This window comes from Cricetulus griseus, chromosome 5 (assembly GCF_003668045.3).
Source record: "Cricetulus griseus strain 17A/GY chromosome 5, alternate assembly CriGri-PICRH-1.0, whole genome shotgun sequence".
NCBI classification, from domain to species: domain Eukaryota; kingdom Metazoa; phylum Chordata; class Mammalia; order Rodentia; family Cricetidae; genus Cricetulus; species Cricetulus griseus.
The window spans coordinates 146,455,698-146,577,593 of record NC_048598.1 but is presented as its reverse complement, the minus strand read 5'-3'; the positions used below and the strand labels follow the sequence as shown (position 1 = coordinate 146,577,593).

The 121,896-nt window shown below is 40.5% G+C and overlaps 1 protein-coding gene, 1 non-coding gene and 1 pseudogene across 2 annotated transcripts; 1 reads left to right on the top strand and 2 right to left on the bottom strand.

The window, feature by feature from the left end:
- Nucleotides 1–17,119: 17,119 nt before the first annotated feature.
- Nucleotides 17,120–59,624, top strand: Brms1l (BRMS1 like transcriptional repressor). Its single transcript, XM_027419679.2, has 10 exons — nt 17,120–17,396; nt 22,083–22,173; nt 28,103–28,230; nt 29,048–29,127; nt 47,832–47,928; nt 48,792–48,875; nt 49,290–49,354; nt 50,424–50,463; nt 52,992–53,118; nt 56,275–59,624. The coding sequence occupies exons 1-10, from the start codon at nt 17,255–17,257 to the stop codon at nt 56,390–56,392; spliced, it is 972 nt and encodes a 323-aa protein (XP_027275480.1). The 5' UTR covers nt 17,120–17,254; the 3' UTR covers nt 56,393–59,624.
- A 23,315-nt stretch (nt 59,625–82,939) lies between these two features.
- LOC100750459 lies at nt 82,940–83,516 on the bottom strand (annotated as a pseudogene).
- Nucleotides 83,517–108,749: 25,233 nt separating this feature from the next.
- On the bottom strand, nt 108,750–108,856 carry LOC113831618. Its single transcript, XR_003486203.1, has one exon. It is a non-coding gene; the product is annotated as a U6 spliceosomal RNA (small nuclear RNA).
- Between the last annotated feature and the right edge of the window lie 13,040 nt (nt 108,857–121,896).

The window sequence follows — 121,896 nt, the reverse complement described above, 5'->3', positions numbered from 1 at the left end:
TACTGTTATGAATCATAATGTAAATATATGTAGTTTCTGATGATCTCAGGCAACCCCTGTGAAAGGGTCATTTGACCTCAAGGGAGTCAAGACCCACAGGTTCTATATTGCCTTACATAATGGTCGTATCACTTTGTATTCCCACCAGTGTTGTGTAAGAGTTCCCCTGCCCCTGACATCTTCACTAACGTTTGTTGTTTTCTTGATGATATCCATTTTGACTGGTATGAGGCAAAATTTCAGTGTTTTGATTTGTGTTTCCTTGATGGTTAAGGAAGTTGGACAATTTTTTATTGGCCAATAAATAAAAGTTTTAATGTTTCCCTCCTTCCTCCTTCTCTATAACAGTCTTTTTCATAAACATAACCCAGTTTGGAGATTCTGATGTAGAGAAATTCTCATACATATGATCTAAGAGACCCGTGTAGCAATGTTCATTTAGGCAACTAATTTTTATCTTTTGAGGATTACAAAAGTTAAAGTTATTCATGAAGTTCCATTCATTTTGTTCCCTTAAGGAAGTGGAGAATTGCTTATTTTCCCATCTTCAAGTATGCTTTATTTTTGTAAATTATATGTAGCACATAGAAATGACCAGTACAGTTAAAATTCTGACACTACGGCCTCTCCAGTTTATCAAATCTACACCATAGAAAGTAAAAACTTCTGCTACTCTAGGACTTAGAATATACTTTAAAATATAAGAAAATATAGTTTTTATTTAGTCTACAAACTAAAAAATACTATAAACTGGGAGGATGTATTCTAAAATCCTTGTATCTGTTTAGCAAATTCATATCTCAATTGGCAGTCTTTCAAATGTAGAAAAAAACCCAAAATAAAAAAAAAAATGAGCCAGGCAGTGGTGGCACACGCCTTTAATCCCAGCATTCAGGAAACAGATGCAGGTGGATCTCTGTGAATTCAAGGCCAGCCTGCTCTACTTGAGGCAGTTCCAGGACAGCATCCAAAGCCACAGAGAAACCTTGTCTTGAAAAACAAAAACAAAAGAAAAAAGAAAGAAAAGACGACAAAAAAAAATCACCCTAATTTTGATACTGTTGCTGCTCTAGTTCATTTATCAAAATGTTTACCAAACACTTTGAACAATAATTTTCCTCTTAACAAAATAAGACAGCTATTTTAATAGTGAAAGAGAAAATAGTTTCAAAAAATAAAACAAGAAACAAAAGCAAAAATAAAAAAGAAACACCACAAAAACAAAAAACAAACATCTGAAAGACCAATAAGACAAAAACAAAAGCCAAACAAAGCAAAATGAAATGAAAAGTCCACAAGTATCATTGAGTTCATTTTGTGTTGGCCAACTACTACTGAGGTTGGAGCCTGTGCTGATGTGTGGTTGGTATACCCGACAATGCATCATTGAAGAAAACGGACTATCCCTTTGCAAAAGGGTATCAATTATAGATAGATTATTGGTTAGGGGTGGGAACCTGTGCCCAATTCACCCTCTCGGTGCTTTGACCCCATCTGGTTTGAACCTGTGCAGGTCTTGTGTATAGTTGTCTCTGTAAGTTCATGTGCATCAATCCTGCCATATCTCTCTAGAAGATATTGTTTCCTTTGTGTCTTCCATCACCTCCTGCCCTTACAATCTTTCTGTCTTCTCTTTTACATATAGCCCTTAGCCTTGAGAGGAGGGCTTATAAACCATGGTCCAACTTGTCCAACAATGGCTGTCTATCAATGGAAAGTCCAAGGATCCAGTAGTTGTTCAATCCTCAAGGCTGGATGTCTGAATTGGATGTCTTCAATACATACAGTAATCCAGAAGTATGTAAAGAAATAGATTTGAAAGCAAAAGAGAAAGCAAGTAGACAAGGAAAGAGCAAGTTTCTTTCTTCCATGCTCATTATATAGGCTGCCAGCGGAAGGTGTGGCCCAGCTAAAAGGTGGATCTTCCTACATCAAAAACTCTAGATTAGAAGTGTGTCTTTCCACCTCAAAGATCTGAATTAAAAGTGGGTATTCCCCTTTCAAATGATTTACTGAAGGAAAATTCCCCTATGGGTGTGCGTAGCCATTGGGTTTAGTTAATCCCAGACGTAGTCAAATTGACAACGAGAACAGCCATCAAAAGTAGAATAGCTGTACCTTGAGGTAGATTAATGCCCAGCTTTCTAAAGAACTGCCAGCCACACTGATTTCCACAATGGCGGAACCAGTTTGCATTCCCACCAGCAATGAACAAGTGTTCCCCTCTCCCTACATTCTTCCTACCAGGAGACATCATTTGTTTTATTGATCCTGGCCACTTTTACTGGAGTAAAATGAAATCTCTAAGTAATTTTGATTTTCATTTCCCTGATGGCCGAGGGTGTTGACATTTCTTTAGGTATTTCTCAGCCATCTGAGTTTCATCTTTAGAGACTTCTCTGTTTAGTTCTGTTTTCCATTAAAAAATAAAAATCATACTTATAAATAAAGGTTGGATTCCTTCTTTTTGGATTGTATCCTCTTGATATCCTTCAGTGGTCTTATTGCCCTAGATAAGACTTCAAGTGCTATATTGGAAGGTCTGTAGAGAGTCTGAACATCTTTGTCTTATTTCTGATTTTAGTGGAATTGCTTTGAGTTTCTCTCTGTTTAGGTTGATGATGGCTATGAGCTTACTGTAAATTGCCCTTATTATGTTGTGTTATGTCCCTTGTATCTCTAGTCTCTTCAGGATTTTTATCATGAAAAGATGTTGGATTTTGTCAAATGCCTTTTCCGCATCTAATGAGCTGGTCATGTGGTTTTGTTTTTTGGTCTGTTTATGTAGTAGATTACATTTACCTATTTACGTATGTCAACCATCCCTGCATCTCTGAAATGAATCCAACTTAGTCATGGTAGATAATATTTTTGCTGTGTTCTTGGATTTGGTTTGTAAGTATTTTACCAAGAGTTTTTACACGTGAGCTCATAAGGGATATTGGTCTATAATTTTCTTTTTTGTTGGGTCTTCATATGGTTTTGGAATCAGTATAATAGTGGACACATAAAAAGAATTAGGTAATTCTTTTTCAGTTTCTATTTTGGGAAATAATTTGAGGAATGTTGGTATTAGGTCTTGTTTGAGGGTCTGATAGAATTCTGCTCTGAATCCATCTGGCTCCCCTTTTTTCTTGTCTTCTTTTTTTGGGGGGGGGGAGATACTTTTAATTACTGCTTTTTATTTTACCAGGTGTTATGGATCTTATGGCGATCTCCTGTTTGTACTCTAAAAATAAAACTTGCATGAAGATCAGAGGGTGGAGCTGGCCACTGGTTAAATGTAGAGGTCTGGAGGTCTGTACAGACAGACAGGAAGTGATATGGTTGGGCAGAGAGAGGAATATAAGGTGGGAGGAGACAGGAGCTTGCTCCCTTTTCATCAGAAAAGTTGTTGAGGTAAGAGTTGGTTGTGGCTTCCTTCCCTTTCCACAGACAATCCGAAACTAGGTCAGTGACTCCCTGCTCTTGCCCAACTCCCTTCCAAAGCGTCATTCACCCAGATCTCCCCGGGCTTGTGCCTGCTTGGAGTAGACACATCCAGGCAGGGAGGAGCTCCCGGAATCTGGGTACAGGCTACTCTTCCTTCCCTTTCCGCCGACCAATCTGCAACTAGGTGAGTGATCCACTACTCTTACCCAACTCCCTTCCAAAGCCCCATCCAGCCCGATCTCCCCGGGCCTGCACCTGCTTGGGGTAGACCTGCCCAGGCAGTGAAGAACTCCCTGAGCCTGGAAACAATCCACTCTTACTTCCTGTCCCCCCCCCAACACACACACCTGACCCCTATGGAGGCCTAACTCCTTCAGAGTGAGGAGACTACCAGGAGAGGCAAGACCATCCAGAGCTGCGCACATTGAATTCCTGGCCCACACACACCACTGGGTAACAAGAGGAGATAGAGAGACCCCTCCTGCACTCACTGGAAAAAGATATGGGAAGAAGACAGAATAAGAACTCACTCAACAACAGAAAGACCAATATGACACCACCAGAATCTAGGGACTCCACTCCAGCAAGATCTGAAAAGCCCAACACAGTGCATGAAGAAGAGATGGACCTCAAAAATTATCTCAGCAAGATGATAGAGACCTTTAAAGAGGAAACAAGAAAATCCCTTAAAGAAATAGAAGAAAAAGCAAGCAAAAAATTACACGAAATGGAGGAAAAGACAAACCAAAAAATTCAAGAAATAAACAAATCTCTTAAAGAATCTAAAGAAACCCAAGAAAAAACAACCAAACAAGTGAAGGAAGCTCTTGAAACAGTTCAAAGCATGAAAGCTGAAACAGACACAATAAAGAAAACACAGAATGAGGCAATGCTGGAAATGGAAAGACTGGATAAACGATCAGGAACTAAAGAAGTGAGTATAACTAATAGAATCCAAGAGACAGAAGAGAGAATCTCAGCTACTGAAGACTCGCTAGAGGATATACATTCATCAACCAAAGAAAACCTCAAGTCCAACAAATCCCTAAGACAAAATATCCAGGAAATATGGGACACTGTGAAAAGACCAAACCTAAGAATATTAGGTATAGAAGAAGGTGAAGAAACACTGCTCAAAGGTACAGAAAACATATTCAACAAAATCATAGAAGAAAACTTCCCCAACCTACAGAAGGATATGCCTATGAAAGTACAAGAAGCTTTCAGGACACCAAACAGACTGGACCACAAAAAGAAGTCCCCCCAACACATAATAATCAAAACACCAAATCTATAGAATAAAGAGAAAATATTAAGAGCAGCAAAGGAAAAAGGCCAAGTAACATATAAAGGCAAACCAATTAGAATCACACCCGACTTCTCAATGGAAACTCTGAAAGCCAGAAGGTCTTGGATAGATACCCTACAAGCACTGAGGGAGCATGGGTGTCAACCCAGACTACTGTATCCAGCAAAACTTTCAATGACTATAGATGGAGAAAACAAGATATTCCATGACAAAAACAGATTTAAACAATACGTATCCATAAATCCAGCACTACAGAAGGTTCTGGAAGGAAAACTCCAACCCAATGAACATAACTACACTCACAAAAACACAGGCAATAGATAATCTAATTTTACCAAACATAAAAAGAAGCAGGAGGGCGAAATCCACACGCAATAACACCACCAACAATAAATCCAAAACAAACAAGAACCAACGAACAATGGACAATAATATCCCTAAATGTCAATGGTCTTAACTTACCCATAGAAAGATATAGGCTAACAGAATGGATACGAAGACAGAATCCATCCTTCTGCTGTTTACAAGAAACACACCTCAATTTCAAAGACAGGTGATACCTCAGAGTAAAAGAATGGGAAAAGATTTTCCAATCAAATGGGCTCAAGAAACAAGCTGGTGTAGCAATCCTAATATCTAACAAATTGGACTTTAAACTAAAATCATTCAAAAGAGGTGAAGAAGGGCATTTCATACTCATCACAGGAAAAGTCCATTAAGATGAAGTCTCAATCCTGAACATCTATGCCCCAAATACGAAGGCACCCACATTTGTAAAAGAAACATTGCTAAAGCTCAAACCACACATAAAACCACACACACTTATAGTAGGAGACTTCAACACCCCCCTTACACCACTAGACAGGACCACCAGACAGAAACTTAACAAAGAAACAAAGGATCTGTAAGAAGTTATGACCCAACTGGGGTTAACAGATATCTATAGAGCATTCCATCCAAACTCAACAGAATATACCTTCTTCTCAGCGCCACATGGCACCTTCTCTAAAATTGACCACATAGTAGTCAGCAAAGCAAACCTCCATAGTTATAAAAGAGTAACCCCCTGTATCTTATCAGATCCCCGTGCATTAAAGCTAGAATTCAACAGCAATACGAATGGCAGAAAACCTACATACTCTGGGAAAATGAATAACACCCAATTGCACCATTCCTGGGTTGAGGAAGAAATAAAAAAAAAGAAATTAAAGATTCCTAGAATTTAATGAGAATGCAGACACAACATACCCAAACTTATGGGACACTCTGAAAGCAGTGCTAAGAGGGAAGTTCATAGCACTAAGTGCCCACATGAAGAAACTGGAGAAAAGTCACATTAGAGAATTGACAGAACAACTGAAAGCATTAGAGCAAAAAGAAGCAAACTCACCAAGGAGGAGTAGACGCCAGGAAATAATCATCCTGAGAGCTGAAATCAATGAAGTAGAAACTAGGAAAACATTACATAGAATCAATGAAACAAAGAGTTGGTTCTTTGAGAAGATCAACAAAATAGACAAACCTCTAGCCAAACTAACCAAAAGGCAGAGAGAGAGAGCATGCTAATTAACAAAATCAGAAATGAAAAGGGGGATATAACAATGGACACTGAGGAAATCCAGAGAATCTTCAGGTCATACTTTGAAAACCTGTACTCCACAAAATTCGAAAATCTAAAGGAAATGGACAGTTTTCTGGATAAATATCACTTACCAAAATTAAACCAAGAACAGATAAACAGTTTAAATCGACCTATAACCCCTAATGAAATAGAAGCAGTCATTATAAGCCTGCCAACCAAAACACCCAAGGCCAGATGGCTTCACTGCAGAATTCTACCAGAAATTCAAACAAGAGCTGATACTAGTACTCCTCAAACTGTTCTGCACAATAGAAGCAGATGGAATATTGCCAAACTCTTTTTACGAGGCTACAGTCACTTTGACACACAAGCAACACAAAGATATGACTAAGAAAGAGACCTACAGACCGATATCCCTCATGAACATCGATGCTAAAATACTCAATAAAATATTGGTGAATCGAATCCAAGAACATATCAGAAAAATCATCCACCACCATCAAGTAGGCTTCATCCCAGGGATGCAAGGATGGTTCAACATACAAAAATCCATCAATGTAATCCACCATATAAACAAACTGAAAAAGAAAAACCACATGATCATCTCACTAGATGCTGAAAAAGCCTTTGACAAAATCCAACATCCCTTCATGATAAAGATCTTGGAGAGAACAGGAATAACAGGAACATATCTAAACATGATAAACACAATATACACCAAACCAATAGCCAACATCAAACTAAATGGAGAGAAACTCAAAGTGTTTCCTCTAAAGTCAGGAACAAGGCAAGGCTGTCCACTCTCTCCATACCTCTTCAATATTGTACTTGAAGTTCTAGCTAGAGCAATAAGACAAGAAGAGGGGATCCAAGGGATACAAATTGGAAAGGAAGAAACCACACTTTCACTATTTGCAGATGACATGATAGTCTACATTAGTGACCTGAAAAACTCTAGCAGGAAACTCTTACAGCTGATAAACACCTTCAGCAAGGTAGCAGGATACAAAATTAACTCAAAAAAAAAATCTGTAGCCCTACTGTATACAGATGATAAACCCAATGAGAAAGAAATCATGGAAACATCACCTTTCACAATATCCACAAGCAACATAAAATATCTTAGGGTAACACTAACCAAAAAAGTGAAAGACCTGTACAATAAGAACTTTGAGACTTTAAAGAAAGAAATTAAAGAAGATACCAGAAAATGGAAAGATCTCCCGTGCTCTTGGATAGGTAGAATTAACATAGTAAAAATGGCAATCCTACAAAAAGCAATCTACAGATTCAATGCAATCCCCATCAAAATCCCAACACAGCTTTTCACAGACACTGAAACTCACAGAACAATACTCAACTTTATATGGAAAAATAAAAAACCCAGGATAGCCAAAAGAACTCTTTACAATAAAGGATCTTCTGGAGGCATCACCATCCCTGACTTCAAGCTCTACTATAGAGCCATAGTTCTGAAAACAGCTTGGTATTGGCACAAGCATAGACAGATAGACCAAGGAATCGAATTGAAGACCCAGATATTAACCCACGCACCTATGAACACCTTATTTTTGACAAATCTATACAATGGAAAAAAGATAGCATCTTCAACAAATGGTGCTGGCACAACTGGATTCGGACATGCAGAAGATTGCAGATAGATCCATACCTGTCACCATGCACGAAACTTAAGTGCAAATGGATCAAATATCTCTCCATAAATCCAGCCACACTGAATCTTCTAGAAGAGAAAGTGGGAATTACTCTTGAACAAATTGGCACAGGAGACTGATTCCTGAACATCACGCCAGTAGCACAGACACTGAGGTCTGCAATTAATAAATGGGACCTTCTGAAACTGAGAAGCTTCTGTAAGGCAAAGGACACAATCAGTAAGACAAAACGACCACCCACAGAATGGGAAAAGATGTTCACCGACCCCACATCTGACAGAGGGCTGATTTCTAAAATATACAAGGATCTCAAGAAGCTAGCCACCAAAACACCAAACAATGAAATTAAAAAGTGGGGTGCAGAACTAAACAGAGAATTTTCAACAGAGGAATCTAAAATGGCTGAAAGACACTTAAGTGTCTTTAAGTGCTCAAAATCCTTGGCCATCAGAGAAATGCAACTCAAAACAACTCTGAGATACCACCTCACACCTGTCAGAATGGCTAAAATCAAAATTACCAATGACAACCTATGCTGGAGAGGATGTGGAGAAGAAGGAACACTACTCCATTGCTAGTGGGAGTTTGAACTTGTAAGACCACTCTGGAAATCAGTATGATGGTTGCTCAGAAAAATGGGAATCAATCTACCTCAAGATCCAGCCATTCCTCTCTTGGGTATATACCCAAATAGTGCAAGTTCATACAACAAGGACATATGTTCAACCATGTTCATAACAGCATTGTTTGTAATAGCCAGAACCTGGAAGCAACCTAGATGCCCCTCAACTGAAGAATGGATAGAGAAAATGTGGTACATTTATACAATGGAGTACTACTCTGCAGAAAAAAGTAATGGAATCTTGAAATTCGCAGGCAAATGGATGGAACTAGAAGAAACCATCCTGAGTGAGGTAACCCAGTCACAAAAAGACAAACATGGTATGTCCTCACTCATATATGAATTTTAGACATAGAGTAAATGTTTACTAGCCTATAATCCTCTTCACCAAAGAAATAGGAAACATGAAGGACTCTAAGGGATAAATAGACCCCAGGAATGGGAAGTGGCATGAAATCCTGAGCTAATTGGGATCATGAGGGTAGGGGAGAGGGTGCTGCCACAATAAGAGCACAAGAAGAGGAGTAGAGGAGAGGAAATAGAGGAGCAGAGATATTGAGTAGGGGGAAGAATAGAGGAGAGAGAGCAGGATGAGAGATACCATATTAGAGGGAGCCACTATAGGTCCGAGAAGAGATCTGGAACTAGAGAGATCTCCAGAGACCTACAAGGATGACACGATCTGACAATCCAGGCAATGGTGGAGAGGATAACCTAAAATCCCTTACCCTAAAATGAGATTGATGACTACTCTTTATGCCATCCTAGAGCCCTCATCCAGTGGCTGAAGGAAGCAGAGACAGACATCCACAGAAATACACTGAACTGAAATCTGGAATTTAGTTGAAGAGAGGGAGGAATGAAGATCGAAGGGGTCTGTAACAGGTTGGAGAAACTCACAGAAACAGTTGGCCTGAACAAGGGAGAGCACATTGACCCTACATGCTATCTGGGAGGCTAGTACAAGACTGATCTAGCCCTCTGAACATGGATGTCAATAAGGAGGCCTCTGCACTCCAGGGAGCCTCTGGTAGTGGATTAGTATTTTTCCCTGGTGTAAGAAGGGCCTTTGAGAGCCCATCCCACATGAAGGGATACACTCTGGCCCTGGACACATGGGGAATGGCCCAGGCCCAGCACAGGAAGATTTGGTGGACTTTGCAGAGTCCCTGTTGACTGCCCTACCCTGCGTGGGGAGTGGTTGGTGGATGGGGTGTGGGGTAGGATGGGGTGGGGGAGAAGGGATGGGGGTGAGGGGAGGGAGAGGGAGAGGGGATTTACATGTGAAACAAGCTTGTTGCCTAACTTGAATTAATAATAATAATAAAAAAAAGAGTTGGCTGTGGCTTGCTCCTTTGTCTCTCTGATCTTTCAGCATTTACTCCAATATCTGGTTTGGGTTTTTATTATTAAGGCCAATTTGGTCTCTATTTAACTTTGATAGGTATATCAAAGTCTATATAACTTTGATGTATCAAGACATTTATCCACTTTTTTTTTAGGTTTTCCAGTTTGGTGTACAGATTTTTTTTAATTTTTAAAATTTATTTTCAAATATACTTATCCCAACCAAAGTTTCCCCTCCCTCCTCTTCTCCCAGCTCCCCCATTCCCACCATCCACAGTGAGATTAGGCACTCCCTCTCATATTAAGGCTGGAGGAGGCAACCTAGTAGGAGGAAAGGATCCCAAGAGCAGGGAAAAGTAAAATATGTCCTTATGTCTCTCTGAATTTTGTTAATGGGAGTCTGTTGTGATATCCCTCGTTTCATCTCTAACTTTATTAATTTGAATTTCCTCTCTCCATCTTTCATTTAAGTTGGCTAGCAATTTGCCAATCTTTTTGGTTTTCTTAAAGAATCAACTCTTAGTTTAATTGACTCTTCCTATTTTTGTTGTTTGCTTGTATTTCACTAGGTTTAACTCTGATTTTGATTTTTTCTTGACATCTACTCTATTTGGATATTATTTCTTCTTGTTCTGTAGTTTTCAGGTGTGTCACTAAGTAACTAATATGGAATCTCTAATTTTTTGATATAAGAACATAGTGCTATGAACTTGCCTCTTAGAACTGTGTTCAGCTGGAGAGATGGCTCAGTAGTTAAGGAAATTGGCTGTTCTTTTCCCTGGGAAAATTGAACTGAGTTCAATTCCCAGCAACCACATGGTGCCCCCTCGGTTTGGGTATGTTGTGTTTTCATTTTCATTCAATGCTAAGAAGTTTTCATTTCCTTCTTTATTTCTCTCTTGACCCAATTTTCAGTCAGCAGTGAGTTGTTCAGATTCCATGAGTTTGTATACTTTCTTCTGTTTCTGTTGTTCTTGAAATCCAGATTTAATCCAGGGCCATCAGACAAGATACACGGTGCTATTTTCTTATACCTGTTAAGACTTACATTGTGTCCTAGTTCGTAATCAATTTTGAATAAAGTTCCATGAGCTTCTGAGAAGAAAGTATATTATTTTGTGTTTGTGTTGAGTGTTTTGTATATATCAGCTAGGGCCATTTGATTAACGACACTATTTTACTACAGTGTTTCTCTGTTTAGTTTTTGATGAAAGTGGGGTGTTTATTGGGTGAGTGTTTTGTTCTTTGGGTTCTGTTGCCTGCTCTGGATTCTGGGCAAGTGTGGTGGCTGTGCAATCCTTGGTAGATGTGTTTCTGATGGTCAGTGGGTGGCACAAAGGAAGGGGAACAGGCTAAGAGGAAAGGCTGAGAGGGGCAGTGGGAAAGAGCTAGGGGACCTAGGTTTGCCCCAGGAGTTTCCAGGGAATGGAGGTGGGGTAGGTCTCCCGAAGGCAAGCTGCTACTGGACTAAAGAAGTATGGAGAGACAGGAATGAAAGACCTCAGGACTATTTTTAAATGATCAGTTTTATAGTGCTAAATTGTACTATGCTAGTTTTGGAATAATATATATAATCTACACAGCTGTAGTAATACAAAATGCCAGAGCTGGTATAATGGTTACTGTGAAAAGAGGAGAGAAATGGGATTGAGGAAGGTCTGAAACAAGTGTAGTAGGATGCTAAGGTTGACAAATTGGGGCTGGCAGGATGGTTTGGCAGGTAAAAGCGTTTGCCAACAAGTCTCATGACCAGGATCAATGTACTGGAAGAAGAGAACCAACTCGGCTCCCAGAAGTTGTCAGTCTCATGTGCTTACATAAGCATGAGAGCACATGTGCACGCATACACACACACACACACACACACACACACAAAGTGTGTAATATAATATTTTGACCATCTTTTAGGTGTTTACATTTCTAACCAATAATACTCAGTAAACCTGATTAGAAAATCTATATGCCCCTCACCCCCCAAATCTATAGGAGAATTGGTAGGAGCAAAATGCTAAACTTACTCATGTCTACTGTGTCAGAATGAACCTAATTGGAAAGGGAATGGAATAAAATTATCTACACAAAACTAAAATGACAACGAATCACTATAGGCAGATGATTAGTGAGAGCTATTGCTTTTCTGCCTTACACATTAATTTAAGGCTGACTGCAATTACGAAAACTTAAAACTTCTTTTGTGTAGTGTGTATGGTATTGTTTTAGGTTTTCTATTGTTGTGATGAAACACCATGACCAAAAAGCAAGTTGGGGAAGAAAGGATTTATTGGCTTACATTTCCACATCACTGTTCATCACTGAAGGAAGATGGGAGAGAACTCAAGGCAGGAACCTGGAGGCAGGAGCTCATGCAGAGACTATGGAGGAGTGCTGCTTACTGGCTTGCTTTCCCTGGCTTTTTCAGCCTGCTTCTTTTTTTTTTTTAATAGAATTCAGGCCCACGCAGGATGGAACCACCCACAATATTCTGGGCCCTTCTCCATCAATCACTAATTAAGAAAATCTCCTATAGGCTTGCCTGCATATTGCTGGATCTTATGGAGGCATTTTCTCGATTGAGATTCCCTCCTTTCAGACAACTCTAGTTTGTGTGTCAAGTTGACATAAGACCAGCCAGGACAGGTATGCATGTTCACATGTGTCTGCAGGTGCACATGGGGACCAGAGGTTGGTGTTGAGAACCCTCCTCAATTCTGCTCTTCTATAGACATTGGGACAGGGTCTCTCTCTTGAACCCAGAGCTCACTGATCCAGCTGGTCTAGATAGTCCAGGATTCTTTGTCCCTGCTTCCTTAGCCTTGGGATTACAGGTAGGCCACTGTGCCTGCCTGGTTTTTACTTGGATTCTGGATATCTGAACTCCAGTCCTCATGGTTTCATAGCAAGTGCTTTCTCCGCTGAGTTACCTTCCCAGATTATGGCAAAAATTTTAGACTCTGAAAGGAATTTAAAGATAAGATTAACTTCTTATTTTATAACTAACCATAAATTTGTGTTTTGCCAAGTTTATTCCTGGGCTATTATTAGAGAAACAGAGCTTGAATCCATGCCTCTTGCTCTCTAACTTTCTTCTGTTTGAAGCTGGCCTTGAACTTGTGGCAAATCTCTTGTGTCAGCCTCTGGAGTTACCAGGATTACAGGTGTATGCCACCATACCTGGCTCTTCTGCTTATCTTTGAGCAGCAGAAGCAGGAAGCACTCACCTGAGGACCACTGTATGCCAAGAATATGCAAGCTCTGATGTCACACTGCTTAGCTCAATCTGAGATCTGTTATTTATTGCCTCTATGACCTTGGTGAGGTAATTCAATTACATTGTGCCTCAGTTTCCCCATCTGTAAAATTAACTGTCAGGTTTGCTGTAGAGACTAAATGAACTGGTTTATTTAAGGTACATAACCATACAAGGCATTTGTAGTAACCAGAAATCTCAGCACTATTTAGCACACATTCTTCTGGTCACTGATAATAACAGAAATTATTATGACTTCTGCCCATGGCTGTTTTTATTTAATCTGTATCTAAGAAGCAGAACTTTAGGCCAGGAGGGCTGTTGCATGCCAGTAATCCCAGCTATCAGAAGCTGACATAAAGATATGAGTTCAAGGCCAACAAGCCTCTATCTCAACAGATATGCTCATAAAAATCTTCATTTGAGAAGGTGTTTCTATCTTGGCATTCCATACAGAAATCTCAACTTTAGTTTCTCTAGAAAATTGGAAGGCCTGATATTGGTAGGCTAAAATTCTTGGATCCTAACAACTGGATAATTTGTAACATAGTAGCTGTCCCCACACAAAACTGGCCTGTCTACTTCTTGCCCTTGTATTTTCACACTTGACTAAAACAAGCGGTGTTCCCAAGGAATGCAATCCTGTAGGTGACTCACACTGGCTGAATATAGGCTGGCAGGAAAAAAAAAAAAAGACAGTGTTGCCAAGCACAGAGCACAGCAGTAGCCTGGTGGAACACAAGAGCATCTGAAATGGTAGATATGGTGGTGGTGATGAGAATTGTCAACAAAGGGGTTTTGAAAAATAAAAGAAGGGAGGGGCTCAGAGAGAGAATTCAATGTGCACAGAAATGGAAGGGAGAACCAGCTTGTGCCCTTAGCAACCATAAAGAGGGCTTTTCTGTAGATTTTTATCTTGGACAGATAGACTGGGATTCATTGACACAAAATAATAGAAGTGTCTAATTTGGACTTTATCATGCAGGAAATGGACAGCTCTTGAAATGTTTTCTGTCATTAAATTACAAATCTAACTTTCAAAGTAGTTATGTCTGGATGTTGTTATCACATTTGGTGAAATGCCTTTAGACCTCATTCTCGAGAAAGAAATGCTGTGTGATGCATTGTGTTCTATTGTTCTATGAAAATAATGTTTTGAAACATTTATTTTAGATTTATTAATTTTATGTGTCTTAGTGTGTAGTTTTTTTTTTGGGGGGAGCACTCTTTGGGGGCCTGCCACCCAGCTCCCAAATAAATACATGGAAACTTATTCTTATAAATGCTTGGCCTTAGCTTGGCTTGTTTCTAGCCAGATTTTTTTTTAAACTTAAATTGTCCAATTTCTCTTTAACTATATTTTGCCTCTGGGCTTTTTACCTTTTTTTATTCTTATATTTTTCTTTCTTTCTTACTCCATGGCTGGCTGGGTGCCTGGCTCCTGGTGACCTCTTCTCTTTTCCTCTCAGTCTTCTCTAGTCTAGATTTCTCCTCCTATTTATTCTCTCCCAGGCCCACCTGCCTATTGGCCATTCAGCTCTTTATTAGAACAATCAGGTGTTTCAGGCAGGCAAAGTAACACAGCTTTACAGAGTTAAGCAAATACAACATAAAAGAATGCAACATATCTTTGCATCATTAAACAAATATTCCATATAAATTAATGTAACACATCTTAAACTTAAATTCCACATCATCAGTGTTTTGCCCGAATGTATGTATATGAACCACATGCATGCATGGTACCCACAGAGGACAGAAGAAGGTGTTGGATCCTTTGAAACTGGAGTTATAGATGGTTGTGAACCATTGTGTGGGTACTGGGAATTGAACTCAGGTCCTCTGCAATAACAAGTGCTTTTTGTTTTTTTTTTTTTGTTTTTTTTTTTTTTTTGAATCTGAGCCATTTATTTTTTTCGGGGTTATTTTTTAATTCTTTTATTAATTTATTTTTTACATTCCAATCCCAGTTTCCCCTTCCTTCCTCTCCTCCTGTCCCCCCTCCCAACTTTCCATCTGCTCCTAGGAGAGGGTAAGCCCTCCCCTATGAAGTCTACTAAGTCTGTCCCATCATCTCGTTTAGGCAGGACCAAGGTATCTCTCCATATAGAATGGGCTCCACTAAGTCAGTTTGTATATTAGAGTTAGGTCTTGGACCCAAAGCCAGTGGCCTCATTTGTTGTCCCAGTCACACCATTGTCACCTTTATTAAGGGAGTCTAGTTTGGTCTTATTCAGGTTCCCCATTTGGCAGACCAGAGTCAGTGATCTCTCACTAGCTCGGGTCAGCTGATTCTGTGGGTTTCCCCATCATGCCTGACTCTTTTGTTCTTATTACTGCTCACACCTCACTTTGATTGTACTCCAGGAGCTTGGCCCCTCCCACCTCACTTTGATTGTACTCCAGGAGCTTGGCCCAATGGTTAGTTGTGGATTTCTGCATCTGCTTCCATCTGTTTCCGGAAGAGAGTTCTAGCTGTTCTTACCCCTGAGTCATTTCTACAGCCCCCCCCCACCGAAAAGGTATTTTTAAATAACATTTTTTTATTATTTTTAACGTTATGCATGAGCCTGTGTGGGTATGTGCATGTGAGGCTTGATGTGGGTGCCGAGAACCAAACTCTGGTCCTCTGGCAGAGTAGAACCTACTCTTAAATGCTGAGCCGCTCCTCTAGCTCCTGTGAAATACCTTTCAATAGTAAATTGCTCTTATCTTTATGAGGGGGGAAATACAGTTTTTCACTACTCCCCTACCCTCCTGTCCCCGGCCAGGGTCTTTGGTAGACAACGCTGGCTTCAGATTCAGTAAGTAGCTGAGGATGATTCTGAACTTGTGCCACCACTCCAAACCTAAAATATATTTTAGTCAGGTGTTGGTGGTGCACGCCTTTAATCCCAGCACTCGGTAGGTGGATCTCTGTGAGTTCAAGGCCAGCCTGGTCTCCAGAGCGAGTGCCAGGATAGGCTCCAAAGCTACACAGAGAAACCCTGTCTCGAAAAATATATTTAAAGATTTGTCTGGAAATGATTTCTTGTTTACAAAATGGATATAATTATGACTTCCACTTCAGGGCTACTGAACTGAAAATTCAACTCCTCTAACGCGTGCAATGAGCTTACCAAGACAACTTGAGGTAAAGCGAGAGGCCACCTATTATGAGTTACAATAATCACAGTACTTACTGCGTCCTACTTGTCTGTGTATCCTGTCTTGGTAAAAATATGAAATCTCTTTCAGTCAAACGTGTATTTTACATTGGAGCCTGAAATCAAATAAACTGATGGCATTTTTCATTAAAAATATGCAAAAATATGCTAAATTGAAATATAAGTTCCTTCCCCTCTGTATTTTTGGCTGTAAAAATTTCAAGATTAAAATTTCTTTGTGAAAATTAAAAAGCACAAGTTTTTTATTTCTTATACTTACATTTCAATTTAACAGTTTGTTCGCGGTAATAAATGTACTACTAAGGTAGAAGAGACGATTCCGCAGCTCTCCAGGCTCGGAAAGGAAAGACCCTTTCAGGCAAAGGACCTTTTCACATTTTGCGTAGCTAGGCAGATCAGATAACCACTTGGCGGGAAAAGGATAAATACTGACTAAATCAGCACAATCTGTTTCTGTTTAGTTTATAAACTGCGTTCCAGTATGTCAGCTTTCCTGCCTTGTGGGACTTGAAGTCCGAAGTTAGAAGCGATTCAGGCAGCTGGACCTTAGAAACCCACAGCCCCTGAAGCTCTAAGGCCTAAGGACTACAACTCCCGACATACATCAGAAGGCCGCTCCGTAATCACGGGAAGCCAATCGTATGTCTACGAGATAATCCCCGCCCCCAGCTCCAGGACAACTTTGGCCAATGGCAGAGCTCGGAGCGCACAGCCTGCGGGTTAGGTTGTGAGGCCCGGGCCGGGGGTGGGGAGGAGCCGAGGGTTTCGGTGCGAGCTCGGCGGCGGGGTGATCCGGGGCGTTCGGCGCGCCCTTCACTGAAGCGGCAGTGGCCGGGCTGGGAGTAGGGAGTGGGAAGCGACGGCGCGGCTGGAAAATGCCGGTCCATTCCCGAGGGGATAAGAAGGAGACGAATCATCATGATGAGATGGAGGTGGACTACGCGGAGAACGAGGGGAGCAGCTCGGAAGACGAGGACACCGAGAGCTCGTCGGTCTCTGAGGATGGGGACAGCTCAGGTGCGCGACCCAGCTGGGCAGGGATGCCGGGTCCCAGCGCCGGGCGCGCGACAGGCCGCGGTGCTCACGCCGGGCGGCGCGTCCTGCTGCGAGCGCGGGGCGGGGAGACGGGGAAGGGGCGGGGACTGGCTCGGCCTCCGGCACCGGGGAGCTGCGGGGCGCCGCCAGCTCGGGCTTTGGGTTGGCGGGGCGGGCGCTGACTTGTGGGGACCCGAGGCGACTACGTTCTCCGGTGGGGCCTGCCCTAGGGTCGCCTGCCAGTGCCATGGGGCTACCGACGGGGGAGTGGAGTGCCCCGCTGGCTGGTCTTGAAGACCGTGGAAAAGTCCCTTTCCCCAACCTACTAAGTGTCAGCAACCCTTGTCAACGCGTGTCGGGGTTGAGGCTAGGTTTGCCTAGTAGGTCCTTGTGGGCTTGGAACTCATTAACATGTACTGTCATCATTGCTGTTGAGGAGACTAACTTGGGAACTCTCTGCTTCATAGTAGGTCCCTAAAGTTTTCAAGACCAAGAAGGGACCAGTCTGAGGGATGATTTCGAATCTTCGTGGGTTTTTTAATCTGGATGATGTGGGCATTGTTGACATTCCCAGAATCTACTAGCGTTCATGATTTTGTAACTTTGGGCTGTTTCTGATTACTTCACTTATATTTTATGTTTTTTTTGATGGGGGAGGTAGATTAACACTACAAATACATTTTGTAAATCTTCAATAATTGTCATTCAGAGGCCAGTGGTATTTGTGATTTTCTGGATCTTTCTCTGTCTGACCATATGATAAGAATGGTCTTTGTCTAACCCTGTTTTTGGCCATGTTTATAAGGGAAGCATTATTAACAGGTTAATGACAGTGTGTTATCACTCCACCCCCCCCCCTCTTTTTTAGGTTTGCCTGTTAGAGTAGAATGTAATGGCAGTAAGTCAGCCATTCAAAAGTAAATATTTATGAGGGAGGCTTTTTGCTCAGTATTGGGCACTACTCACCATGAGATATAAATATATAGTTACATTATCTTGTCTCAGGTAAAGTCTCAGTGTTTTCCTTACTTAACAGAGAGATTGACCATACAAACTCAAGGCAGTTGTGACAACATGCACAAGACCTGAGCAGACTCAATCCAGAAGAAATCCCAGTGTGACTTGGGGTGGGAGTGTTCATGAGGTTCCACCACTAGCCGAGGAGTTATTGGCATTTGATAGCTGCTGGGAGAGAGTCAGTTTTCTTTAGTAGCATGACCCCTGGTAGGTCAGCCACATGTCAGGGCAGGCTCCAACCCAAGAACAGCTGGGCAAAACAAATGGAACTCCATGGTTTCAGAAAAAAGAAAAACTGGAGGGACTTGAAGTTGGGTGGGTAGGTAGATGGGTGGATCTGGAGGAGGTGGTGGAGGGGAAGTGACTATGTTCAAAATACATTGTACAATTCTCAAAGAGTTAATAAAATATCCAAAAATACTGCTGGAAGTTGCCAAATAAACGATTGAATGAAAATAATGCTGTAGGAATTCAGAGACTTCGAGAACTGAGTGGTCGGTCAGCCCGTTTAGTTGAGGAAAGCGGGACTGCCTTGTTTTGAAGCATTTGGGTTGGGATAGTTAAGGTGGAAAGTTCATATAGGAGAAGGAATGTAAGAAAAGGTGCAAAGGCCAGAGTTCAAGGCTTATTGGGGAAGGAGAAAACCAGTTTGGTTGGGAGACCAACAAGCTTGAAAAGGCAAAGACAGCTGTAAGCTCTGAGAGGTTTCAAAGAAGGTAAGAAACAGAATTGAGGAATCCAACTTTAGGAGTGAAGAGGAAAGCTCGATTGCAGGAGAGGTGTGGGTCTCATCAACACTAGTGGAAAGGTAAAATACCAGAGTTGAGGATAAAATGTTTTGAGCACATTGCTGTTGGGGATCCTGTCTGTATATGTAAGAATGTCTGAACTGATGTGGAAATGTAACATTGGAACCCGCCTGGGATGAGAAGAATAATAATTCTGAAGTAAGTCATATGCCTATCTATTGACATAGGTGAGATTTCAAAATTAGCCAATTATTTAACATGAAGTGGGGATTATAAATCACATTTATACTTTAAATACAGTTCTTGGATCTGAAAAATGTTTTTTTTTTTGTTTTTTTTTTTTTTTGTTTTTTGGTGGGATATAGAGGACATGCTATGTAGCCCAGGAGCAAAGCATTTTTATATTCAAGTGTTTTTGTTTGTTTAAGATTTTATTTTTAATTATGTGTGTACGTGTGTGTGTGTGTGTGTGTGTGTGTGTGTGTGTGTGTGTCTGTCTGTCTGTCTGTCTGTCTGTGTGTGTGTGTGTGTGTGTGTGTGTGTAGGACCAGGCATATGAGTGACAGTGCCATGTAGTCCAGAAGAGGACATTGGATCTCCTAGAGCTGGAGTTACAAGTGGTTGTGAGCCACCCAGTGTGGGTGCTGGGTACTCAGTCTGGTCTTCTGCAAGAACAGTTTGTGTTCAGATCCCCTGAGCCACCGCTCCAGCCCATGTTCTCCTTGGATTTTAATGGGAGCCAGGTTTCTATTAAAAGTATTATAATTCTTTCCTTCCAATATTAACATTGTCATTTTTGTTGTTGTTGTTTTGGTTTTCAAGACAGGGGTTCTCTGTGTAGCTTTGGAGGCTGTCCTGGCACTTGCCCTGTAGACCAGGCTGGCCTCGAACTCACAGAGATCCTCCTGCCTCTGCCTTCCAAGTTCTGGGATTAAAGGTGTGCGCCACCAATGCCTGGCTCATTGTCATGGTTTTTAATATGTCCAAAAAAATCTCATTCCAGAAAATAATATAATTTACAAAGATCATAATAGTAATTTGAACTAAAAGTCAGTTTTTTAAAGTGCATGTAAATCATTGCATTTTGCAGTTTTACTTCTAAGATCATTTTTATTCTGCCACACTTTGCATATTACAGGTCCCATTTTTTCACGTTGAAACTTGGTACTGAACAATCCTATGGACATAAAAACCTCTTACGGAATTTGGAAGATGTGAAAATTTGAGGGACTAAGTGTTGTGTTTGTGATCATGTATCTCTGTCGTGTCCCTCCTGCTCCCTGTCAAACCCTGGGCCTTGAACAGTTTGGGCCTGAGCTCTACTACATGGAGTTAGAGCTTCATTTGAGGGACTGAGTTTTAAAGACTACAGAGGAAGGTTTTAGGAGGCAGACATATTTCAGATTGGTTTAGAAAATTATCATCATATACTTCCTTGCTATATGAAAATAACTATACATGCTTCTACTCCTTCTCATAGTTTGACCCTTTATTTGATGAAGCTCAAGATACAGATCAATTGTGCCTCAGTTGTTTTGATGTGTGGCATATGTGTGATGTAAAAATAGAAGCTGTCGTTGGCTTAGCTTTTTCCTCATTTGCTCTTTCTCATGGACTGACAGTCACCGGGAGAGAGGGAACAAGAGGATGAGTGGTAGTCCAGGATACCTTAAACTAAGTGCAATAGTATTAGTTTGCTTTTTGTTGTTGTTGAGACAAGGTTTTACTGTGTAGCCTTGCCTGGCCTGGAACTCAGATCTGCCTCACAAGTGCTGGAATTAAAGTTGTGTGCCACCATGCTGCCTAGCAATTAGTAGCTTTTTGATGTGATGGGGTAATCAGCTATGTGGCTTCTTGACCTCCATCTTCTTATTTTTAATTTTTTTTTCATTTTGTGTGCATTGTTTTGCCTGCATGTAGGTCTGTGTGAGGGTGTCAGATCTTGGAGTTACAGGTAGTTATGAGGTGCCATGTGGTTTCTGGTAATTGAACTCAGGACCTCTGGAAGAGCAGTAAGTGCTCTCAACTGCTGAGCCATCTCTCCAGCCCCTCCATCTTCTTTTTTATTTTAAGATTAATTTTCTTTTAAATCATGTGTATGGGAGGTCAGAAGAGGGCGTCTGATCCCCTGGACGGGGTATTACAATCAGTTGTGAGCCATGGCATGGATATTGGGAACTGAATTTGGGGCCCTGCAAGAGCAGTGTTCACTCTTAACTTGCAAGACAGTTTTCCAGCTCTGGTTTTTCTTTTTTCTTCTGCCCAGGCTGGCTTTGAACCCTTTTTATTTCCGGACTCAAATTCTCTAGTGCTGGGATTAGAGTCATGTTGTACCACAGCTGACACATTGCATTTGTGAAGAAAGAATTCCAGATGTGTTTTTAAATTAATAATGACATTTTATAAGCATAGTCATTTTTGGTGCTAAGTTCTCAAGAATTAGTGTAAAACCAAAAGTGGGTTAATTACTTCATTGACATAGCTTTTAAAGTCTGTGAAAAATAGATAAACAGGAGACTCTAGAGAGTGCTGGAGCTTTAACTAATCTGTCATTAAATTAATTCTTTAGTGGTAATTATTTTGGATAAAAATTGTTTATTTTCCTTTAAGGTTTAATATAGACCTTGGATGTCCAATTTCATATTACCACATTTTTTTATTTGGACTAACTTCAGATATATTTGAAACAGTTTTATCTTTTTTGTTTGTTTTTGTTTGACATATTCTCATGTACCCCAGTGTGGCCTCCAACTTGCTATGTGGCATATAATTGTAGCTAACCTTATACTCCTAACCTTTGTGCCTATACCTCCCAAGTGCTGGGATTCAGGCCTGTGTGTGCCTCTAGGCCTGCCTTGAAGTTTTATCTTTGATGTTTCCATGTTTGTTTTTTCATTAACAGAGATGGATGATGAAGATTGTGAAAGGAGAAGGATGGAGTGTTTAGATGAAATGTCCAATCTTGAGAAACAGTTTACAGATCTCAAAGATCAGTAAGTACCAACTTCAGAAGGTCATTGTCACTGATTCAGTGGTATCATTTTTACTAGCACAAGACCAATTATGTGGTCTCTGCTGTGTTCCCTTTGTGTTTTATGAGAACAGACTGGTCTGATCTGAAGGAGGCTTCGATTATTGTTTACTCGCTGGAGACCTCACTAACTAAACACAGTTTTGAGGCAAGTAAGCTTTTGGGGGTGGGATGGAATAGATGACTGGCATGTTGATGTTAGTGATTCAGGTGTTTGCATCGCTGCACACTTGGAGCCAATCTGCATTATTCATTCCTTTGTTAAATAATTGGCTGAAGATTTTTTTCTTCTGCTGTTGGAGATGAAACCCTGTACATGATAAACAAGTGCTCTGTCACTGAGCTATAGTCCCAGATCCCTCTGTCTTTCTTTTGAGACAGGGTCTGGCTAAGTTACCCAGGCTGGCCTTGAACTTACCTTGTAGTTAAGGCAGGCCTTGGACTTGTGATCCTTCTAACCCAGCCTCTAGTATAGCGGGTTTACAGGTCTGTACCATCAGGCAGAGACACCATTTTTAAAATTTGAGAATAAAATAATTGTTCTCCAGTTTTCTATTTGGTAATTGATTTTATATCTTAACATCAAATAGTATGTATATCATCTATTTCACATGTGTTACTTAATTTACTTGTAATAACTCTGTAAGGTTGGAAGGTAGTCTTCCATTTTAACAGTGAAGAAACTGATGTTCAAAGAGGTTTATTTGTTCCCATACTTTATCAAAAAGTGTAAATGAAGTCAGGCCTTTTGCCTCTAGTGTTACATGTGCATTCCACTAATGGCTCTTTTCTTTGGAGAAATTGTTATAGAGTGGAAGAGCATAGGCTCCGAATCAGATTTGAATGCATTTTAAAAAATCCTCTCTCTCTCTCTCTCTCTCTCTCTCTCTCTCTCTCTCTCTCTCTCTCTCTCTCTCTCTCTATGTGTGCTTTGCATGCATGTATGTCTGTAACATCACATACATATGGAGGCCAGAAGAGGGCATGGGATCCCCAGTGACTGGAATTACAGAGAATTGTGAGCTATCATTTGAGTGCTGGGAATTAAACTCCCATCTCTGGAACAGCAGCCAATGCTCTTAACTGCTGAGCCATCTTACCAGCTCCTAAACCAGGCTTTCTTACCAGATGCAAGGTGATAAGGTGCTGGGGATGAGTTCAGTGGTGGAGAACGTACGGAGTGGACGAGGGTAGAAAGCCCAGTTGGATGCCCAGCAACAGAAGTAAATAAGTAAATGTGTTCATCTATATATAAAAACAATGCTGTTAGTGATCTCACAATCCACTGTGAAGATTAAGGAGTGTCTTTGTCAGTGTTCTGTTGCTGTGAAGAGACCATGACCACATGGATTCTAATGAAAGAAAGCATTTAATTGAAGCTGGCTTACAGTTTCAGAGGTTTAGTCCATTATCATCAGGGTGGGAGCATGGTGGTGTGCAGCCAGGCATGGTGCTGGAGAACTAGGATCCACAGGCAACAGGAAGAGAGTGCCACACTAGGTCTGGCATGGGCTTTTGAAACCACCAACAAGGCCACACCTTCTAATCCTTCTCCAGTAGTGGCTCCATTAGTCATGACTAAGCATTCAAAAATATGGGCCTATGGGGGCCACACTTATTCAGACCACCACAAAGTCCTATATATAAAATTCTTTGACATTCGCTTGGCATGTGGTGGTAATAACTTTTCTTCCCACTTTACCTCCTTTTGTTTTTGATCCTGGAAATTGAATTAGGGGTCCAGCATGTGCTAGATAAGCACACTCTTACTGAACTACATCAGCAACCCAGTTTTTAATTTTGAGAGAAGAATCGTGTGAACTTGTTCATACTAGCTTCCACTCTGCTGCTGTTCTGCCTCAGCCTCCTGAACCAAGGTGATATTGTAGTTGTGCATCACCACATTTTTATTCACCCTCCACTTCCTTGTTAATTAATGCCAGAACTCTTGTGAAATCCATGCCACAAACATGGATTTCTTATGAGTTCTTTTTTTTTTTTTTTTTTTGTGTGTGTGTGTGTGTGTGTGTGTGTGTGTGTGTGTGTGTGTGTGCTGGCTATTTTTATGTCAACTTGACACAATCTAGAGTTATCTGGGAATGTTTGTTGTTGTTGTTTTTGTTTTTGTTTTTGTTTTTTGTTTGTTTGTTTTTGTTTTGTTTTTTTCGAGACAGGGTTTCTCTGTGTAGCTTTGGAGCCTATCCTGGCACTCCGCTCTGTAGACTAGGCTGGCCTTGAACTCACAAAGATCCACCTGCCTCTGCCTCCCAAGTGCTAGGATTAAAGGCATGCACCATCATCGTCCAGCTGAAGAAGGATTGTTTTTAAAAAGATTTATTTATTTTATTTCATATGTATGACTATTTTGCCTGCATGTATGTCTGTATACCATACGTGTGCCTGGAGCCATGGAAGCCAAAGGAGGGCATTGGATCTCCAGAAACTGAACTTACAGATAGTTGTAAGCTACCATGTGGCTGTTGGGAATTGAATCCAGATCCTCTGGAAAAGCAACAAGTGCTCTAAACCACTGAGGCATATCTCCATTCTGGAAGAAAGAATATTAATCATTTTTTTTGCATCAAATTTAAAATCTTTACTTTTTCATCTTACTCCAAGTTCCTTGCCTATTTTTAGCCTGTCACACGGTGTATCTCTGTAGGGTGTCTTAAAGCTTAAGAAGGGATAGGGAAGGATACAGTTGTGCTGCTCCTTCTATTTTAGCACCCTAGGGTGCTGGAGGGTTCTGCATGAAGCAGTCAGCCCAGCCAATGCAGTTTCTGTAGTGTGGAGATGACATCTTCCACTACCTTCAGAAGACAGAGGGGTTTCCACCAGATTCTCAGTCACTAAAAGTATTTATTTAGATTTATTCATTTTCTGTATATGTTTTGCCTGCATGTGTGCCTGGTGCCCTCAGAGGTCAGAATAGGGCATCAGATCACCTGGACCTAGAGTTAGGCATGGTTGTGAGCCATTACCTGGGTGCTAGAAGTTGAACCATCTCTCTAGCCCCCTCATTCATTTTAGTATTTAACAATGAATAATTGATTGAGAGTTTACTCTGTAACAGTATAGTTACTGTTGAAGGGTATGTGTTTTTGAATTTGAGCTTGAATCCCAAGCTTATAGAATTTATATTGATTTTGAGGAGTCTATATTTTGGGAAGGGTAGATGAGCTGGTCATGATGGCGCATGCCTGTAATTCCAGTGCTAGGAGGTTGAGGCAGGAAGATGGAGAGTTCCAGGTTAGCGTGGGATACATAGTGAGACCCTGTCTTTAAAAAATTATATAATTCATTTCAATTCCATTACAAATTCAAAGAGCCCTGTCAGCATTTTGCATATATTTGAAGTTCTTGAGCCGTGTTACCTTTCAGCCAACATTTTAGTGAGTTTTCTTTAAAATATATTATAATTAAAAAAAAAACTATCAGTCATATCATACTTTTGGCTTTATATGTTCATGGCTGTATTTTGAGCTCAGGAAACTTTAACCCAGATGTAGGAGTGTATTATTTTGACAGTTAACTCTATAAATCATATGTTGTTGTTGCTGAGGGACCACATAGACAAAAGTAACTGTTTATTGTATTAACACTCAAACTTGCCTTGCCACTTAAGAGTGAGCCTATTGGAAGCAGAGGCAGGCGGGTCTCTGGGAGTTTGAGGCCAGGCTGGCCTACAGAGCAAGTTCCAGGACAGTCAGGGTTACACATAGAAATCCTGTCTCGAAAAAAACAAAACCAAAAACAAACAGGCAAAAAAGAATTAATAGGATTTCCTGTTAAGAAGAACCCTATATTGGAAAATTATTTTAAAAAAAGTTTCTCACATACTGAATCTTTTTGATAATCCAACTGTTATATCAGCTGGTAAGGGTTTTTTTTTTTTTTTTTCCAACCTGGTAATGCCTTGTACATTCCATATAAGTCTTATATTGCTGAGCTGTATTCATAGCTTCAAATTAAGGTGCTTTCCCTGACTTTTCTCTTTTCACAGTATCTGTAAACATATTGGCCAATGGGACAGTAGAGACCCCTTACCCATTTTTTATTTCATTCTTTTAAAAAGCAATGATAAAAATCATTTGTTTATTTTTTAGATTTTTATTTGTTACAATTATTTTTTTATTTTATGTGTTTACCCACGTTTGTGTCTTGTACCATGTGTGTACAATGCCCGTGATGGCCATAAGATCTCCTTAGACTGGAGTTACAGATGGTTGTTAGTTACTTTGTGGGTGCTGGGATTTGAACCTGGGTCCTCTGGTTGTGTTTTTTTTTTTTTTTTTATTATCTGTGTGCATATGTGAGAATGTATGTGTAAGTGCCATGTATGTTGTGCCATGGTGCCAGTCAGAGGACAAATGACAGGAGTTAGTTCTCTCCTTCTGCCCTGTGAATTCGGAGGATCAAACTCAGGTCATCAGTTTTCGTAGCAAATGCCTTTATCCAGTGAGCTGTCTTATTGGTCCTAAGATGTAGCCCAGGCTGCCCTCCAACTTGTGTTCCACCTGCTTCTGTCTTTTTAGCATATCCACCAGAGTGTGTCTCCACAACTGGGTTCTTTTTCTTTTTGTGTAGTTTATTACATGTAGTCCAGGCTGTGCAGAGCTCACTATATTCCCCAGGCTGGCCTCAAACTTAGGCTGTCTTCTACCTGTTTTCCAAATGCTGGGATTACAACAGCCTTGGTATGGTAGGTACTATCTATGCTTAGTTTCCATTTTCATTTCTTCAGCTATTAACTCACGTTATTTCACTTTCTTCATTTCTGGTTGAGTTGAGTTGTGTATTGTGTATACCAGATCATGGGCTCTGTAATCATTTCTCCCGCCGCTGCTGCTCCTGCTGCTGCTCCTGCTCCTGCTCCTTCTTCTTCTTCTTCTTCTTCTTCTTCTTCTTCTTCTTCTTCTTCTTCTTCTTCTTCTTCTCCTCCTCCTCCTCTTCCTCCTCCTCCTCCTCCTCCTCCTCCTCCTTCTCTTCTTCTTTTTAAACACTAAACAGGAGCCATGCATAGTCACTCTCATTTGGAATCTTAGTATTCAGGAGGTTGGGACAGGACCTCCGTGAGTTGAAGACTGACCTGGGGTACATAGTGAATTTTAGACTAGCCTGAGTTTTATAGTGAGACCTGTCTCAAAATACCAGAAACAACAAATGAAAATTAAATAGGTGAATATGGCACTGTGGAGAACAGCCAGGAATTTACTTACTCTGACAATAATATCATCTATACCCGAACTATTAAAAGTGATTTCCTTCTTTTAAGCTTTTCTTTTAGAATTGATTTATTGTTGTTCAATTAAAACAAAAATTGGGAGTTCCAAAATAGTCATTTCAAGTTTTTTTTTTTTTTCTTTTTTTTTGAGACAGGGTTTCTTTGTGTAGCTTTGGAGCCTATCCTGGCACTCACTCTGGAGACCAGGCTGGCCTTGAACTCACAGAGATCCACTTGCCTTTGCCTCCCAAGTGCTAGGATTAAAGGTGTGTGCCACCAAAGTCCGGCTCAAGTTTTTTTTTCTTTACACTATTATTTTTTTGAGATGGTTCTCACTGTGTCGCCCATCTACCTTCTCTCCTCACTCCCCTCCTGCAGTAGCTTTAGACAACAGACAAGGCCACTGAACCTGAATTTTAATTGCATTTTTTGTTGTGATGAAAAGAGTGATTCTGATTTAAAAAACCTTGGACTGGTATCTAATTTAATATCATGATGTATATAAAGTCACATAATGTAAGTGACTTCTGAATGCTCTCAAGGCAGGGATACATTTGATAGGTTATTGGAACATAAGCACTATTAGGAAGCAATAATGCATGGGGGTGGCGAGTCGTTCTTGTTCGTGGGGAGCTTTAATTAGTGTCTAACTTTTCGCTTTGTTAAGGCTGTATAAGGAACGGTTGAGTCAGGTAGATGCAAAACTCCAAGAAGTCATGGCTGGGAAAGCACCAGAGTATTTGGAGCCGCTGGCAACTTTGCAAGAAAACATGCAGATTCGCACAAAGGTGGCAGGTAAGGAAGTGAGCCACTTTGTATACTTTGTGATGCTTTGATTTTGTGGCGTTGTTTGGGTAAATATGTTGCCGATGGCATAGGTCTAGGTATCTGCCACCCTCCTTGACTGTACAGACAGCTGATTGTGTTGTCGTTGAGTGTACACATCTAATGTCATCTGCTTACCACGTCTGCACGTGCGTGTGTGCATGGTCTTGCCGCCTATTTTATAATGCTACCTCATTCCCTGGAAGACTAGCACTCGGGCATCTGCCTTTGGGAGCACTCTCAACATGATCTGCCCTGTTCTGCCAGTTTACACAGTCTTCTTTTGAAGCGTTGGACTGCAAAGACTAGTTTGGACACAGTGGTTTGGACAGAGTAAGGGATCCATTTCTTGCTTTAATTATGTACACTTGATGAAACCAGAGTTTATTGTCTGTCTCCCTTCAGTTAAGAGGAATCTGAGGATTGTTTTTGTCGGAAGATTGTGCTTTTCATTTTGATCATTTCTATTGGATATTTAGGAATGTTCTTGCAAGTATGAGGCTGTGTGACTTCTTCCTAACTCACGAATTCTTATTTTCTCATCTTCTTTGTTATGTGTTTTGATTTGAGTCTTTTTTTTTCAGTTTGGTTTTTTTCAATATTTTTTTCTTTTTCTTCTCTCTCTCTCTCTCTCTCTCTCTCTCTCTCTCTCTCTTTAGGATCAAGTTAGAGTCATTTGTGACTTTCTTACTGAGTCATTTTCTAAACTATGGTGCAGACAGATTGTGGGGAAATACTGATGACTCTTTAGTGCCAACATAATTGGAATCATTGTGCTTGGTTGCAGGAATCTATAGAGAGCTCTGCTTAGAATCTGTGAAGAACAAATATGAATGTGAAATCCAGGCTTCTCGCCAGCATTGTGAGGTACTGCCATTCTGTCTAACTTTTCAGATAATTCCATCTCTCCAAGTCTTTTCTGAGTATAGTAGGTTAAAAAGTCAATAAAATAAGTGAAACAAAATGCAGTGGTGCTTTAGCTTATCACTTGGGTGAGTTTAAAGTGCAGTTCTACTGGAAGCTGGACTGGAAATGGACTCCAACACAAGAATGACTTGTGATAATTTCCCAAGTTTTGCAACTGTTATTTAAAAAAAATTTATATTGTGGTACTGGGAAGCAACAGACAAGTGCTGTACCACTAAGCTGCAGCCACAGCCTGCGGCTGTTACTTTAGAGAACTTGGTAGTGGTCATGTCATCAGACAACTGATAGTATAATTAGCACAATATAGAAGTTTAGGATGAAAACGTATATGCCATAGTGCAGTTAGAACATTGCACTATGGAGTTAATTTTTGACTATCTGCACTGGTTTCCACATTTCAGGGTAGCATTTTCTATGTGAAGAAAGTAGAGGTGCATTTTCTTTATGTCGTGTTTATATTGAGTAGTGTTTAAGAACATCATGCTAATTTTGAAAATAACTTTATGTGAGACTTAGATATTTTAGAAGACTGAGACAATAATAAATAAGGGAACAAGTTCTAGAATGACTCCTAATTTTAATTAAAAAGATTTTATTATTTTATGTGTATGTGTGTTTTGCCTGAATGTATGTCTGTGTACCTATGTGTGCCTGGTATCCTTGGAAGCTGGAAGAGGGCAGTAGATCCCTGGGACTAGAGTTATGTATGGTTGTGAGTCACCATTGGGTGCTGGGGAATCTAACCTGAGACTTTTGCAAGACCAGCAAGTGCTCTTAATCACTGAACCATCTCTCCAGTCTCTAACTCTCCTTATTTTAATATACCATATCTGAATAGGTATAAAAGGAGTGGGCCCTATTGCTTTTTTTTGGTGCAGGGGGGATAAGATCTCCAAATGTAGCCATACATAGTCTGGAACTAGATGTGTAGAGTACTGGCCTTGAACTTCCAGAGATCTACCAGCATCTGTCTCCTGAGTGGTGTCTTTAATGCACCACACAGAGACAATTATTGCGTTTTCCCCCTCCTTGAGACACGGGCTTACTATGTAGTACAAGCTGGCCTTGAACTTTCTATCCGCCTGCCTCTGCTTCTTAAAGATAGTGATAACAGGTGTGCCATGGTGCCAGGCACATTGTTAATACTTTGTTTTAGATGTTTCATTCCTTTGTTTATAAGTGAAATTTAGTTTTCAAATATTAGGACTGTCTTTGATTTCAGGATGTATAAGACAAATTAGGAATAACTGATATTTTTTGTATTTATGTATTATGTATTTAAGACTTTATAGTTCTTCAAGTGTTAAGTACGTGTGCTTATGATTTAAAATTATTTATTTTATTTGTGTGGGTGTTTTGCTTGCTATACACCAAGTATGTGCAGTGCCCAAGGAGGCCAGAAGAAAGTATTGGATTATCTTGAACTGGAGTTACAGACAGTTGTTAGCCTGCATGTTGGTGCTGGGTACATTGCTAGTTTTCTCCAGTGGAGTACTTCCTTAGGCTTTCCTTGACTTCCTGATCTGTTATTTATTTTTTATGATGCTACAGATTTAATCACGGTCTTTGCTTGCTCATATTTAAGAGCAAGGTTTTGTAAATTTGGAATATCACTAATGCTATATTTTTATTGAATTCTGCTGAGTGCACAATTTTAATATGTCCCATTATTGGTGATGTTACTTGTATCACTTGATTGGAATTGCAGCTTTCTCTAAGTAATTATCTTTAAAACTGTACAAACAACTTGTTTCTCATAACAATTTTCCATTTGTTTGTTTATATTAATATGAAGTCATTGTTTCTTCTTTTTCTTTCTTTCTTTCTTTCTTTCTTTCTTTCTTTCTTTCTTTCTTTTTTTTTTTTTTCAAGACAGGAGTTCTCTATATTGCTTTAGAGCCTGTCCTGGCATTCACTGTGTAGACCAGGCTGGCCTTGAATTCACGGAGATCTGCCTCCTCTGCCTCCGGAGTACTGGGATTAAAGGCGTGCACCACCAATACCCCATTGTTTATTTTTGTTTTTGTTTTTGTTTGCTACCTTCTGAGGGAAATATGTTAAAATTTCTATATGTGTTTCTTAGGATTTTATTGCTGTGAAGAGACAACATGACAATGGCAGCTCTTCTAAGGGGGTGGTATATAGTCTATTATCATCATGGCTTAAAACATGGTGGCATGCAGGCAGACATGGTGCTGGAGAAGGAGCTGAGAGTTCTGCATCTTGATCCACAGGCAGCAGTATGAGACTATATATACTACACTGGTCATAGCTCGAGTGTATATGAGACCTTAAAGCCCATCCCTGCAGTGACACACTTCCTCCAATAAGGCCACACCTCTGAATCCTTCCGAAACAGTTCCACCAATTGGATACCAAGTATCTACACCTGTGAGCCACTCAGACTATGACAGTATCTATTTTTAACAAATTTATCTTTTTTGATGACATTATTAAGAGTTACTCTCATAGCAACTTCCAAGTGTGCAGTGTGTAACCAGTACCAGTAGTTACCACTGTTGTGCAGTAGGTCCAGGACCTATTCTTCTTGTCTAAGCTTTGTGTCTTTTGGCCAGCGTCTTCTGTTCCCTTTCCATCCCTAGTGCCTGGTGACTCCCAGTCTACCCTCACAGTTGCTTCGAGTTATTATACTACTTTTTTTTTTTCTTTTGAGTCCATATGTAAGTAAGATCCTATAGCTTTTGTCTTTCTCTGTCTGGTTTGTTTTACTTAGAATAAAGTTCATCTATGTCACAAATAACAGGATTTTATTCTTTGTAAAGGCTAAATGGTATTTCATTATATTTATCTATTTTGTGCATCACATTTTCTTCATTTATCTGTGGGTGGTCAGTTAGGCTGATTACTCATAACGTGGGCATTGTGATGCTGCAGTGAATGTGGGCGCATGTTTACCTCTTTGACATATTATATTATTTTCCTTTGAGACAGTTCTACTCACTGTGCAGCCCAAGATGCCCATGAACTCCTGGTTTTCCTGCCTATACCTTCCAAGTGCTCACCACAGTACCCTGCTAGATGTGCTAGATGTTGTTACTGTTGGCTCTTGTCAGTGGATTTTAAACATCAGTTCAAACTCTTAGAGACCTTGCCTTCACCTCCCAAGTGCTAGGTGACTTGGATGTGTCATCATGCACAGTTTTTAATGAAATTAAAAATTTTCTAATATCTCCTTTTATTTCTATAAGCTTATACTTAGTTGTATATTATAATTTTATACATTTTAATAACTTTAATTTTTATCCCTTTTCTATCTCTGCAATAATGATTTTGGTCTTGGGATCTAATTTGTCTGAATGATGGCTATTACAGTTTTATTTGGCCTGAGGGAGTTGGCTGCTAAATTTTAAAAATTTCCTTTATTTTTCTTTCTTTACTTTTTAAAAAATCTTATTTATTTTTTATTTTATGTGCATTGGTATTTTACTTGCATATATATCTGTGTGAGGAAGTTGGATCCCCTGGAATTGGAGTTACAGACAGTTGTGAGCTACCGTATGGGTGCTGGGATTGAATGCAGGTCCTCTGGAAGAGCAGCCAGTGCCCTTAACCACTGAGCCTCCTTTCCAGTCCCTCTTTTTTTCTTCCTGAGACAGGGTTTCTTTGGGTAGCCTGGACTGTCCTGTAACTCCTCTGTAGGTCAGGCTGGCCTTAAAGTCAAGTAGATTTGCCCCTTGAGTGCTGGGATTAAAGACATGTATCACCACCACCCTACTTGAATTTTTTTTCTAAAATTTTTTTTTCTGACTTTCTATTTTTTGTGTTGCTTTTTCAAATAGCATATGCCTTTATATTCAAACTGTATCTTTTTCTTTTAAAAAAGACTTATTTAAATTTTATCTGTATATATGAGTGCCTGTATAATGTATGTATACCATATACATGCTAGTGCCCACAGAGGCCAGATGAAGGTGTTGGATCCACTGGAACTGGAGTTACAGGCATTATGAACTGCCTAGTGTGGGTGCTGGAACTGAACTCAGGACTGAGTTCAAGAGCAGTAAGTTCTCTTAACCACCGAGCCATCTCTCCAGCCATTGTATCTTAGTTTTAACTGGTAACTTTATTCACTTATATTTATAGTGTTTGTTTAATACCAATGTATTTTGTTTTCTTTGTCTGCCTCTGCTTGTGCCATTTGTACCTTCTTTTTTGTTTTAAAGATTTTGTGTGTGGTGTGGTGTGGTGTGGTGTGGTGTGTGTGTGTGTGTGTGTGTGTGTGTGTGTGTGTGTGTGTGTGTGTGTGTGTGCTGCAGTGCTCATAAAGGCCAGAGTAGGGCATCAGATTTCCTGGAATGTGGGTGCTGGTCCTCAGCAAAACAGGTAGTGCTCTTAAGTGCTGAGCCATGGATCCTGTGTTTTGTTTTGTTTAAGGAATCCATGCAGTCCAGGCTGACTTTAAACTTACAAAATTGCTGACAATGACCTGGAACTTTTGTTTCTCCTGCTTCCACCTCCTAAGTGCAATCACAGGTGTGCACAACCATACTTGGCTTTGTAGTTTTTACTGTTTTCTAATCTTTCAGAAAGGGTGTTTTATTGGGTTTTAAAATGATATGCCTAAGATTATATTCTCTATTTCTTGTGTTTTAGGGATTATATGTTAATCTTTTCCATTACCTTTTTAGCATGAGCAACTACCTTTGTTAGCTCCAAATGTTAACCCTGAATGTGCCTCTGTCTGGAGTTAGAGCACATTTAGTCTCTTCCCCATATGACATTAGAGATCTTAGGTTCTCCTTGCTTTTCCTTTATATGGGATACTTTGATGGTTTCCTAGAGTCTGTTCTTTTTAGGCTGATTGTTATTTTTCTAGCTTTTTACTCTCTGCTCTCAGTCACAGCTGCCCTTTGCATATTCATGGACTCTATGAAGAACATTTTGTCTGTTGACCTGTCACCCAGAGTCTCTTCGCAGAAAAAAAATCTGTTTTATTTGTCCCAAAATAGCATTGTTTGGAATACTTTTTTTTTCTTTTGATGTATCCCATGCTGGCCCTGAACTTCCTGCCTTTGCCTCTCAAATACTGCTGTTAGAGTTATGTGCCACCATGGCATGTCCAACCATACTTCAGGAAGGACGGTAGAGCATATGGCATTCTCATAGCTATTTTCTCTTAATGTTTGCTTGTTGCTGGAGATGGAGCCCCAGGCAGGCATACTTCTGAGCTGCATCCCAGTGTGGCTTCTGTATCATTTTTCTAAGATTCTTGCTTTTTCCATAGCCTGTGCTTGCAGGTAACTGCAATCATTTTTAGTTATTTCCCCATTTCTGGCTGCATTTAAGCACTTTCCATTTTTCTTCAGTTGTTGTATGGTGTGTTCTCATATACATTTTTCTTTTCTGACTTATTTTTTATGCATTTTGAATTTGTGATTATCATAAATTCTGGGCATTTCACAGCTATTACCTTTTCAGGTATTATTCCCATTCCATTTTCTATGCTTGCTTTTGCAACTCTATCCATAGTAAGCCCTCGTTTTATATTTCTTATCTTTGGCTTTACTTTTTCTTAAATTTATTTATTTTATGTGTAGGTGTTTTGCCTGCATGTATATGTGTGCATCCATCTACATGCTTGGTGCTGTGCAGAGGTCAGAAGAGGGTATTAGATTCCCTGAAACTGGAGATATGATTGAGCCATCATGTGGGAATTGGGAACTGAATTTAGGGACTCTGCAAGAGCAACAAGTGCTCTTAAGCTTATGCTGGTAAACCATATTTCTAGCTCCTTATTTTATTTTTTAAGACATAGTCTTGCAATGTAGGTCAGGCTGGCCTTGAACTTATATTCCTCTTGATTGCTAAACTGTGGAATTACGGGTGTGAATTACCATGCCCGGGTCTCTAATACTTGGATCACAATTTTAGATCATTACCTGAAGTTTAAATCTATTTCCTTTTGTAAATTTCCAGCAAATATTACAATTTAGTTTCTGATTTCCTGACATTGGTCTGTGGAATACTTTGCTGAATGGGATCCTGAGGCCATGGGCAGAAGCTGTAGCCATGAAGGTAGTGCCAACTGTGTTTTTATTTCTCCTGGTTGTTTGGCTAGGTGTCTGGTATGTCCCTGGCTGATGACTTCTCATGTAGTGTTTGGGATCTTTTGGAAGATGTAGAGAGTCCGTGTTTGAAATTCAGATGCACAGATGTCAGGTTTGAGGTGACTATTAGTATGAAACAGGTACCTCTCCCTTAGGCAGCCTACACCTCTAGGGCCTGTGTGGAGACCCCTGCTAGTTCCCCACTTTGCTTAGGTCCACACCTTTTTCTCTTCCTTAAATGGTGACTGAAAACAGTGCCTTGAGATAGTGACACCTCAAGGAAGCTGCTGCTCTAGGATCAGGTTAACATGCTAGTGTCTGGGAATACAGTGTATTCCCTTAGGTGGGTGGTTTTTTCTTTAGATTGTCATGCCTGCTATAGTGCCAGAAGCAAAAGCTTGTAAGTTTTGTTTTTTGTTTTTTTAAGCTCAGAAAAATGTTGATCTTCCTCTTCTGTAATTTTTCAGCTTTGAAAGTCTACTCTCTTCTATGGAGATGCAAAATATTTACCTCAACTTGTAGTATAGCAAAAGCTTGGTGTCTTTATATTTAGTGTATAATTAGCTATTGTAAATTTTTTTTTTTGTAAAAAAATCTGAAGATGGCAGAGTTCAAGGACATTTTAGAAAGATGAAATAAAAATTGAAAGTGAACTTTTTAAAAAAAAGAGGTGTGTGTGTGTGTGTGTGTGTGTGTCTGTGTGTGTGCGAGAGTGTGCACGCGCACGCACACGCGCACGCACATGCGCATGTATAGTAGTTTTGCCTGTGTGCATGTATATGTACCATGTGTGTGCAGTGCATGTGGAGACTAGAGGAGGGCATCAGATTCCCTGGAACTGGAGTTACCAGATGGTTGTGAGCAGATGGTTGGTGCTGGAACCAAACCCAGGGCTCCTCTAAGAGCTGTGAGTGCTCTAGAGACAGCAGCAAGTCATCTCTAGCCCAGTAACTTATATTTTGAATGCTATGTGTTTAGTATTTAAATTTTTGTTTTAATCCTTATCATAACATTATGAGACAGGAATTATTTTAACCATGTGAAATGGGGTCAGTGAATCTGAGAGGTTGAGTGACTTACGCAGGGTCTCACACAGTTAATGATCAGCAAAACCAGAATTGGAATTCTTTGCTCTTTCTCATTATTCATGTACTTTGTCATTAAATCTGATTTCATTAGTCAGGGCTTTATGTCTTCTTACTTTGTAGTACTTAACTTGGCTTATATACAAGTAAGTGAGAGTCAAGAGAAGAAGAAAGATGAAAGCCATTGCTCCATTTGTCTCTGTCTATTTGAGTAACAGCAGATAGAGAGGAGAAGCCCGGCTTTGAGGCTAACCATGTATATATGGGTACACACAGAGAAAGTATACTTCTGCCTTGCTGAGGGATGGAGGCAGCAGATAGGCTGTGCCAAATTAGAAGGAAATTGCATGTGTAGAGTTATTAGTGTCCAATTGGAAAAGGCTGGGGATGCTTTATTTAGGTGAGCCTCACTACAGGGTTTGCAATGTCTATTAAGACTGGACAGCAGGGGCTGGGGATATGACTCAGTATAGGGCTTGCTCAGCATGTACAAAGCCCTGGGTTTAATCCTCAGCATCTCCTAAAACTGGATGTGGTGGTAGCATGTGCCTGTGATGCAGCAGGTAGGAGGTGGAAGTCGGAGGATCAAGGCCCAGCATGGGCTACATGAGACTGTCCCAGAAAACTCTTGTGAGAGAGCACACACACACACACACACACACACACACACACACACACACGTGTGTGTGTGTGTGTGTGTGTGTGTGTGTGTGTGTGTGTGTGTGTGAGAGAGAGAGAGAGAGAGAGAGAGAGAGAGAGATTGAGATTCATTGGTTGATCGATCTATCAGTTCAGTAGGAGCCAGGACTCAGAGGCCTTCCAAGTCAGTCCAGCTTTTGGTTCTTGAGAAGATTGGTGAGAGTTCTTCAGTGTTCTTCAATGTTCTGATGTCTTTTGGTCAACAAGAACCTGGTGGTAGATCCCCAGAACACATGTGTGTGGCAGTGAGCAGCTGTAACCTCAGCACTGGGCAGAAGAGTTAGAGATATCCCTGAAGCTTGCTGACCAGTGAGCTCCAGGTTCAGTGAGAGAGCCTGCTTCAAAAACTAAGGTGAAAGTGACTGAGGAAGATACTTGATTTCAACCTCTTGTCTCCACATGCAGAGTATACATGTGTACACGCACTTGCCTACACCTACACACCCACCCCCCCACACAAACATATGTAGACATATACAAGCTAAAAAGAAAATTTGCTTTTGATTTATAAGCTTAGTAAATGTCTGCTGATAAAATTTGAAAAGTAAGACTAGTGAAGGAGCTGAAATCATAATTTACCATGCAGAGATAATCACTGCTAATAAGTGAGCATATTTGTATATATTTTACAACGTAGCTGGTATGACTCTGAGCAACTGTTTAGTATTCTGATGTATTTTAAGCAGGGTTTCATGCACATGCTGTGGTTCAAAATACTCTTTGAAGGTTTGTTTCCTGCAGGTCACATGCACATATCCTTCTGCAGGCATAGGCTTACCGTGGAAACAAGTGTGTGCTGTCCTATTTGTAAACTGCATCTCAGTGACTCTTAGATGCTGCCTCTGGAATATTTCTATCATTTAGATGGGGTTAATTTTTTGTTAGCAGAAGCCAAGTGCTCTGTGAGCTTCTACATTTCATTCTTCTTTTGTTGTGTCATAGTTCTTGGTTTTTCCCTAATTTTAAGTGCTGTTCATGAGCCAGAGTTATGGTCTGCTGTTGTTTCTTTCTGTGGGACAGGTTGATAATAGCTATATTAAAAAAAAAAAAACTTTACAATTAAAATTTTCATTAAACATGAAAAATTATGCTCTACTTAAACTTTTCTTCTACATCACTTTAGTTTTCACAGTGGGAACTAATAACCCATCATTTGCTGTTTGCTAGCCTTGTTTCATCTTCAGTACCAAAACAGAACACAAGGCTTTACACATGCTACTCGGTCAGGTGCTCCACCCTGAGTTCTGTCCCTGGCCCTTTACTTACCTTGTATTACTATTTTTTAAAACTTTCTTTTTATTTATTCTTTGTGTCTTTCATATCATCTCCCAATCCCATTAATTTCCTGTCCCTTTATATCCACCCTCTGCCCTTACAACCTCCTCCCCAAAATAAGCTAAAATAAAATTTAAGAGATAGAGAAAAAAAGGAAAATCTCATTATGGAAGCTGTAGTGTGATGTAGTGAGTCACATAGTAACCCTTTTATCCATATACCTTTACTTGCAAAGAGTCATTGGTCTGTTTCCAGGCCTCTGGTTTCTGCTACACTGTGGCTGTTGGGCCCTCATTAGAACTCCTCGGATATCCTGCTGATGCCCTGGTCATGGAGCTCCCGCAGCTTTGGGTCTGCAGGACTGGTCCCTTCATGTGCTCCAGAAGATCTGAGGTGGATGTTGGGGTGGACCAACTTATAACCCTGGTTCTAGACCTGGGTAGTTGCAGGGTTGGTCAGACCGCCAGCTCTCTCCTGTCCTCACCATCAGGGCAAGCTTTCCAGCACTGCCCTTGCTAGTTCAATTCTTGCAGCAATGAGCAAGAGGCAGGATTAGTTCTCCTGCCTTCATATGCTCACCTACACATCCCACACCTACACCTTCAGGGACTGCTCTACTGTGTTGTCCAGGCGAGGTGCAGGGGCCACTCTCCCAAGTGCTGAAGCCGGTGAGGGGCAGGGCCAGCTCTCCCACCTGTGACCAGGCAGGGTTGGGGGGGCATAGTGAGGGCATCTCTCCCGTGTCCACACCACCATATGGCAGTTGAGGGCTTGGGACAGATCTCTCATACTCACATTTGTGGAAGTTTCTGTCCAGCCCAGTCCTACCACCCCTTAGTTCCAAATAAACACACAGAGGCTTATATTAATTATAAGCTGTTTGGTGGATGACTCAGGCTTATTGGCTAGCTCTTTCTAATTATTAACCCATTTCTATTAATATTTGTATCTCCATGTGGCTTTTGGCTTACCAGTGATGCCTGGGCCTTGTCTTCCTCCACAGCTACGTGGAATCTCTCTGACTACTCACTCTCTACTCAACGTTCTCCTAGTCTAGTAACTCCATCTATACTTTTTGCCTGGCTACATCCTGCCTGTCTATTAGTCAAAACAGCTTTATTCATCAACCAATAAGAGAAACATATTCACAGCATACAGAAGGACATCCCCCATCACACATTCTTGGGGAGGTTCACTCACACCCCTGACAATAGGGTCAGCTAAACTGTGCTGTCCAAGTGAGGTGCAGGGGCCACTTTCCCAAGTGCTACAGCTGGTAAGGGGGAGTGTCAGTTTCCTTGTCCACCAAAGGTAGCAGGGGCAAAGGGAGAAGGGTATCTTTCCCTCACCCTCACCACCACATGGCAGATGGGATGTGGCCAACTATCCAGCTCACCTGCACCTCTGCCACCAGGGTCAGCTCCACTGTGCTGCCCAGGCAAGGTGCAGGGCCTGCTCGCTGGAGTCCTGCAACTGGTGGGGGGCGGGGGCAGCTCTCCTGCTCTTATCACCTCAGGGCCAGCTCTCCCACCTGCCTCATATAATGAGGGATGGAGGTGGGGGAGGGTGGGCATCTTTCTCTGAGTTTGGTGGTATCAGGAGCCACAGACATCAGCACAGACCAGGGCTAAGAACCCTGACATGGGCCCTGGCAGCAGCCTGTGTAGGCCTTGAATTTGTGACAAGTATTATTATCAGGCTTAACTTTCTTTTCAATTCTCCACAGAGATTCTTACAAATTTGTGAAAGTCTTCTGAAGTTGTTAGCTGGTGGTGGTGGCGCACGTACCTTTAATCCCAGCACTCAGGAGGTAGAAGCAGATGAATCTCTGTGAGTTTGAGGCTAGCCTGGACTATAGAGCTAGTTCTAGGACAGGCTCCAAAGCTACACAGAGAAATCCTGTCTCAAAAAGCAACAACAACAAAAAAACCAACAACAACAAAAAAATAAAGTTAAAATTGCCTCCGCCCCCAACCTGTGTGAAAAATTACAGTGGGAGTTGCTGTATTGACGCTGCTGAGAGTTGTCTAGGGCGTCTGCCGAGCTTATTCTCTTTGACAAAGAAGGACCAAGGCACTGGGAGCACAACAAAGTATTTTCTGTAGTCCTTTGGGGGCCCTAAGGTTGGGAGTTTGCTAACTGGAGCTGGTTTAGGTATTTCACAGGGCCCCTAGGACAGCCCCCTCCATTGATCTTGTTTTACACCCCCCTTTGCCTTCCTGCTGTTTCCCCTCACATTGGGATGAGAAGCCACCATCTCCATGAACCTGCCTTGGCTTTCCCTGTCTATGATCCTCTAACCACCCTTCAATTACCTCTAAACTCAAGAGAAGTCTAAGTACCTCTGAGCTTGCGATCCATTTTCAATTGTATTGGGTTTAAAGTCGTGTCCTATACAGGTCAGACCAGCTTCTTCCTTTAAGGTACGCTGTAGATGTCTTCCTGTTGGTTGTTGTTGTCCTGTACTGAAGAAGCCTAGTGCTGTGACTAGTGTTAGAAAATGCATCAGCTTGTGAGGTACTGTCCCCTGGGAGCAGTCCTCCTGGGAGCAGTCCTCCTGGGAGCAGTCCTCCTGGGAGCAGTCCTCCTGGCTCCCTGCCTGCCCTTCATTTTCCTTTTCCATTCTGTCTTGTCCTGCTCCATTCTACTTTGTCCTGCTCCAACTGCTCCTTCTCTGTGCTTTCTAGGACAGACTGCATTCCCATTCTCATGAAGGGTCTCTCCATTGACTTGGAAAGCCCTTTACCCCCTCACCTGTCTCTTGTGTGAGACCTCATTGTCTTTTTCAGTGTGGTAGAGAGTATTTTTCAGTGGCATCTTGAGAAAGAGTGTAGAGAAGTCAGTGTTTGCGATCTCTTGTGCTGACTCCATATTGCTTTATAATCAATTACTCCAAAATTTAGTTGTAGTTTGACGGTGGGGGTTTTGTGAGCTTGGCTGAGGGTGGAGGGTGCTAACATGGTGTTGCTGTCATGGCTTGCTGCCTTTGTTCTCCTCATGACATAGTGGCTGGGCCTTCCTAGGCTGAGTGAACAAAGAGAACAAGATAGAAGTAACTTTTATTTGACCTAGATTTCTGCCTTATTTTGCACATTAAAAGTGTTACTAACTCTGTCCTCATTCAAGGACTAAAAAACAAAATACAAAACTAGTTTGTGTTTTTAAGTTAGTAGTGTTAAAGAACTGTTGTAACCTACCATGTCTTTGCCACTCAAAACTACCATGACTCTCACTTGAGAGCTGTAGGTGGTATCATGATTCCTCAAGACGGTTTCTTTCTTTCCTTTTTTTGAGACAGAATTTTTCTGTGTAGTCCTGGTTGTCCAGAACTTACTCTTCAGACCAGGCTGTCCTTGAACTCATAGAAATCTGCCTCCCTAGTGCTGGGATGAAAGGCATGTGTGCCACCACACCTAGGTTTTTTTGTTTGTTTATTTTGTTTTGTTTTTTGAGATGGGATCTTGTGATGGATATAAGATTGACCTTTCAGTTTTGGTCCTCAGTATCCTTAGTCTCCTAGATGTGTACCAGGCCCGACTCCTTATTGCTTTTGAGAAGTTCTTTTGATTGCTGCTCCTGCCCTGTGTTCCTGAATATGTCTAGGATTTTCTTTCTCATCCTTGATGTACGGAGCAGTGAAGCATGGGTCTCTTTTTCATTCATTGTGCTGGATACTTGAAACTTTTAATTTTTTGAGATAGGGTCTTCCTTTCTGACAGATTTCCAAATACAAAGACTGCAGGAGTCTATTACTTTACCCAGTTTCAGGGAAGCCTTTTAATCAGGAAACTCATATATTCTGTTCTGAGAAAAATTTGTTTCTTTAATTTCTTTTAGACTATCTATCTATCTATCTATCTATCTATCTATCTATCTATCTATCTATCTATCTATCTTCCATCCATCCATCCATCCATCCATCCATCCATCCATCCATTTTGGTTATAACACTCCTGGCTGTCCTGGAACTCTCCTGAGTGCTGGGATTAAAGGCGTGTGCCACCACTGCCCGGTTAGATTTAGTTTTATAAACTGAACTCTTTATTTCACTTGGAGGAGGTTCTGGAGGTGACACCAGTAACTCGTGCAAACCATATATCACTGAGCTATAAACAGTTAAACTTGTTTTTCTATTATCATCCATATTTGCAGTAGATTTGAAAGTTTACTATTAGGATTTTCCCATAGCCAGGGCTTAAGTTTTAAAGGTCAGTTCTAGGTTTTTCTTTCTTTTTCTTTTTGTTTTTTATTTCAGTGTACTGCTTCTCTCTCTCTCTCTCTCTCTCTCTCTCTCTCTCTCTCTCTCTTTCTCTTTTGGAATATGAGTTTATGTGTGTGTGCATGATGCATGTGGGTGCACAGTGTGCCACAGTGTGCCTAAAAGAGAACAACTTTTAGAGGCAGATTTTTTCTTTGCTTTCACCTGGGCTCTGGGGATTGAATCTTAAGTCCATAGGCTTGTACCACAAGTGCCTTTATCTGCTGAGCCGTCTTGCCAGCCTAAGGTATTATTGAGACAAGGTTTCATGTAGCCTAGCTGGCCTTAAAGTCACCTATCTAGCCATGCTAGCCTTGAACTCCTGATCTTCCTGCCTTTACCTCCTAAGTCCTGGAATTACAGGTATGCACCACCAATCCTGGCCATTGCTGTGTGTCACTCACTGACAATGCTGCTCCTTCAGAATCTCCCAGGGTTCCAGTCCTGAAGGAAGCTGAGAACTGTGAGGTGATTAAGACCAGAAACTACCAAAGGGAAGTTTATTCTGAACACATGTCAGTGTGAAGTTAGTATAAAAATGGAGCCTTGGGGTCAGTATCCTGGGATTCCTTAGACCTGCCCTAATGAGAATAGTGAAGATGTCAGCCTGGGGAAGGATGAGTGAATAGGTTCAGTCAGTCTCAGTGTGGATTCCTTGTAAGTAGTAATGTTAAATGACAAAATCATCCACTGAACAGAGCAACCACTGCAGGCACCCAAACAAAGAGTTTGTGTGTCTTTTTTTTTTTTTTTTTTTTTTTTGCAGGTGTCCTGGCTGCTCAAGTATGATTTCTTTTCTCTCTCTTTGGGGAGGCATCTGAGGGCCTTGCTGGGTTGGAGAGTAAGTAGAAAGTCTCTCTAAAAGGACAGTGTGAAGATTAGTCTTCATTGTCAACTTCCTGGATTTAGAAACAGACCACCATGCATGTCTGTGAGGGGCAAGACCCACCCTGTATATGGACAACATTCCGAGGCTAGAGTCCTGTAGCCAATAAGGAGGAAGTGAATTGGGTACTAACATTATTTCTCTACCCCTTGACTGGATGCAGTGTGCCCAGTGCCTCAGGCTGGTGGGCTGTAGCCCCTCAGACTGTAAGCCCGAATAAACTATTTTTTCCTAAGTTTCTTTTCTTTTCCCAGATGCATAGTTACCACAGCATTGAGAAAAGTGGCTAGTTCAGGGAGGGACTGAAATGAGAATAGATTCAAGGCATTTCATTCTGTAATTTGTATCTTTTCTGAAACAAGGTCTCATGTATCCAGTGTTATGCTCTTGTCTTTTTTGAGACAGGATCCTTGGCTGGCTTGGAACTCCCTAGGGCTGAGGTTAGAGGTGTGTGCCACCTTGTCTGTTTATAAGGTCCTAAGAATACAGCCTAGGGCCTTGTGCATGCTAGACTAGCACCCCGAACACTGTAGAGTATATATCTAATGTTTTCAGAAAGGCCTTGAAAGCTTCAAACATTTCAGTTTCTTTTGGTGGATTTGTAAAACAAATCATGAAGAATGGTTAATGGACTTAGAGAATTTCTGCTTTGCCTAGAGCAAGTTTATCAGTATAAAGCAAAAACAACAACAAGAAAACCAAACAAATACCAGTTTAACTACATATTCATAAAAGCAAAAGTCTTATCACTTTAGTTCTTCATGTAAGTTGTCTTTGATTGGGGAAACTGGATCTGCTTACAGCAGCCATGAGGCTTGTCTCTTGAGGAGGCTCCTGTTTCTCTTTTCCCTTTTCTGTAACTTCTTAATTCCTGTAGCACAATGCAGACATAGTTGGAATATTTCAGAAGACTTTTCAGTCAGAGGAACAAGCAAAAGGAAGGATTGAGAGCAACATGCAGTGAGATAATTATTTGCATCCTAATTCATATTTATTTTGTATATGTGTGTGTATGTACATGTTTGTGTACGTGCATGGCTACATGTGCATGTGTGTTCATGTAGGTGTAGAGGCCAGAGGTTGACATCTGTCTTTCTCAGTTATTCTCCACTTTAGTTTTGGAGACAGGGTCTCTTACTGAGCCGAGAATTAGCTAAGTTGGCTAGACTGTCTGGCCGGCAAGCCCTAGAATCCCCCTGTCTCTGTATCCCCAGCACTGTGATTACAGGGGTGTCTTAGGTAGAGTTTCTGTTGCTGTGAAGAGACACCATGACCATGGCAACTCTCAAAAAGGAAAACATTTAATTGGGTGGCTTACAATTCAGAGGTTCAGTCCATTATCATGGTGGGACATGATGGCATGCAGGCAGACATGGTGGTAGAGCGGTGGCTGAGTGTTCTACACCTTGTTCAGGCAGCAGGAAGTGAACTAAGTCTCTGTATGTGACTTGAGCATATATGAGATCTCAAAGTCCACAGTGATGCACTTCCTCCAGCAAGGCCATATCTACTCCAACAAAGCCACACCTACTAGTGCTACTCCCTATAAGCTTACGGAGGCCAGTTACATTCAAACTGTCACAAAGAGTGTACTACTAAACCTGGTTTTTTAAGTGTGTGCTGGGGATCCCAATTGGGATCCTTGTGCTTATGTGACAAGCATTTTACTCACTATGCCATGTTCCCAGCCCCGACTGTTAATGTTTTATTAAGTATTTTAGTGTACAGAGCAATAGGTTTCATTATATTTTCATGTATTTGTATCATGTACTTTTCCTTTATCCATCCCACTACCCTCTTGCCCTCTTTCTTGCATCTGCTGGTATAATTTTTCATATGACATTTGTTTTGCTTTAGCTTTCACTCTCCTATCAGGGTACTAACCACACCTGAGCCTCTGAATTCAGATTAGATATGGCAAGTTCAGTATAGATATGGCAAGTTCAGTATAGGCTGGCCATAAACAAACTGCTGTTTCTTTAACTCCTGCTTTTCCCTACCATCCAGAATAATCTTCAGGTATGTGCAGATTAAATTTTAAATCTATATCAGAAGAGTTCATGATTGACATATGGGCATGCTACCTACAGGAATGTGGCTTTCCTCACCTTCCCCCACAAGAAGTCCTACTATTATAATAGTTTTTATAAGACAATCATATCTACAGTATCCCAGTATTTATTTGAGCTAATCTTGTGATGGGTGGATTATGACTCTATTAGAGGTTTGTCCCCTCTCCACCTTCATACTGGGGATTGAATTTAGGGTCTTATACATACTGGACAAGCGCCTACTGACTTATAGCCATCTTTTAGTCTGTGATAGAATCTTACTAAGTTACCCATGCTGACCTTGAGTTCAGTGTGGAGTTCAGATAGCCCTTGAACTTGGGATCCTACTGTCTCAGCCATCCATGAAACTGGGATTACAGGCCTTTTCTACCATGCCTAGCCTTAAAGGCTTTTATAAAAAGACCCTTTGTATTACATTTATGTACATTTTATGACTTTTATAAAAAGAGCTACAGTTTTTGGCATATAACCAAAAACAATGAACTAGACCTTGTAGTCTGGACTCTAATCTGATCTGGTAAGACAATGTTTTATTTACTTTCTATTATTTAAAATTACATATTTATTTTTAAGCATATGGGTATTTTGTCTGCATGTGTACCACTTGCATGCCTGGTACCTGGAGGCAAGAAGGTGCTGGATCCCTTGGAAGTGGAGTTACAAACAGTTGGTTGTAAGCTGCCTTATGGGTGTTAGGAGTTGAATTTGGATCCTCTGAAATAAGTCAGTGTTCTTAATTGCTGAGCCATCTCTTTAGCCCCTAGTGGTTTATTTTATTTGTTTGTTTGTTTATTTATTTATTTTGTCTGTTTTATTGGTGTTTTTATTTTTTTATTTTTGTGGTGCTAAGGATTGAACATAGAGCCTTTAATGTGTTAGGTAAGTTTTCTCCCACTAGGCTGTATTCTTGCCCCTATCTTGTTTGTTTTAGCAAGTGAATATGATGTAATTAATCTATAATTTTATAATTCAGTTAACATGTCAATTTCTCTAAGTCAGTCTATTGCTTAGGTATATTCTAACTGAAATATAACTGAAATGTATTACTTTATTGAGTTACTTTAAATGCTCTAACATTTTACCTAAATATCTTTCTTTGTCATATATTGCTGTATTTAATATGTAGAGACAGTAAAAATCCAATATGATCTATTTTATTTAACTTTTAAAATTTTATTTTTGTTTTTACTTTGTGTGTGTGTGTGTGTGTGTGTGTGTGTGTGTGTGAATGTGTGTGCGTGAGAATGTGTGTGTGTGTGTGTGTCTGTCTGTCTGTCTATGTGTGTCTGTGTCTGTGTGTCTCTGTGTGTGTGTCTGTCTGTGTGTCTGTGTGAATGTGTGTGTGTGTGCGTGTGTGTGTGTGTGTGTGTATGTCTGTCTGTGTGTGTGTGTCTGTCTGTGTGTGTGTGTGTGTGTGTGTGTGTGTCTGTGTGTGAATGTGTGTGAATGTGTGTGTGTGTGTGAATATGTGTCTGTGTGTGTGTGAATATGTGTCTCTGTGTGTGTGTGTGTCTGTGTCTGTGTGTGAATATGTGTGAATGTGTGTGTGTCTGTCTATGTGTGGGTATATCTCTGTGTGTGTGTGTGTGTGTGTGTGTGTGTGTGTGTGTGTGTGTGAATGTGTGTGTGTGAATATGTGTGTGTGTGTGAATATGTGTCTGTGTGTGTGTGTGTGTGAATATGTGTGTGTCTGTCTATGTGTGTGTATATCTGTGTGTGTGTGTGTGTGTGTGTGTGTGTGTGTGTCTGTGTCTGTGTCTGTGTCTGTGTGTGAATGTGTGTGTCTGTGTGTGTCTGTGAATATGTGTGTGTGTGTGTGTGTGTGTACATGCCCATGGAAGTCAGAAGAGGTCATCAGATCCCCTGGAACTAGAGTTACAGATGGTTGTGAGCCACCACATAGATGCTGGGAACTAAACCTGGGTCCTCTGCAAGAGCAGCAAGTGCCTTGAGCCATCTCTCTGGCTCCAATTTAGATTTTCTTAAACAGGATGCTATTTTACTTAGTTAAAACTGTTTTCATAACTGTTCTCTGGTTTTATTTCTTTTCTATATTGAACATTTCTTCTTTAAAATTTTTAAATTGTGGGGCCAAGGATATAGTTCAGTGGCAGAGCAATTACCTAGCATGCACACACCCTTGTTTCAGTCCTCAGAACTGTGGGGGTAAAAATAATTAAGATAAAACAAAAAAGCAAACACAACCACCATGTATTAAAGGACTCTAAATCATTTGGTGTTGTTAGTTAAGATGAACTGGTATTTTCTTTCTTTTCACTTAAGTATCATGTTTCTTTCCAGAGTGAAAAGCTTTTGTTATATGATACAGTCCAGAGTGAGCTTGAGGAGAAGATAAGAAGGCTTGAGGAGGACAGGCACAGCATCGACATTACCTCAGGTCAGGGCCGTGGTGTGGTGGTGGCGTTCCATAAAGCCACAGTCTTCTCGTGTTAATGCTTCTTGTAAATACAGTGTCCTAGCCAAAGGGAACAGGGGAGGAGACTTCTCAAGAATGATCAGGCCGAGGTTGTCTAGAAAGATATAAAAAGTACAGCATAGGAAAAGGGACAGAACAGAAATATGACAGGAACTACTGTGACTGTACTGGAAGACAGCCCTGTGTTCTTCCAGGCCAGCTTATTTGCCTTGGAGAAAGGAAAGACCAGGGCAGTATGAAATGTGGCCATTTCAGGGTGAGGATAGGGAAGTTTTCTATTGTGCACTGATAAATGTTTTACCAGGTTGGCCCACAGTTCTTGAGTATGTTTTGTTTTTGTGGTTTGCATTTTGCTTTTCTGCTATACTTGGGGCAGATTTGATGAGATCAGTGCGGGTGTTCCCTTGCTTGTGAGTTGGGTGTCTGTGGACAGTTGCTTAGTTTTTCTTAATTGATGTCCTTGTCTGGAAAAGTGAAGTAAAAAGAATAGGTACTTCAGGGCTGGTGAGGCGGCTCAGTGGTAAAGGTGCTTGTCCCCAAGGCTGGCAACCTGAATTTGATCCCCAGCACCCATGTGGCGGGAAGAGAGCCTACTCTCACCAGTTGCCTTCACATGTGTGCTGTGGTGTTCAAGTGTGCATACATACACACCACACCTGATGAATAAGTAAATAATGTAAAAAAGAAAAAAAAAACCTACCTCTGTGTAGCTTCCTTGGAGTTTTGTACAGTTTTGTATGTATGTAAGCAGTAAACATGAAATTATGTACTGCTCTTTCTTCCTGTGGCCACTGGAATCAGCTCACACTTTGATTTGCTTGCAGAGCTGTGGAATGATGAGCTTCAGTCAAGAAAAAAGAGGAAGGATCCTTTCAGCCCCGACAAAAAGAAGCCAGTTGTCGTTTCAGATATCCTTTCCCACAGTTGCTGCGCTTCCACACAGTCTGTCTCCGTTACTTCAGCACACACTGATTTTACTTGGACTGTCCCAGAACAAGCATGTGAAGACTTACAAAATGACTGAAGCCAGAGATAGACTGTTGCCTTAGAGGGCAGGGGAGAATAGAAACTCCAGTCATCACCTCAGCTTTGAAAATTGTCAGTGTCCTGTCCACAGGACTGAGGGGGAACAGCTGTTTATAATAATACAGTGTGATTGGTTTTTATGGGTGCTTTTTGTTGTTTTTGAGACAAAAATCTTATATGTATCCCAGGCTGGCCTTGAGCCCATAGTCCTCTTGCATCTGTTCACAGAGTGTGCACCATATTGGGCTCTGAAGTGTGTGGTATTCTCACTGCTGAGTTGACCTTGACCTCTCAACGCCCATATATAGTTTATATGCTGCAGGATCTTGATATTCTTGAGGACTGGACAACAATTAGGAAGGTATGATTAATGAATGTTGCAAGAGTTTACCTTTTAAGAGTTTGTTCATCAATATATGAGAATATAATCATTGTAAATATACTCTGCTTTGTAGTAGGCCATAGAATATTTTAAGAATTAGAGACAAGTTTGTGATTTGTATTTTTCCTGAAATAAAGTAATTAGTAATTTATAAAATAATATGGAATTACATATGTTTAGTTTATCCTAGAGTATTTGGGTTTAGAGCTTTGTCTGTCTTTGCCCTATAGGAGGCACTCCGTAGATATTTGTTGAATGAATACATTAAACTTTGAGTGTCTTATATTCTATTAATAACTATCAAGGCATGAATGGACTCTGATGCTTGTTTAAGAATAGAACTATGTATATTGCCATCTTTTTACTTATTTCTATTACTGTTTTTACTTTTTATTTTGCTCAGACTGTCCTAGAGTTCACTTTGTAGCCCCCATAGTCTTTGAACTTGTGAGCCTTCTGCCTTGGCCTTCTTGGGATCTGGATTATAAGCCTGTGCCACCAGACCTGGCTTGAGGCTTGCTTTCCTTATTAAAAATTTCAGTTTTTATAAATTATCCAGAGAAACATTTCGGCTGTTAATAAATATGGGAGAAGGTATTCTCTGTTTTTTCATCCTATTTATTATTATTATTATTATTTTGGTTTTTCAAGACAGGCTTTCTCTGTATAGCTTTGGAGCCTATCCTGGCACTCACTCTGGAGACCAGGCTGGCCTCGAACTCACAGAAATCCGCCTGCCTCTGCCTCCCGAGTTCTGGGATTAAAGGCGAGTGCTATCAACACCGACTAGGTATTCTCTGTGACCTTAGAGACCATTAGTCTGGAGGCTGGGCATGCCTCTCAGTTCTAGCGTGCTTGCCTAGTGTGCTTGCCTAGTGTGCATGATGCTTTGGGTTCTTCCCCCAGCACAAGAAAATGAGAGCTGCTAGTGTTTACATTTTATTCTGTTACTGAACCAATCAAGAATGTTGTATATATTATAGAGAGCAAAATGCATTTTCAGTAGTCTGAACTCAGATTTCTCCCCTCTTTCTCTCTTTTTTCTAAGGCAATGGCTACACTGGGTCCACACCGTGTTAAGACCGAACGTAAGTCATGAGTTGTGACATCCTCTCTGTGGAGAGCCGTTGAATCCGAGTGGTTAAATGCCCTGTGTTTTGAGGAGCTGCACACCACTGGTTCCATGAATCAACAAACTCTGTAACCGACCTTACAAGGAGCTCGAGAGTCTCCTGCTTCATGAAAAAGCTTGAAAGTTTCCAATGCTCTGTATTTCTTCTTACATTGTTAGGCCATATCTTTTTTACTGATATTAGATCTGTAATTCAAGATGCATTTACCCCCAGTGGTTTTTTTTTTTTTTTAAATTGGCCCATTACTTCTTTAAATGAAGTGTTTGGAACTCATGAATTGGTTCCAGGGAGTTCAGATTCTCTGGAGTTGTCTACTAAATTTCTTAGGAGTGCTTTTCCTCCCATCAGCAGATACTAGAATTCTGACAGTGGAGTACTGAGAGATTTATCTGCCACTGAGATTTACATGTTGTGTTTTGAGACAGGGCTTTGCTAAGTAGCCTTGGCTGGCCTGGAAATTATGATTTGTTTGCCTCTGTCCCCTGAGTGCTTGTGCTAGTGCTAGAATTATATATGCTTTTGTTGTTGTTTTCAACTTTAAGATAGCTGCCAAAGTTGTGATGAACATTGGTGTCTATTTCTGCTTCTTTTTGGGTAGATTTTTATAATGCTTTAAAGGGTTATTAGCTTTTTAAAAAAGCATATTTGAAATAGTAAGGAAAAGAATTCTTGTTTCATTTTAAAAGCATCTTTAGAGGTATTTATCTTTAAGAAAGTTTCAATTTTTTTAATGATGACTTTAAACTTTATTTCATATCAGTAAATTGCAGCAGTGCTGTATCTATATACTACTCTTGACTGGAGGAGACAGATGCCCGAATCTCTAGAATGAGTTTTGGGTCTTTGATTTTTCTTGGTGTGTGTGTGTGTGTGTGTGTGTGTGTGTGTGTGTGTGTGTGTGTGTGTGAGTGAGAGAGAGAGAGAGAGAGAGAGAGAGAGAGAGAGAGAGAGAGAGAGAGAGAGATGTGTTTGTATGTATGTTCACATGTGTGTGGGTGTGGGTGTGTGGGTGTGTGGGTATGTGGGTGTGTATATGTAGAGGCTAGAGATTTATCCTTGATGGTTCTCTACTTAATTTATTGATGTAAGACTTCTTGTTAAATAGAATTCTGATTCTAGCAAGTCTAGCTGCTCTGAATCCTGGGGATCCCCTGTCTCTGTTCCCCAGTGCTGGGATTACAGGTGGCTGCTGTGCCTGCCTGGCTTTTATGTGGGTTCTGGTCTTCACACTTTTGCAGCAAGTGAGCCGTCTTCCCAGCCCCTCATGAATTGGATCCCCACTACCCAATCGAATGGCTCTCTTCTAGCTTGTTTTTAGCTTAATGTTCTACTACTTTTATTCATAACCTTTACTTCCACTTGTACATTTATTTTAGGAATGGTAAATTCCACAGTTCTTTTTAAAGAAAAGTTTATCGTTGATGTTCAGGTGGTGTGTGTGTGTGTGTGTGTGTGTGTGTGTGATCACATGCATTCCATGGCACACATGTGGAGATCAGAGGACAACTAAAGTTGGTTCCTTCCTTCCACTGGGGGTTTTAGGAATCATGCATCAAACTCAGGTCATCAGGCTTGCACAGCATGTGTACCTGCATCTCACTGGGCCAATTGGTACTTTTAAATTAATTATCTACTTATCTGTCTCCTGACCAGAGCATAAGCTTTACAAAGGCTTGCACCATATCTCTTTGTTTACTTGTGTTTTCCTCAGCACTCAGCACAGTTCCTTGAGTATAGGATGGGCTCAGATATGTAATGAGTGAATGACTTAAAAAACAAATGCATATATACTTATTCACTACCTTCTACATACCAGAGAATATTTTAGGTTCTTGAAGAGAGACAATGGGGAAAAAATAAATTTGGAGGCTCCTTTTAGGAGGTGGAATACTTTGTATGTAAGTAAGTAAGTTAGTACCAATTGATGATAGTCATTATGAAGTCCATGTGAAGTTGTGATGATGATTTTCTGAAAGGTAACAGCTGAATGATGAAGGTACAGCTACTGCGTGATATGATTCTGACTACATGTTTACATAGAACATGTTTTCCCTGCAATAGTTTATCTACTAATGCAGAACCATTCCTGAGGGTTGGAAATGCAAGTTCTGCTTCAGATAATTAGAAATTCTGGGGAACTCTCATTATACTTTAGATTTTGCTTCTTTCCAAGTATGATATGCCTCCTAGGGGAGGAGATTTGAAAAGTAATTTTCACAACAACACATGTGTTGGTGTTGGTGACTAGTCTTTCACGTGTCTGCTCACTTTCCTGACCTTCTCCACTGGTCATTGCCCACCTTTGTTCCTATTAGACAGTGAACTCTAAAGTAAGAGAAGCTCTTGTTTCTATTACATGTTAGATTTCATATGTAAAAATATTTCAAATGCTTTTTACACACATATGTACATGGATTGCTTTTGTCTTTTAAAGTTTGGACAATGTTTTATTTACATAACAGTTATTTAACTGATCCATTTAGCACCTGTGAAACTGGAAAAACATCTGCACAGTGCTAGATCTGAAGAGGGAAGACTGTATTATGATGGTGAATGGTATATTCGTGGACAAACAATATGTATTGATAAAAAAGATGAATGTCCTACAAGGTAAGAAGCTTCCTGTCACATCATTGTTGCTGAGAATTTCTATTTACACCTATTGTCAATCAACATTTGCAGCCTCTTGTAGGTTATTTGTCATGTATCATTAGTTCCTTTGGATCCCTTTTTACTTGAGTAAGATCCAGTCCTGTGTGCACAATTGTTAGTACTTATATATTAGACTTTATATTAGAGTTGAACACAGCATTAGCATAGTGGATGTGCTTGGAATTATTTATCCATGAAATGATCCTGTTTGTTCATTCTTACATTGTAATTCTTATGATCCTAATATAATGCCTTTCAAACCAAACTATTAAGAATTCTTGGTGGGCCTATTAATTCTTAACTCTTTTGGTCTCATTTCAGTTTTCCATATTAAAAAAGCATTATCAGCTGGCAATGCAGCTTAGTTGTTAGAGTGCTTGTTAGGGTACACATAGCTCTGGTTTCAGTCCCTAGCACTACATGAACTGGGTAGATGGAGAGCCTGTGATCTCAATACTAGAGAGGTGGAGACAGGAAGATCAGGAGTTCAAGGTCAGCCTTAGCTGGGGTCTTTGCAGACACGAGAGCCAGCAGAGTAACAATCCACGTGAGGCAAGAAGAAAATCCAGTTCAGCACCAGTAGCCAGTCTTGGTTCAAACTTCTGAGTCTTGACACTGAGAAGTTTCTTTTAAGCATACTTAAATACAGTACATTTGGAAAAAAATTTCCTGGTGTAACACAATCCTGTGTGCACAAGGAGGCATAATTACATGGAAACTCTTCTCAAAGTACGTCACTTCTTCCATGAAGATGGTTTCTAGAGATAGGCTGGCTACATGTGTTATCTTAAGGGCCTGGGGAGGATCTGGTGTGGTCCTGGTCATTCAGCTAGCACAGAGCTCATCTAGACTCTTAGCCATCTCTGGTCCTGTGTGGGAGCCTAGGAGAGCTGGCCGTACAGATAGCTCAAGGATCACCTAGTCTATTAGCAGCCTCCATTCCCAGCCTTCTGGGTGGAAAACTGTGTGTTTAACATTCCTATTTTCCTAGCATTATCTGTGAGCACAACTCTAGTTGTAGGGCAACCTGGGGATACAGGAGACTATTTCAGACCAAAAAAAAAAAAGAATTAAGGCAGAAAAGAAGTGGAAAATTAATGAAAAATTTAAGAATGCCTAGTGGGGCTGGAGAGAAGTTTCAATTGATGAGAACAGCTCTCCTAGAGGATTCTTGGTTCCAGCATCACAGCTGTCAGTTAACTCCAGCTCCAAGGGATCATACTCCCTCTTCTGACTTCTGTGAGCACTGCACACAGAATGTATAGTGTAGCTAAAATATTCACATACATAAAACAAAAACCAAAAATAAACCATTAAAAAAGAGCACTTTGTAATTAAAACATAACTTGAAAACTAGAAATTACTTTTTAAGTGTTAATCTAGATTTAAAGTTTATATTAATTATTCATGCAGCCCATAAGTTATCTTGCTGTGGTCTTTTTGAAAATATTAGTGAATAATTGCTTTCATTCTTTAGGGTTAAATTCTCAGAGTATCTTCTTTCTAAGTGAGAAATACCTTTTTTTTTTTTTTCTGAGACAGGGTTTCTCTGTGTAGCTTTGGAGCCTATCCTGGCACTCGCTCTGGAGACCATGCTGGCCTCCAACTCACAGAGATCTGCTGCCTCTGCCTCCCGAGTGCTGGGAGTAAAGGCGAATACCACCAGTGCTTGGCCCAAGAAACACCCTTTACTAGATAAGAACATTTGAGTTTAGTTTGATTTCTTATTTTGAAAGCTTAATTGGATTATGATTTCATATGTAAATTTTTGGATCTCAAGAACATACATAACAACTTTTCTCATAGAAGTTCATTTAACTATTATAATACCAATTTTATTTGACACTCCAGTATTCTCTTGTTTTATTTATTTTATTACTACTTAGCATTAGAGTGATTAAAAAGAGATAGTGAAAGACAAATCTTTTGAAAATAGCTTTTCAATATCTTTTCTATGTAAGGATTAGTAGTGCTGAAAGGAATCAGTACAACAGGTGGTCTAACACTGGGAATTGACAGATGAGTATTTAAAAGATGTCCCATTTTGACAGTAGTAGAGGCTTTAATACTACCTGAATAATGCTATAGATCCATGTCCTTTTGGAGGATGGAATGAAGATGGGGTGAGGAGTGCTATGCTTTAGGACAGCCAGTGACTCACTTAACCAGGGAAAGTGTGCCATAGGACATTTCAGCAGTTATACAGCACTGTGGAGCATACTTACACACTAGACAGTATAGTCCAGTCACGTAATGCAGCCAGTAATTTAGTCAAGAGATAGGGTAAACCTGAGTCATCAGATGCTTTACAGCAATCCTTTTTATTTTACTTTTTAAAAAATTGGAAAGGAATATATGCTAAATTGTAACAGAAAAGGATGGGGGATGTAGCTCTGTGTTGTGTGCTTGTCTGTCCTGCACAGGGTCCAGGAGTCAGTCTTCAGCCCTGGGGAAAACTGTTGGTATAGTAAGTATATAGGCAGGTAACAGGGTGTACATCATCTTTGTCAAGTGTAAGGCACTGTGTGCAATTGTATATGCTCTGCTGTCATGTGATTGACAGCACAGTGGGTTTTTGTGCACCATTGTCATCACACATACGCACAGGAGGAACACATTGGTCTGTAATGCTTTGACAGTGCAACCTAACTAAGAACTTTTTAGTTCATTTTTGGCTACTGTTGTATGTGCAGTCTATTGATCAAAATGTTACATACTATATGGCTTAGTTCTAGTTGAAAGAGAAGTTTATCAGTTTCATTAAGAAAGTAAGTTGTATAACATGTTAAATGGTTATCATGATATTTTCTATTCCATGCCCTGCTGATAGTGCAGTGTCTGGTAAATGTTAGTTTTATACCTGAACCTTCTGAGCCCATTGTAGATTGTAAAGTATGGAACCTTTTTAAGCCAGTAATCTAAAATGTGATTAGTCAATGCCAGGTGGAGGCAGAAGAAATGCAAATTTAAGGCCAGCCTGGGCTATATACCTCAAGGCATGACTTTTAAAAAAAAGAAAGAAAAAGACAAGAGAAATAAACCACCATAATAATAAAAGAAATGAAATGAAACGAACCACATTGTAATTCATTCATATTTTTTTTTCTTTTTTAGTGCTGTAATTACAACAATTAACCATGATGAAGTTTGGTTTAAGAGGCCTGATGGAAGCAAATCTAAGCTTTACATTTCACAGCTACAGAAAGGAAAATACTCAATTAAACATTCGTAATCACAATTTAAGTGTTATCCAAATCTACCTTATTAGTGTTACCAAGTGTAATGTGCCATGGGAGCCAAGAAAATGTATTCAGCATCGTAATATCTTCATCCAGTCAGGAGAGAATGTGTCTTTTAGGTAGTACTTTCAGTAGACCCCATATTGGTAAGTCATTAAGAAAAATAGTGATAAAATTTAATCATGACTATCACATTTATTTGCCTCTTAGGTTCAGTGGCCAACAGATATATTTGGTAGGTATTTTTTTCTCAGTTTTGTTTCATTTTGTATTTTAATTATGTGAGTGTATCTCATCTTTTAGTGAACTACAAACTACAGTTACCTGCAATTTTAAAATTTCCACACTGTTGTCATTCATTGTGTTTGTAAATAAGACTGATGAAATATTTCCTATACATGATTTGTATTAGTGTATTAGTTTAAATAAGAATTGAAATTTATACATATGTCTGTGAGTATGTATATATGATGTCATCAGCTTACTTAGAACTGGCGGCCCAACTGTACAATCTTGTTTTACCCCAAATTAAACTGTTGGGTTTGAGAAGTAAAGGGAGCACTTTTATAGACTGGATTTCCCTCTCTTCTTCCTTGATGGTGACTTCTTTTCCCAATCATATTTGAGGTTGACTAGCAGCATTGTGTCACATGTGACCACACTGCTGCCTGTGTTTACTAGAGCTTTTGGAGGGCAGGTGTCCCCACATTGTTTTGATAATGCCCAGTATCAGTGTGAGCAGTAGGTGGCAGTATTGTGGTGCTTTCTGCACATCTGAACTTTTGAAGATTTTTAGTAAGCATTTTCCAGAGGCAAAACTAGATCCTTATTCTAATTTTATTGCTAGGGTGAAATAGATGTGGGCACTTCCTTTGAATCTAGCTGACCTCCCCCGCCCCCAAATTAGCATTTCTTTAATTTCCTGTGTTTTTATACTTTAAGGCCATTTGGTGCAATTTAGAAAATGTTGGCCTCCCTTCCCTTAGCCATTTCAAAATTAACTTCCAAAGCCTCTGGAACCATGTAGAAAACTAAAGCCCACAACCTGGCAGCACGTTTGGCTATAGTATGAATTTAGGGTACAACCAAATCAAGTATTCTGCTGGTCTCATGCACTTTAATTTCTGTTACAATGGTATTTAAGAAGACGAGGAGGATTCACTTGTTAACACTCAGCGAAGGAGTCTCTGCATGATTCCGTTAGTTCCTTGTGATTTTACCTCTGCAGATATCCTGTGCAGGTCACTACTTCACAGTTGCCAAATTGTAACCTGTTTGACCTTTGAAATTTAGTATCAGCAACATGTGCTGCTCTACTCTGATCAACCTTAGTGGCTGTATGTACTGTATGCAATTCAGGAGCATTTGACAGTACTTATATACATATATATATATATATATATATATGTATATATAGATATATATATATACATATAGATATATATATGTATATATATATGATGTTTGATAAACATTTTTAATGAGATTTGTATTTTTAAATTTAGTATGTAATAAAAAGAAGTGTTTGAGTGTCATTTGTGGTGCTGTGTGCTATTTACTCATGTTTAGTTTTTTTCCCTGTCCACTTCCGGGAGGAGTGGAGCCAGTTGACATTAGTACATCCACAGTGCTATGGCTGCCCACACTTGTGCCTCTGGAGCATGCGTAGGTGTTCAAGAACCTAAGTTATACTTGACTAAAAATATACATGCAGGTGTGTTATACCTTAACAAGTGTACCCTGTTTTGAAATTTTAACTGGAAAAAAATTTATAGACTTGTTTCTCATGCTTACTGTGAGCACTTTAATTTCTGTATCATGCTTACTATTCTATCATCATACTAAGACTCAGGTAAGCACATGCTTGTCAGTGATGTGAATACTATAAGATATTTTATTACAGGCAGTTTTCCAGTTGTCTTTTTATTATTATAAGATTCCCTGGAGAATCATTGGGAACCCTGTGATGTGCCAGCTGCTGCCATGGCTATGTTTATGATCAGTTTCTGCTGTTAGTTTCTGGGACTTTTCTACCATAGCTCCTTGTTCATGTTGAATTTGCCTTGCCCTGTCATCTCACACTTAAAACAAAAGGTCCCAACAATTTGCTGGCAATAATTACCAGCAAATGTTAATGGATTATGCTTCATTTAGCCCCTTTCTCCTGGCTCATATTGGTGGACTGGGCACTGAATGTTCTTGCTAGGTGTGGTGGCACATTCCTGTGACTTTAGCACTCGGGAGGCAGGGACAGGAGGATCAGAAGTTTAATGTCAGAGTTGGATACATAGTTTGAGACTGGCCTGGGCTCAAACAACCAGTACAAGGTTGTTTCAAACCAATAAACTGAAAAATAAATAAAATGGAAATCATATTTTGAAATTTATTACCTAGGATTTTACTTACAGAGCCATCATGTACCTTGCCCCTCTTTGGTAATTGTTTAAAAAGAATAGGGAAGTTGGTTGTTGTTTCTAGGACTTACTTTGTAAGCAAGTCTGTTGTAAACTAGAGTGACAATGCACTTTTAAGGAAAGTGGGATTGAATAAGGGGTGAATGAATATATCAGCTGGGATTGTTGTAGTTTCTTGCCAACTTGAAATGTAAGCTATTGTATTTTGAAAGATGCAGAGATGTAAACTACTAAAAAGCACCAGAAAGTTCAGAAGACAGGCAAAGAAGAAGAGGCATGTCTCTTCTCTTTATGGATGGAACCCGCAGAGACCCATGGCTGGTGTACTGTCTCTGACCTGTGAGAAGTCTCCGTTGTCACTGTGGGCCAGCATCTTGCCCTTTCCTAGCCTCCTACTTTTTTTTTTTAAGATTTATTTTTAAAAACACTCATTCATGTGTGTCTGTTCCTGTGTGAGTAAATCTCACATGTCTATGTGTGCTAGTCATTAGAGCATTGGATCTTTGGAGCTGGAATTGAAGGCATTTGTGAGCCACCAGATGAGAGAGCTGGGAACCAAACCTGGCTCCTCTGGAAGAGCAGCAAATGCTCTTAAACACCAATTCATCTCTTTCAGTCCCCTTCTAGGTTCTTTCTAGACCATGTATTTTGTCACTCTGACCAATTTATTGGAACAGGGCGGTAGCCAGTGATTTAAAAAAAAATAGTAATTTGAGTGCCTTCCATGTATTACATTTGTGTTTAATGTATAAGCTGAAAATTACTAATTTTTGAATGTTCAAAACAAATAAAAATGCAAGAATTCTGACTACATATTTGTCCTATGTTGGGATTTTTTTACCTTATTATTTTCTCCAAATATGAAAGGTAAAATACAATGAATGTTTTGAAAGAGTCTCAAATAGCTTATCTTTCAGAAAAAATATGTGTGTGTTATGCCATGGAAAGCTAAAATTTGTTATTGTATAATCCTTTTCACCAAAAGCTGAAGCTCATTTTCTCTGAAGACACATTTGATTGAAAGAAAGCTGAGAGCAGTTAGACAGCAGCACCTTTGAGGCTTCTTTCCTTTTCTGTCTTTCTGTTGCTAAAATAGGTTTGGGTGGGTGACCTTGCCGGGAGATTGCTGCAGTCCTCAGAAGAGAGGCTTGCCATCATTCTGGTTTAGATTAGAAGCAGGCCAAATGGTATCCTGTTGCTACTGCTACTAAAGATTATAAATTGTGTTAAACTGAAGAAAAATCATTAGTCAGAGGCTCAACCTTACCTTCTTTGCAGGGATATTGAGAGACATACTCTGCTTTGTTATTGAAAGGCTCTGTAGCAGTCCACAGTAAAGTGCTGGCATGTGGAAGTCAGTTTAGATTTCAGGAAGTTATGTATGTCAGTGGGTCATTATACTTAAGTAACTCAATCACTTTAAATTATCCAAGAACCCTAGCAGTTTTGTTTGTTTTGAGACAGGGTCTCACTATCTAGCCCTACTCTGGAACTCTCAGAGGTCTACCTGCTTCTGTCCCCTGAGAGTCTTGGCCTTCTCTTAGAGAAGGGCTCAGGACTTACCACTCATCCTTCCCTTCCTTGAGAGCATTTATGTTGTCTATTTTGCTATGTATTGCCCAATGGACCATTTAGTTAAGGTCATGGCCTGCATTTAAACCATGGAGGAGGGAGGTTTGCTGATCGCTGCCTACTAGGTGCCTCCTTGACCTCCTTGATTCTCTGTAACTTTTCTACCTCCATCCCAAGTCTTGAACGATTTTCTAAGGTTCTGTCTTATATTTGTCTTTCGGTTAAGGAGGAAGGGACACAGAAGGCCTGTGTTTTATACTAATGGAAGACTGTATTTTACTCTTCTGCATCCTTTTCTTTTGCAAGTGTCATATGTCTTGGTAATTGCTGTGATTTGGGTGTCTGCCAAGTCTATTGTGATTGAAGGTTTGGTCCACCGGGTGGCACTGTCGGGATGTGCTGGGATCTCTGGCGGTGAGGTATAGTGAGAGGTCTTAGGCCACTGGGGACACACACCAGGAGATAGTTGTCATGGAACTCGTTGGTGGTGCTAGTGAGGATTGCTCTGGAAGTCTGACCTTGGCTTTGCTTAGCTGCTTCCTGTTTGGGCCGTGAGCCCTTTCTTCTCTTCTGTCTCTCACAGTTATGCTGCTGTCTTCTGCCCTCACCAGAGGCCAATCCAGTGAGACAGTCTGGTCTTGGACTTTCAACCTCCAAAATTAGGACCCAATTAAAACCTTTTTTTAAAAAATGTCGCCTGTGTTATATCACAGTGATGAAAATTTAAACAACACAGTGACTTCCATTATCAGCCTCTGGAGATCCACCTTGTACACACATAGTATTCATTGTTTTTTTTTTTTTTTTGAAAAAGTGGTATGACTGTGTAGAGTGTACCACACAATATGGCCAGCATTTGAATTTTTCTTTTCCTCTCACCTCCCTCCCTTTTCTTAATCAAGTCTGAAGTGAACACTCTTGTACATCAACTTTTTAGTTTGTGAAGAGGACAGATACCTCATTCTTAAGTAAAATTGCTTGATTAGGTGGGGAATTTATATTTTATTAGCTATTTATTTCCTATAAATAAGCAGTAACAATATATATGGATGCCTGTTTTTCCTAATCACACAAACACTGGGGTAATTTTCAGTGTTGTAATTGGATATTTCCTGTCCTAATCCCAGTCCCAAATAACTAACACAGAGGCTGAATGTGAATTATAAATGCTTGGCTGATAGCTTTGGTGTTATTAGCTAACTTTTTGACTTAAATTAACCCATATTTCTTATCTATGCTTTGCCATGTGTCTTGGTACCTTTTCTCAGTCCGGCGAACCCCTCTTGCTTCTCTGTGTCTGCTGGCAACTCCTCTGACTCCACCATTCCTCATTCCACTCTCACTTTGGCTTTCCCACCTAATTTTATCCTGGTCAGCTCTTGGCCAGTCATCTTATTTACTAAACCAACCATATCGACATATTAACACAGTGTACCAGAGGATTACTCACAGCACAATGTCTTCATTCAGTGTCATTTCCTTATGTGCCTCAAATCCCTTTGCTCCAGTTAGCCAGCTAGACCCTCACTCTGCTCCCTTTGGATGACTGTCCTCATTTCCTGGGCTTCAGTATCATCGTCATCCTGACAAATCTCATCAACCACTGTCTTCACTATGGTTTCATATTTCATATGGCCAATTGGACTATCCCACAGCTCATGTTCTTGGTACTGTTAAAATAACATATACAAATCCAAGGGTCCTTTCCTTTCCTTCTTTCTGCATCTCAGATTCACTCCATTTTTGTTTTCATTCTCTATTCACACTACCATCCACATTTAGACTCCTGTGAAAGCTGTGCTGGTGACCTGACTCCTGGACTTTGGAACTAGACTGTTCTCTGTGAGTTCTTCAGCTTACTGGCTATATGCTTGGAAACTTAACCTCTGAGGCCTCAGTTTCCCTATCTGAAAATTAAATGATAATTAAGACTATGTAGGATTGGAGTGAGAACTTAATAAGTTAATATGTATAGGAGTGTAGGAGAGTGCTTCTTACATGATATAAAATGAAAGGTTATATGTGAATGTAATATATGTGTTTTATTTTAATTTTAATTGAAAATAATTTTCATACAGTGTATTCTGACCACTCCCCCATCTTCTCCCAGACCTTCCCCCATCCCCATCCATAAAATTCTGTGTCCTCTTTCTCTCTTTAGAAAACAAACAGGCAAATGAGAAAAACAAAAACAAAACAGAATAAAAGAAAAACAAAATAAAAAAGCACAAAAACCACACATGCCCACACAAAAACAAAACACAAATTAGAAACTATAACATTAAACAAACAGTAAGATTAAGATGGGAGGGGGAATCCAAACAAAGCAGTATAAGACAGAAAAATCTACAAAATTACCATTGAGTTTGTTTTGTTTGGCCACCTGTTGCTGGGCATGGGGCCTATAAAGTGTGGTTTATATACCCACTGAGACTACTGTCTTAGGGTTTCTTTTGCTGTGAAGAGACCATGATATGGCAACTCTTTTTTTTTCTCTCTCAATTTTTTATTTAGGTTAGAAACAAGATTATTTTATATGTCAATCCCAGTTCATTCTCTCTCCCCTCCTTCCCTACCCCCCTTCCCCCAACTAACATCCTGCCTAACCCAGACCCTTTCTGCTCCCCAGGGAGGGTGAGGCCTTCCATAGGGGGTCTTCTGAGTCATATCCTTTGAGATAAAGCCTAGGCCCACCCCCTTGTGTCTAGGCTCAGGGAGTATCCCTCTATGTGGAATAGGCTCCCAAAGTCTATTCCTATGTTAGGGATAAGTACTGATCTACTACAAAAGGCCCCATAGATTTCTGAGGTCTCCTTACTGACACCCATGTTCATGGGGTCTAGATCAGTCCCATGCTGGTTTCCCAGCTATCAATCTGGGAACCAAGAGTTCCCCCTTGTTTAGGTCAGCTATTTCTGTGGGTTTCACCAGCCTGGTCTTGACCCCTTTGCTCATCACTCCTTCTCTGCAACTGGATTCCAGTTCAGTTAAGTGATTAGTTGTGGGTGTCTTTCACTTCCACCAGCTGCTGGGTAAAGGCTATAGGATGGCATATAAGTCAGTCATCAATCTCATTATCAGGGGAGGGCATTTAAGGTTGCCTCTTCTCAGTTGCTTAGATTGTTAGTTGGTGTCATCGTTGTACATCTACAGAAATTTCCCTAGTGTCATGGCAACTCTTATAAAGGAAAACACTTGTGGCTTGCTTAAAGTTCAGAGGTTCAGTCCTTTATCATCATGGTGGGACATGGTGGCATGCAGGGAGACATGGGGCTGGAGAGGTAGCTGAGGGCCCTACATCTTGCAGTCAACAGGAGGTGGTCTAAAACACTAGGCAGAAGCTTGAGCATATATGAGACCTCAAAGCCCGCTTCCACTGTGACACTTCCTCCAACAAGACCACACCCTACTCCAGTAAGGCCACACCCCCAATAGTTCTACTCTCTTTGGGGGCCATTTTCTCCAAATTACCACAGACTCTATTGGAATAAACCAATTATCTTAGTATTCTACTCCAGTCATGGTGACTCTTATAAAGGAAAGCATTTAACTAACACTTGCTTACAGTTTCAGAGGGTTAGTCCATTGTCATCATGGAGGGGAGCATGGCACACACACAGGCAGATATGGTGCTAGAGAAATAGCTGACAAGTTCTACGTGTGGATTCACAGGCACCAGAAGAGAGAATCATGGGATTGGCTTGGGCTTTTAAATCTCAAAGCACACACACTTCCTTCAACAAGGCCACACCTTCTGATCCCTCTCAAGTAGTGACACCAAACATTCAAATATATGAGCCTATGGTGGTCATTCTCATTCTAACCACCACACACTGATTTTTCCTTTGTGAGCAGTTGGCAATTGGAGATAGCTTCTTAGTTAAGGATGGGAGATCATGTACTTTCCTCTCTCAGGGGCTCTGACTCTGGCTTGAACCTGTGCAGCCCCTATGCATACTTTCACAGTTTCTGTGAGTTCATATGTGTGTCAGTCCTGTTGTATATAGAAGGCCTTGTTTCCTTGGTGTATTTCATCCCTTCTGGTTCTTACAATCTTTCTGTCTCCTCTTCCTCATAGTTCCCTGAGCCCTGAAGGGAGTGGTTGATGAAGACATCCCATTTAGGACTGAGTGTTCCAAGGTCTCTCTCTCTGCACATTGTCTGACTGTGGGTCTCGGTATTAGTTACCATCTTCTGCAGGATGAAACTTCTTTGATGATGGTTGATTAAGACATTGATCGATAGGCATAGCAGATTGTCATTAGGAGTCATTTTGTTTCTATGTTTCTTTAGTAGTACAATAATATTTGCTTTTTTTCCTGGGCATATCTAGTTTCAGCCTCTTGGTCACCTAAGCAGTGTCAGGCATGGCTCCATCTCGTGAATTTGGCCTTAAATCCAATCAGATTGTGACTGGTTACTGCCATAACATTTGTGACACTATTGCACCAACATCTCCTATAGGCAGGTCACCATTATAGACTGAAGTGTTTGTAGCTGAGTTAGTAGTTGCCTTCTTTCTCTGTTAAAGTGCAAATTACCTTCTGATATCATGAATACTGGTCAGTAGGAATGAAGGCACCAGCTCAACTTCTCGGAGTTCAAAGAGATAAGTAAGTGCTGTCTGCAGCAATAGGGTCTTACCATCAGTTTGTGGAGAGCAACCATTATTAGCCTTGGCAATAGCCTGAGTTGTTTGGGGGTTTCCATTGGTCAACAACTTGATTAGGTTTAATCCATTTCTGGCACTGGAAGTTTTACTTGGTGGAAGATGTCTAGTTGGAGCACTGGCTCCCCCGTAACTTGGTGACTCCATTTATATTTCTTTCATATGTGTACATATTTTAAGAAGCTCCTATAATAGTAGGTTTCCATATGACTCTTCAAATTGCCCTTAGTGTTAATTGTCCCTCCTTGTGTTCCATCCCTTACCCACCTCTTTCCTCCCTCTTGCTGTTTAACCCTCTCATTCCAGTTTCACCCCTTGACTCTCTATTTCTATATATTCTATTTCCCCTTCATCAGGAGAGCCTCCTCTTGTGCCCACTTCCTTACTCTATACATAAATTTTGTGGTTATATGAATTGTAGTGTGCCTATCAAAGACTTAATGTACATATGTAATACATACATACAAAACATACACACATGCAAAATTTGTCATTTGGGTCTGGGTTACATCCCTGGGGATTTTTTTTCTAGTTTCATCCATTTACCTGTGAATTTAACCTTTTAACAGCTGAATAATATTCCATTGTATAAACATACCACATTTTAATTATTTATTATTTTTATTATTATTTTATTATTTTCATTATCTGTTGATGGATGTTTAGGCTGTTTCTAGTTCTGGTTGTTAAGAATAGCACAACAATGAAAATGGATGAGCAAGTGTCTCTGCAGTAGAATATAGAGTCCGTTGGGTATATGCCCCATATTCCTATATGCCCCACTCCACACATCTATGTAATTATCTATTCTTACAGATTTTGACAAGCATTTCCTGAAATTGTCCCCTTTCTCCTCTTCCTATCACCCTCAGTTTTAGCCATTGGTATATTTTACTGGAACAATTATGATTGTCTAACTTTTCTGTAGAAAATGTTAACAGTATTTCTGAAATCCGGGGCTGAGTTTTGTTTTTTACTCTCAGATGAACTTCACTACTTTCTCCAATAAATGTTTCTTGTCTGGTCTTTGTGGTTCCGGTGAGAACACCATTTCTCTTAACATCTGTCCAATCTATTTCCTCATTTCCTGCTTAGGTGGGCATGTAGCCCTTCTTTGGGGTCCTTCACTGACTGAGGAAAGAGAATCTGTACCTCTAATGTTGAAGCAGGGACAATGATAACTGAGAATGGTAGGCAGTGTTTTCTCCTTGGAAAGAGCTGAGAGATTAAAAGTTCCTTGGCATCGAACTTCCTGGTATCATCTGACTGCACCCAAGGCTTCCTTGTGTTCCAGAAACTTCTGGGGATATTGCCTCTTTCTAAATTGTCATTCTTAAAGAACATGACAAACTCTAGATCTTCATATTCTATTGATTTCCATCTTGAAGATCATAATACACTTTTAGACTTTCAACCACAAATTCGAAGACTAGAACCTAAAGTCTTTATGGAATTGTGTGTGTGTGTGTGTGTGTGTGTGTGTGTGTGTGTGTGTGTGTGTGTGTGTGTATGAGGGGGGGAGGGAAAGGAATGTAGGGAGGGAGGGAGGAAGAGCAGTGTCCACCTGGTCCTCATTGCTAGGCTCTCCATTCTCTTACAGAACATCAGCAATCAATATCATCACCACACTCACCACACCAGCATATGGCAAGGCCACTCTGATGGGGATGAAGAGAAAAAGAACCTCTCTCCATGCTCATAAGCTTGTCTAACTGTAGACATAAAGAAGGTCTATCTGTAAACCACAAGAGGCCAAGCGTTCCCTCTTGTAACTGTGTGAGTGCTGCTTTACTGATTGAGGTTTTGCTTTATTTTGTTCATCTGGATCTATCAACAGTATTAACGTGCCCAAATCTCAGTGTTCTGTGCACTCCTGTGAAGGTCTTATCCAGGATAGAGCCTCTTTCCTGGAACCCTACTCCAGGTCTGGTAGAAGCCCGAGTCCCGTGAGTCCTTTCTAATGCTGTCCTACTCAGAAGCCTGTTGGTATATGAGTTCAGTTTGGCCAGTGTAACTGAGTTCCTGCTCACCTTTGCTTGGGGACCATCAATGTAGAAAGATTGATTTTTATGTTTTTAAGATTTTATTTATGTGTGATGGTGTGTATGTGACTGTCCATGGAAACCAGAAGAGCATAGGAACCCTTGCAATTGGAATTACAAGTGGTTGTGATCCATCCAGTGTGGGTGCTGGGGATCAAACAGGAAGTGCTCTTAACCTGTGAGTCATCTCTCTAGCCATTGTAACTTTTTAAAACATTTTAAGATCAACCTCGTGTGTGTGTGTGTGTGTGTGTGTGTGTGTGTGTGTGTGTGTGTGTGTGTGTGTGTGTGTGTCACAGCACATGTGCAGATCAGAGGATAGCTTTGTGGTGCTTCTCTCCTCCCACCATTTGGGTTCTGGGGATAGAACTCTGGTCATCAGGCTTGTATGGCAAGCACCTTTACCTGCTGGCCTCTTTTGGTACTTTTGAGATAGGATCTCCTGTAGTTCAGGACAACCTTGAATTCCTTCCTAATCCTCTTCTATTTTCAAAGTTCTGCGACTACAAACGTGCCAAAATGCCTTAAACTAGCTCTAAAAATAGATTTCAAATTTAAAAGTATTTGTATTTGGAGCAGTGTTGTGGGAAGCTTCCACTATATAAATGCAGTTAGAACGACTGATCAAGTAAATTTCAGTTTTCATTACCAGTTACATGTTATTTAATGACTCACATTAGACATAAAGACAAGACAGAAGGGCCTATGCCAAGACACTTGTGCTGCAGACTAACTTAAACTGTATTTTTCTTTAAAACAATAATAATATTTCAACTACACTACCTAGGGGCCATCTCTGGGAAATTTAATAAAAGCTCTAATTCCCGTGCATTTGATGAAAACCTGAAGGTGGCAGCAAACTCCTACATGATGCATGTGCTTAGTTTAGAATTGGAAACTTTCCTTCTAATTATTCAAAATCTTATAATGAGGCTAAAGTTAAATTTAATCCTATTGCATACTAATTAAGGGATATTCAGGAAGATGATGAAGTTCTAAACAAGGATTATATTTTATTACTGTTTACTAACTGAAAAGAATGTACCATGCTAAAGGCTTAGGGAAGTTGCAGCCAATTATATGTCTTAGAGTTACTATAGTAACAAAGTATTCAGTTAAACAAAGAAACACTAGAACTTTCATACAGAGGGAAGTGCTTGGAAGGGCAGGAATATTGTTTATATTTGTCTGTTTATTCTCTTGTGGGTTTTTGCGCCACACGTTCCTGGTTTCATCTGTGAAATTATTAAAATAAATACGCTTTTAAAAATAAACTTTTAATAAAATCCATATGCTTCTTTAACCTTAATCATCTGGTTAGCATCAGTAGATTGTCCAATGCAGTGGAGCTCTCCTCCCTAACACTGTGACCTGTTAATCCAGTTCCTCATATTGTGGTGGCCCCCAACCACATATTTCATTTCTGCTTCTTTTTTTTTTTAAAGATTTATTTATTTATTATGTATACAGTGTTCTGTCTTCATGTACCCAGGCCAGAAGAGGGCACCAGGTCTCATTACAGATGGTTGTGAGCCACCATATGGTTGCTGGCAATGGACCTCAGGAAGAACAACCAGTGCTCTTAACCACTGAGCCATCTCTCCAGCCCCTCATTTCTGATTCTTAACTGTAATTTTTGTTACTGTTATGAATCATAATATAAGTATCTGATATTCAGGGTATCTGCTATGTGACCCCTATGGGAGTGTGGTCCCACTCCAAAGGGGTTGTGACCCTCAGGTTGAAAACCACTGCTCTAGAATATTGATTATCAGGAACATCATTATCTTTGTTTTCTTCTTTGAGACAGGCAGGGTCTTACCCTGTAGCCTAGTCTGGCCTTGAGCTCCCAATCCTCCTGCCTCAGCCTTCTGAGTGCACTGAAGATATGTGCGATCACTCCCAGCCCTAGCTGATAAGATAGAAATTTTACATATAGCAAATTAATAAATATTTATATTGGAAATGAACTATTTCATAGATTTTTTTTCCTGAGACAAGGTTTCTCTGTGTAACAGCTCTGGCTGTCCTGGAACTCACTATGTAGACCAGGCTGTCCTCAAACTCACAGAGATCTGCCTGCCTCTGCCTCCGGAGTGCTGGGATTAAAGGTGTGTGTGTGTGCTACCACCACACAGCTATTTCATAGATTTTTAAGACTGTCATGCAGTGCTGGGATTTAATGCAGCACATCACACACGCTAACTGAAAGCTATCTCACTGAGCTCCACCCAAAGCCCCATTCATCTTTTACATACAGATCTAGACTAGATTTCTTTCTTAAGTTCTTATGGAATAAACATCATCATTGACCTATTTAGTAATACCCAGAGTTATGAGAAGGTTTTTTAGTGAGCTCAATATATATTAGAATTTCAAAGCTTAGGAAATATGGGCTTTCTAGAATTTTCCTAGGAAAAGTTACATATGTACTGTAAATATATGTAAGTAAAGTAGCTTTACATTTTGCATTACATTATTTATATAACGAACATGTATGGAGGTCAGAGGAAAACAAGTGGGAGTGTGTTTTTGCTTTCCATCATATGGGTCCCAGGATTGAATTCAAATCATGGGGCATAGAAGTGGGTGCTTTTACTTGCTAAGCCATCCTGCCAGCCCCACAAAGCAGCTTTGCTGAAAGAGACAAATGATGGTGTTTTAAATTATCTTTTTTATGGCTATGCTTACATAGGAATAATAGTTCAGTATTTATTAATTCACATGGTCTGATTTTTCAAGATACTGTTTACTATTTCATTTGAGTTTATATGATTTTATTTTTTAAACTTTTTTTTAGATTTGTTTATTTATTATGTATACAGCATCTGTCTGTGTGCCCGAAGGTCAGAAGAGGGTGCCAGATCTCATTACAGATGGTTGTAAGCCAACATGTGGTTGCTGGGAATTGAATCAGGTCCTCTGGAAGAACAGCTCTTAATCTCTGAGCCATCTCTCCAGCCCCAATTTTCTTATTTTTTTATGTGTGTGTGTTCATGGTTGTATGTGTGTAGGTTAGAGGAAAATCCATGGGAGTCTGTTATTTCTTTCCACTGTTTGGCTCCAGAGAGAAAACTTAGATCATCAGGCTTGGTAGCAAGTGCCTTTGCTTACCAAGCTAGTCTATCAGCCCCCTCAATTCTCTTTTAAATCCAAGTTCATAGGAGAGTAGTAAGCTACATTATTAAACACAGCAAACATAAACTTAATTTAATTCCAGGAATTAGGGCTGGAGAGATAGCTCAGTGGTTAAGAGCACTGGCTGCTCTGCTGGAAGACCTAGCTGGGTTCCGTTCTCATCACCCACATGGCTACTCACAGCTGTCTATCTTCAGTACTAGGGAATCTTGCACCCTCTTCTGGCCCCCGGAGCACTGCACATGCCTGGTGCAGCACAGGCTTGGTGCATGGACCTTTTTGCAGGTAAAACACCTATACACATATAAATAAATCTTTGAACAAATTCCAGGGTATAATTTTTACTCTCTTTCTAGTTGTGATTCTTGGGTGGAAGAGATGTGAGATGATGCCTGAGAAAGGAACCTGCCCCTGCTCAGTCTGACCGTGGAAAGATGTTGGTGGGCTGGGAAGTGACTTAATGGCTGAGTGCTTGTCCACACGGACACGTAAGTTATGCTTATTCTGGAAATACAACTGTAGCAAATACAAACAAAGCAGTTATTTTTCACCTAACAACTTCCTCAGTAGTTACAAGTTCATTTTCACACTGTGTAGATTTGTCTGACATAGGTGAAAACATACACTTACAAAGGATCTTTTTAAATTTTAGATTTTTCTAATTTAGAGTTAAGGTTACTTACGAGGCATGAACTTCATTTTGTCAATTGGAGCATATAATGGTAAATGCAGTATAACTGTGTGTAACGTGTATGAGTAAATTCAAAATTTTTTTTTCTGAAGTGGCTAATGCTGGCTGCCAGCAGAGGGCACTTATTTTACAGGTCCAGTTAGTCAGAGAACAGACTGTTGACATAGATATATCTGACATCTCCCATTTTCCTGTCATTTTCTGGATTGACTGAGGAGGGATCGATCAGTCAACTTAAAAACCCTGACCACTTGTCAGCTGAATGGTGGGAATGGGTGTGAGAGATGTTTCTGGACAAGTAAGTGGGAAGGATTGGAAACTTCCTGAATTTTCTCACCTTTTCAACCCACCCCCAGTGCCAGCTCTGCTCACCTACGTGTCTGTAATGGAGTCTAGGGAGACACACCTGTGTTTGTACAGAGGTCTAACTTAGTAGCTAGGAAGCAAACTCTAAGGAAGCCTTCTGGGTAAACAAGGGCAGTGCTCTTCAAACTGTTCGACCGGTCCTCGTGTCCTCATAAACACCTTTATGCATGCATGCATACATACATAGGTGCATGCACCACACACACATTAAACATTAGACAAAATTCTCTCGTGCTATATTTATCCTTATTGTATTTGTTAGTTCTCTAAAGGAACAGAACTTACAGAATGAATTTTTGCCTTTGCAAAAGCAGGCAAAAGAGTCAGACATCCCTATACCTCCTGTCAAGAATTGCTCCAAAGCCACAATCCAACAACCATAACATATGCAGAGGACCTAGTGCAGACCCATGTAGGCTCTGTGAGCCCCCATGAGCTCTGCTTAGTTGCTCTCTTGGTGTCTTCAACCTCTCTGGCTCACACAATTCCTCTTCCCCCTTTTCGACAGGGTTCCCGAGCTCTGAGTGGAGGGACCCGATGGAGACATCCAACTTGGTCTCTCTGACTTATATTTGGCTGTGGGTCTCTGTATCTGCTATCATCAGCTGCTGGAGGCAGCCTTTCTGATGACAACTGAACTAGCCACTCATCTAAGAGTATAGTAGAACATTATTAGGAATCATTTCATTGATTTTTTTTTTTTTGGCCAGTCATGTTTGTCATTTAATTTTTTTACTATTGAATTTTGACATTTCTTTTCACAATGTAGATATTGTTTTAGGGTTTCTGATATATTTTAAGAAGTTATTAAATTACAATTACATCATTTCCCCCTCTCTTTCCCTTTAGCTCCTCCCATGTCCTCCCCATTTCCTCTCAAATCCATGGTTTCTTTTCCAATATTTATTTGTTACATATATATGCATATGTGAATAAATCTGTGAATGCAGCCTGCTGATTCCATTTGGTGTTGCTTGTATGTATGTGTATTTAAGGGTGACTACTTGGCACTTGATACTTGACAACCATTTAGGATGCTCATCCCTCGGGAAGACTGATTCTTCCTTCTCTGCAGTCATTAATTGCCTGTAGTGCTTCATCTAGGGGCAGGGCTCTGCGAGATTTCACTCATCTGTGTTGGCATTGTCATCATTGTTCAGATTTTGTTTAAGCAGCCATATTGTTGAGATTTATGGGTGTACCTTTCTTGTCATAGCTAGAACTGGTACATCTCACAGCAGATTTTCTTGTCTTCTGTCTCTTTCTGCCTCCTCTTCCTCAATGTTCCCCAAGTGTTAGATAATTGGGACTGTGCTATAGATGTGTCTGCTGGGACTGGACACCCCCACAGTCAGTTGTTCTCTGCATTTTGACCAGTTGTGGAGTTCTGTTACTGTCTCTGTCTGGTGCAGAGAGAAGCTTCTTTGATGAGTGTTACGATAAATCTTTCCGACAAAAGCCGCCGAGCCCCACCATCACCTGTGCGCTTTACGCCAGCTGCCCGCCTGAGTTAGGGCCCAAATTAATACACAGAAACTTGTATTAGGTTTAAAAGCTGCTTGGCCAATGACTAGGATTTCACATCTGTTAGCTCAGTCTTAATTATCATAAATCTATATATTTTATAAGACTTACCTTATAGAGGATGCCTTTTGCTGGTGCCCTCTCTTGCTGTTGGCTCACATCCCGCCGCTGAAGGAGGCGAAAGGGAAAGGGGCTACTTCCTGTTTCTCCTTGCTTAAATATGAGTCTCCTTGCTATGTCACTTCCTGCCTGGATCACCACTTCTCTACTACATTTCCCAGAATCCTCTTAGACTCCTAGTCCTGTCTAACTTGCTGTCTCGTTGGCCAAACAGAACTTTATTTATCAATAAGATAAACATTCACAGAAGTACTTTCCCCATCAGATGAGGGGTGGGAGCTGCATTTATCTTCGGGTCTATGGATAGGCTGTTTCGAATACAGTTAGGAGTTATACTGACTTAAACTGGGAGTAGAAGGTTCTGCCCTAGGGCCAATAACCTCACTAGTCGTTAGATGGCTAGCTTTCTAGTACCAGGAATGATTTCTCCCCTGTTGAGCCAGCCTGAAATCCAATTAGACAGGTGTTGGTTATTGGGAAAACATACAAATTTTATTCCTTCTCTATAGCTTGCCTTTCATACCCTTACAGAATTTAAATAGAACCTAAGAAGGAGAGAAGAAAAGAGGCTTGGCTGAACAAGGACTAAGATAACTAATGCCTGCAAAGTTCTCCAAACGGGCAAGAAATCGAAATCTACATATGCTTGAAATTTGAGGAGTGTCAAGAAGAGCATGCAGTAGTAGCACACACCCACAAACCCATGTAGTGTATATGTGTGGGGAGGAACTAAGGCAGAAAGGTCACAAGTTTGAGGCTAACCCGGGCAACTTAGCAAGAACCTGCGTTTTGAAATTTAAAAAAAAAAAACAAATATAGTTTCTTACAATCTTTCTGCATATATGTGCATGCATGTCATGGAACCCATGTGAAGGCCAGAGAATAATTCACATGATTCAGCTCTCTTCTTCTACTACTTAGGTCCCTGGATCAAACCCAGCTCACCAGGCTTGGCAGCAGGCAGATCTCAATGGTCTTGAAATAATGCTTTTTCAAGGGGCTGTCGATGTGGCTCAGTGATTGCTCTCTTACCAGTATATCAAGGCCCTGAATTCAATCCCCAGTACTGAAATATAAATCGGTGCTAAGACACTGATACTATACTCTGAAAGCTTAGGCAGATATCAAATCTTGAGCACACTTAGAGAAAAAGGCCCCTTACATTCTTTACATGTTGGGATAGTGAGAAACCAATTAGAATAACAGCAAGTTTCTCACTGAAAATCATATACCCTAAGGAAGTCGAACAAGATTTTTCAATAGTGGAGATAAAATGTTATCCTAGAATAACTGCCACCCAGTTTTTTTTTTAGTTACTTTTCTATTGCTTTGACAAAACACTGGTGACTAAGGCAACTTATATAAAAGAAAGTGCTTAATTTGAGCCCATGGTTTCAGGGAGTTAGAGTCCATGATGTTGGAGCAAAAACCTGATGTCAGGGACAGTTGAGAATTCACATCTTGAGGCAGAGAAGAATGAAGTGTTGGGAGTGGCATGTTTCACAACCTCAAAGCCCACTCCAAATGACACACTTCCTTCTACATGGCCACACCTCCTAATCCTTACCAAACAGTTCTAGAAACTGGGGACCAAATAGTCAAGCATATGAGCTTGTGGGGACAATTCTCATTCAAACCATCACATCCTGGAAGTATGCTTAAGGAAAGTATGCTTGAGGAATAGGGTATTCTCAGATTAAAAGGAAATTCAGAAAATTTGTCAGCAAATTTCTTCTAAAATAGAGCCTAATGCAGGATTCAAAATGGAAATAAAAGAATGGAAGAAAGAGCTTGGGGCACCAGCAAGAGAGGGAGGGGAGAATGAGCATGGAAGAAACACAGGGAAGGGAGGACATTTCTTGACCCTCTTGAGTTTCTGAACTATGCTTGAGGTTTGAAGAACAACTTGTTAAATGTAATTCTAAATACCAGTCAAAAATGGTTACGATAATTGACCATGGGAGAGAGTAAGCTAATATGGGGAGGAAAGGTTTTTCTTTAGGTTGGGAAATGGTAGGACCAGCAGACTGGATGTTATATGTATACAGTGCATTGTGTAAGCAATTAACAGAAAACAAAACCAAAACAAGATGCCATGGCATATATGGATGAAAATGTCATAATGCAACAATTGTTTTGTATGCTACCATTTCTATTTGGTTCTCTATATCATTGACTTATTTTAATTCTACCTGTATCTACCTGAGCATTGCTTCTATGTGCCATGTGCCTGCAGTGCCACCAGAGGCCAGGAGAGGGCATTGGGTTCCCTGAAACTAGAGTTAATAGAATGAGCCATAATGTAGGAGCTGGGAATTGAACCCGGGTTCTCTGGAAGAACAGCCAGTGCTCTTAACTTCTGAGCCACATCTTTTCCCCTTGTTTCAAGTGTTTTCATCATTACTATCGATCTGCTTTGATCTCAGCAGCTTTTATCTTTGTGAGATAATTCTGACATCTTTGCCACTTCAGTGTTTGTGTCTTTTGGTCCTCTTGTCATTCAGTCTGAGCTCTTCCTGTGTACTGGGATGATGTGCAATTTTCTACTGCATCCTGATATTTTCATAGTATGCTTATGACACACTGGACCTTATTTTAATCTTCTATTTTAGCTGAGACCCCTCCCCCCATATTTTTTCTTGTGTCACTTGAATGGTAATTGAAGGACACTTCTTAACTTTTACCATTGGGCATCTGTTGACCCTTGTCAACAGGGTTGGGGTGAGAGTTTTGACTTCCTGGTTGGCATTAGCCTCAGATGGGAGTGGTCTCATTACATGGGAATCAGAGCTGAAAGTTATCTCTTCTCTGAGCCTTCTCTTACTCCATTCAGGGAGCCTGTCAAGGAGAGTCTGTCCTAGTTAGCATTAACTGTTGACTTGACATGGTCTAAAATTATCTTTAAAAAGCCTCAGTTGAATAATTGTCTTTATTAGGTTGGTCTGTGGATGTGTCTTGATTAACCTAATTGATGTGGGAGGACCCAGCCCACTGTGGGTGGCATCATTTCCTAGGCAAGTGTTCACAGGCTGTATAAGAAAGCTAGATAAGCATAAGCCTGAAAGTGATCCAGAGCATGAGCCAGCAAGCAGCATCCTTCCATGCTTTCTGCTTCACATTACTGCCCCACCTTTCATCAATGATGGACAATGGCCTAGATGTATAAGATAGAATAAAACCTTTCTTCCCCTAAGTTGCTTTTGGTCACAGCAACAGAGAAGCAAACTGGAACTCATTCTTTTTACATTGTCTTGAATGTGGAAATAAGGATAAGGCTTTCTGTTCAGCCTTTGTTAGTGTGCATGGGGTGAGGCTACCTGTTTTGCTGAGGTACTTGGCAAGAGCAAAATGTCTGTGGTGAATGTTTCTCTTTTGCTAGCATGCCTACCTCTCCCCCATGCTGTGACTGAGAGAGTGCAGGCTTTGGACCATTTTCATTTGTTCCACTTGTAGTTATGAGTTACTAGGTTCTTCAGCTCAAGGCCCTGCTGCAAGAGTCCCCAAGGAAACCCCACATTGTTCTTCTGATGCCTGGATGACGTCTAACTTCTTTGTCTACCTTTTGAGGTCTTCCTGTTTGTCTAGGGTTTTCAGTTACAGTTTGTGGGTAGAAGAGAAAAATAATTACATCTATTCTGTTTTCCTAGAAATGGGAGTCTACATGGTTGCCTCTTGACTGCCTGAGAGAAAAATCACATTTAATGATGTATCTTTAAATGGTTTTGTCCTTTGGTTTGACTATTTTAATTTCACTAGAGAGTACTTTGAGCTTTATTCATTTGTTCAACTCATTATTCAGTTAAACAAATAATAAGCATTATTCCTAAAAAAACAGGAGCCAACAAGAACTTTGCACAGTCTGTGGTTCTTTTGATGTTTCAGTGATTATTTGGGAGGGTTGAGAGGAGAGGAGAGACTGAGAGGTGGCAAGCAGCCTTACTCTGATTCCCAACACAACACCCAGCAAAGTCTTCCGCCATGGAGTTGTATCCCCCAAAGTCCTAAAAAATGTGTTTTCTTAATTCCTTTGCCCACATATATTTGTGTGTGTGTGTGTGTGTGTGTGTGTGTAGGTCAGAGGTTCCTGTACATTGCTCTTCACTTATGCACTGAGACAGGGTCTGTGGCTGAATCCATAGCTCACTGATTGCATGAGTCTATCTAGCCAGTTTGCCTGGGTTTCCCTGTCTCTGCCTCCCAAGCCCAAGGATTACAGGCAAGCCATTGTGCCAGCAGTCTTTTCTTTGTGTCCTGGGGATCCAAACTCTAGTCCTTATACTCTAGTGACAATTACTTTATTTACTGAGTCATATCCCCAGTTCCATAAAACCTGTTTTATAATTAAAAAGCTTAGCCAGTGAGTGGCAGTTCCTGCATTGCTTCAGCCTTGGGTCGCACCTTACCTTTTGAATGAGCAGCAGATGTGTGTGATGTAGTAGTGAAAGCTTTCCTTAAACTTCAGTGTACTTTTCAGTCCCACCATGAGTGGTATAGAGACAGGAGAGATGTCTGAATTAGTACAGAGCCAAGGCAGAACTAGTCATTCATGCTTCCCACACAGTGTGGGAAAACTACCTGAAGTGTGTCATGAATTACTGCAGGATCAGAAGGCCCTACTGTTCACTTCAGATCTCCACACACCTAGACCTTCAGTCAGCATTTTAACAACCGTTTTTGTCCTTTCTAAACAAAGATGTCAGCATTTAACTGGATCCTAAGCTTTTGCCTGTACTCATTTGATTGTCAGTGTCTCCTCCCCACTTAATCTTTAGTTTTTAGAATGTGAATGATCTTCTTTTTAAAAAATAATTGTCTTGATCTTCTTATGCTTTTAATTCTTCTATCTTTTAAAATAAGAACACCTTAACACATCTAGTTTTCTGACCCCCATTCGATCTTTAATGAGACTGATTGTGTCAGTCACTACCACTAATGACAACTGCTTTTATGCAGTCCTTTGTGCTTTTTCTTCCATCCAAGTAAAACAACCCAAAGATTCAACTGTCCTTCTAAGGTGATCTTAAGTCCTTTGTTGCTGTTGTCTTGGTCATGTTCCTCCTACACAATCAAAGCAGTTTGCTCCTAGGATCATCTGTCTCTGCCTTCTGGGGCTGGAAGTACTGCCTGGCATTTACATGAATCTGGGGAGCCAAACTCTGGTACTCTTGTTTGCAAGATAGGTGCTGTAACTGTGTAGCTATCTCCTCAGACTATACATTATATTTACTGGTTAAGATGCTGTACTGTTGGGGGATAATATATTGGATAGGAAGGATGTGATGGGTTAATTTTCAAGTTGACGGAACCTGGAATCAAGTGGGACACAGGCCACTGGACATGCCAGTGGGGAATTATCTTTGTTATATTAGTTTATATGGAAAAGACCAGCATTAACTGTGGCAAGGACCATTTCTGGACATGTGACTATAGACTGTATACAATAGAGAGGGAATTGAGCAACAGTTTGCATTCATTCCACTCCTCTACTGACAGTAGATGTAATGTGACCACCTTCTTCAAGCTCTTGAATTCCCCACCATGATGAAATTTACCACAAAATGTGAGCTAAAAGAAACCTTTATCCTTTATGTTGCTTTGCATTAAAAAAAAAGGTTGGGTTGTTAAGATGGCTTAGCAGGTAACGGTCTTGATGTAAAGACTGATGACCAGAGTTTGATCCCTGGGATTTACATGGTGGAAAGAGAAAGACAGTTTCTACAAGTTGTCCCCTGACCTTCATATGCACCACACACATGCACAAATATGTACACAGAAGATAGATACATGTAAAATTTTATTTATCCATTTATTGTTTGTATGTGTGAGCATGAGTGCACACACAAACACAATTTCTTGGTGTGCAAATAGGGGTCAGAGAATAACTTTGGGGATTTGTTTTTTTTCCTTTCACCTTTATGTGGGTTCCAGGAATTGAACTGAGTTTGCCAAGTGTGGTAGTTTGAATGAGAATGCCCCCTCTAGGCTCATGTATTTGAACACTTGGTCCCCACTTTTTGTGCTGTTGGGAGAGATTTAGGAGGTTTGACCTTGTTGGAGGAAGTCTGTCTCTGGAGGCAGGCTCTGAGAGTTTAAAGACTTGTGCTATTTCCAGTTGCTCTGTCTAATCTATGCTTGCAGCTCAAGATGTGAGCTTCCAGCTTCCTGTTTCTGCCACTCTACCTGCTGCTGTGCTGTGCCTGCCATCACGGCCTCTAACCCTCTGGAACCATATTCCAAAATAAACTCTTTCTTCTTCAAATTGCCTTGGTCCTGGTGTTGTATCACAGTCACAGAAAAGTAGCCAATAAACCAAGCCTTTACAGCAAATGCCTCTACCCACTGAACCATCTTGACAGCTCTTAAATTGCTTTTGTCAGTTCATCACAGCAACAGAAAAACAACAACAACAAACACTAAGACAAAGGAGATATCAGAAAAGAAAAACCTACTGTGTAATTTCTGAAACTGAAATTAAGAAGTAATTGCTTAGTTGTTTTCCAGCTAGCAATTTGGTGACATTGGATATGGTTTTATTGCACAGTGTTGAGCAGTGTGAATACAACAGAACTGAAAAGGCTAATTTTCTTTCTGTAACAACAAATGCCTTAAATATGTACATAACCTTTATCTCAAAAATACTGCTGTTAGAAATTTATCCAATGGCAAAAGCTTAGGCAAAAGGGAAAAGTATAGGTACACACATGATTATTTGTTGCATCCAAGTATATTTAACCTATGGTCCAGAGGCTGCATATAGTTAGAAGTAGGCAAAGATAGTTATAAATGTAGCCCAAAACAAAATCATAAACTTTCTTAAAATATTAAGGCCTTTTTTTTGGGAACTGTGAAGTTCTCCAGAACATGAATTTCGTAGATCGCAGCATCATTGCAGCAATTTCAAAAGGTTGGGCGTATCTTGTCATACTCTTCTATTGCTGTGTTAAAATACCTGGCAAAAGCAATTTAAGCCAGAAAGGGCTTATTTTAGCTCCCACGGAGTTCAAGAGTGTGCTCCAACAAGGTGGGGAAGTGATGGCAGCAGGAGCTTAGAAGGCTACATTGCACCCAGAGTTAGGAAACAGAGAACAACAAATATACACTGCTGTGTAGCTTCCTTTCTTTACATGTCCAGCGTCCCACCCAGGGAAAAGCGCCACCCATAATGTGTAGACCCTCCCAATTAAGTTAATGCAATCAAAATTACCCTCCACAGGCTAGCCCAGTGGCCTGTCTCTCAGGTGATTCTAGGTTCTGTCAAGTGGAGAATTAAAACCAATTATCACAATTTCACTCCTTGTGAACTTGACACTTAAATATACCACTTTAAAACCATAACCGTCTACTTCTTGCTCCCATGAGACATGGCCATGTTATAAAATGAAATTACTTCAGTCCAAATTTTAAAATTCCCATTGTCTTCTAACACTTTAAAAGTCCAAAGTTGGACTAGCCAGATGGCTCAGTGGGTAATGGCACTAATGCTAAGTCCACTGACCTGGGTTTGATCCCTGTGACCTACATGGTAGAAGAAAGAAATCAACTGTAAATTATCCTCTGACTTCCATGTGAGCATTGTGGCATATGTATGTCCACATACTCACATGCTCACAAAATGAATACAAATCTAAAGTTTTTTTTTACTGAGTTCGTATAAAATAAAATAAAAAGTAGTACACCTCCAACATATAATGCCAGAGTAAACATTCTTGTTCTAAAAGGGAAGACTCAGAGCATAGCAAGGCATGCTCAGATCAAAGCAAGACCAGAATCCAACATGGCAAACTCTGTAGTCTGCAGCTGTGTCCAGCATGTAGGCCCTAGATTCTAGGGCCTATGATGAAACTGGTTGAACTCCAAAAGGCTTAAGTAACCCCAACTCTCCAGCTTAGCTGGCTTGCAATATAAATAGTCCTCTCTTGGGTCAGCTCCACTCTGTATGCCTGCAGCTCTCCTTGGTGGGCATCCCATGGTCCTGGCATCTGCAACATCTTTAGATCTTCACTTCAGTCTAGGCTTCATTCACTTACAGCTTTACACAGTGGCCTCTCAAGGCCTTCTCACAGGGTCTTCAACCTAGCCATGCATTGCTTGGCTTCAGCTGTTTTTTGAAAATGTGGAGCAAGACTCCAAGAACTTCTCAATCTTGTATCTTCCATGCCTCCAAAACAGTGTCATGTGGACAACACTGCCAAGTTCTGCTGGGGGTTCAAGATGGAGTGCTGCCCTCTTGGACCATAGTTGCATGAGCTTTACTGACTCTGGGGAAACATTCTTCTACACAGTTAATTATGAGTATCAGGGAACCCTCTCAGCTGCATTCTTAGTTCAAGCTTTCTTCTGTCAAATAAATTTGCATAAGTTAGAGCATTTGTGAATGGAGTCTTGCTTGTCCCAGTACAGAGCACCAGGTTTCTCTTCAATGGAGCTCATCTCTTCAGCAATCACAGCTTCTTTGCTGTCTGTAGTCTTCATGGCTGAAACTTTAACCTTGCTCTCACACCTCTCTTCTACCAAATAAGTTAGTTCATTATCTAAGACAGGTTATGGGCCAAAATACTACACAAATGGCCCCAACTCCAATTCTTAATAGAGTTCTTGTTTCCTCTAAAATTTTGTTAGCCAGGCCTTCACAGTCCACATTTCTTTCAAATCCTTATCTGTCAAGATCTTACCAAAATGGTCAGTTAAACTATGTTTACAGCATTCAAAGGCTTTTATAGCCCAAAGTTCTAAACTCTTTCATATTCTAGACACAAAACAGTTTCAGTGTCCTAACAACCACTTCTTAGTCAGTGTTCTATTGCTGTGAAGAGACACCGTGACCACAGCAACTCTTATAAGGGAAAGGATTTAATTGGCGCTTGCTTACAGTTTCATAGGTTTAGTCCATTGTCAGCATAGCAGGAAGCATGGTGGTGTGCCTGTAGCCATGGTGCTGGAGAGGTAGCTGAGAGTTCTATGTTGGAATCTGCAGGCAGCAGGAAAAGAGAGGCACTGGGCCTGGCTTGAGCTTTTGAAACCCCAAAGCTCACCTCTAGTGACATTCTTTCTCCAACAAGGCCACACCTCCTAATCCTTGTCAAGTAGCAGCATTGCCTAATGACCAAGCATTCAAGCATATATGAGCCTATGGGGGGCATTCCTATTCAAACCACCAAAACCACATAGTCAGTTTTGCCACAGTAACACCCCTATTTCTGGTACTTGGTTTCTTTTCCTGTTGCTATGATAAAATATTATGACAAAAGCAATTAAAATGAGAAAGGGGTTATTTATAATCATAGTTCAAGGATATAATACATCACGTGGGGAAGCCATGGCAGCAGGAGCTTGAAATGGCAGAACACATTGCATCCTCAGTCAGGAAGCAAAGAACAATGAATGTATACTGAAGCTTAGTTCCTTTTCTCCAAGTACACAGACAAGGACCCTAGCTAGGGAATGGTGCCACCCTCAGTGGACAGGTCTTCCCACCTCAGCACAATCTAGATAATTTCCCATGGACAGGAATAGAAGTCATCTCCCAGTTGATTTAAGATTTGGCAATTAACACTAACCAGCATACAGCTATAAGGAAAAATGAAAAAAAGTATAGCTTTGCTATAGCTATATGATAGTTGGACTGTAATGCAGACATTTTGTGCAGACATTACAAATGGGATACATGTGTGTGTATGCATATATACACTCAAACATCTGGACAGAGGTGTTAGTAAAGATAGCAGCAGGATATAGATGGCATAGTCAAATTGATGTGAGTGAGGTTCAACACAGAAATGGTTTATTTGTAGCACATAGGCAAAATATATGGAAACCACAAGACATTATATAGAATCTGGAGGTTTTAAGTAGCAATACAATGTTATAGGCCTGCCTGAAGAGACATGCAGAGTTATGTGAGACCACCATTTGACAGGTCTTAGGTCTTTTCCGAAGAAATGATTGGTTGTCTTGGCCCCTCTCAGTGTTTTTTTTTTTTTTTTTTACTTTTATCTGCATTTATTTTATGCTGAATTTATCCCCGTGTCATAAGTTTTTGTTTCTTCAGTTTCTTCTGGGATATCTTTTTCTTCTGTGCAACCTCCTCTTCTGGCTTTGGGACAGTCTGTTCCTTTTCCCGTGAGGATCATCCGATGTGGCAGGGGGAGCTCATGTATGGGTTAATCCGGCCGTGAGCTTTGTAAGTTCGGCGATGCATCTTAGGTGCTTTGTTCACCTGGATGTGTTCGATGACCAGAGAATCTACGTCTAGACCCATGCATTACTCTCTGCATTTTTAAGCATGTGCAGCAAAAATTCAGCACTCTCTTTCGGCCACTGACCCTGTGTCCAGCTCCACTGTTTGGCCCGGGCGCACCTGCCGTCTCCACCATTGTATCCCCGGAATGGCACACATTGCTTCTTCAATGTGACATCTTTCAGGTATTTGGTGGCTTTTCGGATATGCACACCCTTGATGGCCTGGGCAGTTTCACGGGTATTCTTAAAGTGAACCCGGAGATTTGAACCTCTTGACTTGCATGGTTTTGTAGGGTTTTCTGGGTCGAGAGAGTAGCGGACCATCTTCACAGGTTACCTCAGGTCGCTTACAGGAAGAGAGCCCTCTCAGTGTTCTTTTGTCTTTTTTTTTTTTTTTCAATTCTCCAAGGCCAGCCAGAAGCCTGACTGTAAACAGATCCTTTGGTATACTCTGCATAGCTAAAGTTTCTTAGTGCACACAGTAGGGCACTGAGAATTGAGAACAGAACTCGTGAGATCAACAGAAAATGTCCAGTTCAGCAAATGTCTGCCAACATGTTAATAGAGGAAGTCTTGGTGTGTTGACTAGTCAGCTTTCTGTTACTGTGAGAAATAAATGACATAAGCAACTGCTAGCAGAGGAAAGATTTATCTCGGCCATGGTTTTAGTCTGTTGCTGCCCTCTCCATTTCTTTTGGATCTGTGGTGAGTCAGAACACATGGTAAGGAGTTCGTGGTAGGAAAATGCTGTTCACACACTGTCAGTCAGGAAGGGCTGACGGAGGAGTCTCCAAATCGTCTTCAGGGGCATCCTGCCAGTGCTCTGACTTCCTTTTACTAGACCCTGCCTCCTACAGATCCCATTGCTTCCCAGTGGCACCATGGGCTGGGGGGCATTCCAGCAATTGGCATTGGGCTTATGAAACAATGTTCTTTCCCCTTAATTGTATTTCCCAGTTTTTGGAAAATAAACATATGTGACTTTTATGTATATATATTTTCAAGACAGTCTAACTATGTAGGGACTGGAATTTTTCTATATAGACCAGACTAGCCCTAAACTGATGGAAATCCTCTTGACTGTATCCAGAGTGCTTGGATTAAAGGCTGTGCTACCACAACCAGCTGTGTCTACTTCTTCTTCTTCTTCTTCTTCTTCTTCTTCTTCTTCTTCTTCTTCTTCTTCTTCTTCTTCTCCTCCTCCTCCTCCTCCTCCTCCTCTCCTCCTCCTCCTCCTTCCTCCTCCTCTCCTCTTCCTCCTCCTCCTCTTCTTCCTCCTCCTCCTCCTCCTCCTCTTCCTCCTTCTCTTTGAACTCTTCCTCCTTCTTTTTGAGATAGGGTCTCACTCTGAAGCCCTGAATGACCTGGAATTCTCTATGTATTCTAAACTGGCCTCAGACAGAGCTCTACTCATTCTACCTACTGAATGCTGGCTGTGGTAGTTTGAATGTAATTGGCCCCCATAAGCTCACAGGGAGAGGCAGTATTAGGAAGTGTGGCTTTGTTGGCGTATGTATATATGGCCTTGTTAGAGATAGTATGTCACTGTGTGGGTGGGCTTTAAGGTCTCATATATGTGCAAGCCACACCAAGTATCACAGGCCACTTCCTGTTGCCTTCTGATCAAAATATAGCCAGCACCATGTCTGTCTGCATGCCACCATGCTCTCTGCCATGATGATAATGGACCGAACCTCTGAAACTGTAAGCCAGCCACTCCATTTAAATGTTTTCCTTATAAGAGTTGCCATGGTGTCTATTCTCTACAGACATCTAATAAACAAGCAGGTCCCTAATTGAGACATACATGGTCCCCTGGAGAAGGGGAGAGGTGCAAGATCTGCTGAGCAAATTGGGAGCACGGGAAGAGGGGGGAGGAAGCTAGGAGAATGAGAAGGGGAGAAGAAGAGGGTGCCGAGGACATGAGGGAGCAGACAGTATGAGTCAGGGGAAGAATACACGATAACAAGAATGGAGATATCATAATAGAGGGAGACATTTTTGGTTTACAGAGAAATCAGGCACTAGGGAAATGTCTGGAGATCTACAAAGATGACACCAGCTAACTATCTCAGCAATGGAGGAGAGGCTACCTTAAATGCCCTCCCCTGATAATGAGATTGATGACTGACTTATATGCCTTCATCTAGCAGCTGGTGGAAGTAGAAGCAGACACCCATAACTAATCACCGAACTGAACTGGAACCCAGATGCAGAGAAGGACCAGTGAAGAGCACAGAGGTCCAGACCAGGCTGGTGAAACACACAGAAACAGCTGACCTGAACATCCGGGAACTCTTGCTCCCCAGTCTGATATCTGGAATACCAGCATGGGACTGATCCAGACCCCAGGAATATGGGTTTCTGTGAGGAAACCTCAGAAATCTATGGGACCTCCTGTAGAAGCCCAGTATTTATCCCTAGCATAGGTGTGGACTTTGGGAGCCCATTCCATATAGAGGAATACTCCCTGAGCCAAGACACACGGGGTTGGGCCTAGGCCCTATCCCAAAGGATACAAAAGACTCTGATGACACCCTATGGAAGGCCTCACCATCCAGGGGGAGCAGAAAAGATATGTGACAGATAAGGTTTTAGTTGGGGGGGGGGAGGATGGGTGAGAGAAGGGAACTGGGATTGTCATGTAAAACAATCTTGTTTCTACTTCAAAGAAAAAAAGTTGGAAAAAAAAAAAAGAGTTGCCATGGTCATAGTGTTTCTTCACAGCAATAGAAACTCTAAGACACTGGGATAAAGCTCTACCCCACTGTGCCTGGCCTTATTTTTTAAATTAAAATTCTTTTCATGCAAATAGGTTACTTCAAATTACCTGGAAATCATGAATTTATTTTGCCAAAATTTAATTGTCTTATACCTATACAACCAAATGTCCCTTTTAAACATTAACCCTCTTTACTATATCCCTAGGGAGCTAGGTAGATGGCTCAGTCATCAGTTATCTGTTCCATAGGAATGCAGTTCAGTCCCCAGAGCCTGATGTGGTAGTGTGCATCCTAGGGCTCCCATGGAAAGACAGGAGGTGGACACAGCAGAGTCCCCGGAAGCTTGTGGGTCAGCTAGCCTGGCACACACAGTAGCAAACAAGAGGATATAAGGTGAGGGCTGATATCTGAGGTCTTGTGGCCTCCATACATGTGCTGCTGTGGAATGCACAGGTCTGCACTCATATGCATATGCTTGCACACACACACACACACACACACACACACACACACACACACACACACACACACACACACCACAGAGATAAAGCTATTTCCAGGGCTTCTGTAGTCAGAAACAAGAAATTTTCCTAAGTCCAGTGTTAGCATTTGAAGGTAGGGTAGGTTAAAGGCTTAATTTGGGAATATTTAGTCCCTTTTGGTGAAATTTTTGGGATCTTCCTGCCATTTAGAGTTATGTATACGAAAATTCTCCAAGATCTTTAGAAATAAAATAAAAACCCCTCAATATATGCCCATACACAGATCAAATATGAAGTTATTAAGTGAGGGTAGGAGATCCAGCTCAGAAGTTAAGAGCACTCACTTCTCTTGAGGAGGACCTAGATTCAGTTTCCAGCATCTGCAGAGCATCTCACAACCATATGTAACTCTAGTTCCAGGGGACCTGATATCCCCTGTAGACACCAGTATTCATGTAGCATGCATACACACATTCACAAAAATGCACACATCCCTGAAAGAAAGTTATTAGATGAGTCAGTAAGTAGCATTATCAAAACATTTCTTTTGAGAGCTCTAGTTTTAAATAGCACAGGCCAGTTTCAAACTCACCACCTCTCAAGTGCCGTGGTTCCAGGCATATTCGGTGACAGCCAGTTTACTTAACATTGAGGATCAAACGAGGCCTTGTCCATGCCTTGAGGACACTCTACCAACAGAGCTACATCTCCAACCCTAAAGCATTATTCTTGAAATGAAATGAATTTATTAAGTCAAAGTAAGGTGAAAGAGCCCACCACATGTCATTACGTGGTGTGTGTCAAACATTTATATTATTGATTAGTGAACTCTGCTCCCTCATGTAACAGCTGTAATGTGTGCACTTGTTTTTCTTTCTTTATTGTAGTCTTAGGACTTTGATAATAATGTATAATCTCTTAGGAGTATTGTTGATATTGACTGCACTTAGCCAGAGATGAGCATTTTATGGTCTGCCTTCATCAGAAAATTTTTGCTTTCTATGAAACATTCAACTATGTAGGGTTTAAATTTCTCCTCTTCCCGGGTATTGCTTTTCTCTTTAATGGCACATTTTAAAAAAATTGTTCTTTGAATTATCTTCTGGGGAAAGTGTGGGAAGATGTGTGCGGTGTGTAAAAATGCTGAGAATAAAAAGTGCTAGTAAAAGGAGACCCTTGAAGGCAGTAGGGGAAAGCTGTGTGATTCCTGCCACTGTTGCATAAATGACTCAAAGCACAGAGGCTTGGAGCAAAGCAGGGTTTTCATCCTACACTCTGTGCACCGCTGCACAGAGTTCCCGTGGGCTTACATACAGGGCCACCCGAACTACCTCTGTCCTGGTACAGTGAGAAGGACCCTGCTTCCTTACACTTTCCAGTTCAGAGCCTGGCAGCAGAGCACCTCTGCTCCTGCTTCCCTTGTCTCCTGCCTTTTTCTATCCTTTGCTGGTCTCTCTTTTCTACTTTAAAATTGTGATTATACTGCAACCACCAATACTGCAACCACCAGATGATCTAGGATAACCTCCTTATTTCTAGGTCATCTAACTTGCAACCTTCATTACCCTGCCATACAATCTAACATATCCATAGTTTCCAGGGACTAGGATTTGGGAGATTCTATCTACCTTTGCTATAGTCTGTTTTCTAGTCCCTAGGCAGGCCTACCTGTCCCACAGATAAAATACATTTGCCCCATCCCAAGGTTTCCAAATATCTCATTTTATTAGAGTGTCAATGCAAACTAAAACAAGTTCAGCAAGACAATGTCCTGGGTTCAATTCCCAGTACCACCAACAAAAATTCCCACCAACAAAAACCTCCAGTTAAATCTAATTAGCACAGAAGTTCTGAATAGCATCAACTATGGTTACTCTTCTATTCATTTATTTAAATGATTTGTTTTTATTTACATGCATATGCATCTGTGTATGTCACATGTGTGTGGGTGCCCACCAGAAGAGGTCATTCCTTGGAACTAGAGTTATGGGTGATTGTGAACTGCTTTCTTGGTGTGGGTGCTAGGACCAGGCTGGCTGCAAACTTGTGAATCTCCTGCCTCCTCCTCTTCAGCACCCCCTGCCACTACAACTGTCTACATGGTTATTCTGCCTACTACATGAGTGTGCTGGGTAGTGTATGTCAACTTGACACAAGCTGAAGTCATCTGAGAGGAGGGAACCTCAATTAAGAAAATACCTTCAAAAGATCAAGCTCTACGAAAGGCAGTAGGGTATTTTCTCAATTAGTGATTGATGGAAAAGGGCCCAGCCCATTGTGGGTGTGGGTCCTGGGTTCTATAAGAAAGCAGGCTGAGGAAGCTGGGTGGAGCAAGCCGGTAAGCAGCATCCTTCCATGGCCTCTGCATCAGCTCCTGCCTCCAGGTTCCTGCCCTGCTTGAGTTCCTGTCCTCACTGTTTTTGATGATGAACTGTTATATGAAACTGTGAGTGAAATAAACCCTTTCCATCCCCAACTTGCTTTTGGTCATGGTGTTTCATCACAGCAATAATAACACTAATTAAGACAATGAGTTACAAGAAGAGGAATATGACAGTAAATTTCTTTTTTGAAACAAAGAGTGAAAAAGCAGCTTTTAGTGACAAAAACAACCTGCTAGTTTAGGATTGCATACTGAACAAAAACATTTTATTTAACTAATTCAAAAAGAAGCCTGGAGAAGAGGAAAAGGGAAAAGACTGGATGAGATATAGAGAAAAAAATAGCAATATGATTGACTTAAACCTAATCTGAACATAGACATTAAATGAAAATGATCTGATTATTCTGACACATGATTAGATTGTATACAAAAATGTGAAGTCCGAAAATGCAAGAAACACATTTTACTTTAGTTTCTTGTGAACGTGTTTGATGGGGAATGGTTATTTTACCTTTCATGACTGCTTTTCTTTGTTCAAAGCACACGCTTTGTAATTTTTTTTTTTTTTGCCAGGTAGAGGACATGTGTTGGGAGATGTCAGGTGGGGGTACGTCCTTTCTATTCCCCTCCCATCTTCCCTGTAGTATTTTGTCATTATGTAGCCCAGGCTGGCCTCAAACCTTGGATCCTGTTACCTGAGTTCTGGGATTGCAGGAGAGCTGTGCCACCTTGCAAAACAAAGAAAGGAGTCAGAGGTGGTACAGCTCTCCTGCAACAAATAGGTATACAGAGCCACAGATAAATTACAAAACATAAGGCCAAAGGAACATTCCAGAGCCATTTTGAGAAGCTCCAAACACACCCTTAGGTGCCCAAGGCATTACATTCCTTTTTGAATTTTTAAAATAAATTATTTGCCTTGCTATTTTCCAAGTGTGGATATTTGGCTTTTCATATAGGATTCTTTTCCTACCTCTGTCCAAGGTTAGCTTGGGGGTGAAGCTGCCTTTCTCAGGTGAATACCCTGATGCAGGTTGTGCCATTAGCTTTTCCATGCCTCTGTATAGATGACAACTGTGCAGCTGGCCTACCTGTTGATTCCATGGCCTTGCAGTGTCTTCGAAGCACTTGGACCTTATTGTCCCTGTGGACATCTGTGAAGCAGACATTGCACAGCTCCTTGATGGGACATTATCTTTGTGTGAACATGCAGTGGGGTTCTGAGGTTGAATTTGAGGTTACAGTCTGAAGTCAGGCAGGGGAAGAACTGCACAGTGCCCTTCTGGTCTAGCCCTTCCCCTCTTTAAAACATATTTTCTCACTCTGCTCTTCAGTACTACTGCTATTAACTGCAGACATCAGGGCAAGCACAAGGCATCGCTCTGTTTCCCATTACTACAAAAAAACACCCCACTCAGTTAACTTATTTTTTTTGTATTTTTTTTATTAATTCAAATTAGGAACAATTTGAATTAATGTCAATCCCTCCTCCCACTCCCTCCCCTCGCCCCCAACCTCCCACCTACCTCCCACCCCATCCACCCTCCACTCCCCAGGCAGGGTAGGGCCCTTGACGGGGGGGGGGCTCCCCAAAGTCCACCACATCATCCTGGGCTGTGCTTAGGTTCTCCCCCATGTGTCTAGGGCAAGAGAGCATCCCTTCACGTGGGATGGGCTCTCAAAGTCTCTTCTTACACCAGGGAAAAATACTAATCCACTATCAGGGGCCCTCTAGAGTGCAGAGGCCTCCTCATTGACATCCATGGTCAGGGGTCTGGATCAGTCCTGTGCTGGCCTCCCAGACAGCAGCCTGAGGTCCATGTGCTCCCCCTTGTTCAGGCCAGCTGTTTCTGTGGGTTTCACCAGCCTGGTACTGACCCCTTTGATCTTCATTCCTCCCTCTCTGCAACTAGGCTCCAGAGTTCAGTTCAGTGTGTATCTGTGGGTGTCTGCCTCTGCTTCCAACAGCCACTGGATGAGGACTCTAGGATGGCATAAAAAGTAGTCATTCGTCTCATCAGAAGGGTACTTAGGTTATTCTCTCCACCATTGCCTAGTTTGTCAGTTCATGTCATCCTTGCAGATCTCTGGAAATCTCCTTAGTGCCAGATCTCTCCTCAGACCTATAATGGCTCCCTCTGATATGGTATCCTGCTCTCCTCTATTCTTCCCCCAACTCAACATTTCTGCTCCTCCATTTCTACCTCTTCCCTCTTCTCCTCCTCTCATTCAGGCAGCTCCCCCTACCCTACCCTCATGCTCCCAATTAGCTCAGGAGATCCTAACCCTTCCCATTCTCAGGGGTCCATGCATTTTTCCCTTAGAGTCCTTCTTGTTTCCTAGTTACTTTGGTGAAGAGGATTGTAGGCTGATAATCCTTTGCTCTATGTCTAAAATTCATATATGAGTTAGTACATATCATATTTGTCTTTTTGTGACTGGGTTACCCCACTCAGGATGGTTTCTTCTAGTTCCATCCATTTGTCTGTGAATTTCAAGATTCCATTGCTTTTTTTTCTGCTGAGTAGTACTCCATTGTATACATGTACCACATTTTCTCTATCCATTCTTCAGTTGAGGGGCATCTAGGTTGCTTCCAGGTTCTGCCTATTACAAACAATGCTGCTATGAACATGGTTGAACATATGTCCTTGTTGTATGAATATGTGTTATTTGGGTATATGCCCAAGAGAGGAATTGTTGGATCTTGAGGTAGACTGATTCCCATATTTCTGAGCAACTGCCATACTAATTTCCAAAGTGGTCTTGCAAGTTTGCACTCCCACCAGCAATGGAGGAGTGTTCTTTTTTCTCCTCATCCTCTCCAGCATACATTGTCATTGGTGTTTTTTTATTTTAGCCATTTTGGCTGGTGTAAGGTGGTATCTCAGAGTTGTTTTGAGTTGCATTACTCTGATGGCCAAGGATTTTGAGCACTTTCTCAAGTGTCTTTCAGCTATTTCAGATTCCTCTGTTGAGAATTCTCTATTTAGTTCTGCACCCCACTTTTTAATTCCATTGTTTGGTGTTTTGGTGGGTAGCTTCTTGAGTTCATTGTATATTTTGGAAATCAGCCCTCTGTCAGATGTAGGGTTGGTGAAGATCTTTTCCCATTCTGTGGGCTGACTGTGTCCTTTGCCTTATAGAAGCTTCTCAGTTTCAGGATGTCCCATTTATCAATTGCAGATCTCAATGTCTGTGCTACTGGTGTAATGTTCAGGAATCAGTCTCCTGTGCCAATTTGTTCAAGAGTATCTCCCACTTTCTCTTCTAGAAGATTCAGGGTGGCTGGATTTATGTGGAGATCTTTGATCCATTTGCACCTAAGTTTAGTGCATGGTGACAGATATGGATCTGTCTGCAATCTTCTGCATGTCCTAGTCCAGTTGTGCAGCACCATTTGTTGAAGATGCTATCTTGTTTTTCCATTGTATAGATTTAGCATCTTTGTCAAATATAAGGTGTTGGTAGGTTTGTAGGTTAATATCAGGGTTTTCAATTAGATTCCATTGGTCTATCTGCCTATTTTTGTGCCGATACCAAGCTGTTTTCAGAACTATGGCTCTATAATAGAGCTGGAAGTCAGGGATGGTGATGCCTCCAGAAGACCTTTTATTGTACAGAGTTGTTTTGGCTATCCTGGGTCTTTTGTTTTTCCATATAAAGTTGAGTATTCTTCTTTCAAGGTCTGTGAAGAACTGTGTTGGGATTTTGATGGGGATTGCGTTGAATCTGTAGATTACTTTTGGCAAGATTGCCATTTTTGACGTTGATTCTACCTATCCAAGAGCATGGGAGATCTTTCCATTTTCTGGTATCTTCTTTAACTTCTTTCTTTAAAGACTAAAAGTTCTTACTGTACAGGTCTTTCATTTTTTTGGTTAGAGTTACCCCAAGATATTTTATGTTGCTTGTGGATATTGTGAAGGGTGATGTTTCTCTGATTCCTTTCTCATTACATTTGTCATTTATATATAGTAGGGCTACTGATTTTTTTGAGTTAATTTTGTATCCTGCTACTTTGCTGAAGGTGTTTATCAGCTGTAGGAGTTCCCTGGTAGAGTTTTTCGGGTCACTAATGTAGACGATCATGTCATCTTCAAATAGTGAAGGTTTGATTTCTTCCTTTCCGATTTGTATCCCTTTGATCTCCTTTTCTTGTCTTATTGCTATAGCCAGAACTTCAAGTACAATATTGAAGAGATATGGAGACAGTGGACATCCTTGTCTTGTTCCTGATTTTAGAGGAATTACTTTGAGTTTCTCTCCATTTAGTTTGATGTTGGCTGTTGGTTTGGTGTATATTGCTTTTATCATGTTTAGATATGTTCCTGTTATTCCTGTTCTCTCCAAGATCTTTATCATGAAGGGATGTTGGATTTTGTCAAAGGCTTTTTCAGCATCTAGTGAGATGATAATGTGGTTTTTCTTTTTCAGTTTGTTTATGTGGTGGATTAAATTGATGGATTTTTGTTTGTTGAACCATCCTTGCATCCCTGGGATGAAGCCTATTTGATCATGGTGGATGATTTTTCTGATATGTTCTTGGATTCGATTCGACAATATTTTGTTGAGTATTTTTGCATAGATGTTCATGAGGGATACTGGTCTGTAGTTTTCTTTTTTAGTTGTATCTTTGTGTGGCTTGGGTATCAAAGTGATTGTAGCTTCGTAAAAAGAGTTTGGCAATGTCACTTCTGCTTCTATTGTGTGGAACAATTTGAGGAGTACTGGTGTTAGTTCTTGTTTGAATTTCTGGTAGAATTCTGCAATGAAGCTATCTGGCCCTGGGCTTTTTTTGGTTGGCAGGCTTTTGATGACTGCTTCTATTTCATTAGGGGTTATGGGTCTATTTTAACTTCTTATCTGTTCCTGGCTTAATTTTGGTAAGTGATATCTATTCAGAAAATTGTACATTTCCTTTAGATTTTCGAATTTTGTGGAGTACAGGTTTTCAAAGTATGACCTGAAGATTCTCTGGATTTCCTGTGTCCTTTGTTATATCCCCCTTTTCGTTTCTGATTTTATTAATTATCTCTCTGCCTTTTGGTTAGTTTGGATAGAGGTTTGTCTATCTTGTTGATCTTCTCAAAGAACCAACTCTTTGTTACATTGATTTTTTTGTAATGTTTTCCTAGTTTCTACTTTATTGTTTTCATCCCTCATTTTGATTATTTCCTGGCATCTACTCCTCCATGGTGAGTTTGCTTCTTTTTGCTCTAAAGCTTTCAGTTGTTCTGTCAATTCTTTAGTGTGACTATTCTCCAGTTTCTTCATGTGGGCACTTAGTGCTATGAACTTTCCTCTTAGCACTGCTTTCACAGTGTCCCATAAGTTTGGGTATGTTGTGTCTACATTCTCATTAAATTCTAGGAAGTCTTTAATTTCTTTTTTTATTTCTTCCTCACCCCAGGAATGGTGCAATTGGGTGTTATTCAATTTCCACGAGTTTGTAGGTTTTCTGAAATTTGTATTCTGTTGAATTCTAACTTTAAAGTATGGTGATGTGATAAGATACAGGGGGTTATTTCAATTCTTTTGTACTTGTGGAGGTTTGCTTTGTTGCCAACTATGTGGTCAATTTTAGAGAAGGTGCCATGTGGCACTGAGAAGAAGGTTTATTCTTTTGTGTTTGGATGGAATATTCTATAGATGTCTGTTAAACCCAGTTGGGTCATAACTTCTGTTAGATCCTTTGTTTCTTTTTTAAGTTTCTGTCTGGTGGTCCTGTCTAGTGGTGAAAGCAGGGTTTTGAAGTCTCCTATTATAAGTGTGTGAAGTTTTGTGTGTGGTTTGAGCCTTAGCAATGTTTCTTGTACAATTGTGGGTGTCTCTGTATTTGGGGCATAGATGTTCAGGATTGAGACTTCATCTTAATGGACTTTTCCTGTGATGAGTATGAAATGCCCTTCTTCATCTCTTTTGATTGATTTTAGTTTAAAGTCCAATTTGTTAGATATTAGGATTGCTACACCAGCTTGTATCTTGAGCCCATTTGATTGGAAAATCTTTTCCCATTCTTTTATTCTGAGGTATCGCCTGTCTTTGAAGTTGAGGTGTGTTTCTTGTAAACAGCAGAAGGATGGATTCTGTCTCTGTATCCATTCTGTTATCCAGTATCTTTTTATGGGCAGGTTAAGACCATTGACATTGAGGGATATTAAATAATGTCTATAGATTGTTGGTTCTTGTTTGTTTTGGATTTATTGTTGGTGGTGTCATTGTGTGTGTATTTCGCCCTCCTGTTTCTTTTCGTGTTTGGTAAAATTGAATTATCTATTGCCTATGTTTTTGTGAGTGTAGTTATCTTCGTTGGGTTGGAGTTTTCCTTCCAGAACCTTCTGTAGTGCTGGATTTGTGGATATGTATTGTTTAAGTCTGGTTTTGTTATGGAATATCTTATTTTCTCCATCTATAGTGATTGAAAGTTTTGCTGGGTACAGTAGTCTGGGTTGACATCCATGCTCCCTTTGTGTTTGTAGCCTCTCTATCCAGGACCTTCTGGCTTTTAAAGTTTCCATTGAGAAGTCTGGTGTGATACTGATAGGTCTGCCTTTATATGTTACTTGGCTTTTTTCCTTTGCTGCTCTTAATATTTTCTGTTTAATCTGTAGGGTTGTTGTTTTGATTATTATGTGTCAGGGGGACTTCTTTTTGTGGTCCAGTCTGTTTGGTGTTCTGTAAGCTTCTTGTACTTTCATAGGCATATCCTTCTGTAGGTTGGGAAGTTTTCTTCTATGATTTTGTTGAATATGTTTTCTGTACCTTTGAGCTGTATTTCTTCACCTTCTTCTATACCTATTATTTGTAGGTTTGCCCTTTTCACGGTGTCCCATATTTTCTGGATATTTTGTGTTGGGGACTTGTTGGACTTGAGATTTTCTTTGGTCGATGACTTTATATCCTCTAGAAAGTCTTCAACAACTGTGATTGTCTCTTCCATTTCTTGAATTCTACTGGTTATACTCATTTCTTTAGTTCCTGATTGTTTATCCAGCCTTTCTATTTCCAGCATCCCTTCTTTCTGTGTTTTCTTTATTGTGTCTATTTCAGCTTTTATGCCTTGAACTATTTTGAGTGCTTCCTTCACTTGTTTGGTTGTTTTTTCTTGGCTTTCTTTCGATTCTTTAAGAGATTTGTTTATTTCTTGGATTTTTTTGGTTTGTCTTTTCCTCCACTTCATGTAATTTTTTGCTTGTTTTTTCTTCTATTTCATTAAGGGATTTTCTTGTTTGCTCTTTAAAGGTCTCTATCATTTTCCAAAAATAATTTTTGAGGTCCATCTCTTCTTCATCCTCTGTGTTGGACTTTTCAGATCTTGCTGGTGTGGAGTCCCTAGATTCTGGTGGTGTCATATTGGTCTTTCTGTTGTTGAGTGTGTTCTTATTCAGTCTTCTTCCCATGTCTTCATCCAGTGGCTGCAGGTGGGGTCTCTCTATCTCCTCTTGTCACCTGGTGGTGTGTGTGAGCCAAGACTTCAATGTCTGCAGCTCTGGATGGTCTTGCCTCTCCTGGTAGTCTCCTCACTCAGTAAGGGTTGGGCTGGCAGCAGAAAGGGGAAGGATGAGTGAGGTGTTTTCAGACTCAGAGCTCCTCCCTGCCTTGGCGGGTCTACTCTAAGCCAGAGCAGGTCCAGAGGGATCCGGGGAGAATGGGAAGTTGGGGAGAATAGGACAGGATCAGAGGGCACACTCACCTCGGTAGGCTGGCAGAGGATTGGGAAGGAAGAGTGTAACTCATAAAAAGGAAGAGTTGCTTAACCTATGGTTCTGGAGGTTCCAGTCTTACAGAGAGTGACCTCATTGCTTTGGGTTTCTAGAAGTGGCAGAAACAAATCCTCCACACCAGATCCAGGAAACAGAAAGAAAGAGAGAGGAAGAGACTGGGCCCCCACACTTCCTTTTCTGGGCATCCTCTGGATAAACCAAGATCCTCCTCTATAAAGCAACAGTGCCTGGTATTTGACTGCCCAGCCTCCATTCTGTGGAGTAAGCTTTGACACATCAGCCTTTGAGGCACAGTATTCCATATTTAAATCATAGCACACAGTCGAAGAAAATATTTTAAATACACATGGAGGTAAAAAGTACAGAATACAAAAAAGACTTCCCAGGTTAATAAATTAAAGCTGGGGTGATGACAATAGCAAAGTAGATTCCAGGACAATGATTTGTTCAGAAATTAAGAATGTCATTTCACAGTGATAAAGGAATCAGCTCAATCGAGGGATGGTGGCATGTAACCAGCTAGAGTATGCCCTGTGACGTGGGTTCAAAATAGATGGGACACAAACCAACACAACAGCCAGAGCAGACAGACCCACAACTATAACTAGAGGTTCTCCTGTCAGAGACTGAGAAAGCAACCAGACAGAAAATGATAGCAGAGCCTGGAGTGATAACAGTGGTTAAGAGCATGGGCTATTCCGCCTGAGGACTCAGGTCTAATCCCCAGCACCTACACGGTGGCTAACAACCACGTATAACTCCAATTCTAGGGCTCCAATGTTCTCTTTTGACCTTTCTGGGTACCAGGCATGTGCGTGCCACACAGACATACATTCAAACAAAGCACCCATGCACATTAAGAAAAGAAGAAAAGGACAGATAAGACAACACCATTGCCAACTCAATCCACACTGCCAGAGAAGCTAGTAAACAATGTGGACCCCTAAGAGAGACATACATGGTCCCCTGGAAAAGGGGACAGGGTCAAGATTCCCTGAGCAAATTGGGAGCACGGGAAGAGGGGGGGGAGCTAGGAGAATGAGAAGGGGAGAAGAGGAGGGATGCAGAGGACATGAGGGAGAAGAAAGGCTGAATCAGGGGAAGAATAGAAGATAACAAGAATGGAGATACCATAATAGAGGGAGACATTTTAAGTTTACAGAGAAATCAGGCACTAGGGAAATGTCTGGAGATCTACAAAGATGACACCAGCTAACAATCTAAGCAACAGAGGAGAGGCTCCCTTTAATGCCCTCTCCTGATAATGAGATTGATGACTGACTTATATGCTACCCGATAGCCCTCATACAGCAGCAGACACCCACAACTAATCACGGAACTGAACTGGAATCCAGATGCAGAGAAGGATGAGTGAAGAGCAAAGGAATCCAGACCAGACTGGTAAAACCCACAGAAACAGCTGACCTGAACATCGGGGAACTCTTGCTCCCCAGACTGATATAGCTGGGATACCAGACCATGGGTTTCAGTGAGGAAACCTCAGAAATCTATGGGACCTCCTGTAGTTTTTCAGTCTTTTTGTTTGTTTGTTTGTTTTTGTTTTTTGTTTTTCGAGACAGGGTTTCTCTGTGTAGCTTTGGAGCCCATCCTGGCACTTGCTCTGGAGACCAGGCTGGCCTCGAACTCACAGAGATCCGCCTGCCTCTGCCTCACGAGTGCTGGGATTAAAGGCGTGCGCCACCAACGCCGGACTAGTTTTTCAGTCTTATCCCTAGCATAGGTGTGGACTTCGGGAGCCCATTCTACATAGAGGAATACTCCCTGAGCCAAGACACATGGGAGTGGGCCTAGGCCCTATCCCAAAGACTCTGGTGACACCCTATGGAAGGCCTCACCATCTAGGGGAAGGGTTTTAGGGGGGGTGGTGGTAGGGGAGGATAGGAGGGACAAGGGAACTGGGATTGTCATGTAAAAAATCTTGTTTCTAATTCAAACAAAAAAAAATTAACAACAACAACAAAAAGAGCACCACTGCTCTTAATTGATTTTCAGCACCCTCATGGTGGCTCACAACCATCTAGACATCCAGTTCTAGGTGATCCCACGTGTTCTTCTGACCTTTGGGCACCATACACATTAAAAGAGAAGTGAGAAAGTGCTGTCGGGGGTCTGGAAGCACAGGCAGCACAGGGGTAGAATGATGAGGGTCTGGGTTCACAGAATACAGTAAAACAATACAATTGAGTTGAAACAAAACAACAGATCAGAACTCATCGAAGACTCTTAAAGTAGTGCATAGTGGGATGTTAATAGTACTAGGTTGGATTTAATGGCAACTTGTCATGAATTATAATCTCCTGAATAGGGAGAGAGCTCCTCACCAGAGGAGCTGCCCTGACTGCAGCACCCCCAAGTAGCAGGCTGGAGAGAGAGTGTGTTTCAGAGGGAAGTTTATTATCATCTTTTGTGCCTGCTTGGCTTTTCCCCTTGCTGCAGGGCTTATTCGCCCTGTGCTGCTGCCACTGATTAACTTTTCCTTCACTGATGCAGAACCAGGGTTCCCAAGCTTTCATCATGGAAGAGGGATCTGAGGCTCTCCAGGAAACCCCAGGGCTTCCAGTGCCAGATTGGTACCACCGAGACACCTTGCCATGTGGACTGAAAAATTATCTACCAGTTGTTGCCTCTACCCCACCAGTGAGAGATACCCATTGTGGGGTTACTCCAACTACCAGCCACTCAGCTTCTAGGTCTGAGTCTGAGTAACTGTTGGGTTCCCAGCTTTTCTAGTGTGATTGGGCTGTTGTTGCTATTTTTTAAAGCCCACTTAATAAATTCTGACACACACATATGCACATATACACATATGTAAATTCTGAATATCTATCTATCTATCTATCTATCATCTATCTATCTATCTATCTATCTATCTATCTATCTATCTATCTATCTATCTATCCAATATATATTAGGAGAGAAGAGCTGTGTGTAAGGTTTTTTTATTTTTTTAACCTGTATTTTAGCTACTCAGGAGGTCAGGGTGGGAGTATCACTTGTGTGAGACCTTTTCTCAACAAAAAACCCCAAATTACCATCCAGCCAGCCAGGAAAAAAATCTCACAAACATGACCTTTGCTTCCACCTTAGCAAACTAGGAAAAGGACAAATGATGCTTAGGCAAGAGAAGTGGGGCAGGAGAGATGCCTCAGTGCTTGAGAGTGTTTGCTGCTCTGGAGAGCAGCTGCATTCAGTTCCCATCATCCACAACAGGCTCACAGCCATCTATAACTCTGGAGGTCTGATGTCCTCTTCTGGCCTCCAGAGGACCTGTATCCATATGCTACACATAACAGGAATCAGGCAGGCAGGCAGGCATGCACACATGCACATGCAATTAAAAACAAATAAATGAATTAAAAACCAGAAGAGAAACAAAGCAGTAGATAAATGTCAGTGAAAACCACAACTGATTGTTTAAGAACATAGACAAACTTCTGGCTAGAGTAATAAAGAAAAAAAGGAAGCAGTGTACACCTTTAATCTCAAGCCTCAAGGGGGGAAGGCAGGTGGACTAGCTCAACCAGAGATATATTGTGAGACTCTGCCTTAAAGAAGTATTTGTGTGTGTGTGTGTGTGTGTGTGTGTGTGTGTGTGTGTGTGTGTGTGTGTGTGTGTGCAGGTTCAGGTGCTGGTGGAGACTAGAGGTGTCTTGTACTCCTGGAGCTATAGTCATAGGCAGCTGTGCTGCCTGATATGGGTGCGGGGACTTGAACTCAGGTGCTCTGCAAGAGCTGCATATGCTCTTAACCAAAGAGCCTTCTCTCTTTGTAAGATAGGGCCAATTAGAAATTGTAGTGTGGTGGGAGTTTGTGGAGACTCTCATCCCTAGCTGAGGAGCTGTTGACAGTTGCTGGCTGCTGAGGGAGGGAGAGTCTGTTTTCTTTAGGAGTGTGGCCACTGGAAGGCTGTGCATTACCTAATGGATGACCCTAGCTAATGCGCATAAAGGCAGCCCTAACTGGACACAGTAGGTTAGAAATGGAATAAAATGAAAAGTTATAGAAAAGAGGACATGAAGTTTGTATGGAGACAAGGTGGGAGTGCTGGAGGAATTCGGAGGCAGGAGTAAAGTTGAATATGATTAAGAAAAATTTGGTACATGTATTATATTTTCAAAAAAAATAGAGAAAAAAAGAGATGGAGAATGCAGATGGCCTAATTAGCTAATGATGTGGTTGTCCAAAGTAGAAAATCTGATGGATTCTATAAAATGATGGTAAATCAGAATTTTACAATGTTAAAGAGTGGAAGATCTCTTGGGCTGGAGAGATGGCTCAGCTGTTAAAGTCTAGGCTCACAACTAAAAATATAGGAGCAGAAGACCTCCAGTTTACATGCTATAATTTATACTATGTATATATGATATTTTTACATAGATGTGAAACTGAACTAGATAAAACCTTTTACACACTGTTCAAACTATGAAACATTTAGAAATAAATTTGACAAAAGATATGTAAGCATTGGTAAGAGGAATTAAAGACTTAAGTGAAAAGATGCATCAATATTGTTAATATAGATTTAATATTGTTGGAATATAAAATCTTCCCAAATGGTGTCTGTTTAATTAAAAAAAAATCACAATCTGGGTAGTGGCACATGGCTGTAATCCCAGTACTGGGGAGTCAGAGGGAAGCAGGTCATGAGTTTGAGGCTAACCTCAGCTATATAGTGAGATTCTGCCTTGAAAAAAAATCTCATCACAAAGTTTTATACAAATAAAACAATGGATTTTCAGATTCCTATAGAAATGCAAAGGATATAGAATAGCCCAAATAATTTTGGAGTAACTTCAAAGTTCATGGGTTAATATGATCCTTGGTCAAGGACTATTATGATGTTGTAGCATTAAGATGTTGTGGAGCCGGGCGTTGGTGGCTCATGCCTTTAATCCCAGCACTCTGGAGGCAGAGGCAGGCGGATCTCTGTGAGTTTGAGGCCAGCCTGGTCTCCAGAGCAAGGGCCAGGACAGCCTCCAAAACTACACAGTGTCTTGACAAAGATGTTGTGGACCTTGTGGTAAAAGATAAGTAGATCAAGTCCCCAGGGAGTCTAAATAGTACTCAAGAGGACAGCAGATAAGCCTTCACATCCATGTTCATCAGACATGTTTCTCATGGCAGTGACCCCTCTTCTTGGCACCAATTTTCTGTATTAGTTACTCTCCTCAAGGCTGTGATGAAAGTACTTGACAGAACCAACGTTGAGAATAAGGGTTTATTTTGGTTCACTGTTTAAGAAGGGATACAGGGGCTGGAGAAATGACTCAGAAGTTAAGAGCACTGACTGCTCCTCCAGAGGTCCTGAGCTCATGGCATCTCACAACCATTTATAACTGTAGTCCCATGGGATCTGATGCCTTCTTCTTGCATGTAGAGATGCAGACAAAACACCCATAGAGATGATAGAAATGTCACTGTTGTATCATTGGTAATATCTTGCCAGTCTGTCTTTGTTGTGGTTCTCAGGCTGCACAGGGAGTAGGACTGCTGATAACTTTTCTCTGTTGGCAGCTTGCACAGCACGCTGAGAGCTAGCACTCTGAGAGCTAGCTCTCAAGAAAGAGGCTCCAGGTCAGCTTGATTTTTCCAAGTTCTATGACAGTGGTGTGTGTAGACATTTATTGTGGACAAAAGCACATAAGCAATTGAGTGGAGAAGAAAAACCTCTTAAACTGAGGATTCTGGAGTAATTTTCTATCATCTATCTATCTATCTATCTCTCTATCATCTATCTATCTATCTATCTATCTATCTATCTATCTATCTATCTATCTAATTATTATCAGTCTATCTACTATTCATCTTCTAAACTCAAGGTATTTTGGTCACTATCTGTACCATATATGAATGTTAATTAAAGGTGGATCATATATTTAATAATACCTAAAATTAATAAAGTTTCAACAAATGTGAAGCAACAAAACAAAAACTTGTTAAATTGGACTTCCTCAAAATAAAAAACTTTCACTCTTCAAAGACAATATAAGAGAATGAAAGTATAAACCACAGGCTGGAAGAAAATGTTCCAGAGCTTACATTTGATGAAGAATGAATAGTTCAATTTAAAAACAGGCCAAAGGTTTTACAGATACATTGCCATAAACACATGGAGGTAGCATATAAACACATGAAAAGATGCTCAATATCATTAATAATTAAAGACCTGCAAATTAAAACTACAATGAGATATCACTATTCGCCTTTAGAATGCCTACTATTTGAAAGATACTACCAAGGGTTGGCTAAGATTTGGAGGTACCAAAATTCTTATATGTATAATGGGAATGTGAACTGTTATAATCGTTTTGGAAAATAGCTTTGTAGTTTGTGGAAATGTTAAACAATTTTAAATATTGTTTTACATATTGGCTATATCACTTTGCATATTTTTATTTATTTATTTATACAAGAGGATAAAATGCTTATGAATAAACACCAATCTGTATATGAATGGTCTTAACAACCTTCTTTGCATACCCCAAACTAGAAACAACCGAGATATTCACTAAAAGGGAATTAGATAAAGACATTGTGTCATATATCATGCTGGGGCGTATCTCAGTAGTAGAATCCTTGCTCAGAATGTTGGAGGTCCTGGATTTGATTCCCAGTGCAGAGGTAGTATTTTACAGTGTAATACAACTGAGAAATAAAATAGTATGGCACATACAAAAATATGGATGAATCTTGACATATCTATTCTGTGTGAGAGAAACAAGCTACAAACTATACCACAGAGACAAAAGTGTAAACTCCATTCAAATGACATAAGGCAAAGCATAGTTGCTTAAGTTTGGGAAAGGAGAATTGTGAAAGCATAAGAAGAAGGAATATAAAGAGAAATAAGTGACTAAGACAGGAGATAGGACAGGGGCTGATCCCTACCCAAGAACTTACGTAAAGTTCTTGCAGGAGGCCAGGGATGCCAAAGAGTCTTCTGGTTCCTGGATCCTCATTATCTCTTTCCTTTTCCTGGATGTTATAGGTGAGGACTGAATCCTAGAGAAGTCACTTGGACACCCCAGAGTTGGGCCAATGGACTAACCAGTCCCTTTCCCAAGCCTCACACCAGATTCTGCCATAAATCCTTAAAAGGATCTGAGACTAGCACCTTGATGGTGCCCAGTCTCTGTGAATGCGTCTTGCTATAAATATAAAGGAAGTTCTTCCCCTCTTAAGCTCCCACCAATGAATCAAAAAAAATCTCTTTAATACCCTCAAGCTGGGCAGTGGTGGTGCATGCCTTTAATCCCGGAACTCGGGTGGCAGAGGCAGGCAGATCTCTGTGAGTTCGAGACCAGCCTGGTCTACAGGAGTGAGTTCCAGGACATCCTCCTAAGCCACAGAGAAACCCTGTCTCCAATACCCCCCCCCCAAATATACCCCCCCTCTGTGTTTGTGGATTTCTTCCTTTGGATTCTCAAGACACCCTGAAGCCACTGACTCAGTAGAAATTTTGTATGACCTGAGCACACAGTGGCCCTATTCTGAGTTAAAGCCCATCTGCATGCTAAAAGACTTCAACCCTCTCAAAGATATCCTCATTTTTTTTCCTGTATCATGATGAGAGATTGTGGTTGTGAATCTATGTCTGTATACATATGTCAAAACTACCAAACTATGCACTTAGATATTGTCTTAGTTACTGTTCACTTGCTATGAAGAGATACCATGACCAGGGCAATTCTTATAAAAGAAAGCATTTAATTGAGGGCTTGAGTATGTTTTCAGAGAGTTAGTCCATTATCATCATGGCAGGAAGCATGATGGTACATAGGCAGACATGGTGTGGAGAAGTAGCTGAGAGCTATCCTGATCAGCAGGAAGCAGGCAGAGAGAGTGACACTCAAAGCCCACTCCCAATGACACACCTCCTCTGACATGGCCACACCTCCTAATCTTCCCCAAACATTCATCAAGTAGGGATTAAACATGAAAATATATGAACCTATTGGGACCATTTTCATTCAAACTTTCACACATAGCATCGGTTCATTCTTCATTCTCCAAATAGTAATGAGTAGTGATTGAGATGAAGATCTTAGACTATATGTAAAATATAAACTTTGGAGCCACAAAAGGTCAAGGTCACTAAGCCATGTTTCTCTCAACAATTTCCTTCAAATGATCTGAGGTAGTGTTGGTATGTAGTTGTCTTTGGTTATTATGCAAGGAGTAGCAATCAAGTGTTCTAGACCCAAAACAGATTTCAAACCTTTTTTTTTTTTCTTTTGGTGTTATGGAAACAATAGTGACAAACACGTGGCAGTGCCACTTTGACGGAATGTGGAGACACCTGAAATTGGATCCTTGTGCTCTGACTTACCTCCTTCCAGACACTCAGCGGGCAGTGTGCATGTCACAGAGATCTGGAAAGCAAAGACATCGAGGTGACACCTAACCTGTTTGGATTCCTGGCAACCCCAAACCTTGCATGTGTACACACGGCAGAAGGAAGCTCAAGGTTTGCTCTCTGTGAAATCACTGTTGTGTTTCTTTTGTTGCAAATAACATCACCCATGACTACAGTATGGAAAACATTTCTGGAGAGTCACAGGTGCTCTGGGAATTCTAGATTGCAGAGACTGTCAATGAAACATCTTTAAGGGATATTGAAAACTTGGGCATGTTCTCTTCTTCTCTAAGTTTCTACACATGAGTTAAAGAAACTGGTTCTGGAGACTGAGTTCCCACTCCAGAACTGCTCCACAATCCAGTGCATCTCAATCTGTAAATTACATCTGCGGCAATGGGTGCTGTATCCTCTTTCCTCTGGTTGCTCTTGGTTGTCAGGAGCCTCTACTTTCACCAGAACTGCTTGCTGGCTGACAGAGAATCTGACATAATTGTATTTGCCACTGTTGTGACATTTTGAGAACTAAAGAATGCCCTTAAAGGTGCAACAGGGTAGTAGATACAAAAAAGTCAGTGGGCATTACCTTTTCTTCTTTCTCCTTTTATTATGTGCATTTATGGTGTGTAGTGAGACAAGTGACTGACAATTCTAGTAAGAGCCAGTCTACGAAGGATATTGTTCTATTGAGTTGCTTCTGCATTTCAACCCTGACTGCAGTGCCCCTGGGCTCAGCAGATAACCCTGTGTGTGTGTTTTTGCAGCATTAGCTTCAAACTAGGTGGGTGAAGATCTTGCATGATATTTGCTATATTTTTTAAATGTCTGTCCTTGAAAACAATACAATTATGTTTAACAAGCTAGCCTGTATGTATAGATACTATATATTTAAATGCTTATTTTGATAGTAAACTATAAAATACAGCATGAATTTAATCAGTAATAATCTTCATCTTATTTTCCAAGTCATACAATGCTGCTTATATATATCCTATTGGTTTTAATATTAAGCAATTCATATTTTTTATTTTAGTTTGTCCTTGGGTATAATAAGTCCAGCATTTGGCATATCTATAGCGATTTTATTTTAAAGTCAAAATATTTGAAACTAGCTGAGTGTGTTGGCTCATGCCTGTGACCACAGCATTTAGGAAGCCGAGGCAAGAGGATTCCTAAGAGTTTGGGTCCAGTCTGGGCTACATAGTGAGTTCTAGGATAGCCTATTCTAAAGAGTGAGACCCTGTCTCAAAAAACAAAGTCTCCAGGAGGTGGTGGCACATGCCTTTAATCCCAGAACCCGAGAGGCAGAGGCAGACAGAATTTTGTGAGTTTGAGGCCAGCCTGGTCTACAAAGTGAGTTCCAGGACAGTCAAGGCTACACAGAGAAACCCTGTCTCAAAAAACAAATGAATGAATGAACTAACAAAAGAAAGGAAGAGGAAAAGAGAAAGAAAGGAAGGAAGGAAGAAAGAAAGAAACAAAGAAAGAAAGAAACAAAGAAAGAAAGAAACAAAGAAAGAAAGAAAGAAAGAAAGAAAGAAAGAAAGAAAGAAAGAAAGAAAACCAAACTGGGTCACAACAAACTATTTAAAAATATTTACTTTGGGTGTTATTAGAGTTTAGTTCTAAATGTATGTAAATAAAGGTCCACAATGATAATTTTCTGGCTTTGAGGGAACTTGCTGGGTGGCTTGGTTTCCTACCCCCTGGTGCTTTTAGGATGTAAGTTTTCTCTTTGCCTTGAATATGGGTGGGGCCTATGACTGTCCTGTTTAGATGTAGTAATACACCAAATCAATTGGTTTTAAGTCAATCAAAAGAGTATCAGGGCGGGCTTGATTTGTAGGTGAAAAGCTTGTAAAAGAGGAACGGTGCTCTCCCTGAGGTGAGAGACCCTCTCTCTTTCTGGTTTTGAATAAATAAACTGTCATGAAGTAAATGACCACTTGAAGAAACCCATATTGCAAAGTACTGTGGCTTTTTAGGATCTACGGGTGGCCTCCAAGAAGAAACTCATGTTTTCAGTCTCCCAGCTGCAGGTAAATTGTCTTCTTACCCTAGTGCTGTCCCCACCATGGGGGAGCTCTACAGGTTTGGAAATTATAGTGAGCAGATGTGGGAAAACTCTCCCGAACCAACATAACTAGGCTTTTGAACAAAACAGAGGGTCACAAGGTATCACGAGTCAGCTGTTCTCCCTCAGGTACAGTTAGTTATGTAGTGACTCAGCTCAAACGTGGGACCTTGTTGGGCAAAATGAACCATTTTCTTCCAGAAGACCCTTCAACACAACTCTACAGGATGCACTGGATACATAAAGTGCTTATTAGTTGAGGTTACACACTGTGTATGTGCTCAGAAAAAACTAGCCCCATTGCCCCTCTGCAGCCTATGCCTTTTTCAGCTCTTTAGCGTTTGTCTTCTTTAAGGGGTAACTGATCACTGGAGGGCAGGTTGTTTTATTAACACCCTTGATCCAGTGTCTAGAGTATAGATGGGACTTAATAAATATCTGTGAGTAAATACATATTTAGCATATGTTGAAAACTCCTAAGTTTTTGTAGTCACAGTGTAAGAGACACTCATGCTTTCCATTATTTCCTTAACTGTTGAACCAGGAAAAGTTTTAAATGCCAGTATTATACATTTTCGTAGGCTCAGAATACTGTCTGTGACATTATGTTGTAAAACTTATTTTTTTCATATATGTATGTGTGTGTTCTTATCTATGTGTTATAAAAATTACTCAAGTAATTTTTTCTAAAAAAGGATTGTGCTTGGCACATGGGAACTATTTTACTTCTTATTTTTAAATTTTGATATTTCTCTGCTTGATTGGCCCATAAGTTTTAATTTCCATTTATGAAACTAGGAGCCTAATACTTTCTCTTCTTTTCATAGGCACGATGTGTTAACAATTGTTACTTCATGGCTTGGTTTTCACGCCCCAATTATAGGTTGCACAAAATACTATTGTGCATAGTTAACGATTTGAATTCAAAACAAAGTCAGATGTTTTTGTTGTCATTATGTGAGAAAATCACTAATGTCTTTAGTATTCTCAATGTAATAAAATGCTGCAAAGAAAATTGTACTTATCCAAAGAGAAGAGTGGAAGGTACATCTTATGCATCTTTCTTGCCAATATCACAATGACATCATTTCTAGCTCAAATTATCTGCATTAAATCTGGGTATGCCGCCTGTACAGTTCCTTGAATGTTTAAAGGTAGCCGCCAACATACTCTCTGTGGGCAATCGACCTCATTCTGGAAAGCCAGCTCAATTCTTTTCGAATGAAATTGCAACCTAGTTAACACTAAGTATTCCTTTAGAAACAGAATGGAAGAGTGAAGATTAAAAGAGAAAACGTTCCCAAACGTGGTTTGAGGTTTTAAGGAGACATGCAAAGAAGAGCAAAATAGGGATTTTCATTTCACCCGAGTAAAGTGGGTACCGCTTGTGTGAAATACTGCAATTTCTCCAGAGAGTAATCCAAAAATGTATTTAGACCATTGTTAGCAAAGTTCACAGCAACTTTCTTCACAACACAGCTTCGAATCTTTTTAAACATGACTTCAGAGTAACTGTAATGGCAGGATGAGGAAAATATTCTGATAGCAGAAAGTGTTTTGCTGGCACTGTCATCCAAGGCTCTGTGATCACAGCCCATCATTCCAGCAAGGCTCGGGTTGCTGTAGGGATGTTTTAGTCCTTCCTAAAAATCTTACGCTGCAAAATCAATTACAATACTCTGAAGCATAAATTGTAGTGAATGAATATTTACAAATTAGTTATTCTCAAAAATTGTTTTTGAACTTAGAAGTATGCTTAAATGGTTAGGGTAGTCTTTCATCTACTTAACTTTTTTTTCTTTTTAGAAGAAAAATATGGAACACTTTGTGCATTTTTGTGTCATCCTTGAATAGGAGCCATGGTAATTTTCTCTATATTATTCCAATTTTAGTGTATGTGCTGCCAAAAGGAGTATATTTGTCGCTTACATTTTAAAAGAAATCAAAATACTTAGTTCTACCCTCTTTTCTGGCGTTCCCTTGTCTCACAAAGAGGTGATGGAATGAATCACTGCTGTAACAAAGCCATAAGATGCATCTTTGAAGCCAGGTGTGGTGGTGAATGCCTGTAATCTCAGGACTTCCTGACACTGAGGCAAGACCCTGTTTCAAATAAACAAAAATAAATAGAACAGAAAAGCATGTTTGAAAAACATGAGTTTTAAATTGTTTTCCTTTGTTTGGGTCTGGAGATAAAATTATCTGGTGAAATATTATATATTATATATATATATATATATATATATATATATAACTGGCAAGTATACATTGACTTGAATACAAAATGCTATCAGTGCTAATATTTTCTGGTGTTATAGATGTAAATGCTGTTTTTCATTTAAATTAAATTATTTTTATTAATTGTGTGTGTGTGTTCAAACTGTCACATGTGTAGAGAGGCTCATGTGTGAATTGTTTCTCTCCTTCCTGGGATCTGGGGTTGTACTGAGATCTTCAGGAGTGGTGGTAAGCACCTTCACCTTCTCCACCATCTCACTGGCCCTAAATTAAATTATTGTTAATTGATAATTAGTAAACTTCCAAAACCTATTTGTGAGTTTTGATGTGGTGTATTATATAGCACTTGTTATATTCATATGAGCAATGAAATATGGATATGAACAATTTCCTTTAGGGCACGATACTTCATACACCTGCAATCCCAGCATTTGGAACGCTGAGGCCGGAGAATTCAAAACAATGATGAATAAAGTAAATAAAAACAAAACAGTAAGTGCTGAACTAGAAAAGCAACTTAGAAAGAGCCCTTTTCCAGCAAGACAAGCCATGCTTCAGCTTTCTAATTCAGAAGAACATACACATTTGGGGGAGGTATAAATTACCAATCAGAGCCGGGCACAGGAAAAGCAGCATTATTGCCCGCTCGCTTGCTGCTCTGTGGACGATGTGCCCAAGTGTGGAGGCCAGATGACCTCAGCGCTGTCCTCTCCCTTGCTGGGTAGCGTAGTCTATTGACTTAGTGTGTCTGTCTTGAGTTTATCATTTATATAAAATGGAGATAAAAGTTTCCATAGCCCAACGTTTGCTTTTCACTGCCAGGTCCCAGGTAAGTACTTAGTACTAGTACTGTCGTCATTACAGGGTAGTGCTTTACGTTTTTACCAAGCACTTCCATTTGAGAGAGGCTCCTGGGTGAAACCACACTTTTTTGTTTTGTTTTGTTTTGTTTTTTTGGTTTTTCGAGACAGGGTTTCTCTGTGTAGCTTTGGAGCCTGTCCTAGCACTTGCTCTGGAGACCAGGTTGGCCTTGAACTCACAGAGATCCACCTGCCTCTGCCTCCCGAGTGCTGGGATTAAAGGCGTGCGCCACCAACGCCCGGCTGAAACCACACTTTTATGATAGAACTGTGTACAAGCATTTAATAGGCACGATCGTTACTTAACTTGCTCAGAGCGAAAGAGGGGACATGTTATACTTCTTGCTTCCACTGCCGCTCTCAGTGTATTAAAGGTACTCCCCCCCCCACACTTAAATTCAGTCTAACTTCAAACCATTTGAAGATAAAATTTCATTCATTCACCCTTGTCAAGCTTTATTCTCCAAAGCTATCTTTTATCCCCACTTTGTGGATGGCAAAGAGAAACGTGTGATGACTCTCCCACGGCTAGAGGACACTGAGTCCCGCACCTCGCCCCCACTTTCCGACGGAACGTGACACACACACTGGCTCTGCAGGATCCTGAACATTTCCAATCTTGTTTGTAAGCTTCTGAATGCAGAGAAATGAAAAGAATGTATCGATACAGAGGCGGTGCGAAGCCTTTGGTAGCGGCCTTGCCATCCAGCCTCAGCCGTTTATGCCTTTAATCTTCTCAGTGACCGGCAACTGTTAAAACCATTTTTAAAAGTACCTTGTAACCTCCAACCTGAAGAAGAAGAAAAATGGCTCAGGGAGCAGTTAAAAGCCCCATTATAGGTTGAGTCTTTTTTTTTTTTTTATGGGATTTTTCTGAAAGCACTCACTTTTCACCCAAAGGTTGAAACTTTTTTCCCTCCTAGTCTGGAGTTAGATCATTGCTAGAAGGAAGCAAAGTAATGCTAGTGAGAGTTGAGGCAAGACCTATGAGGGCACGGTGCTTCACGAGACATTTCTAGAAAGCTCCTACCAACTGCAGTGTTTGCTTGCACCAAAACTTGCTGCTCAGAGTGGCAGCCAATTTGCATACTCAGCAAAAATATCTGCCTACAGTTTTGCTCACTGACAAATTTCAGGTCTTTTTTTTTTTTTTTTTCTGGTTCCAGAAAGTGTTCCAAAATATTTGTGGGAAAGGGAGACATATGTAGAGAACCTGTCATTCCATTTTTATTTATATGACTTATATACATTGTTCTTTATGAACGGCTTCCTTATAATTAGGTATATAATTTAAAACAGAACCCGTGTATTCAATAACCTCAAGACACAGGCTTCAGACAGTAACCATTTTGGGGTCTGGGTGGTGAATATTCAAAAAATCTTTCAATCTCAAAGGTGTAACTGATTGCACAGAAAGGATTTCATGGGGTCATTAAGAAAGCATGGAGAACAGTAGCTTCTGCAAAGAAAATCTAATTTCTGATTTCCAAAATTGTGATTGTTTTTGTAAAAATGCTTCTATCTCAAGGAACTTTTTTAAAATTTTTTTTACTTTTGAGTGTGATAGGGAGAAAAGGGTCTTTAATTTGGGTGTCTACCCAGAGCACATATTCTGAAAAGGAATAATTAAATCTCTCTGAATGCTTTGTTGCTGAGCATGCCGTAGGAAAGTCTGGAAAGAATACCAAGTGGGAAGGCAAATAAACTAATGGCATCAAGAAAGAGGGCACAATCAGGAGATTCCTGTAACCCCCCAAAGCCTGAACACCCTGGGGGAAACAACGACAAAATGCTTGGCAGGGCTTGGTTAGCAATCTCTCTTTAGCTGAAAATGAAAACAAGTGCACTTCTTGGAGTCATCCTGAGGTAATCTTAGAAGAATTAATGACAGCAAACCAATCTGTTGTATACTTCACGAGAGTAAACATTCGCATGGCTTTCCGTGGCCATTTGTAGTAAGAGAACGAACAGGTGGCTTCTGGGATCACTCTCCTCTTTTGTCTGTTCTTGGTGTCTTGGGGACTGATTGGTTTGGCTTTGATGGCTGCTGAGGTAAAGGCATTGCAGATCCATTACCCTCCAGACTGCCTGGCTGGGTTCTGTCTCTGCATTTATCTATCTTTTCACCTGGTTCTCGGACTGCAGCTTGAGCCCGAGCAGCTATCGTGCTATCTTACCTCTCTTGCAACAACAGATAGATTACTGTCTCCTCAGGAGCTGTTCTGTTAGGGAGAGGTGTAGGTAACTGAATTAGATAAAACCAGGCATTTAGAAAGCTGCCAGATGCACCTGGCTAAGTTTTCAAAATAAAAATGCCAGACAATTTATATGAATCATACAGCAATTGAGAAAATAATGACAAGAAAGAATGTACATATTCAAGGTGTTCGTCGCTCCTTAAAAGATTGAAGCATTTGGACCTGAACATCGGGGAGCTCTTGCTCCCCAGACTGATAGCTGGAATACTAGCATGGGACTGATCCAGACCCCAGGAACATGGGTTTCTGTGAGGAAACCACGGAAATCTACGGGACCTCCTGTAGTAGTTCAGTACTTATCCCTAACATAGGTGTGGACTTTCGGAGCTCATTCCACATAGAGGGATACTCCCTGAGCCAAGACACTACAGGGGTGGGCCTAGGCCCTATCCCAAAGGATACAATAGACTCTGATGACACCCTATGGAAGGCCTCACCATCCAGGGGGAGCAGAAAGGATATGAGATAGGTAGGGCTTTAGTGGGGGGAGTGGTGGTAGGGGAGGAGGGGAGGGAGAGGGAACTGGGATTGTCATGTAAAACAATCTTGTTTCTAATTCAAATAAAAAATCTGAAAAAAAAAGATTGAAGTATTTGATATTTCCTGTTGTGATCGGTGTACTAACTGGGTTATGATTGTTTGCCATAAGTCAATCTTGGTTAACTCCCCCCCACCCCGTTCTAATGAACAGTTAATTAGATGAACTATATTGCCAGCATTCTCAGAACCACTTCTTACCAAATGTCTGAGCTACAATAAAACATAAACGAGTAGTTTTTTTTTCTTTTTTGTCAAGTCTAGCTGAGAATGTTTTTGATAGATCCCTTCTCTGTTCAAATAGTTCCCTAATTTGAAATATTTCAGCATTAAATGGTAGACTTATTGTAAGCCCTCTGGCTTTTAAAGTATGTTTTTAAGTTGCATAAATGCGTATGTTCAAAATACTTGGTTTAAACACAGCCTGAACCAAATGGTATAAAATTCTCTGAAAGTCATGGGCTATGTGGGCCACTCTTAATCGTGGTGACAACGAGTTAGACAACTTGTGAGAGCGTAATCAAATCACAGCAGGGGTGTAGTCAAGGCTGCCAAAGGATGTTGAAACAGAATCCTGAACCTGTTATGATGTCCCCCAGATGCCTGGCAGATCGCTGCAGCGCACAGTGTAATTTGTCCCATGTTTTATGCCCTAGTGCCTCCTTTAAATCACCACTCTGGCATTTGGGGGGTCATCACTAAGTGAATTAAAGGCTACTGGAACACAAGCATTGTCAGTCGTGACAGTCGTGGTTTTTAGGTCTAAAAACCAAGATGGCTACCAACCCAACTCACAGGAAGAGGCTGGAGGTCCGGGATGGTGAGAGATTTCACCACACTGCTCAGAGTGGCGTCCAGTTGAAAACTTACTGTTTACTTCTGGATTTTTCCATTTAATATTTAGGACCATGACTGACCGTGGACAACTGAAACAATGAAAACAAGCCACAGGTAGGAACTCTACTGTACAGCGTCATGTTTTGAGAAAGACAACCCAGTTACATGATGGATGTCTTTTTAGTGCAGAAATGGATTTGTGCTTTAAGAGTTATGGTGTTTTCTAAATATATAAAAATTTAAATACATTTCTTGTGACACTAGGGATGAAGCCCAGGACCATGTGTATGTTAAGGAGTTCTCAGCCTCAGTTGCAAATACATGATTTTACATTAAAATGCCACGTTAGTGTTTCAAAAACATAATGGCTAAACAATATTTTCAACAGTTACCAAATTAAATAATTATTTGGAAAGTCTGTGCATAGAATAATCTGATTTCTTTGTAAGACAGAATCCAGGATCCAGAATGATGAATAAACACCATTATTGCTATTGCAAACAGCTACTTAGGGAATTTGCTCCCAATTAACCTTATAGACAAATGAAAATTCATCCTCTAAAAATGAACACGTTTATTTCTCTAAATATGTAAATTCCTCAGCATTTCTACAATGCTGAGATAAACTATTTCAATCTATATTTATAGATCAGAGATGGAAACAATTTCCCTCTCCTTTACAAATAGCCTTGACTGCCTACTCTGAGTTCAAAACCGCCTTAAAACGTGTCATATTTTTGGTATACAAAAGGTATTCTAAAATTGTATTATGCAGTTATTGTGCCGAGAGAATGACCCTTGCCATGCTTTGTTTACTGAACGTCAAATTTTCATTCGTATTACAGCTGTGTACCAGGGCAGTTTCGGTTCTGTATGAAGGGCAACTAATGCACAAAACAGTCAAGCCACAGAGCGGTAATTAGTCTGGGAAAGATCAAAGTGTGCTCTTCTGAATCCAGCCGATTTGCTCTGGGTGTGCAGAACCAATAGTCTTTCTTTGCTAAGGTCTCTTATTAATTTTTGCTTTCGTTCGTTGTGGAGCAGCTGCTTTGCCATCAATCCAACATCCTGCTTTAAAAAAAAATCCATTTTGATGGCACAAATGCAATTTCAATGGGTTTAGGAATAATAACCAGTTCCCCCCCTCCTCACCCCACTTCTAGAAAATAGAAACTCAGAATGAAAGTTTTCAGTGTGTGCAATGTGAAAGAGAGCAGCGTAAGGGCGGCTTGGATCCGTGTTCTAGAAAAGGCAGCAAACGTGGCTTGGAAACATTTCTGCTGTTTGTGCTGCAAATCTGCCCTGCCCTTGCCACCATGTGCTTGCCATTTTCTTCTCTGTGGGCATTCTTTCCTTCTTTGGGGCACATTGTGAGTTTTCACTGAAAAATTATTTAATGGCCCAAATTATTAATTAAAGTCAACTAACAAGGAAAAAAAATCCTTAAACTGATTAGTAATTTGCACATCCCAGGATGAATGTAGTAGCAAAATAATCTGGAGCACTTGCTTTTTCCTCATTGTAATTATGATTTTTAAACAGCCATGAAGGCAGTTCAAGTTGCCAAATAAGCCTCATCACAGGAAGTGAGTGGGTAGATAAGTGGGGTGGGGCGGGGTGAGGAAAGGTGGACAGTAAGGCTTATAAAGGAGTCATGTGGTCTATGCGTTCCTCTCCTGCTGTCCTTTTTCCTTTAAGGGTTTTGCATAGAGGTGGAGAGAGATAAGCAGCCGTTTATTAATTCCTATGGACAGCTTTCTGTAACCATCGCCTCTTCTGTCCAGTATCTCATAATTATATATTCAAATATGTTTACACATAAAATGTAAATTTATAAATTTATTTAAGCAGTGCTAATATACATTATTTTGACAAGTATATTTTCTGTGTCTAGTATTATAACAACTTGCTTTCTTTTCTTTCGCTCTCTTTCATTCTTGCAACAGAGTCTCACTGTGCGTCCTGGGCTGGCTCTGAACTTATGACCCTCTAGCTTCAGCCTCCTGAGTGCTGAGATTACAGGCGTGTGACACCATGCCAGGATGTAATTTGCCTGTCTTCCTGATAAAATATTTAAATTTGATTTTGAGTCATAGTCCATTCCAACCACGTGCCAATACTCATTTAGGTGTCATAGTCTATAACTGGATAGACACTAAAATACAGCCAAGCAAAACAAAAAATGTAATGATATGCATAATTAACATAATCAAGAGGAGCACATACAGGTAATTTACTGTAATTGACTCATGAACAAATGTGTACTGTCCATGGAATGGCCAAGCATGCTCCTTCTGGAAGCATTTTTAATTGGCCAGGAATTGAATGGTTTCGAAAAAGGACAAAATTATTGCACAGTAACATTAGGGCACCCCTTTCCTCATGTGACAGCTACAAACCAGGCACCATCTGTTGATTCGATTTTGAACGAACCATGACCTTACTGAGTAAACTCGAGCTTCAGGGCTTTTCATTCTTATGTGTTACTTGGCATCTTACCTGAACTACTGTTACCTCTGCAGTTCTGCATTTTTCACATTTCAGGTATCTGAGAGGTCAGTTCCAAATACTATTGTCAGTGATGATGGCAACATATCCATATTAGACCTGAAACAAATATATTTAGCCTCCACATAGCTACTTTAATTCAAATGAAGCTTCATTGATTACCTTTCTCCAGCCTTATCTAGGGCTTTGATGGAATCTTTCTAAGAGACAACTCCTCACGCCCCTTAAAATCACCTCGGGATGCTCACACGATCTCTGTTAGCAAATTCTGAAAATGTTTGGGCTGAGGATTTTTAAAGAATGATGTTGAGAGAAATGAGAGATTCCAGAAAACCCAATGGTTGTTTTCCCAAAAGGAGACCAGAAGCTGACTTACCATCTGTAGTCTCTTATCAGCTAAGACTAAACTAGTGAGAGGGTGGTTTGTAAATCTCTGCAAAAGTTACTGTGCTTGCCAAGCCAGCAAGGCCACATAACAGAAAACACAAGCCTCGGAGGGAAAGAGAATATTGTCGTTATCCTCAGACCCCCACCCCCACCCCGACTCTCTCCCCTTCCTCCCTCCTTCTTCCCTTCCCCCCTTCCTTTCCTCTCCCTCTCCCTTCAATTATCCTTCCACCCCCTTCCCCTCCTTTCTTCCTCTTTCCTCCTTTCTTTTTGTAGTGTTGAGGGTAATCCAACATTTCATTTTCACAGAAAATGTAAGACGACAAACAGGTTATTGAAATTAACTATAGAATTAAATAATGCAGTATGATGACATGAACAAAAACATCAACACTTTCACCAACTGCCCTGGATAATATTTTTTTGTCAGCTTGATACAGGCTAGGTCACCTGAGAACTTCATTAGATCACCTATAGGTAAGTGTTCCAGGCATTTTCTTGAATTTTTGATGTTGGAGGGTCCAGCCCACTATGGGTAACGATTCTGGGTTGTATAGAATAAGTATCTGAGCAGGCCCTTAGGAACACACCAGGCAGCAACTCTCCTCCACAGCCTCTACTTCAGTTCCTGCTTCCAACTTCCTGTCCTGAGTCCCTACCCTGATTTCCCTCAGTGATGGACTGTGATGAGGAAATATGAGCCAAATGAGCCATTTCCTCCCCCAGTTGCATTTGGTCAGAGTGTTTTATCACAGCACAAACTACGATGCTAATTAAATATGATGGAAAATATGATGACTTTTATTATGGCTACAAAACTTGAAGTATATGGAAAATGATTGAATGAAATGTGGAAAATGCAGAAGATTATTAACATTATCAAAGGATGTAAGGAAACAAGGTAGACACTAAAGAAATAGTTATTGAATGGACCAGACTGAAGGGAGAGAATGGAGTATTCTCATTTATGGGAAACATCATTTAAAAACCCATTCAATTACTTTTTCTTTTCTTTTTAAAAGATTTTCTTTATTTATTATGTATACAACATTCTGCCTCCATGTATGCCTGCAGGCCAGAAGAGGGCACCAGATTTCATTACAGATGGCTGTGAGCCATCATGTGGTTGTTGGGAATTGAACCTGGGTCCTCTGGAAGAGCAGCCAGTGCTCTTAACCTCTGAGCCATCTCTCCAACCCAATTACTTATTTTCAACAAAATTTTAATATAGTGGGGATAGATGGAAAGGGGAATAAATGGGATTGGAAGACTGATACAAGGTAAAAACACACACAACAGCTACAAACAATAAAACAGGAAGTGGATTAGAAGGTACCAATAAAGACAGGGCGCTGTGAGCTAATCACTTCTATTGATTATTAATATGCTGGTTATTCAATATTATTATGTGTGCTGCAGGGACAAACTGGATAAAAAGCAACAGCACAAAAGTTTCAATCAACATAAGCTAGACATCACTGTAATTAGGTCAAGATGGACATCATAGCTGATGTGCTTGGTGATGTCTCTGTCATTATCCAAGGAAAGATGGAAAGCCATCTGAGAGCTGGGTATAGCAGCGGATGCCTATAGTCCTAGCCCTTGAGGGGCCAAGGAGGAGAGAGGATTGTCAGTTAGAGGCAGTGTGGGCTATGTAATGAGATTTCCTCCCCACACTTTTTCTATATCACCTCAAAAAATATCATAGATTAGCAAGATGATAATCAGGTTTGGTACCAGGACCAAATCTTGTCCTGAAGTCCAAATCATTCAGCAGCCAAAACAAAAAAATGCCTTAGAAATGTTTAAGAGTTTAGTTCTTTGCAACCTTGGTATGACTTAAGAAGATAATATAACTCACCCTTCCCTCTAATTGAGAGAAAAATCAGCCAGTTTTCATATTGTGCTAATGAAGTATCTCAATTCAAGCCAATAACTGGCCTTCTATTGATTATTTCCATCTGGAAGGTTCTGTCTTGGGGAAATGAACCACCGTTAAAGAGGATACTTGTGCTTGAAATTGGAACTCAGTCCTTGATTTCAGGTCTTCCTCATACTCAGTTGGTTTTTCAAGTTCAAAGCACTTTGTCCATGGTTCCTGTCTCGTAATCACCATTGTGTTGGTTTAGGTCTGTTTATCTCTGGTGTACTATTTACTCAAGATTGCAAGGCTAGTCTCTCCAACTTGATTTTATTTTGATCTGCCTGCTACTGCCTCTTGAGTTCTGGGATTAAAGATATGTGCCATGATGCACAACATTAGAACATACTTTAAAAATTTAAGTGGCTGGGTGTGGTGGTACACATCTTTTGTATCAGCATTTGGGAGGCAGAGCCAGGAGGATCTCTGTGTTTGAGGCCAATCAGGTCTGTAAAGGGAGTTCCAGCACAGCTGGGGCTACACAGAAAAACAATGTCTTGGAAAGCATCATCAACAAAAACTAACAACAAAAATGTAAGTGTGATCACACCATCTCTCAGTTCTAAGCTTTTGATAGGTTTTGTTCAGTTTTTCTGTTATATATGTGTGTATTATCTTTAAGAACATTTGGAGACACCTACCCAATGTGTATGTGTTTCCTGACTTCTTGTGTGTGTGTGTGTGTGTGTGTATGTGTGTGTGTGTGTGTGTGTGTGTGTGTGTGTGTGTGTAGCTGCATATGTACCACTGTGTATGTATGGTGGCAAGAGGACAACTTCGGGTGTTGGCCCTTGCTGTCCAGCTGGTTTGAGGCAGATTTACTTTCATGTTCACTGACTTGTTAGCTTAGCAATCATTTAGGGGATTCTGTGTGTTGACCTGTAGGTATCTGTGGACTCTCCTGTTTCTGCCTCCCATCTCAGCATTGGAGCATGGGATTACAGATGTGTGTTAGCATACCGTGTGGGCTCTGGGTTTGTACTCAAGTCCCTGCACTTGTACAGTAAGCACTTTACTCTCTGAGCCATCTCTTCAGCCATGATTACAGATTTTTTTTACATGATAAAAAATACATAAATCAGACTTTTTGTTTTAAGGATGAAATAAAAAAGTTGAATTTAGTTGTGCATGATGGCACACACTTATTATCTCCACACTCTGATGGCTGAGGCAGGAAGATCTAAAAGTGGAGGTTAGCCTGGCTAACCTCCACTAAACATGGCTAAACATGGTGAGTTTAAGACCAGCCCAAAGTAGTCACACAGTGAGACACTGTCTTGAGAAATCAAGGGCGAGGCATGGAACTCAGTTGTAGAGTGCTTACCTAGCACATGCAAAGCACTGGGCTCAGTCCCAACACGGAAAACAATCGTTCCATTCCAACATCATTCAGTAATATCAGTCAAAACAGCTAACCTATTTTTATAAAATGTGACATTTAAAAATAACTTGGCCTGTTGACACCTTTTAATATAGTGATTCAAGTTTAATTTATTTGATCACTGCAGTGGTTAAAGAGATGATAGCTCAAAAATAAGTAGAATTGCATCATTGTTTATAACTAAAACACAATTCTTACTTTTCAGTACTTTCAATTGCTTATTTTTCCAGAAATTTCCTTTCCTTTGTTTCAATCCACCATTTGACAGTGCAATATTTTAAACAGCAAAACCCCTAAACTTTTTTAATTAAACAAAACTTTGGGATATATTAGAAAATTTCATTTTTATGCCTTAAGGGACATAGATATGAAACGTTCTCTCTCCTCTTTTGGTAATGATGTATCAGTGGAAGTGTGGCCATTTTGAGATCTTCTATATTCACATAACTATGTCCCGCTATATCCTCCCACAGAGATCCTTACACACCCACATTTCCTGTTGCTCTACTTTCAAAGAAACAGACCCAGCTTACAAGTCCATCAATGGATGGACAGATAACAAAAATGTGATAATATAACAATGGAATTTTATTCATCTGTGAAGATAAGCAAAGCTATGACATTTGCAGGAAAATAGATGGAATTCATTTATTGCTCTAGTTGTAGTGAACCTGGGAGAGCAGGGCCTAAAAATGAGGTGGACTAAACTCTCGTTCTATAGCCAACTTTCTTCAGCGCATCAGACAATTCATATTCAGAGGGTTAAGAAGAGTCACCTGAGTAATGTACAATCACAAGGACAAACCACACATGGCAAAAGCATTTTTCTATAGAGGTCTATGAATAGCAACAGCCAGAGGAAACTCATTTTTAGCCCCTCACCTGGGAGGAGCAGAAAACACATTCCAAGGACAATTCTGTGTTTTTGAGGAAACTGATGTCACAGGACTCTTGTTTTCTTGGAGTGTTCTCAAAAGCACCCAAAATCCTCACAGGACTCCATTCTTGGACTATGTTCTGACAGACCCAGAGGACAAATCCCACATGTTTTCTCTTGTATGTTGATTTTAATTTTCACATGGATACACACACACACACACACACACACACACACACACACACACACACACACACTATTCTTTTTTGCTTTTTTGTAGTGCTAGAGGTTGAACCCAGGGTCTCACCCCAGGCAAGTGCTGTACCACTGGGCCTCAGCCAGAACCCTTGAGTAATTATAAGATTTTAAAGTTAACTTCCTACTTCACTAAAGACTTTTCTTTTTGTAAAGTCAATCTCACAAATAACATTCACTGGCTTTACCTTTTTTCATGCATGACTTTCAGACAACCTATGGTCCTGTCCTATGAGGTCCCTCAGTGATGGAATATGACCTGGAAGTATAAGCCAAAATAAATCCTTTCCAAGTTGCTTTTGGTCAAAGCTATATATATATATATATATATATTTTTTTACTATTAAGTAAAAATCTTGTGAAAGGAATTTCTGAATTTTTTAATTCAGTTAAGGTTTGTAAAAGTTTTCTCTGCCCATATGTAGACACATATCTCAAGTAGTCCTTTTCATATCTATAATTGTGGTCACTTTCTTGACAGAGCCCAGCTGTTAGAACTTTTACCTGGTGGAGACTATGCAGTGAACAGTAAAAAGATCAATGATGCCTTTTCTTTTAGTTCCCATTGTTCTTACCTTTGAGTTCTCATCAGCTTTTCATGACTCTGAAGAAATCTTTTACTGGTTGCTTCATATGGCATGCAACAGTTTGATGTTGATAACTGTTGAGGTTGCCATTGACAATGCAGATGAAATGTTAGTGAAACATAATAGTATTATTGTATCAATTTTTATTTATTTATTTTTTATTTTTATTTGGTTTTTCGAGACAGGGTTTCTCTGTGGCTTTGGAGGCTGTCCTAGAACTAGCTCTTGTAGAGCAGGCTGGTCTCGAACTCACAGAGATCCACCTGCCTCTGCCTCCCGAGTGCTGGGATTAAAGGCATGCGCCACCAAC

Bases quoted from the DNA above. Each gene is read 5' to 3' on its own strand.
- Brms1l (XM_027419679.2), top strand. From the start codon at position 17,255: ATGCCGGTCCATTCCCGAGGGGATAAGAAGGAGACGAATCATCATGAT. The intron at 29,128-47,831 runs GTACTGCCATTC...GTTTCTTTCCAG, and splicing joins CTTCTCGCCAGCATTGTGAG to AGTGAAAAGCTTTTGTTATA. The intron at 47,929-48,791 runs GTCAGGGCCGTG...ATTTGCTTGCAG, and splicing joins CAGCATCGACATTACCTCAG to AGCTGTGGAATGATGAGCTT.